The following is a 129,499-nucleotide window of genomic DNA, read 5'->3' on the forward strand; positions in this document are numbered from 1 at the left end:
GAGCACCTGATGTGTATGTTTACTTCACTTGCTCAGACATTTTTCTTTTAGATAAGTGATACATTTTTTAAAAGTTTTTTTCAAAGACATTCACAAATCTTGGATTTTTCAATAAGGATGCCCAATGTTTTTGTATAACTTGTCTCGAGGCGATCTCTAATTATTTATGGTACCCCGCATTTGACCAGGAACACGACTCCTTGTATCCAACACTTGCACCACTGAGGTGTGCTTTAATGTAGTTATCAATTTAAACGGTTTGAATAACTAATGTGAAAGATTAAACCTCATGTCAATTGGACAAAAGGCAAATACATTTATTATTTAAGAGCTAAATTGGTCAATTTTGACTGATCCTGCTCAATGTGCACATGCTTGCTTGACTACATTATAACTACGTAATATAACCAGAGGGGGAAGAAGTACCCATTGGGGAGTGTGTCCTCCTCTGATACTTTTTTTATATCAACACACCGAAGACTGTAATACTTGTTAGCACTAAACAACTGCCTTATAAAGGAAGTAGGTAAAGACATGCATGTGTTGTTGCGTTTGTGCATCTCCTCCAGCGACTGTGTATCTATGTATTTTGATGTGTGGGTCCCCCCTTTGTGGACGGCCTATTAGTCGGGACACAAGCACGTGTTTACCTCTTCATTTGAAAGAGATCAGTGGTTTTGCACAAAGGCAACCCAATTTAGAAATCTCCAACAAAGCTTGCCTTCTTCCTCCCTCTCCCCTCTGCTTCACTGTGTCTGTCCCACATACATTTGCACATTTGCATGCTCTTTGAGGGAGTAGTGCATGGTTCTCATGCAAAAGCTGTGAGAAAAGAGGATTGTGGAGGCTTGCCGACTGAAGGGACAGAATTAGTGGGAAACTGAGACAGAGAGACAGAGAGAGAGGGGGGGGGGGGAGAGAGAGAGAGAGGGGTTTGTGTATGGGTGAGAAAGGTCCCCCTGAAGAAGCTTAAGTTTGCCCTTTTTTTTAAATGCTTTGATCTCGCTCCGAAGCCCCTCAGCCAAGAGTTAAGACTGTTGCTTTATTAAGGACCAACTCGCCATGCTCCGCTCAGTCGGCACTTTTTTTATTTTTTTATTTTGGAGCTCAAATTAGCAATTCAAATGGTGGCTATTTGGATATGCTCGCCCAGCTTCCTCCCCTCGGCTTTCCAGGCAGTTTGACAATATTTTTGTTAAGCCCCATTTCCCCCTAACGCAACTGTAGCAACAGGGGAGAGAGAGGAGATGGGTAGAGGGGAGGGCGGGGAGACGGAGGGGGGGAGAGAGAGAGCATATGTAGCGAGTGTGGGTGTGGAAGGTCAAATAGTAGACAGAGTGGCCCTTGTCATTGGCCATGTTCTCTCCACTAAACTAATATGAGGGATAATGACCGTTATTGGAATAATATGGTTCCATTTAAAGCTGAAAGATTTAAATTCATCCAGGGATTATAAAACAGTGCCACCCTGCTCGTAGACATTGAGTTTTTGTATTTATTTTTTTATTTCCTGGCTGACCTGTGGACAAAATCAAGCTGTATTAAAAATGTCCAAAATTCCCCTTTTATCTCCTAAAGAAAAATGTTTCCAAAAGTTTCACTTATCAATATCTTGATGATAATAATGGATTAATTGACTCTGTAATGTGAAAGGTGTTGCCCATAAGGATGAACCCACATGAACCAATACACTTTTGTATTTTAGTTCAATGTTTTGTATTTTGAGCCCACAACTTTAATGCTTTGATTTACTCACTGCTCTCTTCAGCAGTGGAGGGCAGCGATCTTAAGCTAAACAAACACTAAAAACCTGGTTACCACTATCTGCTCAGCACCAAACAGCAGACGGACAAAAGTTAGTAGATAGCTTGTGAAAATGATGGAGCATTTAGCTGTTAAAGACACATATTTTTCTTGTGCGAAAAGGAAATTGAATATAGTGTTAAAAGTGAATTGGGTGGACAGACACACTGGAACTCCAAATTAATGCCAATGTTGCTTCATGTCTGCTAGACGTGTCAATAAAATATTGATTGACAACATTGCTAGAACAGCATAGGAGCTCTTATGAAGTGACTCTAAACTCTAGCCAATAAAAAGTAGATAAACACAAAACCGAGGATATAAAAGAAAAACTGTAGTAGCCAGTGCTGTTCTTCGCAATGGTGTGCTGGGGTGGTGACCCCAAGGCTTGGAGGTCAGCAGTCTTAACAAGCTGATGAGGAAGGCCAGCCAGGTGATCAGGTTGGAACTGAGCAGAGTGGAGCAAAAAGTAGAAAAATAGAAACCATCTTAAATAACTATTTAATTCTCACCCTTTCTACAACGAGCTGCGGCAGATTCACAGCTGGTTGCAGAGAGAAAGAAATGTGTGAGGTCACAGTGAACTTGACCCCTTGACCGTCGCAATCTCATCAGTTCGACCTTGAGTCCAAGTGGACGTTTGTGCCAAATTTGAAGACATTCCCTTGAGGCGTTCCTGAGATATCGCATTCACAAGAGAAGGACTGACAGATAACCCGAAAACACAAAACCTCAGCTTTCCCCAGCAGGGAGGCATAAAAAAGAAAGTACACCCGAGTCAGCGCCAGTGTATCAACCGACCATTCCTTCTGTGTTTACCTCGGTGATGAGGCCAGTCTAAAGAGAGTGATAGATGCAGGGGGAAGATCCCATAAAGAGAGAGAAGTTGCACCAAAATGCCTTTAAACATTACGATTAGAGCTACTTTCAAGCAGAGGCAAACACAAACACTCACACCCAGGGTTGTATTCATTTGAGGGCGTTCGCACACATTCACCGTGCACAAGCATGTGTGTGTAAATTTAAAGCCTTTTGCACAAACACACACAGACACACTTGAAACCCATACCCAACTTCTCACTCTCCCAAGCACCTTCTCGAGGACATAAGGGTGAAATTAAAAATGATTCTATTATCTTGTCTGTGCGGAAATATGACAACAACAGCTAATGAGGGGAATGATCTAGCCCCCTCATAGGTGAGGCCTCCATCCCAAGCTCAGCCACAGAAGACAAGAAATGTGGCTGGATTGACACGGCACCACTTCTTTTACCTTTTTTTTTATCAGATTGTCTGTTTGTTCAGTATTATCCAAAACAAAGAGACAGGCACGGGAAAGTGACAGTTAAATGCTAAGTCAATATGTCCCTGTCCTGTCAATCAGGTCCGACTGATTAGCGGCGCTTGTTCATCTAAATGTGTTGTATCACCTCCTTGCCAAAATATAATGTGATCCTTTCATGCGTGGTAGGCGCAGTGCTAAGTCAGCGCTCTAGTTAATAAGTCCTTTTCATTAAACAAGCGTTCATTAAACATTCATTCGTTCACTCATCCTCATTTGCATTTCCTCATCATAAAAGCATTCATGAAACATTCATTTGTTCACTTGTTCTCATTTGAATGGTTTCAAATGCATTCTTCAAGGAATGAATATGGCAGAAATAGGCAGAGAGCAAGAGAAGGACAGACGTGGGAATGAGAAAGAGGACGAGGAGAGATTGTTATTACTCCATTTCAACAATCTGCCCTGTCAATGACGGGAGAAATGTGATTATATTTCCTCTCATGATTATCTACAGGCACTCGCCATGCAACAAAAATGCCATGTTGCACAAAGCAGGCCCATAATATGAAAACAAATCATTTCTGATATCAAAAGCAGAGATGGAAGATCCTTACTGGGTTGTGGTTGAATAACGCACCTGCAGTACAAAAGCAAACGACATCCCATTTTGATGATGATGGGACTGGATAACAGTTACGCCACGCAAGACACCCGCCCATCTCACCATATCACAAATAATAAATATAGCAAAAATATGCAATGAGGTCACGCAAATGACATTACATTGCATATTTTTATTTCCTTTTCATTTGATCCGTATTCTATGAGCGAGCTCTTCCCTACATGCTTTTCTCTCCTCTGTTGAACAGGCTACACATCAAAGACATATTCAACAAATCCTATGGGAAATAGAGCAGCGTTGCTCTCTACAACAGTGCTCTTGGAGCAACTCCCAGTACATACGGTATGTTTTGTGTATGTTTGTGAATGTCAATATGATAAATTGAATACCGATGGTGCAGTGGCGAGAGATTAGATTTATACGTTTCTAACCCTGGGAGCATTCTCCAGCCTCTATCCTCTCTTCATTACCTTCTCCTTTCCTTTTAACTTGTGCCGTTAGGGGAGCCATCAATCTGAGTGACAAGTTGGGTGATCCTCCTCCCGGGCTTGGTGGGAGAAGGAGGGCTGTCAACATAAATATCCTTCCTGGATTCGCGGCGGACATGGAGAAGCCATGGCCACCATGAATCCTCATCCAAGATCCCAGTCAGAAAAAACATGAGCCCATCAGCATGGCTGAAAACCTCGCCTTCACTACCAACATGATAAATACTGTCAGTTTAGTGCTTGTTCTTGATTGTTTGCCCATTCTATTTCCACACAGGCAGAAAAAGGCAGTGGCCTTTCTTCCGGATTTGACTACAACAAGCTCAAACAATTTACTATGTAAATGTATCTACATGAATTTTGATGTAGAGGTTCTCAGGCAAACTCGAACCCTTTACCCATCTCAGGTCCGAACAACACACTTCATTCCGCCGTGCCAAAACAGAAAGTTAAATCGGTCAAGCTGTCCAGCCACTCGGATCCCGGATCAAACCGCCAATCTTCCGATTGGAAGACGATCCGCTCTACCTCTGAGCCCCAGTCGCCCCAAAGCACTCAGCTGTGTTATCACTAGCAGCCTGGGGGCGGGGCGGTTAGGAGTGGTGAGTGAGTAGAGTAGTAAGAAGCAGGCAGTGGCAGAATAAACAAGGTAATAAAAATTTTGACAAAGTGTGAGTCACCACAACCGCAGGGGGTCCTTGAGCATGCAGCCATAACTGGTCACCTAATACATTGCAGAATGCGGACATTCGCCGTGGATAAACACAACGTTGTACATATGCACACACTTGACCAAACACAAATCTTTCAAAAGGCTTATGCCTGGCGGTGATAATAGTGAAAAGTGATAATAGAAAATCGAAAAATAGGTACCCTGCAGGTTACTTCCTCAGCTCGAAGGCCACATCTGGCATTCCCTTATATTATCTTGACTGGTGGCATCAGTCCAACTTTCTGTACGAAGGGATAGTCCCTTTTATTTCTTCATTGACAACAATTTAATTTTTGAGAAAACAAAGAAGAGAGTCAGACGGAAAGGTCTACAATATGCTTTTAAAGGATATATCCAGGGCATCCAACTGGTTCAGCAGCAAAAACAGGTTAACAAGGTGAAGATAAAAGCGAAAGTGTAAACGTGAAACCAGCACATGACCTGGTTGATTGAGACAGAAGACGATGAATTTAAGGCACTGAGTCTATGGGGCGGAGCCGGATAGTGGCTGGTCGATGCTACGCTATGATTGGCCAGTCTGCGTTCGAGTGCTGAGCTTCGCAAAGGGTCAATTAGTGTTCACGAACAAAACACATATAAGTATAACCCAGGAAAGGGAAGATTGGAAAATATTAGTTTTTCGTCATAACAAGAAGGAATTTAATTATTTAGAATCAGTTTATTGTGTTTGGGGGCAGCACAACAACATTGTGTACACATGATATTGACAAATGATCACCCTATTACATTTTTATGGTGAACATGTTAGCGAACAGTTGCCTATTAACACATCACACACAGAGTGATGTGTTAATCGGCAACACGCTAATGTGGCTCTCTTTTTAGCTTAGATTTAGTCTCCACCAACTCCTGAGGGACATATCTATCACAGCAGCTAAATTATCCACTATATTCAACTGATTATTATTAATGTTGTTATTATTTGGTTTAGGTCATGTAGTGTACAGGTGGTTATAACCATAGACTGTATAAGAAGTGGACAGTAGTAGCAGCTTCTCTCAAAAGTACAACATTAACTTCAAACCTCTCCAAAGATAGATGGTCCAAACTACATGTTGTTTTTATGTTTAAGTTTCTAACAACAACAACAACAACAACGACGACGACAACAGCAACGCAATTCTTTCCTTCAGTTTCTATTGACTTCACATTGCTGTGCTGTTGCTTTGGCACCCTTAATTTATATGAAGTCATTTTTCAATTATACACCCAGATGCACACACTGACATTAACGTTGCAGCTCAGCAGGGAGTGACACACCCCTAGGCCTCATTCGTTAAAGAAACGTAGGCACAAACATTACTCCGATAAACAAAGTCACAAAGTTAAGTTTGTTTTTTGAGCTGCAATTCAGACCACACTGCTTTAAAATCTAATAAATTCTAAGCATTAATTCACTCAAAGTCTTGTCTAACATTTTGGAACAATTAATGACCCTGAGGCCACTGCTTTGTACCAGTCGAACAGAATGATATTTTGTTACCCTATTCATCCGCAAAATGAGCAGCGTAGAGGTGCATGAAGGTTAGAAGATGCATTGCCACAGCAAACCTACAGGCAACTCAAGGCTAACACGACATATCTCTCTCGCTCGCTCTTCCGCTCTCCTTTCTTTCAGCCGGGCCAAGTTACAGCACATGCAGCTTATTGAAGTTCTATCTTCCTCCCTGCGACGTTATTAAAGATTACAGGAGATAATCGCCTTGGTATCATGCCGGATGCCCGGAGGCACAATATCATCACATGCATAACAGTTCACTTGAGGAATACTGGACCGCTTCGACCTGTGGGAACTGTCCATCGGCCCGACAACTGTTAAAAGATAACACTGTGCTGCAAGACTCGGTTTCAGAGGACTTGAATGTACAGTCCGTGATCTAAATGTATATTATAGAATAGATTCACCACCAACATTCAAAACACAGGATTGGAACCTGCAGACAGAGAAACACAGTGACAATAAACAACTAAGTAAATAATGTGTTTGTATACAAGTGAATGCTTGTTCACATCTATTTTTCAGACAACTAAAGTGTTAAAAAGGATGATTTGTGACAGTCAGGCTAGCTGTTTGCCCCTGTTCTCATCCTTTATGCTAAGCTAAGCTTGTTGGCTGTAGCTTCATGTTACTCGTACACATATGAGACTGGTATAAATCTTCACATCTAATCTCAGCAAGAAAGCAATACCCTTTATTTGGAAGATGATCAACTATTACTTTAACGCAGGACCACATTGTCATCTATAAAAAGTTGAAACCATTGCATAATATGTATCATCTGTGTGAATTGAGTTCAAAATCAAAAGGGAAGAAATGGCGTACCACATTACTGTGAGTGTTTGCATACAGTGCATATCCATATGGGATTTGCACATTTATGTTCCCTGCATTTGAATGACCTTCCATAACTGCAAAACAGCAGTTGAAAACATGTCATTCTCCTCTGTGGAAAACACAGCGTCTGTGCCTATCTATCAGTCTGTGCGAAGCAGCTTATCAGTGGCCTATCATTGTCTGAGCCACATCCATGGACACCTGCTCTGCAGAGTCACACACTGGGACGAGAGAAAGCCACCTGAATACAAATCAGACTGTCAAGCAAAAGGAGGGGCAGTAAAGATAGGGAGCGAGAGAGGAACTGCAGGCTTTGGTTAGGGAACTAGAAGCAGTTAATGAGCAAGGATGCTCATAACGCTATCTACTCTAACGCCTCCCCTGCAAACAGCTTCCTCCGTGACTGCAGGTGCTGAAGGAAATCATCAGCATCACAGAGTCAAGCAAGCTTGCTATTAAAACTGCCTGTGAATAGACTTCATTCATGACTGTATGGATTTTTTTTTTAAACTTTAATGTTTAATATTATTGATCAATATGTGTCAAGGAAACAACTGACTAATAGTGATGTGGTTTTTCCTTTCAGCAGCTTCCCACAAAGACCAACCTGACAGATTTGTGGTTTTGGTGAATTCACATCCAAACAGTTGTTGTGCTCGACCGGGTTGCATAATGACAAAATCTGACTCATAAACACAGCAACGTCCAATTAATATTTTGTTGAGTACCCGAAGCAAGGTCATTATTGCAACACTTCAGTTGTAATCATGGCTGCTCAGCACTGACGCTGTACAGGCAGAGGGAGAGGTATAAATATTCCGTTCTCCTTAGTGGAGGCTGTTTGATTTTACGCTGCAGCCGCTGGTGGAATATAAACAGTCTCTTGCAAATGGAGAAACCAGTTTATAACCTCTGATGTCTTCTTCAATGTTGGAGCAAGGAGCGGGCTACACTATTATCATGTATAACAAATCTATGACTGGCAGAGTCTGTAATTAAGTTTTTGGTTCAGCTGCCAATGGCAGGGCAATATAAAATATTTACCATGCGGAGTTAGTCTTGAAATAAATTTGCATTAATAAACCATTGAACTTGTTTTCTATGTAGTTGCACAGCAGTCTATTATTACGTTCTATTATTCTGATAAAAATCAGATTTAGAGCTTTTTAAACTTTCTCCCTTGTTCTTATTTGTAAATGAAATCAACAAAGCTCTGTCAGATAATAATTATATTCTTCTTCTTTTTTAGCCATGCAACATGTTTCTAGGGATTTAATGTAAATCGATTTGACCTCTTTGCTCTGGACTGAAATAGCTCAACAACAAAGGGAAATTTGGTAAAAAAAACAGCTTTTCAAAAGGATGAATAATTGGTGATCTCTGACTTTTCCTCTATCACCACCATTGATTTTTATGATTCTGAATAACATCGCCTTGATTAATAGATGGATTGACTTCTGAGTCTGAGATGGACTGGCGACCTGTCCAGGGTGAGCGCTGCCTTCGCCCAAAGTCAGCTGGGATCGGCTCCAGCGCCCCGTGACCCCATATAGGAGAATGGATTGGACTTCTGAGAGAACTTTGGAACAGATACAGATATAGTCTGATTTTCCATCAAACGTTGCGCTAACCGCCATATGACTGCACTTCAAAGTGGCGGCCATGAGCTAGCCAGTGGGGCGGACACATACACACTGGGACTCACATGTACGCACGCCCGGACCTACAAGAAGAAGCTCGCTTCGCAACACACACACAGAGGTAGAGTGAAACAATTCTCTCGCTTTGAATTAGAGTTTAAAACCGATAAGTTGAGATTGTTTTGTCAACAGTTTCCAAGGTCAACAAAGAACTGTCAAGCTGATCTGGTATCTTACCGCCTGAGGATACATGGACAATACAAACGATACCAAAAGGTGAAATGGGAGATCTCAAATGCCAATTTGTTTACCTGCATTTGGTGCTTCGTGGTCATTCATTTCCCACTATACCAACTTTAAATGATCATATCATAAAATATATTTAAAAAATATAAAACAATAAAGCATACCGAAATATAATCTTTATAAATATCTGCATTAAAAGTCAACAGGGCAACATTTTAGTTTGGAAGCATACTGGATTTTGTTTGTAGTCTTTGTAGCATTGACCAATCCCGATCAAGCAGGCTTTGGTTGAATGAAGGTACTAAGTCTGGGACTCGGGACGCACCTCCTCTCGTCTGACGATGATTTAGCTTTTTATTGGTTTACTGCTAGTTGTGAAACCACTCCAGTCTCTCATCTGAAGTTGCTATTTGTACTGGTAAACAATGAGCAGCTCACGAAAAATGAAGTTTTAGCCAGAATATCTGCTCGCTACCCTGGGAGGCATGATGGTCAAAACACAATGTGACGCAAGGCTGTGTGTCACAACATGTCATATTTGTATTAAATCAATATGAGTAATCAGTATGACATTTTTTATTTGCATGTAAATCAACCTAACAAAGTCAGGATTACTGTAGAGATTTATTTATTTATCAAAATACAAGGATCACAGCACACATACCATGACCTGATGTTTTCCTGATCTTTATAACAGTATTAACTGGTACAAGCACACCATGACCATGAACCCTAATCTTAACCAATTTTCCAGAACAAACAAAACGTAACCTCCTGCAAATGCAAATCTTCCAATCATCGTCATTTGAAAAATTCATTAAACTCCCCCCCGCCCTGGCCCTATCCCCCAACCTGTCTTCATGCATAATGTATGAGAGTAATATAATATTATGGATTTTGTAATGCGGATCCACCTGAGTTACAAAACACAGAGAGGTGCTGAAAGTACTCTCTGGCACGCATTTCAATTTCAAAGTGGATACACTTTGCATGGAGTCAGCTGATCAAACGTGTCAAATTGAACCAGGCATCAGTGACAGTGACACCATGGCGGCCTAATAGGGCAATGCGAGCATCCCTCCCGATCACTTCATTCCCGGAATTGATTTGATGTGAACTTGGACCATCTGTCCTGCGTTAATTGCACATGTGCTGCCATGTCATTGTTGGGCTGCACTACATAGGGACTTATAATAAAAGTCTGTGTTTTCTCACCCAGCAGGAAGTCCCCTATTGCTTTCTTGATAATGGGTGATAATGCGAGTGGTTTATTTACTCCCAAACACAGTTGGTCACCCATCAGGTAGAAACATGAAATGCAATGACCAAGTCAAATTTAGAATCTAAACAGGAAAAACTAAACAAAAAAAGACTCTTGTCATTCACATTTGGTAATTTATGGCATTATTACATTCATGGCATGTGTGCAGTAGTAATCAAATCAATCAAAACGCTTGGAACTTGTTCTCAGTCTCAGCCTTGCCTTAAAAAGCTTTTTTTGAACGCCTACAAATGCATCCCTCACATTTCATATGCAGTCTTAGAGCCGCAGTAGAGCAGTGTTTGGACTTTTTGAATAATAATAAGTGGCTAAAGGGGAGATTTAGTCAGAGTGCATTCATCTCGCTGGCTCGGCTGTGGGTGACATCGTTTTTTCTTCTCCTGCTCCCGGTTTTTTTTTCCTCCGCAGCGAACAAGCACTCATTGAAACAGCAGGGCTGTCCCCTCTGACTTTAATATTACATGGTCGAGATGAGGGGAACACAGGGCAACAGTAAGGAGAAGATATGTTGATGTTGAATGATCAGGAACAATCCCAGAGCAGCTGAGCTGAGAGAGAGAGAGAGGAAAAGAAGAGAGAGAGCAAGAGAGAGAGAGAGAGCAGAAAACAAAAAGAGACAGAAGGCAACAGAGTGCAAGAGAGAGCAAAAGCTAGGAAATAAGATACAAAAAAATAAAGGGACATGAGAGATGAAAGCTGCTAGAGAGAGCAAAACGGCAGAAATAAGACATGAGAGGGTGAGAATGAAAGAGAGACGTAAGAAAAAAGGAAACGCTGTGACCTCACTGTCTCTGTACAGTTAGAAAGGGAACAAGGCCGTCCGGATGGAGCAGGGGAATTGGAAAACAGAGAACAGCCATTTCCCAGTCTTGACAGCTGTCATGTAGTTCCACAGAGCATGATGTTGGCTTTCTGACACAGAGACATTCAGTTGAAGTGAAATGCCAATACTTCATTGCACCATATTCGGCGAGGGTTCCTTATAGCATTCAAAACTTGGATAGTATTTTTTATATATAAGCTGTAGTGACACAATTAGTCATCTCTTTTTTTGCACTCAAAAATAAAGTAAAAAGTAATTTTCAAATGTATTATTAATGGTACTTCACAGATTTACCATTGTAATGCTAAAACATTGTCAGACGAATTTAAATCTTTTCCAGAGACAGTGTTTATAATTGCACACATTTTCTCCCTTGTCAAAAAAAGACCCTGTTGGGGTCAGAGATTCGCCAGAGATGTCGCCTCGAGATGCTCGCCTGAAGCAGTGATGAGGAGTGGCTACAGAGGTAGGCTCTCTTATTTCTAACTCCAACTCAACTTTCGAGATTTATTTCATTTGAATTCAACACAGGCATTAGCGGCTGAAGGTGACTTGTATTCTAAGCAGCATGCCGAAAAAAAAGGGTCAACCAAGAGCCGCTAAAGACCTGCTGTCTCGCCTACGATGTTGAACCAAAATAGCAAAGCCGGTGAGGAGTTGTGTCGGCTGCCTGCTGGGAGCTAGAAAATATGCTTTCACTCTGCTGCCCCACATATTTCCTGCTAGCTGGGTGAGGAGCGCAATCATAAAAAATAAAAAAACATGAAATATGAATGTATTCCTTTTGGTTTCTGATTTGCAAATGAAGTAGACATGACTCTCTGAGTAGGCATGATTACTGTAGTTGGAATTTATAAGGTCAGACATAAAACTTTCAGAACATGCACTGTGACCCATCTCTTTAATGTTAGAAAGCACTGGGGGAAACCTGTATAACGAAGCAGCTCTGTTCTTCCTGTGTGTGTCTGACAACATGGCATGCAACACCATCTCTGTTTCCACAGCAGGAGCATCAGAGGATGCCAGGCACCTCTCCTGAGAAACAATTAGCTGTGAACTTCAGAGGAGAACAATGATGAGCGTATGGATGCGAGGGGGGGGACTGGAGTTACAGTTACACTATTGATCTCTTACATAACCAAGCAATGAATTACATAACATTTTGTGCTCTCAGGATACCAAACTCCCACCGCTGCCCGACATCACCCAATTCACACTTCCACACACTATTTCTCTCTCCCCTGCTCCTTTTCATTTTATTTTTCTTTCCTTCGCTGCAGTAACCTCATTTGGACCGCTGCGCTAATTAAAGGGTCCACAAAACAGAGTAAGAGCCCACCATATGCTCTAGTTGACAGTAACTCCAGAGTGTCACAACCTGGAGCATCATACATACTGTAGCTCCTCGAGCAGAACAATACATAACATCCTTCTGCTCCTCTCAACCCAATCATAAAACCCCTTGAATCTCCTGTAACTAATATTAAATTAATGTGCGTCGTATTGTGCTTTTATGGTGCATTACGATAACAGTGCATTACACAGTATATGCAAAGAATGACATAAACTGATATTTCATGGAGTAATGATTTTCAAAACAAATGGCAAACAGTGAGGTTAAAATGTTAAAAAATAAAGAAATAAGTAACCGTAAAAGTCAAGGAACTCAATAAAGGGAACAATAAATGAAAGATAGTATAAAGGCATCCCCATAAAACAGAGTATAAATAGTGATTTAAAACATGAAACCTGCACTGGCAGCCAGAGTTCCTCAGGCGAAAGAGCCTTTAGGGCCCGTGACGGCAGAAGCACCGGTCACCTTTAATCTTCAGTCTCCATTAGGGAAACACAAAAAGAGCTTCAGCAGAGACTTGCAGAAAGCTCACAGGCTCATCGGAGGGTAGAAAAGCCTCAGCAATAAGTAGGGACTAGGTACAAAGTCATTTATAAAATCTTTAAATCCAATCCCCCCCAAAAAACACTACAGGACATTAGAATTTGGGAGATGTGGTCCTATTGCAAATAACTTCGGAAAATAGTAAAAAAAAAATGAAAAAACTGAACATTCTACACTTAATATTTGGGAGGCATGTTTAAATGGCTTCTCTTCATCAAGTGGGTCAATAAGCAGTAGGCTATGTGAAAACAGTTATAATATCCCCTTTGATGGCTCTACATTAACCTAAACGATGTGAGTAATATGACTGCAATAGTTCATTAGCATACAGATGGGGAAAGTATAGCCTAAGACAAACCAGTGTTTACTGCCCATCGTTAGAGCCAGTAAATGACTGTAGGCTAAAGACTTTAAAGTGGCCATAATCAATGTTTTATATTAATGGATCAAATTACTACTTGTATGTGAAAGGGGTCTCTTCACACATCACCAGCTCCAATGTGCAGTTCCTCGTAGCTCTATGGTTTTATGGCTTGCAACATTGCTGTTTTGTTTCAGTCTCACCGCTGTCAGAGGCAAACATACCTACCTGCACTAAACAGTAGACAACGCAGCTAGCACCTAGCACCTAGCGTGTAAACACAATGGAGCATTTAGCAGTTAAAGTGTTTCCTTCATTTGGAGTTGGTGGAGAACAAAAACTGAGCTAAACATTGTGTGACTATTGGAGTTGTGTTTGCTTTGAGGTCAGAAATACGACCCCAAATAAGTACTCAGTCAAGCAACGATTTGTTATGTTGGACATATCAATTTAAAAAGCGATGAAATGCCAGTGTTGTGTTTACAACTAGTTTCCACCATCACAGTCAGTCAATGCATGTATAAAGGTGCTAGATCCAGCATTTTGATTGCCTCTAAATGGCTCTCAACATGGTGACGGCTGAGCCTGCGGCTTACAGCTAACAGCGCTAACAGTGCAAACTAAAACGAAAGTGCTGACAGAGCTAACTGTATTTTCCAGAGGGAGAAGCGCAGTGACTTCATTCTCTGCTGACGTAGACGTTACTCCACTATAACTTTACATAATAGTTGTTTGCTGCTATGTAAATTATATTGTTAAAAACAGCTCATTTAAGTATGCACAAATTGAATATGTTTGCCATCAGTTTTAAAATCCGACAGATATATAATATTGTATGCAGATATCACAGAGATAGATTGTGAGCTCATCACCTCAGAGTCCTGATACTCTGTGAAGGCCGCAGTCCTCTAAAAATAAAGTGATAGTAGTATATGAATGTATTTAATTGGTGTGATTCTATGAATGTGTGTAACTACAAAATCTGCAGTCATCCTTTGATACTGTTGCAAGTTATTTAATCGGAAAATATCAATTAAGAATATGATGAACAAAGACAGAGCAAGTCTTGACCCATTTTTTTTGTTGGGGGTTGAGACCACATGTCTAACTATACTGTAATTAATTACACTTAATTGTTGTACTTATATAACCCCCAGACCACCTCAAAACCTATTTAACACCCTGTCAGCACAGAGCACCACCCTGTCTGCTCAAATAGGGAGTCATTGTACTACAGACTCGGGAGAAAATAAATATAGTCTAAAAAATGAAAGGCAAATAACGGGGCCTGAAGGCTTTTTTTCTTTTTTTCTCATATGTACAACTCATGTAATGAGGGTCATAGTGCCCTGGGCTACTTAACTGTACAGACAGGGAAACTAATTTAATTCATGAAGGAGGAGTATAGTTTTCCATATCAAAGAGGGTTGGCAGCATTTTGTTTGAGAGGCACATTTTAAAATCCTACAAATTCAATATTCTCTTTCTGATTAAAATTCCAAGCGTCTGGCCTGCCTCTTTGCCTGATTGGTGTGTCAAGAGGGTTTCCAGACAAAGGTACTAGATTCAACTCCTCAAGGCAATTGGCGGCTTTGAGTGTTAAGAGCAGTAGGAATCTGTGGGGGTGCACTGTGCAAAAAATCTTCAGATAGCAAATCCCAAATGCGTTGCGGGGTCTGTGTTCCTTGCATGGCGGAGAGACACAGTGGTGTGAGACAGAGGGCTTGTGTTTTAAGTTTGATCCTTTCTGTGTCCTCAAAGGCTGCAACGGCATGAGCATGGCAGCACTCACTCCTCCACAGGATTTCCACTCAGATCAGACATTAAGCTAATTGTCCCCCTTGGGTTGGACTGTTCATTATCTGAGCCAATGCACAGAATTCAGTGAAGCAGGAGCAGAAATAGAGGCCACGGCGGGCTGACACATACAAGCATGGTCAGTGGCTCCGTAAACCACAAATAGGCACAAAGACGGCCTGTGGTGGTACTGAGCCTCCGCTCTGTGCCTGGTATCCCTCTGTAAACAGGAAACCAAGGCTACAATTTTGACTTTTTTCCCAGAGCACATAACCAGCTCGCAAAATAATATTCAATCTCTTGAATGTTCAAATTCATTTGTGTCTGTGTCTTTAATAATACATTCTGCAAAGGGCATAAGACCGGATAAAAAGCTCCTCCAGTCTGAGGAAAGCCGGTGTTTGACATGTGTTGTTTATAACCTTACATCATGCACATTAGTCTGTATTCTCCAGCAACTTTAGTTCTTTGAAGTGACACTCTTTTTGTGTGTGTGTGGGGGGGGAAACATTCCTTCTCTGCTAGTAGCAGCAGGAGACACATTTGGTTCAAATCCACGTGTTAGTATTGGCAGGTGAACATTTGGTACCTTTCACCCTTCCCCAATGAACACACAACAACAGTCCCCTTAAGCTCTAACAAATAACTCCTCTTCATGGCCAACATGTGTCTTTATTTCCACACACAATAGAGTCATTTGGGGATTTACCCTTTGTTTGTACAGCTGCAGTCACAGGATTAGGGGTGACTAGGGAAGAAGGCACAGAAAACACCATTTTAACCAACTGCACAACACCAGGCACTGGCTCGATTGCCATCGCAAATGCCATTTTAGAAATCTGCCCCAAGATTTCAGATTATACCATGACTAATATCAACAGATGCACTGATACCACTTTTCTTCAGATCAAATACTTATTTGAGTACCAATAGGTGTACTTAATAACACCATTACAGTTTGTTAAGTTCAACCGAAATTCTGAGCTTCCCGCACTTTGAAAGATGTCCTGAGACCAGTAATTTATAATATAAAGTATTCAATAAAAGAATAAGGATCATAAGCATATATTTCTGTCCCAGCCGGGCGCGCTCACATGTCGTTGGGTCCACATTCTATAATAACGATTTATATGAATACAAATCTGTTAAAATAGTTAACTGTCTACCGCCTTCACGTGAGAGGACAAATGCCTTACAGAGTTCCGAAAGGTTAAGTACAATCCATACACTGAGCATAAAGCTTCTCCATTGGTTAGTATCAGGTATGCATGCATATACCTCAACTACACAGCATGCTATTTGCCTATCACTACAAGGAGGCGGACTTCTCTAAGCAATAAACCACAATGCTACTTCCCTTATCTCTTCCCTTTCGGCCCTAAACAGTAAGATGGGCTCCTTCAAAATAAATGCCTATCTCCAGTCTCTTAAGGGGGACCACTACTTTGACCACGCCTCCTTGGATCAATACATTCCATTCATACCTGAGTCATCTTTATAGTTATGATAACTATAAAACATAAAACAATCAGCATACAGTTACAATAATACTTATTCAGTGATTACACCTTTACAGTAACATACTTATACAGTGACAGTGACTTTTCTCCCATGTTTCCCAAACACATTCCTTCAGAATATTCTTCATAATATCCCTTATTGATTATCATATCTTTCTTATGTATTAATTTAAAACATGGACTTTCATATTTACATGTGCAAGTATATATAAAAAACCATTACAACTCTACAATTCCCTCCTTTTATACTATTCCATAGTATAAGTTCTAACAGTGTATTGTCATCAGATCTAACTGTAACCAATTAAACATCGTGATGCGGACATTTAACTAAGTTTTCCTGACACAAACAGAGAATAGTTTGTGCTAGAGGTGTCAACAATTCACCGGTTAACTGTGCTATCAAAAAATCAGAGGCGCGACTCGTCCCTTAATTAAATGAGAACAGGGCTGATCCACCTTAAAAGGTCAGTCCACCTTAAGTGCCCCTGAACCAGAGTTGTAGCTAACGTCTTAGCTAACCAGCTTCGCTTTCATCATCAGCGAGCTGCGGAACAAGACACATATAGCGACATTTATGTTGTACACACTGCAACGTCCTCGGCTATCACGTTGCAGCTCATTGTCACGCATGCTCTTTCCCATGCATCCACAGAGGATGCATGCACACACACAGCTGACCACCTTGCATTTAAACTAATTGATGCAGTGGATACTTTACTGGGAAAGTGTCTGCTTGCCTGTTTTACTGCAGCTGGCGATAAATTATGCTATTAAGCTGTTTGTGCAGCTGTGCGGCTCATTAGGCTCCACAGACGAGAGGTCAATGTCACACCGCCGTAGCGGCATCAGAGTCGTACACAAGCACAGTATCGGACTCAATACAGATCGGTAAAGGTGCATCTCTTTCATTACATTACATTACATGTCATTTAGCTGACGCTTTTATCCAAAGCGACTCACAATAAGTGCATTAAACCATGAGTCCAAACTCAGAACAACAAGAATCAAGCAAGTACAATTTCTTCAATAAAGTTAAACTACAAAGTGCTATCAGTAAGAGACATTTAAGTGATGCTAAAGTGCTACTACGGCGCTACCTTCCCTATTCAAGGTATAGTCGAAAAAGATGTGTTTTTAGTTTGCGATGGAAGGTGTAGAGACTTTCTGCCGTCCTGATGTCAATGGGGAGCTCGTTCCACCAATGAGGAGCCAGCACAGCAAACAGTCGTGACTTCGTAGAGTGTTTAGCTCGTAGTGACGGAGCTACGAGCCGATTGGCAGAAGCCGAGCGAAGTGAACGAGCTGGGGTGTACGCTTTCTGTGAAAGATGTGTGGCTATACATGCAAAATATTCATAAACATCCGAACAGGTTGTCAGCCTTCTCCTTTCTGTTAGCCTACCTGTGTGACAACAATCACATATTTGTGCATATGTACTGTGTATGCCATCAGGGGAGACGAGCATGGCTGTCAGAAGTGACACGTGATGACTGGGTTTGCAAGACACGCCATTATCACGACTCTCACACCTCAGGCACGTGTGTGTGTGTGTGTGTGTGTGTGTGTGCGTGTGTGTGTGTGTGTGTGTGTGTGTGTGTGTGTGTGTGTGTGTGTGTGTGTGTGAATGTGTGCGAGAGAGAGAGTCAGCGAAGTGTGATAACAGGGTGCACTTCATGTTCACCTGTGCCTTGTAAGACAGAGCTGCACATCTCTGCCGGCAGATGGGCCTCATATGAGTGAAGCGGCGCAGCCGGCGCCATGGGAACAATGACGAGCAATGCTGTTATTACACCTCACTACAAACTGGTAATTTAGTGTAATTCTAGTCGGTATCACAACAGCAGCGATGTGCATTTCAAGCGCTGTCATTTTTTTTTTTTTCAGAGGCTGCAAGCTAGTGGATCCACAGCTGAGGAGACACCATGTTTTTGGGTGATGTGCTCGTATGACACCCCCGACCCCTGTGAGCTCAAGTAGGGCTGAGAGGCAGAGATGTCAGACTTGGTGGGTGATCAGCGGGGACAGTATCCAGCCGTCCCATGTCAGCACAGAACTGTCATTTGTGTGTGTGTGTGAGTGTGTGTGTGTGTGTGTGTGTGTCTACATCCTCTGGAGAGTGGAGGAGGCGCCAAGAGAGACACAGTGACTCACACCGTAAAAGGGAAGGGGGGGAGTGAGGGACAGAGAGAAAGTGCCCACATCAACCAGCCCACACCACCCACAGAAACTAAGAGCGTATTCACGCTGAGTTTATGCACACGCGTGGCAGCATATGAAAGAAGTAGCCTCTACATCAGTGTGTCAGAGTGGCTTATCCATAATGGGCAAAGCAGGCTGTAGCAGTGAATCAAGCAATTATTCAGAGAAGCCATCCTGTAAAATACAGTGCTCACAATTAGAGTAGACATTCAGAGAAAATGGTGAAAGGCTTGCGCAAATCATCATGTTTTAGTCGAAATGCAATTCCTGCTTTCTCTCAGTCACAGCCTGAAATATGCTACAATTTGGATTTCACATGTTGAATGGAAAATGCCTTTGATCCGGACCGTGAGTTATTTGCCCATGCATGAGGCGTTATGAGCAGACTACTGTCGTATTGATGACAAAACGGTAATAAAAAGCCTGTGCGGCAGAGTGAACATAACCAGAGTTTTCCTAAACATCTAACCTGCCTACAGTATAGCAGCAGTGAGATGCAACTCATCCTCCACACAGATAGAAAAGCTTTAGCGTGCAATTACCAAATTAGTCAAGAAATTAATTTCAACCCATTGAACTGACACAGAAATGCACTGAACTGCTAATCTGGGAGCGGGAGGGCTAAAAATCCTCTGGAATTTAAAGTTTAATGGATTAATGATGTCAAGGCTCTCAAGTGGATAGGACTGTAGCACAAAGTAACTCTGGAGGAATTAAATTGCTTATGGTGTATGTCAGAAAGCAAGCCTAAGGACTCCGCTAGTACAGTAGCTGCTCCAATGCGGAGCACCCTGCTTCTGTGTGTCTTAACTACCCATGATGCATCAGAGCTCTTGTCTCTCGTCTTGTCTTTTATTTCACCTGCCTGGCATTTCCTTCCACGCAGTGTCTGTAAATGGCATGAGTCAGTGAAACAAGTTGTTATCAACGTCAGACTTTGCTGATTGTTTTCTGAAAGCCCAGCCAGGGACACAGCATCATGAAAGGCCACATACTGGTCACTTAGTGCGCAGTGGTTAGTCATAGCCAAAGAGTCCAAATCCAAAATAAGTCATAGGCCTATTTCTGATTGCCCCCCATCACACGAAGATTAACACAGCTTTCTTCATTAACGGGGGAGAAATTAGAAGGAAGGAATAAGGAGGATACCGGTTCCTTCTCTCTCTCTCTCTCTCTCTCTTTCATGCAGTTTCTGCCGAAGGCAAAAGACTAAATTAATCATGTTGGCAAGAGGAAGTTTATTTGACAGACGTTCACATGTAAACTTTAGTATAAAGGTCTCTTTGTGAAAACAGCTAACCTAGACCTGATTGTTGGATAGGAAAGAGCAAAGTACTTGGCCCACAAGACTGAATGTCTCTGTGGGAGCAAACTCAGTACAACCTAAGACACACACACACACCAACAAAAATACCATGTTTACAATCACATGGACAAAGATGAGACCAAATGTGACGTATGAAGGTTCAGCAGATGGCATGGATAAAGATTAATTCTGAGCTGAGAGCCTTTCCTTTGTCAGCGGAACAAGACTTAGTAGCCTACATAGTTGAGGCTGTATTTATGCCTCGTTCAAGTCATATTTGTTTGTTTTCTGGGCACTTTTGTATCATTAAATTGCAAAGTTGTTAAGCATTTATGAGCTTCCCAGACGTAATTCCCATTTGGAGGTGAATGTAAATGATATGCAGGTGTCCGAAACTAAAAAAATTACTATAACTCTGATATGATTGGCCAATATGTATATGTGTTTGGTGTAAAAATCTAGCGTTCAACGTTACACCATGTGAAAAATGTAAAGCATACACGTCGTGCTTTACATTTACAACTACGTTATCTGTGGTTATGAACAGAAAGTCAAATACCATGACAGACTCAGAGTTTTGAGTTTATTGAGCTTTAAAATGGATGCTGCGAGAGGGAGTTTATTTAGGAAGGTCTAAATTAAGGTATTCATAGTCAGGTTTCTGCTCTGTGACAGAGTCTCTCCTTCGTAAGAGAAAAAGGATTAACGTGTCTAGTTTTTGTTATCCTGAAAAGTTCATCCTTTTAATATGTGAACATTAACATCTCTCACTCAAAGAAGAAAATAGAGTGCCAAAATGGTGTTCGGCCACTACAGCAGAGACTTGGAGTTCTTCCACTGATACGTATGGGAGGCTGCCAACATGGATGTGCAGCATCAGTATTTCAAGGTGACTTCCTTGGTTAGGGTTCTGGTTTAAAACAGTTAGCATTACAATAAAATATTTTTCAATGGACAGTAAGCAAAACTGAGCTTTCACAACAGGAATAAATCACGTTGTGTAGAAAGGACATATTCAAAATGTACACTATAGTGTAAAAGTCTCCATCGACCGAACGCAGACGGCAAACATTCAACCCCGACCAAGGCAGCCCATCCCCGATCAACTCATTAACATTCGCAGGCAGTGTTTTGCATTTTCTTGTTGTTGTCCTGCCCCTGGTGTGTTATGGCCATACCCTTATTTTTATGTTAACAATAAGTTGACTATGTGACTATGTGTTTGTGAAAGGTGTTGCTCGTAGTGATACTCACTAATAACAAATAATTATCACCCGTCCGACTCGTCGTAGTCCCCCATTTTCTTTTAACTCATTCATGCACAGAAGTAGCATAATATTAAAGATAAAGACATAATATTTTCACAACCAAGCCCCGCCCACTTTAAATCACCAGCGAGAGGAGCAACGAGGAATGAAAGAAATATAGAAATCCTTTATGTGAAATAATGAAAATTGTGACAGATTAGTGTGTACATTAACTCAATGTCAATGTTCCCTTGTAAACATAATAAAACATGTCTCAATAGCTCACTAAAAGAATAACGTCAGATGTTTAAACACAATTAAATGGGCTCAACATTGAAGTTAATGATTAAACCGTAAAAAAATATTTGAGTGGTGTCTGGTGGAAACTTTTTTTGGTAAGGCCATCCAATCGATTTTAGGAAACATCCCGCATTTCTACTTTGTAGTTAAATATTTAACATTTATTCCAACACTGACATAATAAGGACATCTTATTCATACAATTCAGTATTTTAATATATATATTATATATATATTTTTGTGTTTTATTTAAATGTCTTAATGTTTCAATACATCAAGTATGAAGTATAAAATCTTATGAAGGAATATTTTGAGTTGTTATTTTCTTTCTCCAAATCTTCCTCCGTCAATTATGTTTTCATTCAAATAGAAAAAATATTCTTGATGTAAAAATGTACCACGCATCCGCTCCAGATGTTGAGTTTGAGCCACCATCTAACGCAATGTTTTACATTTCTCACAGATTAAATGAGATTTCTCCTAGAGAAAATACTATTTTATCTTAAGATCAGTTGTTCCTGTTATTTTGTCCACTCGTCTAGAAGTGCAGTGTAATATTTCAGGAAGATTCAGAGGGTGAATCTGATCTGGATTTCTGACACCGGATCAGCCCCAAAACCTTTTTAAAGCAGCCCTGGATCAGAAGACCCTGCATGCTGATTAATGTTTTCATTATTATTTTTATTATGTCCCCCTGCTGGACTCGAGAGGCTGCGCCCGGACCTACAATGGAGGCTGTAGGTGTCCTGATTGTGAGTCTGATGCTTTGTGTGTGGGCTGATACTGATAAAGTATTTTATTTTCTAACCAGACTCTTCAATGATGCTGTTTTCTTTCATTCTCTGTTGTCAAAATGCTAATGCAGAATAAGTGTTTAACTGCCTCTAGTTGTGTTGAGCCGCGTGACCTTTGACTTCCACGTGCGGAGATGGAAAGAACATCTTAAAATTTTACTGCTAATAGTTCCTTAAAAAGTTAAGGACTTAATACTCAAAATGTCTTTAAAAGCATTGCAAATTAATGAGGCGGATGTTTGTGATGTTGTCATAAGGTGAACATACACAATGTGGACAATAACGCATTAGAGGCAACGAGTAAAGCACAGCCATAAAATTAAGACTTTGATATTGCCGAGTTACCGGCAGTTTGGAGAGGAGCTCAACCAGGTCCTGAAAGACTGGCAGCCCGGTATGCTTCCTGATGGTGAGTCTCATTTTTATTACAAAAAAAACAACGGTAATGATGTATAAATACACATTGTAACATACTTGCATATATAATAGTGCCTTGTATTTATGAAATGAGCAAAAAGGACAGACAGACAAACACAACCTTGCTCAGGGGAGCACGCAAACAGCCAACCTGGTCCTTCCCATAATTTCTATTGCGTGCTTTTCTCACCTGGCCTCCCCAGGGCGGGTGACAGAGGTCATGATGTGGAGGAAGGTGGGCCAGATGCGAGAGCAGGAGCCCCAGGAACAAACTACGACAACCAACACCATAGTCATCATCATATCTTCATCTGTAGGGCCTCCATTATGTGTAACCATGGCAACAATGTGAGCGAGAGGGGGCCGCTCGCCCTCAAGGTTTTCTGAGTGTCAGGGTCAGTGCCGTGGCCTTCAAACTGCCTCTCTGAAACACAATGGAAAACTACTTTGTTTAAAAGGAATTCACCAGACGTTGTTCCACTTATAATGAACATGTTTTCCTCCTTTCACTCACAGCTGATCTTATTTGCCACATGTGGAATGAATCATCCATCTGAGATTGAGGTTGAATGACATCCATGACCCACACAGGCTTTTGTGTAGGAAGCTCCACATGTTGCAGCGTGTATTTTATTGGAGTCATGAGTGGAACATCGTGACGAGATCGTCGAGAAGTGAAAGACATATCCGACACGGCAAGGTTTTCCTGCCTTGACACACAGTTTGTTTGCCATGTGAGGCTTTTCCCAAAGCCACATTACATAATAATGCAGTGTTTGTTCAAAGCACTATGAATCACAATTACCAAAGGCAGCTACACAAGATATTCATATTCATTTAAATACTAATTAGCACATTGCGGAGACGCATGAGACCATGCAGTCATTGTCTCTATTTCTGGTGAATTAGGTTTGCCTAGAAACAATGCAATGTCAAGAATGATAATCAACTTGTTTTCGTTTCAACAGAGAACAATGATTTGCGTGTAGTTTTGGATCAAAGATGGAAGTGGCAGCAAGGAGGTTCGGAAGTGGGGAAGGAGGCATTGTGCCCTCGTGATCTATCTCAAGATGGTCTCTAGTGTTGTGAGGCGCTTCCATCTTTTTGTCCAATGTGTCCTTTTTATCTTCTGGTTCTGAAGAACTTTGAAATAAGTGGTTCTGAAGAACTTTGAAATAAGGCTTATGCAGTTGATAATATTTACTTTATTGATAAACCAGTAACTAAAGATGAGTTCTCTTAGCTGTGCTTTTGTTACTCAGCCAAGCTCCATCAAAGGTACCTTTGTAATTTCCATGTGGAAGTAGAACACCCCCCCCCCCCCCCCCCCCCCCCCAACGCTGCCTGTAACCCTCTCTATAATCACTCCTTTAGTAAATCCAGCCAATCATATATGGATCATCATATATTGATTGGCATGTCAATATGTGTGTTGTTATTAAGCTGCAACAAGTTTTCCAGATATGGTTGTGTTTATAAAACAATGACTTTGACAACAAAAAAGGAAAGAAATGGGAAACTATATCAAACACGTGTTTTCATAACGAAATGTTTGCTCGTGCAAAAGGTGGCATGATTGTTGCTTTTTTATATTTAGCTGGTGTAATGGGGACATTTCATGAATTGTTACGAGCAATACATCTTTATTTCATGATTATTTTCACACTACCAACCATGTTTGTGTCCTCTCGTGTTAAGTAGAGCATCATCCTATTTGTAAGTAGGCATCCACTATTAGTTCATGAAAGACTTAAGCCATTAACATTAATATTCAGCACGCTGGATGTTATATAATGAATGAAAACATTGACACTGGATGAGAGATTAAGATCATGAATATGTGTGTGATCAAATATGTAATATGCTCCAATATGTATCGTTGAAATAAATAACAAATTAGTTGAAAAGCGCCGACATGATAGCATTCAAAACGAGACAAAGACTAATCAACAATGTCAGATATGATTTGAAAAGTCTGGAGAAGACCTGAAGATGGGTATCAGCTTTAGTCAGAAACACTCACTGTGTACGGTCACCTTTGGCTTCTGGGTTGTGACTCATTCATCAGCAGGGGGAAAGGTCAGGTTACACGCTTCTGTGAAAGTGCACGTCATGCATGATCATTCTTTACTCTAGACTGAATCATGTGCATCCTATCCTGTATTTAGTCAACATGTCACATCTCATCTGTGTATGTGTCCGTGTCTCAGTTGAGAACACAGTGTGACCCAGTGATTGTGGACTCAATATGGTATGTCCATACATCTGCACTCACGTCACATGAACGCATTGGAAATGTGATGGATGAGTGATATGTGACGAGTATCCATTATCACCCCTCGCAAACCTCTGGCTTCTGTGTCAGATGAGCCACGGTGATGGGGAACACCTCTCGTTTCTGTGCGTCGCAAACAGACAGCAGCAAATCTCAGATGACAAGAGAGACACAGAGGGAATAAGTCCATGAAACGTTAGTTATTAATATACATACATCTTCAACCAAAGGCTTATCCAATGTGGCAGTTCTGCAGCACTTTGTGGAACGTCTACTTCAGCCCCACACACTAGGCTTAACCACAAGCGCATGGGAATGGGACCTCTGTGACAGTGGGCTTACCGAGGGGAAGGCATGGCCGAATTGATTCCAAGTGGCTGCCAACGTCTTATCGGCCTCCTGCTAAGCACCCTGCTAAACGGCCCTGTCAGAAAGCCATTGTAGCTCAACCAGGAAGAAGATTTAACCGCTCCTGAATCACAACTACGAGTGCGTTTATTGTGATGTCCACCACCGGGAGGAAGTGCAGGAAATTGGGTCGAAGAAATATAATGAGCGAGGTCATTTAAAGAAAAAGAAGGAAATGAGCAATAACACTCGTGAAGGGGATGGGAGGGGATGGGAGAATCTATGACAGAAGTTGTAAATCCGCATTTAATACCGCGCTCTCAAATGGTATCCGCGGAACATCAAAGGAGCCCCCCTTCTCCCCTCTCACAGAAATCTAAGAAAGCAAAGCACTCAGAGGATTATTCTCCTCCAATTGCATACGCTCACACTGATGGGATCCTTCACCCCTCAGTAACCGAGCCCCCTCCCACACCGAGAGAGTATGCGCCGTGAGAAGAAAAGAGGAAAGCTAAAGGAGGGTATATATATATATATATATATATATATATATATATATATATATATATATATATATATATTTATATAAGTATAAATAAAATGTGTGAGCCAATCCATAAAGATATGTAAGGATATGTCAAGAAAAAGAAAAGAGAGGAAGAAAAGAAAAGAAAAGAAAAATTAAAGTGAGGGTTTGCCCTTTTAAAAGCCCAATTAGTTAACTACGCACGCATGCACGAGAGGCCAAAATCAAGACCAACAGAAGCTTCAAATACACTACATTTCCCATAGTGCAACCGACAGCATCATTTCGGTTCACCTTTCCAGCCTGAACAAGACAACCCTGATGACATCACCCGGGGTTATGTGTCATGCTGTGTTTGGCCAGAAAACAAGTGACATTTTAGAGGCCGCGCTGCTCGTGTAAAGTCGGTAGAAAGACACGAGTCGGTGCGGATTCATGGCAAAGATGTGTTGGTGGCAGTTGAAATTGATTTGAGGAAAAAGATGCACTTGTCCTCGGGCTTTAAGAACAGAGACTGTCGGAAATAGGAGAGCGATGAAAATGACAGAATGAAATGAAGTTCCCGGTGAGTTGTGAGATCAGTCAATTCTGCAGAAATGGTCCAGCGGGAAAATTTAAAAGTGGTGCTTCACCTTCTGTCTGAACTCATCGTCAGCCTTGAAAGACACGATACAACTGTTTAGCACCGACCTGTCTTTTTCATTCCTGTGGCATTGTCTCCAATACCCAAACCAGCTATCTGAGTCGTTATGTCCTATATGTCAGGGGTCCCTCATAGGCGGTTCCGGACCCAGACGCCATTGTATCCGGACCTGGACGAGAAACCGAGTAATCTGGAAATGACGTGAACGTTCTTTAACATGGCGAGACCAGATCCTTTAACCAAGAATGGAAAGACTCTAATACAGTAAGTTCATTCATCCCACCAGCAGTTCAAAACCAGTGTGTCTCATATGTTCAGAGACCGTGGAGATTATTAAAAGTGATGATGTGAAGCGCCACTACGAGACAAAGCATAATTTATTTGAGCAATAATGTACCAACTCACATTCGGACAGAAAAATAAACCTTTGAGCCCGATATGATCTGAATCTAAACACATTCATTCTCTGCCCAACAATGATGTTACCAGAGTGGAATAGAGCTGAAACAAGTGGGTTTAATAGATAAACACCCACAGATAAAGTCTCTGCACACAATTTCTCTTATTAGAAGCTGACAAGAATATAATATCGTGGCTTTTTTGGGTGCCATCACTTCACACCTGAGTGAACTGAATTTAAAGCTGCAGGACAATTCATCCAATTCATTTTTCCAAAAATTAAGTACTTTATTTTAAGATGCACATTTTTCAAAAGCTTTCTGTAATCCTGTCCTTTTAGATTATTTATAACTCATCCAGTTAAATTTGAAAACTGACAATAAAAATGATTATATATTCAATCTTTATTTCATTTGACAGTCAGTTGTTGACTGCATACAGACGTTAATACGACTAAATCATAGCGTTAGACATTATTGTGATGTTCCGGACCTTTTGTTGAGAAGATTCTGTCTAAATGGACCTCGTTGAATTTGGATTGAATACCAATGTCCTGTGTATATCCTTAGTTTTCACTGGTCGAATTGGTGGAATGCCTCTTAACTCAATATTTAAAGCGTTAGAAAACCACTTCTGGCAAGAGTCAAGAGTTAAATTCTTCCTTAATGTCAGGATTCAGGCAAGAGAGGGAGCTTGCTAACAAAGCATGAGTAGACACCTGTATATCAAATAAAAAGCAGATACAAAACAGCACACTGACAATATTCAGTCCATAAAAGACCTCGGATAAAGTGCCCGGGAAAAGAGGATTGCAGCCCTGCATTTACAGATAATCTTTGGAACGAGGCAGGGCAAAGGGAAACCTTGGAATTGTGTTAACAAAATGAGGGGGGGGGGGGGGGGGGGCGGAAAGAGCATCAGACCCGCTTATCTCTGAAAGGCTCCTGCTACCCAACCGGGTCAGATGAATAAAGAGGTTTTAACCTAATTTCTCACATCCACCACCGTTCTAACAGTGTCTGACCGCAGCTAGCAAGAGACAGAGTGTAATGGAATTAATCCAGTTTTTCTGACTTGAAATACACAGCTGGAGCCATACGATAAATGCTTTCGGTTGAGGCTGCTCATCAAAAGATGTTGTCTTCAAACACATTTCCAGCCAGTGTTCTGGTTTCCATGAAACACTTCAAATACAGTGAGCACATTTGGTCTGAATATTTCTTGCTTCAGAGTCTAACAAGTGCATTTTAATAAAAGAACACACATATGGTAATGAGGACAGCGGTTTGAGTGGCTCCGTGGTGGCAAAGACAAAAGAAAATGAATATGCATGGCGGAGAGCAGTAATATCCCTTGAACTAATGTACTTCCATCCTGAGTAATGACTCATCACGTGGAAAAGGATGGTGAGGGTAGGATCAAAAATCATACCAAGAACGTTTATCCCAGGATTACACTGCCCCCTGCTGAATAAAGCAACTTAACACTTACATAAGAGATTGTACAGGTGTTCAGTTTTCTGTTACCTGCAGACCTGTGAAATGATTGTATCATAAATTCTTGTTTTTATCAAAACGGCTGTTTCATGAATACGTAATTTTCCAGTTTGTGTTGTTTTGTTACTGCACTGTATCTGAACATGTTTTCTAGCAACAAGTGCAAGTGTGTGTGTGTGTGTTACTTTGCCAGTAAGCTGTCTGCATGAGAATAAACAGGCTGGTTGAAGCCAATTCAAGATCAATTGTGCCTGAATTAATAATACACAATGCAAGAGAGAGTACACAACTGCTACACTAGCACAAAGATAAAATGCAGTGAGTATATTGCAGTATTCCTCGTTATTGGACCAAATGTCTCATGTTAATAGAGGAGCCACCACTGCAGTTATTTATGTACTGGATTCATGCACTGATTGTTTTTACTGAGCTAGACAGGTTCTTAAAGTTATTTTAGGATTTAAGTCACGGTATCAGATCGGTGAATGCACTTCGGTTAGTGACCAGGATTGGTGAAACGTTTTGAAGTGAGATTTTGTGTTTACAGTGCAACTTTCAATGTACAGGAACATCTTTGTTAAATCTAACAAATTAATTTGTTCTGCTCGATTCTTTAAGAGTAGTCGACAAATAAAGATCACTGAATATAATTTTGTGTCTGGTGTCGCACATTCTCCCGTTAGGTTTGTTTTTATAGATCACAACGTGTGTGTGGGAAGTGGCGTACGTCTCTTTCAGGCCTGTTTTGTGTGTAGGCAATGTTTATAAGAGACCCTGGGATGACATGGACATAAAATACATAAATGTTAACATAACCTGTACCACTTTGAAGCTCCTTTTTATGCTTTTTAATCGGACTCTGAAAGAGTTCGTGCCTCACCAGCCACGAAACCTCAGCACACATCTCTGGTATGCAGCATGTCTATAATAAGACTTGATTGAATCATTGTGTGTGTCTCTCTCTTCACAGTAAATATTTCCAAACGAAACATAAAATCTTTAATGCAAAGCCGAGAAGACATTTCTATGATTCGAAGTATAACAAATATAAACATCTGACGAGAACATAGACAAAACACAAAAGTAAAAGGGATTGTCTCATATCGAAGCTTGAAGCTGCCTTTGGCTACAGGAATAACATCATCCTCTTTAGGAAAGAGTTAAGCAGTCAGTGAGAAGAAGTCCTGTCAAACAGGACCTGAGAGGGCAACGTTCACCCCAAAAGTCCCAGAGCTCTGCTCACTTTTCCTGTTCATGATGTCCTGTATGGTAGAGATGTGCAAAGGTTGGCTCCTGTCCCTCCGTGGGACCTGAAGGAAGTCCACCCCCACACAACTAGGCCTTGGACGCCCGCGTCTAAACGCCCGTTTCTCTGCCCGGGTCTTTGGTGGAGGGAGCCCATCACAGATTCGGGTGCAAGCTGTGGTGATGCCACAGAAGGAGGGGTCATCTGAATGTGAAGATCCCTCTGAGCTGCCCTCTGATGGCGAGTCTCTAAACAATGGTTGAAGCAACCTTTTTGCAAGGGGTGTGGGGTTGGCGGTGACGGGTACACCATTACATAAAACCACTCCGTTACACAGTCCTGGAGCAGCTTGAAAAGAGAGCTTCTCCACCTTCTCCATGGGCTTCATCTTACGGCGTCTCCTCTGAGTGGGGAAAGAGCGAGAGAGAAAGAACCATCTACTGTTAATCAGTTACAACCAGTAATTCAAACTGATATCGAACAAAACTATTCTACAGGGCAACAATTTCATCTTTACACACCTTTCTGTTCGCTGGACAAAGACTCTGCGTCTCCTCTGCATGCATTTCTGGGCCTGTGAGACAAAGATTGGGGTTAATTTCTCCCAAGATAACGAACAGCTCAAACTCGATTGATTGTCTATTCAAGATATATGAACAAAAAAAAACTTAAAAACCTATTCATATTTTTACCCTGATAGCACTTGTAGTAGAACCGTACCTTCAGTGGTGGCAAGTGAGTGTATGAGTGGATAGGATGCACTCCTCTTCAAGCCAGTCTCATCACAGGAAGAGAACTGCCTATTAAGGGAACAGTAATGGTTGAGAAAAAAGACTGCATGAAGCACCTTTATTAAGACATGAGTCACGGCTGTGTCATCCCTTAAGATTCCCGTTGCGATGCTCTTGATGATTAATTGTATCACTAAATTGGCTTAATGAGTAGAAGCCGTTCAAGGCACAGTAACCTTTGCCCATTAGATGTTATAGCCCATTTGGAGATGCCACGCAGTGCTTATTCACACTTACCCACGCATGTATGTGTGGCTGAGCCTTTTATCTGGTTATGAAGATAGTATTTCTCATCATCATATATATATATTTTGCAGCACATGGTACAACTGTTCGACTGTCTTGCTACCTTTCAGGACAGCAGTAGGTGTAGCTCTTCGGTGTGGGTGGCTCTGGTTCGGTGGTTGGAGGAAGGGTGGAGATGCGGCCGTGGTTTGCACACAGCAGCAGGCAGAGACACAGACACAACGCCAGAGACAGCAGCAGGTAGTTCTGCCTGTCCGACACCTGGGAGACAGACCATCGATGATGTCATGAATAAAAGTGTGGCAATGTCCGATGTATTGGGATGACAAAACCATACAGTTTTGGCATTCTGATTTAATCTTTAATTCTGCAACTGTAACAGAATACAGTTACATTTGATGTAGCGTTACTCCCCAAGAGTCGGGACCCATGTGTCATCCTAATCACTTGGTCCCAGGAAAAAACTAAATTTACTATCAGGCTGAAAATAAACTCCTAAATCACAGACGGAGGCTTTGTGCCTGCAGCGTTGCATCTACCTCATCCTGCAGTTGGCTGACTCTGACTGACAGGTTCACAACCAGCTGAGTACAATTCTCCAGCTGGCCCTGCAGCAACTGAATGGACTCAGTCTGACGCTGATCCTACGGGAGGAGAGGACAACAAATTAAACACGTCATTAAAAGAGTATGTGTAGGGATTATGAATAAATACAATGTACAATGTTTTTCTTTTCACATTACAATGCAGTCATTTGATCGATTGCTAGCATCAAGATATTGATTAGTGCAGCTTTAAACCCACAGCAGAAAGCTTTTGCGAAAATCAAATCTGTGGCAAGAATGTACTTCGCTGAGCTAGACTTTCCAATGCATTTTGAATCAATATAACATGATTTTGGGATCATTCACTGAAGGTCACACGAAAAGCATACATCTCTAAATGTCAACTGTCTGGACTAACATCTGCACCCTGTCATTTCTCACCTGTTCCTCAGCTATTCTCGAAGTGTTCTGCAGTTTAATGATGGTTTGGTTAAACGCTTTCTGCATCTCCTCCATCTGCTTTCGATATCTTGAATCAAAACATAGAAGATTAGGCCTGAATATCAGCCTCTACTCATTTTATAAACAGACAACAAACAGAAGTGGCTTTTTTTTTCTGTCGCACTGGTCCCTGTCCCTGTTTCTCACCTCTGGCTTAGCTGCTCCAGGTAGCGTCCGCTGAGTGACATGTTCATCTCCAGGGCCTTGATGCGGTTGTTGAGCCTCATGAACACGGACTCCTTCTGGCTGGAGCCATGCACTGTGTTTCCGTTCTGATCCGTGCCATTGGGTGGCTCTGCATAGATGTCCGAGAGAGACGGTGAGGTAGGCGAGGAAGGCTTGCCACCTGACGATGTAGAGATGTCTTCGTCCTCCGTTTTAGTTTCTGTGATAGCCGAGTGACCACCAGAGGGCTCAAGTTCTGTAATGGTGTGGGATACTTCAGAAGTAGTAGTACTTCTTTCAGGTACAGCTGGTGGGTCAGGGTAATGTTCTAATTGAGGGGAGGTGGTGGGATGGATAACTTGAGATTCATCCGTTTTATCTGTTTGCATCGAGGTGTTTATCTCTGGTACAGAAACCTCAATGTCAGACTTCTCTTCTGCTGGTGCAACTGAGGCATCGTCCACTGCTGTATTGACCTTGGGTTTTACATAGATGGAGCTACTGAGAGAGACTGAAGGCTGAATGTGCTTCTCTTCTGCCAGCACATCCTGACTCTTTTCAGGCTTTGGCTCTTCAGAAGACAGCTGTGGTGTCTGCACAATAGGGGTAGGTTTGGCAGAGGATGAGTCAGTGGCACTGGGTTTGGGGAGGTTCAAGGTTTGACTGGGCTCCAACAGAGGAGGTTCAGTCATAGACTCTTTATGAGATTGTACCGAGTTCCCTGGAGGAAGTGGCGTTTCCGATAGTCTGGCATTGCTCTCTAGCTCCTGTTTAGAGGCTTGTTCTAGTTCATGGAGCTGATGTAGCTCCCTGTCATGCTGCTGAGGTTCAGGGCAGGCAGAGGGAGACAGGGGTATATGCCTTGTGGGTGTTAGAATGGGAATAATCATTTGCTTTCTGTTCATAGTTTTGAATTTCCTTTTTTTGGACAGCAGAGCTGAACACTGCCAATGGAGATACTCCTGGAGGGAAGCTGAGCAAGAACAAGAGGAAGAAAAATAAGTAAGTAGTGGACAGTAGTTCTGGATCTCTTGTTGGCGCTGATGCTGATCTTTTTTCAGTTTTTCTACATCAAACTCCTCCTTATCCAAAAGAGTGATTGTCCAGCTGATTGGTTCCTCCTCGTCTTTCTGTAAAGGAATGACTATGTTTTCTTCCACTCGGGGGAGCTCATGTTTGCTTGTATCAGCTGTAGATATCTCTGGCACAGAAGTCTCTGAGGACGGTGCTACAGCTGCAGGGATATTGGGGTCTGGAAACATCTCTTCCACTCCAGAGTCTGGACTACAGAGGGAGAAGGACAACATAGTACATATAGTAAATACAGTAAAGGAAAACAACAATATAATATCTAGAGAGCATGTAGAGCAACCCTCATCCATTATTTCACAAACCACTGGCTAATGGAAAAGCCATTGTCCAGTTATGAGGAACTAATAAAAGCTCTTTAAGTGGGAACAGTTCTTCCTTTTTGTATCTCTTCAACATCAAGTAGCTTCATTTACAGAAGCAAAGGCAATAATATATCAATCAATCAGTCAGTATAATGAAATTAGTTGGGTTTTTTTCAACTCTGAAAACAATGCCGGAGTTCAGGTTTGTTGAAGGTTATGGTTATTTCAATTATGAAAGATAACTTATCAGACTCATAACATGGACTCACACTGAAGTGAGGTCTTTAGTGGTAGTTGGAGAGCTGGTTTCAAGTTGGGCCGACGGTTCAGTCATGTTCACTTCCTGTGATGAAAGGTTACCTACAAAAGGTAAATAAGAAAAACATTGAGAGTGAACACACAAATAAATATAAATTATTAAAATCATCCCCTAAATGTATTGTCAACAACTGAATCATTGGAAAAACTGACTGTACCTGCTTAAAAAAAAAGGTTGTGAGAGAAAACTGGATGTCAGAGCTACCAGGCACAAACGTCAAGCTGTGTGTTGTGTTGGTCATACCTTGCATCTCTGAGCCGCCACCGAGAACATTGACAGCAATGTTATTTACCATGTTCAAAATCACGTCTGAGGAAACGATGTAAACACAGAGAAATTCAATACAGGCGTCCATGTTTGGGATAACGGTAGCCAGCTTTATGCAGTAGAAATCCAAACGTACCCTTTGCTGATCCAATCAGATTCTTGGTTAACTTGACTTCACCGGGTGCATATCCAGGAGGGTAATCTGTAGGGAGCAGTGTACTTAATAACACCCATTGAACTCATGACAAACCAATTATTATTATTATCATTTCCCTTTAATTAATACTTATGACTGTAAACCCACTTAGCATCATGTCTGAACACACACACACACACACACACACACACACACACAGGGTCATTTCAATAAGACTACTTTATTATATTTTCGTGTGTGATACAAACTGTACTAAATTGATTTGTGGGTCTTGCGTGGAGACAACTCCTAACTATCAAAAATGTGATGATCTATGTTCTCACCCAAGTCATCTTCCTGATCATCTGGTCTTTCTGTGGGATCAGCTATCTCCTCGTACTCTTCGACCATGCTAGTGCCAAACACCCTGGCAAAAAAAGGCCAACTCATATAACCAAGCTCATGTTACAGTGAACATAAACATACAAGTGATCCAGTCAAGTCTTGGCGAGCCTTTAGGAGGCAAAGAGTGACACTAAAAGACTATAGGAGAGTCCTCCAACAGCTGGTTCTCTATCAACATCAGACAGTTTCAAATTCTACACATAAACTTCAGCCTTGTGCATTTTGCAGAAGTGTAAACAACAGCTGTTAACATGTGCATTAGCTCTCCATGTTCCCACCAAAGCTTGTGTGTACAGGGTGGACAACGATGGTGTGGTTAGGGTGAGCTGGCTATGACCACATGCCAAATATTACATAACATCATTTGACACCATCTAGAGCCCCTGAAGTATGCAACAAGAAATATCATTTAGCAGAAGCACTTTAAGCCAACAGGTTTAATCAGCCTTAATTGGAACAGAAAAATGCAGAATCAACAAAAAGACATTAACCACAAAACAAAAACAAAAAAAGTACAACGTAAGAACATGACACATCTATACAAATATCAACATGTCACTTTTGATTTTGTGTTCCATGGTCAAGTTTTCTCACTTCTTACAAAATTCAAATTATGTTTACAAGTATGTTAGAAAAATTGCTTCATTGCACATTGCTTAATTACATACCTTATGAGACTGAGGGGACAAAAATGTTCAGCGCCAAAGTGAGAGACCAGCTCTACCTAAAAGAAAAGAAACATTAGTCAGATATTGTAAGGGTGATGTATAAAGTGCTGCAGGGAAGACGTGGTTTTGAAAGCATCGCACTGGTTCACTTGACAAAAAAGCCAATGGAATTTTGTTGAATTTTGGAGTGGATAATCTTGACAAATGAAAAAAGCTAACGCTAGGCTATAAAACAACTACAGCAGTCACATGACCGCGAGTATGTACAACGTGGCTGTGCAGGCGGACTAGTTGGCGTTTTGTCGTCTCATTTTGACACTTAATACCAACTGCCTTTGTTAAGAGCTTCACAATTCACAAGAGGGGTAGCTACTGTAGTATTTTATGTCGTAAAATAAATCTTTTAAATCTCTTGAACGTGTGTTCATCACAGATCTTATTTCAGGCATCTAACACAAAATAACATTGACTTCCAGACAAGGGAACCTGAAGTGCAAAAATGCTGACTCATTTCGATGCTTTAGGACTGTTTCCCGGAGCACTTTATTGTAGTGTTTCAAAAAGAAATTACAAACAGCAAAGCCATGATTTAGTTTAGTTGGAAAATCAACACAAATGGGTTTAGATTAAACATTGAGAGACTGATTGACAATAAACCTGAAGAAAATCTCAGTATAGCGCAAGTTAGATCATTTGACATGTACTTTTTTATTTGAATGACAACTGGTGGGTATCATTTCAGGGGTTACCACATGTTTACAATGTGTGCTTTTAACTCAGAGTATTTAATGAAGTTACAATGGGTTAGCAGCTACCATAGAAAGTTAGATCTGAATCTGTTTGTTGTTGATCACACCACGCAGACAAAAAGACAGACACAAAATGCACCGCCCTCCATGTTTACTATTCAGCTCACACAACCACAGACCTCTCCAAGAAAAGCAGGCTAACCTTTATGTACTTGGTGAACATCTGAAGCAAGAGAGACAGAAAAAAAGAATTAAAAGAGACGTATACATGCATTCAAAACAGGACCGCAGGGAGCGTGGCATGTTGGTTTTCATTTGAGTCACTTCAAAAAAGGCAAATTAACCAAATGTCCAAATCTAGAAAAGGTAAAAAATATTAATTTTTTTAACAATTACATTTTACATTTCAGAAAATGTCTGGTGCTCTTATCCAATAATATACCAAATTATCAAAAATGAAATTGTAATACACAAAGATCAAGACCTCCTTTTCTCCAGGCCATTCTACAGAGAAGCGGCCAACACTTCCATTGAAAGAGATTGAGAGAAGATGTACCGAAACAGCTGAACAGTTAAATGCTCACCTAGATTAACAGATTGCAGCGATTCCTCTGCACGACATTAGCATAGAGTAGAGACAGATACCCATGCTCATGTGTGTAGAGAAACTCACCTTCACATATTTAGCATAAAGATGCTCATCTAATGGGAAGCTCTGGACGGTGCGTTCATCCCGGCCGTGAAAGGTTCCCAGCTTTAGCCACTTGTTTGTTGGATATCTATGAGAAGATTCAGTATATAATCAGTTCAGCGATATGGATGTCTGGGCATTTAAAATCCTGATATTACGTTTTGATAATTAAAATATGATTTCTATATATAATTGCTCCTTAAGGCTGTGCGAGTGTGTGTAAATGATGAGATTAGAATCTGATGAACAGGTTGTCAACTCGTATGGTAAACTGTGCGTTCAGAGATATTAATGCGTTTTGAGTGGTTGGAAGACGAGGAAAGCAATATAAATGCAATTCCATTTACCATATAATGAACCACACTCGGGGGCAAATTAGAAAAGGGTCAGGTCGGGTCCTGTAGCTCGTGGTTTTTCTCTCTGCCATTGCTCAACATACTGTGTTCGTTGCGCAGTTCCCCCCCAGCTGCACATCTTTATGGCCATGTTTGCATTTTAATAGCATTTGTGCAATAGGTAGCTGTTGCAAGTGATACGCAATTCATGGTGCTATCAGCAACTCATTGTTTGAGAATGTAGTTTTCTACCAAAAATAAATACATTGAAAGAATACCAACACTGGTATTATATTTGTGGACATCTATGGTATCTGCAGTGCATACCTATCACTTATGGAGACAAGAAAGTCTTTCGGAAGAGAAGAGAATAGCTCAAAGTTAGCGATGTCCAGCTGCTTCACCTGGATGGGCTCACAGAGCTCAATGATGAACCTGGGAGAGAACGAGAAAAATGCCTTAGGGAAAACTGGCCTCAAGTGGAGGTGAAAATAAATGTCTGCAGGTTGAAATTGTGGATAGAAAGCAGGAGATGCAAGCATACTACATACCATATTTTATTACTACAGGGGTTTAGCATGTACAAGTCCATGTTCTCCCTCAAAATGGCTGAAGTGCTCTGTGTGGAACAAATTCACAAATCAATATGCGCTTGTATTTGTCATTATGTCAGCATCCATCAGAGTACGCAGATTCCTCAATAGGCTGCAGTATCAGACATACAGTACCTTTGCCTCTGGGTTAGAGCCAAGAATCTTGGCTCCACACTCCACTGAGGCATAGTTATTGAAGTTCTTCTGGACCTTCTTCACCACAGGAGGAGCCCCATTGTTAGAAGTATGAGTAGACTGAGCTATTGAGAGGAAAAAAACGAATAAATAACCACAATGTGTTATGTTCTGAATCATCAGTCTTAACACAACTTTTTTTAAAAAGGACAAACTTGGAATCTTACTCTTTTCATTCTCGACCTCCATCATCTTCCGCGTCCACTCATCAAAAGTGGGGATGTCCTCTGGGTCTTTGCTGATCAAAGAGGTATCTGTGCCTTTGGTAACAGGGGAGCTCAGGTCCTGTCAGAGATAATGAGAAAATGAGAGCTGGGGCACCTCCTTTGGTAGAGAGAGGAAAATAGTCCACACAGTAGCCGAGTCCCTTACTTGCTCATTTAGCACGTATGATGCGTTGGCCTCCAGATGTTGTGTGCTGTGACCAGTCTGAGAAGTCAGAGGTGGGTCACTCTGGGTTTTAGTACCTGCAGTGTGGACATTGGAAGTGTTCTCCAGAACAATTGGAGGACTTCTGTGAGAATACAAAAACATTGCCGTTTTGTTTGAGAGTGTAGGAGTCCCGTGTGTCTTTTAAGAAGAATTGTAACCTAATTCTGCCGTTTACAGTGAAAGCCAACTTGATGACAATGCTAGAGAAATATTACTTTAGATATTTTTAGCTCACTAAGTAGGGCACGAGATTCACCATACCCACCTCTCATTGTCATATGGGTTATTCTCTTCTTCTTCACAGTGCGCTGGAGGTGGGTCGGAATCAATGTTCTCGGGTTTAGCTATGTCAGCTGCATCATCTGAAACTCTGAAATGAAACAACATCCATGTTACATTTTTGAAGCCATTCTATTTGCATGGAAACATCTAAGAACAAAATATATATTTTAAAGGAACTTGCTTTCATACAGTGCTGTTACCCGAAGCAACGTACATTTCCTGAAACACCAGAATGAGATACAGCAAAGTAATCATTTGAATTAAAATAACTGACAGACTAAATTAAGTAAACAGCTCTTGTGGAAAAAATAAATATCTTGCCTATCTGGGTTGTTGTCTTGAAGATTATGGGTGTTTGAGTTGCCTTCAAGCTCAGCAGCATATTCAGAGACAGAGTGGGAAGAAGGCAGCAGTGAGTCCTGGTCTAGAGAGGTTTCAGGATGTTGATTTTCTGAGCTTTGCTCAGGTTCTAGCTCAGGTTGTGAAATGATTTTGTCTGCCTCCAAATCTTCCTCTACAGCCGGCTCCTCTCCTTCACAGGCCTGATGGATAAACATTGAGACATTTGAGCTGTGAAGGGAAATATTAAAAAAGGGCTGGCCCATTAGCCAGAGTTTTATTTTTCAACCTAACACTTAAAGCTTCACATGCTCGAGGAACGATCAATAAAAAGTACTGGATGCTACAGTGCAGATCCAGTCCTGTTGTGCTACTCTTGAGTAAACCAAATGGTAACATTTTCGAAAACTTAGTCTAAACCATTGAAATTACCACTCACGTACATTACGCAAACGTCACAGCACAGACTGAATATGTAGTATTTCTTACATTTTGGGGAATTTCAAATCTAAGTTTTCATTTGCTACAACTATACTGTACCTCTATATCTTGTTTTTCGTCCACCTCTTGTGTTGTCTGCTCCTCTATTTGCCGATCATCCTTTATCAACTGCTCCTTTTCAGATAAGGACAGGGTCGGTAACACACACAAATCCATACGCAGATAACATTGACACCAGTAAAAGGACAGATTAGTCGCAGAAACCAAATCATACTACTGATACTGTTGTGTTACTACTAAATTCAATAAGCATCTAGCACAACAGCAGGTTTACTGTGTGCTTAAATCAGCTAGAAAATATATAATAGAAGTGTATAGTCAGGTCAGTTTTAAAAAAAAAATTTTTTTTAAATACAGCAACCTGTGACACCTCTGGGCTATGAAATGGGTTGTACTATGAGAATATACAGCTGAGGCTACCTTGTGATGATGACTCTTTTCCCCTGACTCTTCCCAGAGGCCCTGTGAGGACACGGGCCTCTGGGCCTCTTTGTGCGACTCCGTGCAACCGACATAACAACTCTGGTACCTACGAAACAAGGGAAAGAAAATCTGTGTCATAATACCATGCAAGTCAATTTGTCTGAATGTGGGTCACTTGTTAATTCATTGGAGAACAAAATGTCCTGGTATCTGGAATATAAGTATAAGTACTGTATATGGGTATTCATAAACTCTCGAATCAAGCATACTAAACATTTTTGCTTGACTGCAGTGAGTCATACACAGTGGACGCTGCAGCCCAAAGTCAGTGTGACGCACTGAAAAAGTCCCAGCGGCTGGTACCCAACGTAGACAATTTATCTTATCTCTGTATGCAGAGTCAGCGATTTGTGTCCTATTAGAGAGAGACACACCTCACATTGCTCAACCAGACTTTACGGACGGAAAAATAAAATGTGAAACTTGCAATATTTTTTTTACGTGATTCATATTTAAATATGTTCTGTTTTTGTCTTGTGTCTGAAACCTACTGTGCCCGTCACCTGTTTAGTGGCAAGATGCAAGTTAATAAGAAAGTAGACCTCTATGTTTGTTTCAAACACCACCGTTCTCATGAGTAATACTGTGCCAGAAACAATGTTCAGGTACACCGAGACTGTGCTCCCTCCGGGCAGAAAAACAACAATAATTAGCAGTAACAAGGCTTGAAATAACTGCGACTGCAACCTTGTCAGCAATCAGAGCAATTATCTGGATTATATTCTGGATTCCAGGTCAAGTACTTGACCAATGGCCACTGGGCTGGCTGGTGCAACTGTTTTGTTGATCTGAGGGGCTAGACTAGTAACAGACATTTTAGAGAACAATAAAGCAGTTGTTTTCCAAGAGAAAGAGTGGTTGTTAAGGCATGACTTGCTCAATAATTAACTTGTTACAAAGAGTTAAAGCAGTAGACTTCACAAAAATGGTTTGAAACCAAAAGTTGTTTTAGATCTACCCTTTATGATGAAATGGATATACCACTATGCTCTACATACAGGAGAGTTTTTCAATATTAAAGAGTAACTGGCCAAATAAAATTCAAGAATAGCATGTAGTGTTTAAGGGACAGAAAACCTTGTGCAATACTTAAAACTACATATATACTTATACAGAAGGAAGCTGTCTACTATGCAATAAATAAAATAAATAAACATATCTCCCACACGTGGAAAGATCATTTGTATGCAACACATATCTGACTGACAAGTGGCATGTGAGTCGCTCAACTTCAGTCACATGTCATGACGCATCATTAATTAGTCCAATATTAAATATGTGTCGTAATTTGATAAGATGATTTAGTACGTGGCAATCTTAGTTAAAATGAATTATAAAACAATTAGTTTTTTCTTTTTTCTAAATCATTCAGCCCAGAGTTGTACTGTGCCACCAGTAGAGACAGACATATTACCACAGCTTCAATGTGAACCAAAGCTACGCTGGTGAAAGGAGGCCAGGTCAACAACATAGATCTCGAAACCTAATAACACATCATACCCCTTCCTCCCTTAATCTCCATCTACAGTACAGTGCTCGGTGTGTGTTGTTAGTATCCTCAAACATCATGTCATGGCTGCAGCCCATAACCACATCCTCCATCATCTCCCTCTCTGCTGTCAAGACCGAACAACTTCCAGCTTTCGAGAGGACTTCCGTGACTGACGTGAACAGCCAATAATCCGGGTCAAGAGTTGATGAACGACACCTGCGTCCGTCGGCTAACATTAGCTCTGGGGCTCGGGGGAATCAACAGCCGTCGATCCGGACTCGGCAGATTCATTTGTGTGAAGAACAGATCTTGTGGTTGTCAGAAGTCTTTCACACACGCTGTGCTTGTCAGCTTCATACGTGATCATTTGACGTAACTATAACGTCACTTCTTCTCAATCACTCGGTCGCGTAAGAACAACGTTGCAGTTCAGGTGGAGGAGTTTACGTGTTAGATAGTTACCTTCTCAGGTATTCAACTTATCGGCTACGTGTTAGATAGCTACCTTCTCAGGTATTCAACTTATCGGCTGACGTTAGCCGTGTTAACCCGAGCTAACAGGCTAGTAACGTTATTTACAGTCGGCAACGCCAGCTAACTTTAGGTTAGCTGTAGCTAACGAGCTAATGCGATACTTTGCACTACTACTTTGATACTTTTCACCGTCACTGACGTGATGACAAGACTCGGTTCAAACTGATGGAATTAACTTACCGACAGACCACAGCTACGCACAGCCACACTGACACAACTCGCCATAACAGTGGTTTCATCTTCATCCTTCTCCCGCTGGGACAGACATCCTCGCCGCGACGTTACTCAGAAACAGGCTTTTCTCTCCTCGGTCCGTTGGTCTGAGTAGAGCATTAATCCACCCGCTGTTTCCTGTGAACGTAGCGGACGCTCGCGGCTTCCCCAGTAAAGTGTGATGCTAGCTGCGGTCACTCACGCACAACCTGCTGCCTTGCTCCGGGTTGTCTGTCAGTGCCTGTAAGCGGGCGACTCAGCTATCCAATCAGGAGGCAGAGAGCCCGTTGCGCAGTTCAAACTGAACACGTGGTAGGGGGCGTTCGTTTCGTTGACTACTGTTGCCCGCGTGGGTGGTGCTTATTTTTTATTGAGGCATTCATTAATGTCGGGTACTCCTAAACTATTGCCATAATCTCTGAAGTTTGATTTGTTGTAGAACCGTGTTTGAATACAAACGCATCTCATGACATAACATCACTGTACATCCATGCCCAGTAAAAGAGATACAATAATGTGTCACTCAAAAAAGAAGTGGTAATTCGGCCATAGGAGTTCACTTTTCTTTTTTTGAGAACAGAAATACTGTAGTGTAGTAGGCCTACATTGACGGTAAATGCATCATTATGTTGAAGCCACTAGATGGAGCCAACTATGCAACATTCAAAACGATTATTTGAACCCCTTAGAAAAACTTAGGAGGATAACGCGAAATGAAAGGGTGCACCTCCTGACCAGGCTGCGCCCAAAGGTCACACGCTGATGTATAATCCACAGTCAAAGATATGATCTGTAACCACATGGAATATGAGCAGTCACCTTAAAATTCACATTAGGACAGATATAATGTATTATCATCTAACATGATGAGTAAATCACTGTAGTCCGTGTTTATCATGATCATGCTCCATTGAAATTAAATACGAAAATAGTTGCCGCATTTTTCTTAATTAATAAAGTTCTGAATAATTGGAGACTTAATAAGGCCTCTGGCGCCATCATGTGGCTGCCCAGTGAACATGTGCTTTGATTCCTCAGTAATCTCACAGATTTAATATTATTGAGATGTTTTTCTGTGCCTCCACAGTAGGAAATGCATAATACACATTACTCAAAAAGAAAGCCATGCACAGGTTTAGATATCGTTTGACTTGTAAGGCATAGACAATATTAAATAGATAGATATATTTGATCCCCTGTATCAAATACATTGATAGTGTTAATGTACATGATTAGACCATTGGCAGAGGATGTAAAATGATTAGCACTGTTCCACAAACTGACTTTTGGGAGGAGGTACCTGCAGCCAATTGCCTTTTTTATTGACCTACGTAATACTATTTTTATATGTAATAGTTTTAAGTTACAGGTTGTAAAAATCATTTTATCTTTGAAATCAATATTGATGTGTCATGTACTGCCTCAGTGATGAACATGATCTATTAGTGCCATCTATTGGCTAAAATTATTATTATTACCATGAATACATCTATCAAGACATGCTTATAGTCTTAGAATTCAATATTAAGTTTGTGATCTTGAAAAAATAATTTGGTATTGAACGTGGTAATAATATTACTTCGACAATAAAGACTCTGTTGATAAAGTGAGACATTATGAGGAAGAAGTTTATTGAGGAGCGAAACAGAGACATAAAAAATAACAACGGATGCAATTTCCCAGTTTAACATTATCCCCTCTGCTAAAGAATGCCATCTCACTCAAACTGGAACCATTTCGTTGTTGTTCTTCAGCAGATTTTATTTTATTTTTTCAACTTTCCAATTCTCTTTCTACATTTAGCTTTGGCAATACAGAATTGTAACTCATGCCGGTAAGGCAGTCTAAATTAGAGAGAAGAGAGCATTTAGTGAATAGAGACACAGAGAACGATTAAAGCGCTAGGATCCTTGATGAGGTCTTAATAGTCCACAGGTACAGTATCTCCTTATCATTACCTATATACATCAGAACACAGTTTAGGCCCACATACACAAGAACAAACTGACAGAGAAGCACTTGAACATTGACAATACCACCTTAAGCTCTGATGGAGATGCTGACTGACTAGCTTCGATGGTCGTGAGAGAAGAGAAAATACGAGAGACTAGAAGAGTTGAGAAAAGAGAGTGCTAGTTTGTGATGGGCATGGAGTTGCAAGTTTCAAACCTGAGAAAAAGGCTAAATGGAAACATGTAAATGTGTGTTCTTTGTAAGTTCAAGAGGGAACTTGTGTTAAGTTGTTGTTTTCCATCTTACAAGTCAGCATCTGAACCTGAGCTTAAGGCTGCAAGGGTCACAACTTGACCATTGATACAGCACAGGTGGACACCTATGACAAGGTTAAATGTATTATTGAGGCTGTTTCCATATAGAGAATACTGACGGTGCTCCTCAGCCTTGCTATGTGTGTATGGCTGCTACTACAACACAGGAACAACTCACAAAAGTCCAACATTAAATTTAACCCCAAGGGTTTATGATTCATCATTAACAGCTTTGACCATGAAAACAAATACAACTGAAACGCCAACAAACGTGCAGACGGACAGCACATGCACACGTGTCCTCACACACTCGCACACAGAGTTACTCTCACACAAACACGCACACATACTACGATACAACTTATGTTCCTAAGAGAACATTGAGCTGATAATTAACACTTAAGGGGGCATTATACAATAAATTAATACAATACTAAATCAAACCCAGCCTACATATAGGCAAATTAGTCCCTCCCCTGTATACATACACACAAAACACACTCACACACACTCTACATACAGTACACACACTCCCATGCAATAAAAGCAGCTTATGTGCCATGCTGCATTTTGGAATGAGTAGGGCAGTGCGGCTGCTTAGCGTATTTTTATGTAGAAGCAGCAAGTGGGGGTAGTGGCTGATTTGTTGAGGAGTTTGTGAGGGGTGGGGGGGGTGGGGGGGGGGGGGGGGGTTGAGGTTCCAGGGACCGATACTGGGTAGTGGATCTGCTAAGCAAACCTGGACCACAGGCAAGCAACAAGCGTACATACACATACACCACAATACAAGTACCATACTGTACATAGATATATGGACATCGTCACCTGGCAGGGAATTAAGGGTCAAGGGTCAAAGACTTCAGTGTCTGCACTAAGGAGGGACCAGGATGGCAGAGCCATGGCTAATAGAGGAGGGATGGAGAAGATGAGGGAGGGAGATCAGTGTATGAGGAACCCATTTAGATGTTTATGGCGGGGCTTGTCTTGTGGGAGATGGCGGGGGCCGCCGGCTTGAGTAGAACATTTGTATGGAGAAGCGTCAGAGAACAGGACAGATAAGAGATGAGAGTAATAAATAAGACAAAAGGAGACAAGAAAAAAGACAAGATCAGTCTTCATGGAGCTTAATAGAGATGTGTGAGGCTTTGTTTCAAAGTACAAATTGTACACATTTCTTTAATGTCTCACACAGTCAACATTACCGATGTAAAGATTGTTAACAACAAAAATGCGTAGGTTGATGAAAATATTGGTACAACTGTCCAGTTTTTAATTTTAAATATGAAGCTACTGTCATCAGCCGGTAGCTTAGCTTAGCATAAGACTGGAAACTCTGCAAAGCTCTGCAAACAATCTTTTGAGCATTTCACTCTTTTAAAAAAAACACACCTATTGTTTAATTTTTAGCTCAATATTTAGAGTATTTACAATTTAGGGGGGAATCAGTACTGATAGTATACGTCATCATGGTCACCTGCAAAACTGTTGTTAGCTGGATTTCCATAGAAAAGAAGATTCTATTTGATGTCTGGAAAGGTTTTAGCTCTTGATCTAGTAGCAGATATGAAGCAGTTAATACGAGCTGATGAGAGTTGATTCTGAGCAGGCAGGCTTGATAAGGTAGAACAGCACAAGAATACTCTGTAGTTTTTCAATAATATTGTTGTATTTTCAGCTAAATGTAAAGTGAAAAACATCAACATCTATAGTTCTACAGAGAGATAGACATACATAGATGATGATTCCAAATCAGAAAGTGTAGTTTTAAGGGCATCTTCCTTTTTGTTTGCATCTTCCTGACATATAAGTTATGTGAAGTCTGCATTTACCTGGGGATGCTAGGAGGGGCCCTGTTCGGGCGGCTGGGAGCCTGAGGGCTGTCAGCACTGTTATTGAATGGCCCCAGGGGTCCTGGACGGTTTGGTGGTGGAGGGGCCCCTCGGGGAGCCGGGCGCTGGCCTGATGACATCCTCCTGGAGGAAGTGGGGCTGGCTGGAGGAGACCTGGAGCAAGAGAGAAGATAGAGCATTGATTAATGTTTAGGACGGAAAGAGTGCAGGATGCATTTGCATGCATGATCAGTTTAATTCTAGTAACTTTACCTGCGACCACCTGCACCTTCCACCCAGGAGCTGTCAACAGGCGGAGGCATGGGGACGGTGATGGTGGAGGTGGAGATATCACCAATGATGACCAGGGCCTCCTTAAGGGCCTGGTGGGTCCTCAGCACCTCATCCCTCCTCTGGGCCTGCTCCTGGGACTCGTCCATCAATGCATTCTGGTCACCTGCAGAGTACAGCTGGGCCAACAGCTCGGCATTGATAAAGTCCTTGACCTAGTGGCAGGAAGAGGTAAGATGATGAATCAGAATAGTGAAAATTAAGAAAAAGAACAGGCCTTCCAATGTTTTTTTTTCTTTCACTCAGTGGATATCATGTCACTATTGGGACTTGAATACAGTAAGAGTTAAAGAAAGTGGTGTAAATGAACATCTGAGGGATCTTTTCTTACATTGTTGATCATCAGATGCATGATGGCCTTGGGCATGAGGTCCCGGATGCACTTGTTGACAATAGCCATGTAGGAGTCCACCAGGTTACGAATGGTTTCCACTTTGCGCTCCAGCTGAGGATCCATGGAGAAGTTCTCTGTGGCGGTGGTGGTCTCACTCTCAACCTATAGAGGGAGAAAGGAGAAATACTTTTGAAACAAGGGAAGAGGGAAAATGAGAGAGGTGCATGAGAGAGGACAGGACTACGTTTACAAAAGATATTGGGTGCATTGTATGAAACTGACTATTTAATACAGAATTTGTACATGTTTAGTGAAATAATGGCAAGAGCATTCTTAAGTGTGAGTGCTAGTAAACTAAGGAAAAGGTTTTTGCCAAATGTGTTTATTTCAAGCAAAATATGTTCAAATATGGAAAGTTTCAAATTAGTAACATATTTATGTGGTGGGAAATAAAATAAGATTCATTTAAAAGAGGAAAGGTAAAGTCAAAGCTAAGAAACTCTCACCCAGATAGTAAAGGACCAATTGAGAGGAGAATATGAATGAGTTTGCTAACCGCAAAGACTTTCTCAGGATAGACCCCGGCACGAAGGAGGGAAGATTTCCAGCTTTCCACATCCTCCTGAGAGTCACAGGCCAACTCCAGGGTGCGATTGTCCTTGTACACATTCCTGAATAACCATGACGCAGGAGAATATGCACTCATTTTACACTATTCATTAAATGAACATTACAAATTGATCAAACTAATCTATGAATGATTACCTATTTAAAAACATGAAGACATGCTCCCCATTGTTACAAAAAGTGTTCAACAAAAATATATAAACTCTGACATCTGGTGTTAGATTATCTGCCTCCTTCCATGTGGGATGTTTTGTTGTTTAATCCTTTTTTGAATTCCGAGCCAATAGGGATGAAGAAACTGAAATGCCATAAAACATTTTACAGGATGTTGTACTCCAATTACTGAAAACGCAGGCCTGACACTTAACAGCTTCATTGTGTCATGAATTTTATTTTATTTTTGTTATCAATCTAATATTACAAAATTAAGACCCTCAAGTAACTTGTTTTTACAATAATCCCTGGCAATAATTCACTGTAAAACGTCTGGTAATGTTAACAATTATTTTACAAATCTTTGTACTTCTTGAACGTACTTTTTTTTTTTTTAAACTTCATAAACTGAACCGTAGATCTATAACATATAGCTCCAGTTTGCCCAAGCCTGCAATCATGCATACATTCATGCTTACATACTGTACAAATTGCATAATCCAAAACATATTTCAGCCGGCACACCAGCACACGGGCATTGGACTCTCTAGCTTTATCTACGGTATGTGATTGCTGTCAAAAGTATTGTTTTATTTGCAGCCACATGCAAAGTAGAAGTTAACATGTTAAGATCTCACAGCTGACCTTGATTCTGTATTGAAAATACAGAATATGTGCTTGCTGGACATAAAACTCTTCTCCACATCGCGGACCTTTAGGTTGTCCAGAGGGAGCATGTACTTCTTCTCTTTCTCCTGTGAATGAGGAAAACAGAAGGTTTGGATCACGAGCGCCTTCATGACTAATGCAATTTGCTCCGTTTCTTATTTTCATGAATTCCTGTGCAATGAAATTGACGCCAATTGTGCAGGAGAGAAAGGTGAAATCAGGTTTTTAAAAAAGGGGGAGAGAGGGGGTAAGCAAAGAGAAAAGAGAAAAGGGGGTGACAGGAGGGAGGAGGAATGGGGGAGACATGAGAGTGGGAGGTAGGGGGGAGGGTGTGTGGAGAAGGGGGAAGCAGAGACAGGGAAAAAAGAGGGAAAAGGAGAGCACATGTGGAAGTCATTAAAGTGTGGGTCGTTCTTCACGGTGCGTTTTGCCAGGGAGAGCTAGTAGCTAAAGGCGGAGTAAACTGAGTAAGACGGGGAAAATGCAGATATGTGTAAGCACCGGAGGTCCAGTGCTCAAACACAAAGCTCCTCCTCAGAGGTAGAAGCTGAAGCACAGCTGTATCACATTCAAAGAGGGCCTTTGACAGATGCTTAGGTTGATGAAACTCTGCTCTTCCTTTTTACTCTCCATCCTAGCCTCCATCTTTCTTAACGCTCTCCATCTTTTTTTTCATCCCTCCCCCTCTATACTTTCTCAATATTTTTTCTTTCCATTCCAGAGGGGCCCACTTCCTGCCCGATTTTTTTTTTGAAGAAGGAGGGAGAGAGACCGAGAGAGGGAGAGAGGGAGAGATTAAATGACAGCCTGGCGTTAAAACTCAACATCTGGCAGTGCTTAGCAGCACACAGAGAACCAGGGAAGGAGGGAGAAGTTAAAGAGACGGCGGCGGGTGAAGGAGGAGGAGAGACCAAGAAGAAGAAACAAATGCGTGGATTTGCAAAAGATTTGCAGAAGAAAGCCCACATCTGGTGTCAAGCTCCGGGAAGAGGTGGTAGATAGTCGCAGGTAAGAATTACCGAGGATGAAGAGAGACGAAAAAGACAAAACTCTGCAGACTCTTCTGGGTTTTATTCCCCAAGGGGTCACTCCAGCCCATATATGGTCACATGGGTCTCCTCCCTCTTCCTCCCTCTACCTCTCCCTTTTCACTCACTTACTTACCCCCCCCCCCTCCCTCTGTCTCTCTCTCTCTCTTTCCCTCTTTTTTGTAATACCCCCTCCCTGAACGTGCAGCCAGTCTGTCCCAGTCGTCTGAGCGAATATGCCACGTCAAGGCTGGATACTCTTCATGGCCGGCGTGACCAAAACGGACCGCGAGGGGACGCAGAGCTCAAACCTCTACCAAAACAAATAAACACGCCAAGAGACTTGCACCAAAAGGCTATCGGAAGGCGCCAAACATGGATGAGGCAAATCGCAGTTTTGAGGGGTTTTCGATAGACGGGATCCTTGCTGCCAAAATGGAGAAGGGCGAAGGGAGGGCACAGACGACATAGCCGCCCGCCAGCATCTGGAATGGCAGAAAACAGCACACAGGGCCTGGCTCTTAACTCCGGCTCCGTCCACCCAGTGTTCAGACTACCTGTTCATTATCATACTGGTGTACAGTAGTCTGCACATTGGTTAGACTGGGCATGGACCCTCTTCTGTCAGTCTGTCTTTCTGTGTCGCTTTCTTTGTCTCTCTGTTGGCATTTCAAGTCTCCAAGATGTGTGTATGTGTTTTTTGCATCAGTTCCTTCTGTCTCACACTTTGCTATTTTTCATTTATTCATAATCTGTATGTGATCTATATTCATCTGTATTTTGTCATAAGTGCATTATAACGCTCGCCATTTTCTTTTCACTTCTTTTTGGAATAAAACATGCAACACACATTTTTTTTACAATAACTGCAGATTTGACAACTTGCTGTGAAAAAAGGTGTGAAAGAATTAAGATTTTGAGCCAAAACGATAAAATATTTGAAGTCAAAACTCACAAAATGGCGAGCTCACATAATTTATAGCATTAATGAGTAAGTGTGCAGGCTGCTAGTCTGGTGCTCTGTTGAAGATGTGGTCCACTGGAAGGGGGAGGAGCGAGTGTGGCTGCAGAGCATCTGACATAGGCCAAAGGAACGAGGGCCAATCAATCAAGTGGAGTTTGAAAATACCGTCAGACACCTCTAGTGAAGTTATTTCAGTGGGTGGCCAAAATGGAGTTGGACGATTTAAGGACACTGATGTAAACTAGATTGCTGTGGTGTCAAATAACTGCAAAGGGCTGCAGAGTGTTCTGCAGATGGGGCAAGATCCCCAGTACACAAAGAAAATATGTGCACACAGGATGCGTTACATTTGACTGGTTGGTTAAAAATGTGTTATTCTATAAGCTCTTGTGCTGTTGGACTGTAGGGAAATTCAAAGAGTGGACATGAAACTTCTATAACTGTTGCAAAACAGTGACTTAGTGTCCTTAAGTGACAGCTGCTAATGAAGTCCAAGTCAGGATATTGATATTTAATAGAGGGGTTCTCTCTGCCGAAGCATTGGAGGCTGATGTTTGGATTTAAAACTCTGGATTTTCCTGCCAAGAATGCGAGCAGTGCCAAAGTAACTGCCAACCACAGGAGTGAGGAGGGTGTGTGCGTGTGTGCGTGTGTGTGCGTGTGCGTGTGTGTGTGTGCATCCATTCCTGTGCACATGCATGCGTATGCTTATGTGACTATAGAAAGTTCATGGGGTGTAAAACAGAAATATGCAAGGCGAAGCCAGTGGAGTCTATACTTTCCTACATTACCAAACTAACGTATCAAATGACATTGTGCGCAGCCCATGTGCTCTCTGAGGGCTCAGTATGCGTTTATATATTTTGAGTGTCTGTGAGTGAACATTTGGTCTGTTCCAAATGTGCACAGAAGAAGTGAATGCCTGAACTTCAAGTGGAAAGAGATGGGGAGAGAAGAAAAAGAGAAAAGAAAAGAAACAAATGGAAAGACTTAGTCTTCACGAATGTAAGAGTGACTCTTCAACAATGCTCACAAAGAGTGAGTTAATTGACCTACGTTTAGCTGGAACAATTTATACAAATATTTTCTATAATCCAGACTGGAGAGAAGACCAATTTTCTCCTTTTGCACAAATATGAATTCTACTCTGTATTTCTCTTGGAACTGCACCCTGGGAAGATACTAACAAAGGTCCAATAATTAAACAACAAAGCAGCAACAACACCACCTGGCTGAAGGAGTTGCAGTGTGTCTGCCTATCTACACTTGCTGTGCAGAATAACCTCCAACCTGTACAGCAGGCACAGACAGGCAGATAGACATCAGCCCGCCTAATAAGCCAGCAGGACGGACCAAATGCTGTGGCACAAATGGTGTGCTTTTCCCCCGAACCAGTATGCTGTTGTTGGTCTTTATGATGTATTATCAGTGATGATGGAAATAAAAATAATAAAATTCATCCATGAGTTCCAAGTCTTCTACTATGTGTATGAATTTAATTCCTGGTTCCATTCGGATGGATTGGAAGTGATTCGTCATCCATTGGTTTTAGTTTTGCTAAATTCATAAAGAGCAATTCCACAAAGAACATTTTTCACATTTTCTGAATACTTTTCCCAGGTAATTTCCTTACCACCAGCATACATTTTATAGGAAACATATAACTGGGACATATTACTATCTGACCTTATTGTATCCTCATCCTGATCTAAGCATCAAGGTCACAAATATTAATTAAAAAACAAGACCACAAACTCTCTAACTCCTGAGAGAAATATCCGTCTCTTTAGCTGCTAAATACTCTGATCTGAAAGACAATGAAATGTTCGTAAAGCCGAGGTGGGACTGCAGAGTCAGTGGAAATTATCTATAGATTTGTTATTACAAGCAACCCCTTTTACTTCTTGAACCATTGTCATTATAAAGAATATTGCTGCTCTGCTCACCTCGTCATCCTTAAACCAGGAGAAGCTCTCGGCAGTCAGCACAAACCAGTACTCCTTGGCTCCTCCCTTCATGATGCTGATGTTGTTGATGGTCAGCCAGCCTTTGCGAATGACCTGAGTGAAGGGTACGGTCAGAAAGTCAGAAATTGCTGTAATGTAAAATTTTAAATTTTTTTAAACGAAATGAAAGAAAATAAAACCAAGAAAAACAAGAAAAACAAGAGGATGAAAGGAGCTCTTCATCCGTGATTATCTTTTATAAAAAAAATCAAGTCACTCGCCAACAATAACTTCATTCAACACATAATGGCTAAAATGAATCTGTGCAGGTAATTGATGAATGAATTGCGATGAAATGTGTGTGGAGGTCAGGTTAGGTGTGTCATTGTGTTGTTGTGACTCACTCGGAGCCGAGCATGTGACTGTGTGTCAGTGCAGTCTCATTCAAGGAACTGTGTAACAATGCTTCAAGCAGAGGCCAGTGTTAGCTTGTTAAATGACCGTTGTGTAAGTGCTTCAAGCACACAATAAAGCATGTGTCTGTCAACTGTGTTAGGTGTGTTAACCCTACAAGCCTACACAAACAGGCCTGTGGGCACAGTGCCAAGTGATTATTAGGTTACATTATTGTCAGTCCTGCACCACCTAAGACTCACTAAGGAGGTTACCCAAATTATTACAGGCAAACATATGAGGGCTGTTTAGTGCCTGGATCTAAAAGAAATGATTCTAACACTTTTAGTCATAGAAATTATATTTTAACTGCCAAACCAAGGTGATTCTTAGTTTCAGTTTTTCTAGTTGGAAACCCCTTGTAGTCTTCGGGCGCTGGTGGGTGGAGGAGGTGTTAGAGAGTTAACGACTAGAAAGTAAACTCTTACAATCAGGCCTGATGCTGGAGGAGAAGAGGCCTGCAACAGAATGTGGGGGATTTAGAAACCTTGTGGCACTAAAAAATTGTAACCTTTCTAGTGCAACTTGTTTTTAAGAAAATGCCTCTGCCCGACAGTAGTTTACACAACCAATTTGGAATTCTTCAACCCGTCAAAAGCGTAAAACCAAAAGAATGCAGCGGAGCTGGAGAGCACCACCCAATGGGCAGAAGTGTTATTGCAGGCACAAATGACAATGCAAACCATAACCCACAATGAGCGATACTCACCAACAGACACCCATAAGAGGGCAGCTGAGATTCTCACTAAGGGATGGGGATGAAATGCAAAGTGGCACCTTGATGACACAGGAAGGGTTCAAACAAAGGGACACGTCTCAACAACAACACCAGTGATGATGGTGGCATAAAGTAATAGAACCCAATGTGATTCTTTTAATGAGATAAAATCATAAAACCAAAGAAGCAAAACAAACCACGGTACACAACTGGTGCCCCCACTAAACATAATACACCATGCATGGCTAAAACATAAAATAACAATAATGTAAATAAAATCAAAGAGGACATAAGGCTAAAATGTATACAAACATAAAATGTGTGCAATGCAAAGGATTTACTCAAATGAAAGAGTATCTTGGATCAGATTTCTTTGATTTCAGCATCTCTCTCTCCCTGTAGAGGCCATCCTGCTGCTGTATGGCTGCTGTGCAGTACTCCCTTGATCTTGTGCTCTGCTGTTTGTGTGTGACATGCAAGACATGACAAATGCTCACCTGATTTCCTGCTGAACTCTGGCTCTTATTAGCCTGACTGCTCCGCTGCTGCGCACTGCGGTGGAGAAACAACAAAACAGAAATGATAGGAGAGACAGGATGAATGTGGAGGAGAGAGAATGAGGGGAAACATCACAGGGGCAAAATGAAATCTTCTAAATATGTGTTCATAATGATCTATCATGGTGGAGCCAAGCTAATAGATGGAGTCTTTACTTAGCAAAGCCAATGAAGTCTTCGTGGTTAGTGTTGATGTATGAGAGCTGGATGTCTATCAACAGCAGAACCTGCAACAACACAAAACATTGAACATGAAGCAAGTCATTCTGAAAGGAACATAGTAGTTTGACATTGTGGGAAATACTCTTATTTGCTGAGTGTTAGATGAGAAGATTAAAACCACTCTCATGTCTGTATGCTAAATATGTAGCTGTAGCCATTAGCTTGTTAGCTTAGCATAGGGCGCAGGGGAAAACAGCTAGCACATAATTGTCTGGCACATAAAACCACAATGTGTTGTTTTTACAACTAGCCTTGTGGAACAGATTAAACACACCAGATATAAAATGTTAATTAGTGAGCTTTTGAGATTATGGCGTGGAGTTTGTTATTTTCAGACAGAATCAGGTTTGCTGTTTCTGTTTCCAGTTTGTGTGCTAAGCTAAGCTAACCAGCTGCATGTGGAAGCTTTGCATGTAGCTACTGTACAGACATGGCAGTGGCAGTGCCAATCTCCTTCAAAATGTCCCAAAACTTTTTCTTTAAATGTAATACAGAATGTGTATTAACATGAATCTTTTTTTTGGTTAATTGGTAACTTGTTTATAGTTCTATATCATTACAAAGACAAATACAGATAACAACTGGCTATTGAGATATGTGCGCATACCTATCACAGACCTACCTCAAAAAACATATGCGTATAGCCATAATTTCGAACTGATGTGTGCTAAGGTCTGAGTGTTACCTGGTCCTTGGCCCGACTCTCCCTGTCTCGGATATGACAAGTCACAATTCTCTCAGTTTCCTCGCGCAGCATGGGGAAGGACTCCAGCTGAAAACACATGTCGCACATTATCACTCACTGCATGCAATGAGGAATGTGGAATAACGAATAATAATAAAAAAGAACTCAGAAACAAAAGTGGCCTCATTTTTCATTTTCCTTCTTCCATTATCGCATAATTCCCTTTCTGTTTCCAAACCCCCATACACCACATGATTTACCTTGTTGGAGCACTGGCGCACAGTGTTTATCAGTTCCTGGATGACCATGTCCACACACTTCACGCAGGGTCCCTTCAGCTTTACGACCTGCTTCTTCACAATTGCCTCAAACGCCATATCTGGGGTGAAAAGTCCAGTCCTGATACCCACCAAGAGGAAGAAAAAAAATTTATTATTATAATGAAACATATATATTCTGTGGAAGTCTCTGGTTGTATTAAAAAAAACGGGGGAGTGCAACATGTTTTATTGATGTGTTAAAACAGTCATGGATAGATATTGGACCGGTGATTGTTGTTGAAGGCACTTCAGGCTAAAATGTTGTGTTACTTTAAATGTCAGATTTCTCGCTTGGGTGGCAATTATTTTGGCTGTGGTGGCTAACCGCTGCTAAACACACAGAGAGGCTAAACTGAACATAAAAAAGAGGGAAAGCTAAAAAGATGACAGCCTCCTCCTTTGTTTATGAATTCTCATCCAAACCATGTAGTTTTAGGTTTTTACCAAATTCAAAGATTTGTATTTTTACTTGTTATGATGTTTATGTTAATTAATTAATGTAAACCGTATAATGCTAATGGTCAGTGGTAGCATCACTGGGAGGTATATCTCAAATATTTGAAGGAATGTTGTGCCTTTTGGATAAAATGGATGAGGCTGTGGTGCAACAGCAGGGAGTGTAGAACATTAAAACTATTTTTTTAGTTTTGTAGATTCATTTCTACCTGATACCGTGGATGTTTTTGATGGCATAACTGATCTCGCGCCGCATCTCCTTCTCATCACACTCCATCTGAAGGGAACAGAGGAGGAGTTTAGACAGCGGATACAGAGAACAGAGTTATTTAACTGTAAAATATTTGAGCAACCTAGGAAGAGTTGCAATTTTTACAATTTTACAAAAATGACACACGATGGGATTCCCGTTATGTATTTAAACCTTCAGATTTAAAATTTAAAAAAAGATATATGTATTTGAAAGAGGTCAAATAATTGCTTCCCCAGCAGATTATTTCACTTGTTTATTAAGTGAAATAATCTGCTGGGGTGCAATTAGTTGACCACCTTTTGCCATGTGCCATCTTCCTCTATGTGCAACATGTCACCTTGACCAGCTCAAAGGGGAAACGCTCATGGAAGATGCGGTTGATTTTTGCTCCACCAGACAGCTCCACTGTGTCCACCTGATCCCCTGAGCCCTCAATCCTTTTCTCAAAGTCCACAGAGAACTGCTGCACCATCCTGAAAACACAACAATGAAAAAAAACATGATAAATAATAGATCAGCAGTGACTTCTAACATCTAAAATAAGAGTGGATAAGCAATGGGTGCCATGGGAGAAAGTAATCTCTGCCGGAGGTCAGATATTTTGCAGGAAACTTAGCTTTTACCAACTAAGTATCATGTAAATACTCTTGTTGTGAGAATAATGGGGCACTGACTGCAACAGCTGCTTGGTTTTGCGGGATGGGTCATCGGGTCGGTATCCCCGGTATTCCTCGGCCTCCTTGTCCAGAGCCAACAGCTGGGACTGCAGCTTGCTTCGGAAAGCTGGCAGGGTGTCCCGGATGTGGTTGGTCAATTGCTGTGTAATAAGTAAATTATGTTATTGGTATTTTTGCTGTACAGTACCAATCAATACTGTCTATTTCGCTGCAATCATAGATAATGTATAACACAGCAGACAAAATGTGGAATGCCTGTCTGAGTGAAATTATTAATTATTAGGAGCGAGTGCATTTTCCACCGATTGTCCCTCACACTGATGTGCCATACAATGGAAGAGGGGAAAAAAACGTCCCATGATTGATTAATTATGTAAAGTCTTCTGAGGGAAAGCCCCAGGAGTAAATCTATGATCACCTCGTTGAGCACTCTCTGCAGTCGTGGGGTGCCCATTTTCTCAGCCATGTGCCTGTATGATGAGTGGCTCAAGAAGAACTTCCTCTCAGCCTCCATCGCTGCCTTGATATCTTTCTTCCCATCGATGTCCTTTTGACTGCGATTCACCACTCCAATATATCCTGGGAATCAATAAACATGGAACACAAATTGAGAGAAATAATGAAAGTTAACCCCAAGATATAATGCCACGAGCGAGGCAAACAGACAAACAAGCAGTGAAGGGAAAGATTGTAGAACAAGAACATTGTTATTGGACAATGTGATAAAAAGCACAGTGAGATACTTTGAGAGTGAAAGGCAACAAGAGAAAAAGCAAGTTCAAGAGCCAACGTGATTCTGGCTTGCACAGCTCACTGTACTGTACAACAGACACATACCTCTTCGCAGCGGCAGCAACTTGTTCTCCAGTATTTCTCGGGCATCTGTGCCCTCGTCCATCAAATCCAGTTTGGTGATTACTCCAATCGTCCTCAGACCTAGAAAAGATCGTAATCGAAATTTAGAAATTATTTTACGAAGTTAAAGGACCTATTTTCACAATCGTTTAATGGTTTGGGTCACTTTTCGGAGTAAAAATGCAACACTTGTAAGTACCAGTTTCTTAAATGGGAGCTTTTGTTCTGTTTCCTATATTTGTAAATGTAATATGTCTGAGTTGTGGACTGCTGTTGAGCCCTTTAAAGACCTTTGCTCAGTTCCAATGCAGCTTTCCTTTATTCCATCCCTCTTACATACTTCTTCCATTACTCCTATTTAATTATGCTTCCATCACATCATCCTTTCCAAGCATCTTTGGCTGTTATCATCCCATCCCTCTTTTCCCTTCTCTTTTCTTCCATCTCACACTTCTTGTCTGATATTATTCATCCCTCCCACAAGGTCACTTTGTGCAAGACCTCCTGTTCTTTGCTAATTCATCCTCCTCTCCTGTGTGCTCCGGTCTGAAGGTCAAACTCCTTGGGCATTAAATTAAGTTGATTCCTTTCTTCCCCTTCGTCATTATCCCACTTCCAGTATCTATTTTTCCTTTGCGTCACCCTCTTCTGTCTTTTTTTAATTCCACCCATCTCTTTCTGATTTTCTTTTTCCTCTCTCCTTATTTATCTTTTGATGCTCTCTTTATTCTCCATTGTCACCTTCTCTCAGCCCCTCGTTTTCATAAATAATGTGTCACTTGATCAACCCGTGAAGGGAAAATCTGTTTTCCACATACACAGAGGTCAGAGAACAAGGTGAGACGCTGAGCACCATCCCTGCAGCTGATGGAGATTAGATGTCTTGTTCAGGTCAGTTTCACTAACCACAAGGCCACGTTTTACGTGCTTCATTCACTTCCATTCAACTTTCTACATCTGTCTTAAAGCCCCCTTCGCTCCCAATACCCTTTCCATGCCCTCTTGACCTTGTCTTACCCTGTGGATCGACATCCTTGGCCAGTTTAAGAGCATCAGAGTTGGCCAGGTCACAGTTGGCCGGAGTGACAGCCAGGATCAAGCAGCTCTCTCTGGTTATGAACTGCATGATCATGTCCCGGATCTGCTGCTCGATGTCTGCGGGCTGGTCTCCAACCGGCACCTTCGTGATTCCCGGCAGGTCGATGAGAGTCAGGTTCAGCACTGCACAGACACAGAAATGCAATATAAAACATTTCTGTTACCGATTGTTAGTCAATCTTCAGTATTTACTTGGTTATTCCCCTCTACTTTGCCCCCTACAGCAGGAACTGATTACATTAAATAGAACTAGGAGAGGGGCCTATTTGCCAGCTGTAGTAAAACATAAAAAACACAAAACAAATACAAAATAATGGAGCTCATTTCAAATTCCCTTCAATTCAAGGTTCTGGTTATAAAGTACAGCATTCACTTTTACAATGCAAACAATCTAAGGACATCAGTATTGCATCAGTATAGCATCAATATAGCCATAGTATAGCGTTGAATATGAAAATACCATATTTAGCCATATTAACACAGAAATTTAAAAGTATAAGCTGCCTCCCTTCAACACGGCAATAACATATAAATTAAAATATGTACTGTATAATTATTTTTCTGGCAAAACCACGTTCTTTGTTTTAGTGACCCAGTTTTAAAAAAATTAATAAATAAATAAATAAATTATGCCAGCAAAGAAAGGATGATGACTCACAGCTCGTCACAATCTACATTGATTCAAAAGTGTTATTGTGTGCTGTTACTTGACAGTGACAGGGAGGGAGATGAGCTTCGCACCGTGAGGGGAGTAAACACGCAGGTTGATGGGGACGGGAGATATGCCTTTGTTGGCCCCTGTGACACGGTCCGTCTCTCCCTCGATCTCTTGGCGAACCTCATCGAAGTCTGTGAACTTCTTCCCTTTGCAATGCAGGAATTCAGCCCATTCTGAGAGGAAGAACATTAAGATATAGAACTGGGATTAGTGGCGTCTGCGCTGTATGTGTCTGAGAGAAGAAGCTGGGATGAAAACAGTACCATTTAAAAAAAGGGGAGAGGGAGACGGAGAGGAGGAGGCTGCATTTGTGTGTATGTGTTTTTGTGAATGCTAGCTATGTGTGGGTGTGTGAATGTGTGTGCGCCCACCTGCAGTAGCACTGATAAGCTGCAGAACCAGGGGCCTGCGGGTGACAATACCAGATCCACGGGGCAGAAAGTCCCTGAGGAAAGACCAATCAAAAGTCATTATATCAATCCACAGTCAAAGTAGACATTTATCAAAGAGTATATGGATAGTCATTGGTTGCATAATTAAAATGTCATCTTGAGGCATTATTTCCTCTTAACTCTTGAAGGGAAAATAGATTATAATTACACCCTATATGCAAGTTACTGCCGGCCTTTCAATGTCATTCAACTGGTAGGCTATACCCCATGTTCAACATAGTCTGAGTGAAATAGGGGCCATTTTAAAACACAGCCACTCCTGTGGCTTTCATCTGCTGCTGCTGCAACCAAGTTCTCCAACAGCCCAGAACAATGTGACCTGCTAAACAACAGGTCAAAATGTAGAGCTGACAAGAAGCGCCCTCATTTAAAAACGATGATTTCACCGTTTCCTGAGGGGTTCCACATCAACATGTTTTTGTGTGTGTGTGTGTTTGTTGCGCACACACAGAAGTGGACACACACACACACACACAGGAGCTAAAGGTCTGTTCCAAGAAAACCTTAACACACATTGACCCTCGGAGCTCTCAAGATGAGTTAAAAAAAGAGCATGCAGCCCACTGCTTGTCCGATCAGCACTGTGCAGAGCCAGTTCGGGACAGATGGACCATTACTCAGCATCACGACTCTCAAGGAGGGCTGGAACAGGAAAAATCAATTCATCCATCTGGAACTGCAAACATGCATGTTAAAACTGCACAAGAAAGGAACTACTCAGTCACACTGAAGACAATCTAACTAATGTTGCACTTCCAAAATTGGGGGAACTTGTGTGCCACAGATTGAAAACATCCCGGTCAATATTAAAGAAAACAGAGGCTCAGACATTCACGATAAAGCTCCAACGACACTGTATCCTACATTTACTGCAACTCCATTGCATCTTTCATTAGAAGTACCCTGCTCTCATCTTTCAAACTCAATACCCACAGTGTAAGATCGGAGGGACCCTTCAATTGTGTACATATTATATCAACTGGCACAAACCCTGCACAGCAAAAAAAGAAAATAATTATACAATAAATGAGTCCATTTAGAGAGGTAGTTTTTCAGCAGATTCTGATAAAAGGTGCAATGCATTGGCTATAAGGCAGTATGGTGCCTCTTTATTGAGCAGCAAAAAAGGTTCTTGCAGTAGACATAAGCACATCATATTGTAGCTGTTGTGTAGTTGTTTTGGGAAGTGCATGTGATTCTGATCCATCTTTTAACTCAATTAAACACTTGAATGTGTATTTTCAACCGAATCACACTCCTTGCTGTTGAATGCTTTATCCTTATCATGAAAATATCAATTTAAATGCATCCGCTCATAATCTATTTGTTGCGGGTGACCAAAATACAGGGCAAGATGATGAATATTCATGTTTGTTTTCAGGAGTGGGAGCTGTACAGCAGGATGGTGTTTTAAAATGGTGACATGCAACGGTATGCACAATCTGCAAGTTGTACAGGGACAAAGAACATGACAGTATCATTTTTATGGCGGCAGCAGCATTTTAATGCCCTCCAAATGAGGGGGAGATTGATATTTCTAGGACTAGGAAGTAGCCTGACTGCAGTTGGTAAGGATTGGACTGACATCCCCAAGGTGCTGCTGTAACCCAAATTCTGCTTCCCTCCTCTGTCAGTAGCCACAGGACAGTGCTGCGTGTATAGAAAAATAATAATAATAATAATAATACACATAAAATAATAAAGGCATCATCACATGGTGCAACAGCGGTGACTCTCTACACAGAGATTGGCTCCATAGGCCTCTTATGTCATCCTCAAGGTTAACCAGAGAAGGGATTATCCTATTTCCGGTGGTCAATTTTACCTGCCTACAAAGTTCTCCAGCACCGAGCTCTTCCCTGCACTCTGGCCGCCGACCACTGCGATCTGCGGCAGGTCCAGGTTGCAGGCCTGTCCGATGGAGCTGAAGGCATCCTGCAGCTTGTTGACCAGCGGGATTAGATCCTCCATGCCACGGTTTCCCATGGTGCCTTTAGACGGGTGGACTCGGATCAGCGAATGAAAATGGAGCGAGAGAAAGAGCGAGAGGAGGGGGATGTGGCGCTGCTATATTAGTCCGGGATACCGCGGTGCTTGTTGATGTAGGCTAGTGAAGTCATCTAGCCGCGCATTGCCCCGAGCCAAGCGAGGGTCGTACGGACTGTGGAAGCAGAGGAGAGAGAGAGAGAGAGAGAGAGAGAGAGAGAGGCGCAGAGAAAAGAGATATGAACAGACAGGAACAGACAATTGCGCAGTTGCTCACCACAGCCACCATAACCTCTCTCTCTCTCTCTCTCTCTCTCTCTCTCTCTCTCTCTCTCTCTTGCCACATACAAACACACACACACACACACACACACACACACACACACACAGCGAGCAGCACGAAGCATATACTTTCAAGGGCATTTGGTGAGCGGGGCTTCATAGGCTCCCATACAGTCTCTCAGAACCAACCCGTGCCCTCCCGAATCCATAAACCACCACACGAATAGCAATTAATAAAAGGCAAAACAACGCATCGCTCGCAGCGTGCAGATTGACATTGATACACAGTGGGAAATAGTGTCGTCTTTAAATATAACGTGGTAATAATAAGACATTTTAGTGCGCCTACCCCGCCTCAGGAATCCCTCAGTGTTGTTGGTGTCCGGTGGTCCCGGTCGCTGTCCAGTGCTGAAACGACGCGCAGAGCAGGCAGCGACGACAAGTGACGAGAGCCTGGACGATTATACAAGCACCACCTGCTATGGCCGTGCATCAGCTTGATATCAAATTCCTGTGCATTAATTGTGTTCGCCTGTAGGCTTGGTTCCGGTCGGCTGAATGTCAGAGTGGTCTCATCCCGAACACAAATTCGCCTTTGACAGATTAATCATTTTTTTTCCCCCCTCTCCTTTGCTCCGCGGTGTAATTGCGAAGCTGTGCCTCGCTCTTTACACCATATCGACGCGGCGGAGGACCAATGAAAACCGAGGGATTGGAGACGAGGCAGAGAAACGCGGCACCCCATTGGCTGGACAGGTGCAGGTTAGGCTTACCTGAGCCCGCCTCCTGTTTACATCCGTGCCATTTCTGTCGTTGTGAGTCATGCGGCACGGCTGCGCATCGCTGCAACAGAAGAGGTGGATGCGCTCCTTCAGATCCCTGCAGTAGGTGCAGAAAACCATCGGTCGTACATTCCATACACTACATACATGTAGGCCTACAGGCCATGGCAGTCATTTTATGTCGCCTTGCTTTGCGCACAATAACAGGATGAGCTGCATACTTTATGACTTTGACCATATCGGGCCACGTTTAGTCTATGTGTCCCGATATGTCTGAAAAAAAAGAAAAGTGTGATGCTTGGTGGCAGATTGTCCCTGCCGAGCCAGGCTGGTGGAGGATGTCATACAGATGACCCTGTCAATCTGCCTTAACCTCTCGCAGGACAACCTCTGTGCTAGATCTCTCTTGCACAGGATGTGAACATCGCCTATCATTAGATGATCTAGGGGGAGAGATCTAATTAGCTCTTGAGCCCCTCTGCAAAGGGGTCGGATGCCCTTCCAACTGCCGGTGACAGTCAAATCTCCTCGATTAAGTCAGTATTTGTCCTTTTCATTATCGGCATGCTTTGGAGATGGTCTACTCGGCACATCATGTTGTATGTAGTACGCTGGAGTAACACTAGATGGCGTTACCAGTATAACCAATGCAGCTCTGCATTTGGGCCCAGTTGATATATGCTCCTTATTCAAAACATCATACAAAATGGTTTGGTAATATAATAGGAGACACATTTTTAGGTAGACACATTTGTTTTGTTCAATAATATCACAATCAAGGGAGTTAAACGTAGACCTATGTTATTTCTGATCTTAATATTTCTGTAATTTTCTGAAAACGGGTGAAACCAAATCTGTGGTTTTGGATATTATGAAGAGCTTTCCTGACATAAGAACTGTCGTAGCCTGTGACGTAACCTGACAGAGACAGGAAGAGTGAGCAGCGGTATCCAGTGACATAAACATAAATACAACACCTCCTCTCTCCCTCTCGCTTTTCTCAACCCTCCTTTTCATTTCCTGCCAAATATATTTCCTGAGGTGTCTGCAGTAACAGGAGAGTTGGTCCTGAGTGCACTCTGACGCCTTCAACAAGCTTCTAAATGAAGAAGGCTGGAAGACAAAATACGACGTGCTGAAGGAACAGACTGACGCCTTGAATTTACAGAACAATGAATGGACAGGAAAAAAATTAGGGTTTGAACGGCAATCTCATAGTTCTGGATGCATTTAAGGCAAATTATTAATCAATTAAGCCAGAGAAAAATGTCTCACAAGAACTATACCTACGAGGACAAAAACACTGCAATAAAGTCAGAGAAGGAAGCCCTGAGCCGAGAAAGTGGCACTCTTTAGATTGAGGTTGAGGAGCTCAGCAACACACTTCAGGGTGAGAATGCTTTGACCGACATCTACAACTCTCTGAGAGCGGAGAAAACCGCCATTCAACGACAAAACGGTGACCTTCATGAAGAACTCCAGAAGCTGAATAAAAAAAAGCGGACAAGGAAAAGGCTCTGGAGGAGAAGTGTGAGGCGGTGAAGGTGAAGAGAGAAAACAACCACAGACAACAAGTGTTCTCCAAGAACAAGTCAGCTAAATTAAAATTAAAATTAAATAGTTGTCGTCAGTGTCAGAAGTATTGAGTTTATATTTGTATGTGTCTTTCCTTATCATGTTCTTTCAGAAGTTGTCTTTAACAGCTCAAAAATACTTCATTTTTATTTTTTTTATCACCTTCATACTTCATGACATTTCTCTGAGAATTGCTGATAAACATGATTTTCAGAAAGTGGTTTTCTGAAAAGCTCCCAATTGTAAAAATACACGACATTGAGAGCATTAATAAAGCAGCAATCAATAATATGTGAAGGTGTGAGCGCCTTTTGAAAAACAAATAGAAAATGTAACAAGAAAGAAGAGCTACATTAAATATATATAGTGTCTATTTTTTTAGAACATTCCTGAATCCACAACAACCACAACTAAAATTAAGAATGCATGACCAAAATATGCTTTAATTTCGCTCTCGACCTGGTTACATTGAAAACAGACCAAGTTTGCAAACTATTCATGGCTTCACGGTTTCAGGCAAATACGTTTTTCTTAATTTTCCTGTTTGCAGCTAGTTTTAGTTGCTAAATCTTAGCATGACTTGCACCACAGTGGAAAAGTGTCATCAGTGGGCAGAAAACAGTGGGCCCCATTACGTAACCCAGATCCTGTAAACGGTCCAGTCGCATACTCACAGCACGCAGACAGACGGAATGACAGTTTGTGTTGTTGGTATAGGAAAAGAGGAATTTACTGAAACTGTAATATGTGCGTGTTAGAACCAGAGGAATCCCGCAAACCCATACTTATAAAAACAACATGCCTGGAGGGTGACGCTCTGACACATATTTCATGATATAGTCATGATTTCTACACTGTGTACTTAGATGACGCAATGTCAAAAAGGACAGACACAAACAGACAATACTTTGAGGGAAAACATATGAAATATTACCTTTCTTAGCCAAACATCAATTACGTTTGTCTTATTTTGAATCTTAAAATATCTTACTGTATTTAATAGGTTATGATTTGTACTTTTGACATATGATGATATTTTGCCGCAGTGGCTCTGAAGATGGCAAATGTTGGCAATGTTGCTTTGTCTATTGGATTACTTTGGATTATGACTTTAGTGATCCCATAACTTGTGTCCTATAGCACCAGTATATCGTCAAGATTCCAGTACTTTGATTTACAACCAAATATCTGCAAAACTAATGACATTCCCATCAGCCTCAGATGTGTTTTGTGTTAAGTGATCATTATTAAATGTTTTTTTATGTTCTGCAATAATCCACAATTCAATGTAAAACATCCCATTGGCTTTTTGTCAAGGGAACCAGTGCATTGCTAACTTCCTGGTTTGACCTTCAACAATACGTCATCCCTGCAGCACTCTATTTGTCTGCCCAGCTACTGGGGCTATCACTGCTTCCACCATCACATTTAGCTGTTAACATATTTTGACAATCCCATGAAACAGTGCATCTGCAGTGGTGCTCTACTGCAGCTCTTGTAGATGAAACTCAAAATACAATTCTCCAAAATGACAGTGACTTTCTGCCTGTCCAATCAAATCAAACAGAACTCCAATAGGCCATCAGTTCATGGATGGCACTGATCAAATTACATCACACACAATGATTGACAATAAGGAAGCAATGATACCATTTCATAAGAACGTCAAAACCCACAACACTTCCCGTGAGGCAGAGGACTCGTTGGAAAGACCTGCAGCAGGCACCTCGTGTAAAGTAGGTCGCATCAGTTGCATCAGATCTGTTTGTATGTTAGACTGTCTGTGTTTTCACAAAGGAAACTCTGGTGCCATGTCTGTGTCAGTAATGAGAACCTCTGGTGGCAACATCTGTATTGAGCTGTCGAAGACCAAACAACAGCCTCTGTGCCGCTGTGAGAATGAGGTTCCGTGTGAGTAGGCGTGTGATCCTCTGTGATTATACCCTCACAGTCGCAGCAGACAGTACGCCATCTTTAATGCTTTTCTCAGAAACACTTCCCACTGACCCCCTGTGGGCCCACTCAGTTAACATTACGTAACTTTAAACCCTCATTTCCATTCTACTCCCATCAATTGCTCACTATGAATCAAACACAGTGACTCACATGCGCTTCAGCAGCTCACATCACAACATGTGCAAAGACTGTCTCACTCTCTTTGACATTGTGTGTCTCATAAAGTGCAGTTAAGGCTCAAGCTCTGTGGTTCAAGTGTGAGATATGTTGTAAAAAATGTCACCTAAACATTGAGTCTAGGACGTTGTGTTCACGGGTGAACCACTCTAAACTAAATGGCCTAAATGGCATTGCAAACCAACAAGCTAGACTGGCACCTATGTAAAAGAAAGGCCTGTTGTGCAACACCTTACACCTGTAAATGCACGTCTGGCGAGCCCAATGATTGGTCTGTGATGGTGTTATTCAAAATGTGTTATTTGTCAGATAATGGAAACTTATGTTGTCAATGTCTTAATGAGTCAGTGTGAGTGAGCTGGCACGCCATCTAAATAGGCACCAAGCCCACCTTCCTACTCGATGAAATCTCTTCCTCTAAGTCACTGATCAGATTGTCGTGGCTGCTGCGCAAACAACTCAGCAATCACACTGTTTCTCTCATTACTTTTGTTTTTCTTCGACAATCACAATGTGCCCCCTCCTCCCTGCTTCCTGTTGCATAATATTATGGAAATCCTATTCATTCAAACGCAGCAGTAAAATGTCGCTGTAGAATTAAACAGTGGAAAATCCTAAACTGCCAAGAATGCTGGGGTTGTACTTTAAAAAGGGCTTTTTAAATAACTGCCAAAATAACTATGATGTCAACTATTTTTCACTCATTTCGCTGTCTGATTATATTACTCATATTTAGTTTATGATCATATTTAGGAATATATATCTGAGGAACTGTATGCATGCTACAATATAGGTCTGTGAGAACTAAGTTAGATCTTCCCAACCTGGGGGTCAGGACACCTGTAGGGGTCCCAAGATAAATCTGAAAATGTATGTTTCTGTGACACAGCATTACTGTAGGTTTAGTTTTTTTTCTTACTTTTCGTCTTTAATGGTATATGTTCTGTATATGAACAGCTACACGGAGGTCCAGTATCTCTAAAAACAAAAACAAAAACATTGTAACACACGGCAAGCACCATCTGAGTTACATAAAGAAAATACATTTCAGTGGTAAAAACATTGTGGAATACTGGTGAGTTTCCACAGGCCGTAAAACAGACAGGTTAACTAGGCAGTAGTTTGATCTTGTGGAACCAAACACAGATGTGCGCTGCAAGCTGTTTTTCAGGGTAAAATGGTCCATTGCTGTTGGTATTTATATACAATAGGGCAGTAACAGCATGTTGATGAAGGAAAAAGACAGAAGAAGTGCTATCAGTCCATAACTTTACCGATTCAGAGACCAAAATCATTTGCACACTTACAATGGATACTCTTGAGTTGGATTCCAGCAGGGACGTTTTGTGCTTTTGCCCTTTCTTGTTAACACAGAACCAGACCAGGTCCCAGACGTATCACATGGAGACAGTCGGGACACCGGTTGGCCACATGCCTCCTGTAAATAGAGAAAAGAAAAAGCCTGAGGTGACCGTTTTCATTATGAAAAGTTTTAGTTTCCACTATAATGTAACCAGTCAAAGAAAAATCCATAGCTTTATGCTTATCCTTTTAAGCCACGTTTTAAGCTTTGCAAGCAGCTGGGCTCTAGGGTTTTGGCAATGTCGGTCCATCTGTTCATCGGTTGGTCCACCACTTGGGTCGCGACTGAAATATCACAGAATCTGTTGAATGAGTTGCTATGCAATTGTATACAGACAATACTGACTTGTCTGTAGCCCCACCATTAGGTTGACATTTGTGTTTAGTGGTAAAACAAATAGTGGATATATTTACTCAACACTCAAAAAATAGCAAATAGCAGAGAGTAGACATAGTGAACAATATAGTAAACATCCCTGATGTCAGCATGCAGGGTTTCTGTGGGTTTGGTAAGAAGAATGAGAGAGTAGCCACATTGCATCTTCATTCTGAGCCAGACTGCCTGCCTATCCTCTCGTGCCAGACATCCAGCTGTGCAGAGGAGAGATGAGTACCAGTGTACCCTCAGGTCCTCTGAAGGACCAGTTTCCTTTGAGTCTTGTTGGCAAGTGGTGGCTTCAGATTCCCAGACTCCTATTCTCCCCAAAGCCCAAATTTCCCCCCATACCAGGACCATAAATTGAGTTTGTGGTTATTCACATAATGGTTTATTAGTAAAAACCATCAGTTAGTAAACAGCGCTGCAGCTGACCAGTAGACACATAAAGAGATGCTGTCCAGTCAAAACAACATGCCGAGACACAATGAAATGATTCGCTACAGGAAAAAACAAACATCAGATTGTGTATTTTTCCACTGATTCTGTGTGATTTTCACATTGTTTGTCTCTTTCAGCTCAGCTCAGCTCGTTACCACCAAAAAGAACACACAAGTGGATCTTTACATACACACTCCACACCCAGCTGGCTATTTCCCTCCCTGCCACACTCCTCGTCCCCTCCCACTCTGACAGTTAACTGTATAAATATCCTACTATCACCATTGCTGGGATTCAGACACTGACCTAGACACCAGCTAAAGATAGAAAGAAAAAAATACAAATCAAGTGGAGACACTACTGAACAGAGGAGTTGCATCTCTGCTAAAACCAGAACATCGTCAACTCAGTCTGACCCTCCAGAATGTGGCTCCAGGTGTCACTCCTCTGTCTGTCCTGCTTAACTCTGCCCAGCCGAAGTCAGGCCCAAGACCGAGCCTCCCTCCGCCGCTCCAATGACCACGCCGGGCGCTGCCACTACACTTTCACCGTGGCCAGCCCAGAGGAGTCCGGCTGCTCCGGAAGCAGCATGAAACCGGAGATGGACGGAGTCTCGTCCCGACTCACCATGCTGGAGGCTTTAGTCAGCCGTCTGATAGCAGGAGTGGATGGAGGCTCCAGGACTAGGACTAACGGTGAAGAGGGTCTCCAGGAAGCCTACTCACAGGTAACAAGGGAAAGAAACCAGCTGCAGCAGGACAAAGAGCGTCTGAACGGGCAGGTCCAAGAGCTGCAGAGGAGGATGGCCGAGCTGAGTCAGGAGGCAGAGAGCCTCAGGCAGACACCCTGCCAGCAGACACACACCTCAGGGGCGACTCAGCGTGAAAACAAATCTGCCAGTGGTATGTACATCTGTGGGTAAAGGGAAAGCACACACAAATCAGAATGAGAACTCTTTTACTCACAAGACTGGCATTTAACAAGTTATCCTTTCAGAAAGCTGATAACAATTTATCAAAATTCTGCATCGGTGCTTTTTTTTCCTGATAAATGTATCTATTGACTATGAGAAGTGTCCCGGTGCAGCAGGTCAGGTTAGCTGTCCCAGGTTGAGTATTGGGGATTGGAATTTACAACACAGACTCTACTTTTATGGCGTTGTGACTCATGCATTTCTTTTTATGTGCATGTGACCATTTTCAGGGGAGCAACAGCAGGGTTATAGGGGGAAGAAAATAAGATACTTAGTCTTTGATGGTGTCTGTGAGGTGGGAATGAAGATAGTTTAACTGCAGATTACTACTAATATCTACATACATTATTAATAATTATTTTCTACTAAATTTTCTACTCAAAATTCCTTCCCAGCCGGTAGCTTTTGTAACATTTTACTGTCTTACATTTTGTCTCCCCAGACCCTGCATATGATTTTGGGAACGATGCTTACCAGGAAATGAAGGCTGAGGTTACAGAGGTCGCAGCATCCCGCCTCATTCCTGAGGGAAATCACAACTTCACAGGTACATTTTGGGTTTTACTAAGGCCAACGTAGCTGTCCAATAGTGGCCCATAGTGGTGGAATGTTGTTGCAAATCAATATGATCGGATGCATTGCGAATATATAACAAAGTTGATACTTCTTTTCTCCAGGCTGTGGAGAGCTGCAGTCGGTGGGAGATCCTGTGTTGCACAGGAAGGCTGTCAGTATTACAGGGAAGTATGGAGTGTGGATGCAGGATCCTGAGCCTCAGGGCCCTGATTACACCAACAAGACTGTGTGGCGTATCGACACAGTTGGGAAAGATGTCCGTCAGCTCTTTGCCTATGAAGACATGGATCAATTATCCCAAGGCTTCCCTATGAAGGTTCTGGTACTGCCAGAGCCTATGGAGAGCACAGGGTCAACCGTGTACCGCGGCTCCCTTTACTACCAGCGCAAAAGCAGCCGCACCCTGATCCGTTACGACCTGACCTCTGAGAGCCTGGCATCACGGCGAGAGCTGCCTCAAGCGGGCTTCCACGGACAGCACCCTTACTCCTGGGGTGGCTACACTGACATCGACCTGGCGGCAGACGAACAGGGCCTGTGGGCTATCTACAGCACAAGTAAGGCAAAGGGTGCAATTGTGATTTCCCAGCTGGATCCCAAGAGCCTGGAGGCGAAGAGGAGCTGGGAGACCAACATCAGGAAGAACACAGTGGCCAATGCGTTCATGGTGTGTGGATGTCTGTACACGGTGGCCAGCTACACTGCACCCAACACCACCATCAACCATATGTTTGACACAGCCACCAGCGTGGGGCAGGCTGTGGCTGTGCCCTTCAAGAACAAGTACCGTTACAACAGCATGGTGGACTACAACTACGCCCAGAGGAAGCTGTACGCTTGGGACAACTTCCACATGGTCACCTATGACATCAAGCTGGGCAGGGCCAGCCATGGCAGCAGCTAAAGAGGACACAGTGAGAGAAACGGCTGTGAACAGGAATAAGACACAAATAATACAACATATAATAATTTGCATTGTACTGAGGTTATTGCAAAGCTTGGTAATCTATGCGTTTTGCATCATTACAATCTATTTTTTGTATTACTATTGTAAATAAGATATGACAGAAATATAATCATAAAATAAAATTATTGTGGCTGAAGCCCTTGATGATCTCAATGGTTATTACAAACAGTAATCATGGTTTAAAATGTTGAAATATGTTATCCGTTTAGAAATGTTGACTTTATTTAAGTCTGAATAAAAAAATAAAATTACAAACTTGGTTGTTTGTGTCATATTTTTCCATTTGATTTAAAAAACATCCATAGCACATCATTAACTAGCGTTAGCACATATATGCTACACAAGCTACTGAAGGTGAACTGAACGTATGCATGCTAACTGGCTTTACACGAACAATGTGGTTCCTTAATTTGATGGCTGTCCGTCACTATCGCCAGACGATGTAGTCATTCACTTTTTTCTTCACCGTGTGTGAAATTTCACCAGCAGTGAACTACTGAAAGTTATTTGCTAATTTAGTGCTATTTCACATTTCTGTTGGAGTTTGTTATTGGTTTGGTCCTTCTTGTTTTCTTTATTATTATGGACTTTAGACCACACACACCTCACCTCACCAACACATGACCTGTTGTCATTTGCAACCATATTCCTGGTATACATTGCCCTCTTTGGACAACTCTGGGCATCTGCATCATGCATAGCCTACACGCCTCCCACCTCCAGTGAGTAAGAGTATATTCTACTTCAATCAGGCTCCTGCCGAAAGTGGTTTCTAGGTTTAAAGGTAAAATCATCACAAATGTGTTTAATGTTTAGTTGACAGCACAGTTTAACAATACTGTAAAAGGAGATGGGATGTATTATCATGTCAGACTTAGCATCTGATAGAAACTTGGCCGAGTGTGAGTCGACTTCCCCCCACCAGCGTTCACACAATAACAGTAAACCCACTGTGGATTGTTTCAGCTCAATATAAAACCACAGGCGACAGAGTGCCGCCCCATACTGACGCCAACTTCTCACTTTACCAGGAAGTAGTGTACTTTTCCCTATAGTTTAAGCTTTCATACTCAGTTATTTTTTCAATTTTTTTAAATAATAAATGTGTTTATAATCAAATAAGTGTGTGTCCAATCCCCTTGGTTGTTGTCTATCCTTTCTATTTGTTAATAATGCAGTTAGAAACATTGATAATCCATTCATATATGCTCATTTTTACTTTTGCCCTCAAATCTGAATTTATAAATGTGGATTATTGATTAAGTGCATTAAAATATAGTTATATACTGAAAGAGAAAAAAAAAATGCCACACTCGTTTAATTGTCTAAAAAGCTATTTCTTAGGAGATTAAATAATTGAAACATTTGACCAAATTCATTTCTTATTTCTCAGCCACAGTATTTCCAAAACGGAGTGGCATCCTAGGTCATTTATGTGCCAAAAATAGCTCTTGGTATTTCACCATAACTGACTTGATCTCAAAGATGTCAGCCAACATATAGAATATACACACAACCATTGCTGGTTCTCTCTCGGTCTCGGGGACGCGCACACAGCCATTCAGCTTATCCGTTGGTCATGGAGGACACTTAGAAACTGATGATTGACTGAAGTCAAAACCAATGTCTAGATTATATTGGAGTCATTATTAATTACTAAAAACTAAACAATCAACAACACATTCGCTCACCCAGGGCCAGATTCAGCATGCTCTGCTGCTTCTTTACTGCCCACCTGTGGCCGATACACACTTTAATCCTGCAAACTGAGAAATCCGGATGCAGGTCTTAATACCAGTTCAGATTTTGGACTGCTCTGGTCACGTGGCTACATTATCCTCCCTATTAACATGTCATTAAACGAGCATGGAGTTTAACAAATAATAATAACAATGTCGATTTTACGAGAGCATATATTCAATGTATCTCAGTGTAGCATGGATAAGGAATAAAAAACAAAACGTGACTTGAACGCACCGCTTTTAATAAGTCGGTCAGTCATGGTATGCTGCCCTGTGCAGTTCACAGTCGATGCATACATGTAAATAGAGCAACCTGTTGAGAGGGAAGTGCCCACCTCCTTTTTATTGAGCGCCTGTCATCAGAGCTGTCGCTGAACATCTCACACCTCCACGGTCACACTGAATATGCCGGGACTGCTGCTCGGAGATGTGTTTCCTGATTACGAAGTGGAGACCACCAATGGCAACATTAAACTGCACGAATTTATCGGTGATTCGTAAGTAGGCTTCTTGATTATTGATATCCTTGCATATCTATTTGTCGGCTTCCTGATAATTCAGCACAAGGGGGAGTGTGATTGCGCCCAGTTCCTGTTATGCCTACTGACTTCTGCTTTAGACCGTTGCTTATGATTTGCATCAACACATTTAAAGGTGGGTATTGTGTGTCCTATAGATGCACATTTCAATAAAAAAACAATGTTCTATAATGTGGTGGACACGAAATGATTGGGCTGTTGATAAAAAGGGTGAAAGTTTCCAAATGAAAAGCATCAATAAGCCAGAGTTCAAACTTTAAATCCCTCAATGGTGCAGAATCACATTGCTGACCTCATCCTGTCAGTTGAGTGTCAGATGCATCGTTCAGCGTATCCTATTGTGCAACATCAGTAACCATTCATGTCTAACGAGAGGACACGTAGTGCAACGGAAACCTGTTTGGAAACCGTCATTACAGGGGCACAGACCCCTTGAGTGCACCCGACACAGCCTCACTGATCGCTCTTTTCATTCCAGATGGGGAATCCTGTTCTCCCACCCCAGAGATTACACCCCGGTGTGCACCACAGAGCTGGGACGAGCTGCCAGACTGAGCAGTGAGTTCATTAAACGCAACGTCAAAATGATCGCCCTGTCCATTGACAGCCTGGAGGATCACCACGGCTGGACCAAGGTGTGATAGTTACAGCGTCAACACGCACACAAGGATGTTTATGACATACTGAGCATCACAGTTTGGACTTCTAGTGAAACTGCTCTCTCATATATCAGATAACCCTTTTTAACAATGGATTTGATGACGACTGATCCTATATTTTATTGTGTCGCAGGTTCTAACTACACACTGAAATACATATATACCCAAATTATGCTAATGTTGTTGAACCTATATATATAAAACTTAGATCTAGATCTTTACTTTTCAACACCCAAAAAGGTCTGGAGAGAAATATCAGATTTCCAGGATTTTCTTGACATACAACCTATCAAACAATTTTGAAGGACAAACTGGGATTGGTTCCACTGGATTACATGCAATGGTACAGGTACAATGTATTTATGAAAGCAGTTTGAATGTCTAGACTGCATCAAATGCAGATCACAGTGACCTTTCACCACTAAATTAAAATGACTTCTTCCATGAGTCTCAGTGGATGTTTGTGCCAAATTTGAAAAAGATTGCTGAGTGTCCCTGACATACTGTGTTCACAAGAATGGACAACCCCAAAACACAATTCTGGGACCAAAGCACGAAGGCAAAAGAACTTCAGTGTTGAGCAAGTTCAAATGAGTAAACTGCATATCTCAGCCAAATCTATCCTTACTGTGCTGCACGGCATCGTTTTCCTTTAATTTTCAAAATCATAAATATCACATGTTTAAAAGAGCTTCATTCGTGTAGGTTTAAATAACCAAGGGTGTGTGTCTCTGCACTAGGACATCCTGGCATACAACTGTGAGGAGTCTGCTTGCTGCTCGCTGCCCTTTCCCATCATAGCGGACAGTAAACGGGAGCTGGCAGTGGCCCTCGGCATGCTGGACCCAGATGAGAAGGACAAAGATGGCCTGCCGCTCACTGCCCGTTGTGTAAGAGTCTTCAGAAAGCACTCAAACTAAATATATGATACTCTAATGCTCATATAGTCAAATTAGTAACCTTGTCAGGGTCCATCTCTGTTTTTTTTTTAGGTGTTTATCATCGGCCCTGACAAAAAGCTCAAACTGTCACTCCTCTACCCGGCCACCACCGGACGCAACTTTGATGAGATTTTGCGCGTGGTGGACTCCCTCCAGTTAACAGCAGGGAAACGACTGGCCACACCTGTCGACTGGAGGGTATGCCTTTGAAAGTGACCCCAGTTGACACCGATCATTTGAGCAGCTGACTGCAAAGGTATTAGAAACAGGAATTGAGATTCAGAATAACACTGTTTCTTCTCCCTCCAGCCCGGAGACTGTGTGATGGTCCCTCCCAGCATGTCGGAGGAGGACGCGGCCTCTTTGTTCCCGGCTGGCGTCTACTCCAAAGACCTGCCCTCTGGCAAGAAGTACCTGCGCTACACACCGCAGCAATAGGCACGGGCAGAGACAGCACTGACTCTCAACACTCACTTGTGTTGCACTCAATCCTGCAGCTCTCGCTCTTGGGCCTTAAAGATTTACAGTACCGTAATTTTTCGCCCCGAACAGGTAAATAAACAAGTCAGCCGCCATCCCAGTTAAGCAAAATGGAATAACAACCAATGTCTTCGGGAATATGTCGGACTTTTCTAAATTAGAGGTTTTACGGCATCTACAACTCCAATAATAGAAGCTTTAATGTTCGGCTTACTTTTGAAAAAGGGCATTCTTTTTGGAAAGAGATGGAATTTAATATTTAAAGATACATTAAACTGTTTATTATTAACAGTATGGCAAAGCTGCTTCTATTTTGTAACAGTGATACTATCAGGATTAAAATATGTTGGATCATATGTGTATTGTCATGCACCTCATTTTCTTTTAACCAATGCAAGTTGAAGTGGTTTATGGTGCTAGTTACACAGAGGATGAACTATTAAGAGCTAACAATGCTTTGCCTATGGTATTAATTTTATCTGACAAGTGTACTTCAATTAAAAACTTGAATTGGTTCTGCCAGGTCATATTCAAATGTTACTAAGAGCCTTAAATCTATTCTGGTTGAGTGTTTGATTTACACATTTCCCCTTCTGTGGGACAATACATGCATTAAGGTTAATTTTTGTAGGATTTGGCGTTCCCCCTCACCGTGTCGACAGTGTCAGAGACGAGCTTCACAACTTGCTGGCAACAGGCTCCTCTCTGTGACTAGCAGACAGGAGAGGTTCAGGACAATGGAGGTGATACAAACAGGAAATGAAAGAAGAAGATAAAATACAGTTTGGACATAACAAAAGGACACGCCGATTAAAAATGAATTGTATATCAAAACACATTAGGGTGGAGTGACTGGTGAAAGGTACGAACAGAGTTCTATCATTTTAATTATTTATTAGGAATACATGTGAAGGAGACGGTCCTTGATGGCGTTGAGCTGAGGAGAGAGCCGCAAGTCATCGTATCTGTTGATGTCAGCACATTCACTCCTGCAGCCCCTCCTCTTCCTTCTGGGTAGAACTGCAGCTGGGGATCTAAAAGTCAGACAGCCATAAAAAGCTCCCGCAGCTCGTGTCCATAGAGGTCTTCTTCTCTACCGTCATCTGCCAGGTGGTTTGAAATCCTGCAGTAATGAAGTCTAAACTCGCATTAAACAGAATCAAGCAAACCTCCTGACTGATATTCAGCCTCAGACTACCGGTGTCCATCAGGTTATTGATTGCATTTTTTTAACTCGACCATTCATATCAGGAAAAGCAGCAAGGTCAAGACTTCTGTTCACGTTTCCAGTGTGTGGATTTGTCATCCCTATGACACAGAGAGAGTCAGTTCCAGCTCGGCTGCCTCCCACCAGCCGTGTCGTCTCTGGTTCATGAGGGCCTGGTACTCCCTCTGGTGGGCGAACAGTCGCAGGAACACTTTGTACTTTCTCTCGTAGAAGCTGAGAAAAAGTATAATTACACAAATGTGATGCATAGAAGTGTATTTTTCAGTTTTTAATAAAATATGCTGACTTGTTATATCGTGAGGTCATATGGGTCTGCTTTAAACATTTAGAAGCAAAGCTTCCCAATAGAAATAAAAGGGAAAGGAAAACATGTCTTTTAATTGCACAAATGTATAAGACGTAAATGAATAAACAGAATTAAAGGAAAGGGTTGTTTTGAAAACATTTATTTGGATAGAAAATGTTGATATGTTGCATTCTTACTGAATTTATCCCAGAGAACATTAGCAGCAATCATGACTTTTACTCAATATTAAAATATAATAATCTTTGTCTCACCTCTGGAGCTTAAAGTCAGGCTGAACAACTTTCCCCACTTTAGCCATTCTCTCCATTGCCTCCTAAAACATAAATTGCAAAGACAAATCTCACTCAATAAATCATGTTATGCACATTCAGTTCCAGCCGCGACCCAGTTATAGTATTAACACGAGCCTACTGCAGTGGTTTCTGAGTTTATGACTAATGCAGTGCCGTCTGAGACTAAAACATCCAGCCGGTTGACTGTGTGCAGCTCAGAGGATCATACACAACAACTGCCTGCAGTGATTATGGCTGAAACTGGGTTGACAGGTGCAGCCTAGTCTAAACAATAACGTCTTATTTTTAGTATATCTGGCTTAAAGGCTTGCTCCGAGCTCTGGTACTGAGACAGGGAGGGACGACAGCTTGACCGAGCAAAAGATTTAACCATCACTTTATATCTTAAACGCATTGTGCCACAAATGTTCTCTGCGGCTGAAGCGAGCGGAGCCATTCACTTCATACTTTACTAACTGCTAAATATATTGAGAAATAAACACTTTTTAAAAGGGGAACGTCACTGATTTCCCTCATGAAGTTTAGTTTAATCTTCATGACTACAGTGTGGAAACAACAGTATAATGTATGCTGTGGATCTAGAAAAAAAACTTACAGTACCTACTCTTATGCAACGTTCAGAACAAGGATCATGGTTTGTACTATTTCTTCAACTTAAAAATAGCAAAATGTAAATTTCTATTTGGACTATTTATGATGTCTCAAGTGTATTTCCACACGACTACTGTACATGTACAACATATTTCCAAGGGAGTCTCTGTTGAAGAGTAAACAAAGAGACAACTGTAACTAATTACATACTTTTGAGAATCTGTGATTGTGTGTGAGATTTGTTGTAAGAAAGTTAAATCTTGTAATCTATAGTACAAAATCCTATGCATCAAATTTCCCTGGAATGTTCATAGAGTTGACTCATCTGCCCGTGGCCTGTTTTGGACAGTAGTTGTGTATATATATATATATGTGGAGATTTTGAAAACATATCAACTTTTGTGTAAAAGCACATAAGGATATTCCTAATCATTAGCGCCGCATTTAACCAAAAATAATGAAGTCTGTTCTTTCGAAGCCCCTGTGACCTTTGTGACCTTAGTTCACACACTGTGGGCCACTCCACCTGTACAGTGCTGTAGTCCTGTGAGGCACATGCACCCAGCACTGCGGCTCCTATCAACACCGCCTCCGTCTGGTCTGGCAACACCACGGGCAACCCTGAACAGGACAATATTAGCAAAAAGTGGATTTAGCTTAAGCACCCATGGGAGACACTGTTGAACAAAAGTTTTCCTCACAATGTGTACGGTTTAGTAGAAATTGTTTGAAACACAAAGTATTTGGGTTATGATTAATTAGCATGTTCGGATAAATGTTTATTTAGCTTAACTGTCATTCACAATATCAAAGCAGTCATCACGCCGCATTAGTATTTCATACCTGTGGCGTTGGCGTTAATCTGGACAAACAGAGCGTTTTTGCTCAAGCCGCCACACAGGAAGAGGGTTCTGATGTCGTGACCTGCTTCTTTCATGGCCTCCAGAATTTGAAGAGTACCAAGCTGAAACCAGGGAAGACGATTAAAGGGGAGTCAGGTGACAAGTTAACAAATACGCCCTCCTTCACACTTTAAGGCCGGGGTTCTCAAACTTTTTTGGGGGGCCAGGGACGCCTTAGAGGGGAGAGCATTTTCCAAGGACCCTCATCATCATCATCATCATCACACTAATTTAGCTAATGCTTACGACAATTTCTGTTCTTAGATGCCATTGAAACTATTTATATTATAATGCTTTTCAACCTGAATAGGTCAGACCTGTTTCACAATGTTAAACAGAACCCCATATTAATTTATATCAGGTTAATACCACTTTGTTTTGTCCATATATTAAGGGCGCTTCGTCATCAGATGTGGATCTTCTCAATAAAATCAAACTCGATATAACTCAAATATTTCTCTACGCTCACTAGCTAGCTCGCTGGCTAATAAGTCAAGTTAAGCAGCAGTAGGAATGGCTCATAGAGTGATTTATTGATTTATGGCAAATTGACATTATGTGTCACAAGCAGCAGTTTCTATTGGTCCAAAGCTTGAGTGGGTTGGAGTAATGTATGCTTGTTTTATTGGAGGCACAGGGCCCCCCTCCCATCTGTAGATATGCAGTTTTTAATGATACAGCACAACATTGTGATTGATAGCAAATTATAGCAAATCGCAGACCCCCTGACACAGTGACACCGAATTCTGGGGGTCCTCAGACCCACCCTTGAGAATCACTGCTTTAAAAAGGTACTAGGTTGTCAGACTGAGGCTCAGAGAAAGTCATACGCCATTTTGAAACAAATAAAACACAGTAGACTCACAGCGAGGGATTGTATGGTGGCCAAATAGAGCAGGGCCAAGTCATCCAAGGTCTGGGAGAGTGGCAGTCCAATCACCTTCAAAACAGTAATGAGTCATTCATTAATGTCCAAAATGTCTCAGTGCCGTGTCACCAGAGAGGTGCATTCTCCAACAAAAACATTGCTAAACGCAGCGCCGTCGTTGAGGGGCTCAGTCGAAACAATACTCTACAGTTCTCTGAAAAAACAGATATGGCCTGGAAACAATGCGTAGCTCCCTGAATACATATATAAATAAATAAATAATTTCAGTCACTGTGATGCACTTTCATTTTAAGAACCATGTTAATTCTTTGCACTTACAAAACACTTCTGTGAAGTCTTTGAAAGGGAATGTTATCAGATGCAAACAAAGAAGGATCTAACTTTGTAAAGTTAGCTGCTTCAGCTCGCTGATAGTTAACAGCATTATAAATTTATTTTGTTTCAAAGAATATAGATATGTATGAAAACATTGACACCATAATGTCTTTCTTCTCATCTAACTCACCTACGGAAAGCAAATAAGCATATTTCGCAAGTTGTTAAATAAAACAATTATATACAAACAACCTCTTAAGCAAACTTAAAAGTGTCAGAAGGGTGTGCATTGCCCACTCCAGCTCTGTAGGTTCGTGCAGTCGACAACATTTCCCGTCACAAGTCACGTGAAACCCTGACTCGTGTCCCCTCACCATGCCCTTCAAGGTCGGGTCAGCCAGGGGCGACCTGTTCCCGTGGAAGTCCGGCCACACGTGGAGACTGGAGCCCAGCAGGTCAACAGAATTAGAAGTAGCCATCGAACTCAGGTGGTTGTTCAGGTAGCTGAAGATGTTCTCGCCAGTAAGGGGAAATCTAGGAAAAATAACAGTTGGGAAATGAAGAACCCAGTCGGATGATATAACACTAAAGGCGTTGTTGTGTGGACACTGACACTTAGTTTAGAAACTGCTGGAGGCCTTTGTTACGGAAGATATTTTGACATGAAATACCAGGAAAAGCAGAGGTGTTACTAATGACATTATCAGTGGCTCATTGGTCGGCCCTGCCAGTGGGCGAGCGGGAACAATGTACCAGAGCATTTCTATTTAATTCTCAATAAATGTTTCAGAAACTCAAACCAGTAAATCTTGAATAACTTAATTTGCAATTTCCACTGAATAGTCGCGTTGTGTAAATGGAGGACCACAATACATATTCTGCTCACCCATCACTGCCTGCCATCATGGATCCAAATGTAATGCAATCAGGGTCATATTTCCTCACCACACGCTTTGGATCATTCATCACTTTTTTTTGTTTCAATAACTCTATTATATTATAATAAATCTGTTTTGTGTCACTGAATCGGAGTTAGCTAGCTACCAGTGGCACAGCACATGTGATGTGTCGGGTTGATGTTCACATGGAGCTGGTCATTGTTCTTATGCTTTGTTTGAATTACTATGTAATTTTTTCATTTTAATTTTTGAACAAATTTTGATTTAAAAATAACTAGCATTGTAAATGAGTGCATAGTCTAACTTATTATTGATTTAATATAACCATATGGCAGTACATCCGCATGCCACTAGATGGCGATCACCAGTGGTTGAGAATATCTGGTATAGAGTACACAACCTTACTAAAGCTTCTAACCTTCCCAAAGCTGACTAAACATTATTATACATCAGCTAAACAGTGATGACAGCTGTGCTAGAAGGTTTTCGGGAGGTGCAGCACTAAATGCAGCAGCTGACCTCTGCTGGGCCTGTTGCTGGAGCTGGGTGTAGGCGGCGTGGCCCTTCACCATGTGGTCAATCTTGATGGAAAAGAGAGAAAAACAGTTTAACAGAAAGAATTACAGATGACACAGCTGATGACTGTGATATTTCAACTGCTGCTATTTTGACTGGTTTAACAACTATTTGTAATTATTGGTTACAAGTGTCAATTTACAAATCCCCATGTCGAGATTCTGGAGCTTAAAACGCTATAGAACAGACAGACTGCTGTTTATGTGGCCAGTTGCTCACGTCCAGGTGACTTTTGGGTGCATCTCAACATGCATTGTATACATTTGTCCCTTCTTGCATGTTGCTGCAGAGCATAAAAGGGAGAAAGGGTGAAATTCTGCTTAAAGCTTGACAGAGAACTGACCAGCCTTCCTGTAGCACTCTGCCCCCCCTCGTTGAGCCACATGCCGGGCACCATGGCCGACAGGCAGGGCCCCCACACTCCTGGCACAAACAGAGGCTGCTTGCTGATCTGACGCAAAAGAATGACAAATGGGATGTTTTAGTTATGGGATGTTTAAGTATATCACACATAGAACCATACAAAGATATAGGTACAGCTGTAGTTAAAAGCCAACAGAAATACTGAAATTGAAACCATTACCGTTTCCATTTTAGATTACATTTTTATCGGACTACTTTTAATGGGGGGGCATACCTGCGTATTATTGTTTTGTTTTACGTCACCTTCAAGTTAAAAAAAAAAAGTGTGAAAGTGTCAGAAAGTTCATCATGGAGTTCCTACCTTATCAATACTATATTATATTTAAGAGTATTTTTTAGAAAGTAATACAGCAGGTACTGCTCACCGCCATGTGACAGGTTGATGTTCCACAGATCATCGCCATGCGTGAGGTGAGCGGCTGGTCCTCACAGGGCAGCTGAAAGCCTTTTACATCTGCACCTATCACACCTGGAAAGAGCAAAATTACACATTTTAATCCGATTTTATAACCATCAGAAATGTAAATGTGCAGGGGAAAAATAGGCAAACCTGTTTTGGTGTTTCCCCAATACAAAGTTCACAAAACTCCTGTTCGAGCCCAGTCAGGGACAAATTGCAGATGAAAAGCTTTAAATCCTTTTGAAGTGCTCCTTTAACCTTCACATGGAATTCAGAAGTGACACTAACTGCTGGAATAATGTTTGTCAAGCTGGTTTGAGTTTAAGGTGGAAGGTTCATCTTTGTGAGGGGGCTAGGGGTGTACATCACTGTGACATGCATGACTACTAAAAGTGCAGAGTGTTTTAGCCTCGGACTGATACGACAATGTGTGATAGGCAGAGGTCACAGCCAGAGGTCAGAGGGCAGAGTTCATGAGTAGTTTATCTCCCAGAGCAAAACCAGATGGTGAGGATTTCTGAACCAGAGGAATGGTCGACTGCTGACCTGAAGATAACAAAGTGCTCATACAGTAATACAGCACCATTCATAAGTGACTTTTTATTGGTTGCATCTTATTTAATTTGTGTTTTAGTGGGCTAGCAGTCTAAAATCCATATCAGATATTGTAAAACCATACTTCAATTATTTTCCGATTCAAGTCATTCCCTTGTTGTATCACTACTACAGTCAGCCATCTACAAAAGCAAAAACGCCCCCAAAGTGCCATGAACATCTTATATAATGATATTCATCTTCCCTCGACGCCTGCCCTTTCATCTAGCACCACCAACGGGCCAAAATACAAACGTGTGCACTCTAAATATTTTAAATCTACCGTCATTTATCCCTGAAAAAAAAGATTTCCTTTTGGGGCACTTTAATGGCTTTCCTTAGGCGCCAAGTCAAATATTTCAACTTTGCGCACAATATACTAAAAGCTATTCCAAAGAACATACTGTGGATATTTACATTCCCCTGAGAGTGACATCTAGTGCCGGCCAACCCCTGATCTTCTCTCTTTATGCTTCCTAGTGGAGAGACATCTACATTTTTGACGCTCTAGGAGCAAAGATGGAGAACAATAGACATAAGCATTGAATGTTCTCCCTCCCTCTGGTGTCTTTTGAAGTAATAAAGTCTGGCAAGATTGGTCAATATAAATTTGCCCTGTGCACCTTACTGATGACACATTTCCTGTTTTGCGGTTGTAAGAGTAGTTTATCATTTAAAAACGTTCCAAAGCTCAAAGCCATGTGGGACCTACAAAACAGCCTACACCTCAGAAAAAAATACATTCGACATAAAAAGACTGGTTCAATAAACAGGTGAATACCAAGGCCTCCAGCATGAGCATCAATGAGAGAAGCACCGACTGCAGTTCCTGGCTCCAAGTTTAACTCTGCTGCTGCGTCCTGGGTGAGGCCGTCTCCCAGTGGGCTCCCTGGAGAACAAGTCGCGCTGCCTGGATGATAGAACACAGCACCACTTAATTAATGACAAAGGAACTCTTTTGTAGATGATGTGTTTGAAAAGACCACAACATGAACTGAGCAATATTTTCAGTTTTCTTTCAATCTTGCAATAACATCTATAATTAATTATAAGCCTGTTTGTTAATGTCTTTACCTATTTTGGAAAAGTTGTTTTCCAGGAGCTCCTCGAGTCCAATGTTGGTCCAAAAACCAGCATCCCATCCATCTGGAGGGCAATAAGTCCATTTACACACCAGAGTACATAAAGACCTGTGAAACATTGCCAACAGATCAAGAGTATCTGGTGAAGACCAAAGTCAAGAAAACGTTTGTCCATGATAAAGGAAACATTTCTTAGTTTCGAATATCCTGCTTTAGAGGACAACAATTATTTCTTTTAAACAGACATTTGATACAAAGATAATAGTTCAGCAGCTTAGCTTCATTTCATCATTATGATGATGATTTGTAGGTCAACCATTTAAATCCCACTCGGAGATTCATGTATCAAACACATATTGCACAAGACAGATAAAGGTTTAAACATCATGCAATCATCAAACAAAGCTCACCGTGTCAAAGAGCCTGTTGCCTTCCACGACAGGAAGTCTGGGAGATCGAAAAAGTGAGCAGCTTTGTTCCAGCAGCTTTCTCTTAGATTCTGATTATAAGGACAAAAGAAATGTGTGCCAATGAACCAATGAGCCGTGAGTAATAACAGCACATGCATGTACTCGCAGACCTTAAAGGGACAGTTCACCCCAAAATCAAAAATACATATTATTACATACATATATCTCTAACCTGTGGTGGAATCCAAATTGTTTTGGTGAGAGCGTTGGGGATATTGTCCAGAGAAGGAACTATAGTTCCAACATGAAACTGCTCACAACAAGGCCTGTGGATTATCTTGAGTAACCAGGTCACAGAGACATTTGCTGTCTCAAATTTAAAAAAAGTGGGGGCTTTGAGCACCACAAGCCGAGTGCCAGATAGTCCCAATATATTGGACCAAAGATTACACAACTCACACCAAAATAACCTACATTAATACATTTTGGGTGAACTGTCCCTTTCACGGAAAGCCTCCATCTATTGGATGCCTTCTGAGAAAAAGGTGGATAAGGATGAAAAACTAGAACAACACTACACACACATGTTGACCAGCAGCCAATACAGCGAGCGACGTATCGAGATCAGTGGTCCTGTGGTGACCTCGGTCACCTCTCACCTCTTTGAGCCAGAGCAGCTTAGGGGGTTGCATCTCTGGTGACATGACTCCTCCCACCCGGCTCAGGACCCCGTGGCCCGTGTTGGTTATACGAGCAGCCTGTTCTTCAGCACGATGGTCCATCCACATCACCACGTTCCTTTGTTTGTCACCTGGGAAAGCCAGGAGAGGAAGGGGGAGGATCCGGTTATAGTGGGAGCAAAATGTAAATATACCAATTATTTTAAATTAAATTGGGCTATGAGGAGATTATGATCGAAACTCAGACTGTGATATTAATATATTATCTAGAAGGCATATTCAAAGTCATTTAACCAGACTACCATTGAAAATAACATGAATTCCAACGAACTCCATTGGTTCTGCTCTGTAGCTGACCCTGACCTCTGACCTCTGACCTCGTTGTGGAGGAGGGGGGTTTACCTTCAAGGATCAATAGAGTAAAATCCATTCTAGTAAAAGGTTACAATCAGCATTTCAAAAATGCAATAAATCCCACCTTTAATACCCCATAGTGTGTAGATGGTGTGTATATACATTATGTTTTCCTGAAGTACAAAGGTTAGGCTGTAAGTAAAATAAATATTTCACTTACCATCCTGACAGACTGGCACAGGCTGGAAGCTTTGGTCCAAAACCACGAGTGAGCAGGTGGCATCAAAGCCGATCCCTCGTACCCGACTCTTCTCAACACTTTGGGTAACTCTCTGGAACAGATATCAAATATAGTATGTGTCATTAAATGGTTGTATACATAAGTAATATCTGTGGAGAGACTATAAGAGGGTATGATATATTCAGGAACTGCATTATAATTACAGTGTGTGTTACAGTGAAATATTTACAACAATCGGAATAGGCCTTCATTTACTTCAACAAATGATCAGGCTGTTTGAATAGCCCTGCTAACGTTTCCTTGTCTAGACTATTTGCCCGGGGTTTTGTGGAAAGATGGTGAAGCAGCGCAACTACTTTGAAAGTAGATTGTTAAAAAATACATTTAAATAAAGATATAGGGAGGGCATGTTTCTGATAGGATAGGGTGGGCATGTTAACTAACGGCTGGGAACCAACCAGTGCCCTAAGTCACCAGTAACTTACCTTGACAACTGTGCAGCATTTCTCCCAGATCTCAGTGGAGGACTGGACATAGTGGTCAGACTGGGGCTCCCAGATGCTGATGGTCTCCTCTGCAGTGCTCACCACCAGGCCAGCCCTGGTCACCAGTGCAGCCCTCACACCGGCACTGCCCACGTCCACCCCGACATAATAAACCTCTGCCATCAGGAGACGATCTGAATGTAGAGTGTGTGTGGGGGGGGAGTTGATTATTAACCAGGGTAGGCTACACCGTCAATGTCAACATTGAATGGACTGTTTGGAAATAGATTAAACGAAACACATATCAACGTATGTATATATTACATTTGCTTTTAATTAATTAATTAATTATTGTGTATGTTTTGGTGAATCAGACGCTACAGCGCAGCAACAGATATTTTGTATTCATGTTTTTCACAGAATAACCTTCACAACGGATGTTATCAAACACAGAGGATCTTTGTACAAACGTTATAACAACATATACGAACTTACCAGGAGATTAACATGTTATTTCACCGCACAAAACATAACTTTTGAGTTTCCGTACTTTGTGCTGGAGACCCGTGGCTGCGACGGGACGCGAAACGGGTCAAAAAGGGGAAAGTCGATTTTTTTCTTTCCTCTCCTGCTGAGCGGCGTAAAGTCCAAAGGAAGCCCAGTAAAGCCCAGTAAACGCCATGAATGTGCTACTATAAAGTATCCCTCTCTGTCCCTCCACCGTTATCATTTTCTGTTTGTAGAAAACAGATTTTGAGAAGACGATTGGGTGATGGAAAATTTCCCTGCAAAACAAAAATGGTCTAAATCTTCCAACATAGTAGCTGATGATAATAATAAAATAGCTGTATGGCAAATATTTTGTTTATCAAACGTAATTGTGTGAACATCTAGGTTTAAGAGCTTATGTTAGTGTCTATTTCTTTCTTATGATGCATAACCTTGAATAAAACTGTGTTGAATCATATTAACACAAACTGACAAACAAAAAATCCATATCGTGTCTGTATAAACAAAGTAAACACTGTGGTGTTTAGTTTCCTAAATCTGAGCAAGAGTTTTTGTTTTAATTCACAACGTTAACCATGTGCCTAATGAACCGTAGTGGGGATTCATAGTTTGATGCTAAGATACCCAATGCCTCCAAAAGTGACGCCAAGGATCCTGAAAAAGTGTCAATATGTGACGAGTTGGGATGAGAACGTGTTGAGCATGCACAATGCATGCAAGGGCTCTGGAACAAGCAAAACTAAATGGTATGCATTGTGTAATGTTATTAAGTAACCAAAAAGGTCTATGGCATAATGAGTAAAGCCATAAATTCCTAACCACTCATATGTAAGCTGAAGGATATGATTTGCTGTAACAGATAATAATCAAAAACATTAACTCAGACTTTAACTGTGAAACGTTCTAGTATGCATCCCGCCTGGTCACTTTCCTTTCTTGGGCTCTTTTCTTCGAGGAGATGAACAGCTGCCTGGCTGCGATCAGCATGTTTGGACTAGGAATGATGAGCAGAGATGAAGTACAGAGAAAAACCAAGCAGCAGGACAGGAAGAAACAGATGTGCTTCAACAAACACTGCATGGACAGTGTGTGCGTGTGTGTGTCCATCTGGTTCACGCCTGACAGTAATCAAAACTTCTGTGGATACATCAACACACATATAGTCTTTCTCTGTGTTTTGCTCTCATGAAAGGGGTGAAGGTTTCCATGGACCCTGGACGGTCACTCCTCTGTACAACAAAAGCAGGCATTTTGGGAGGCAGGCAGGACAAGCTCCTGATTAGAAAACTGCATGCAGTGGAAACAGCTGGTCCAGGCAGGGAGGAGGAAAGCAATGTTATCTAAAAGCGAACCCGTCAGGCCAGCAGAGGGGAAAAGCTGACAGAGAAACAGGAAGCACAGCCGGGACACAGCGGTAGTTTGATAGGAAAATAGACTACTCCTCAGTGGGGCTTAAAACAGGTGTTCAAAGAGAGTGCATCCGAAAGTTATTGTTCCATTAGAAGTTGCTCTATTATGTTAGGAGAGGAGGAACGAAGAAAGAATAAAACAAACAAACTGAGGTCTTGTTTAACTTCACCACTGTGGTATTAGACACAAAGGTTTCTGAAGAATTCCAATGCTGGATTTCCACTTCAGGGTGTCACATACTTCCAGATGGGTGTTGCACAGCCATGTTGTGAGGACCACATGTCATCTCAAGAGTGTTGACCTCAGGCCGCTCTGGTTCTCTCAGGCTGTCTGGGGCTGTTAACTTATTTATAGTTGGCTTGAGGAGAACATGTTGAATAATACAATGGGAGAGGCAAGACAGACTGGATTGCAGCTGTACAGAGCCTTCAGTCACTGAGAGTCAACCCACAGGATATAAGGAATAGATTTATTGCATTATCACGCAACATAAATACGCGCACAAGCACAGATCAAGTAGGCAATTTATAAGTCGGGCTAATATATAAATCACGATTTACCTTGATGACAATAAATGCAATAACCTCTTTTTAATTCATCCGTGCATTATATTTACTTCCATGTGTTGGCTCAATTCTGATGTTTGTCCTTATTACACATATGACCAGGTTAAGTTATGTCACAAATGACCAATATTGGTTGTTGGAGCTATTACCACTTTGATTATATTGGTCATTTTGGAGGGTGCAGTTTGTGGCAATTATAGTGGCAGATGCATAGTCTACCCTCTATGAACATACATCTATAGAGGTCAATCAATGAGGGCAGGGTGAACATGATTAAGGATGTTGTGTATTTTCTGTGCCTGTGTCTATCTAATGTTTATAATTCTATCGACATACTTTGTGTAAAAAGTTCAGTGCAAGAGGAAAAGTCAACGAAACTACTGTTTGAATATCCAGGTGTTTTAAATGGGAACATGGCCAATAAACAAATGTCAATAAAGCTCATGTTTAAAGAAAGCGATATGTGCTCTCGACTGTCAGGTGTTTGTGTCGTTGTGTGAGTCATTAAGAGGCTCTGTGACAGTCTTCTCTCTTCATATTCTGTATTTAATAGAGTCGACGAGACCTTTTCATTTTCATTTAGTCTGATTAACGTGTTTAACTATTTGAATCTGCAATAAAATAGGAATTTAGAACGGTAAGAGATTCATAATGTCATTTGTTATCTAGATTCATCTTATCGTTTTAGCCCCATATATCAACATTAATTAATTGTGCTTCTCACAATAGCACGTAGACCACAAAACAAGTCAAGTTTACAGTAACAATTTGAATCATATTTGCGATAGTGCATGTTGGCTGTCCATGTGGGTTGTTGTAAATCTCTGTATACTATGTGTAGGTATGTTGAGAACTTGTTTGAGAAAACCGCAGTCATATTTCTTGTACTGTTATATTGAAAGTTGATTGTCTTTCTCAGAGCACAGATATTCCTTCTCTCTTTGCAATTAGTTAGAAAGGCAACTCAAACAAGTACAATTGTAGAGAGTCATTTTCTTAAAATGTGGCGTTTACTACTAATTAGTACTAATTGTCTTTCTTTAACCCTGAACTCCATTACCAGCCAATTGCACTCTTTGTGCGTCCGTATAGCACACATAAAACGGCATATATAATATGAGACACACAATTTCACAACCCTGCATTTTGATAATGAAGTAATCTCTTCAACAACGTGTTCTTATGTGGGACATGTATATATGTTCCCGATCAAAAAACATCGTATTGAGAGAACCCTGCTTTGCTGTTGAGTGCAATCAAGGAGCAGACCATCTGGAGCAGCCTCGCTTCGGGATGGGTAACTAATAATTGAGCGGGTAACTAAATATTCAAAAACACTACGTAATCCCATCGTACATTGCTCCACCGTCTGCATTACCTAATCCCAGAAGCCATCGCGGGGGGGCGGGGATATGGCTAGTTGTCAGAGCAACCTGCATGTCATTAAATATACCCCACCCATAATATCCTTTCCAGCCAATCGGAGGCCGTAGAAATGACATCATTGTTATTTTCAGTAGAGCTGCAGCTTAGAGGTGGATAAAGTTCGTCTCCACGTTGGAAGTGATAGAAAGTATTATCCCTGTTCAGACCCCGGTTCTGCTTTTTGGGAAGGAGGATCAATCAAAGCGGATACTTCAGGTGCGAAAACCACCGAGCATCGGCGACGGGGGAACGACGCTTTTTGTTGATGACCGCGCGGTACCCAAGAGAAAAGTTTTCTCCGGACACGAAGTTGTCAAGTGAGTTGAACTTCAACAATAGGCGGATTCTATCCCAAGACTGTCGATAGATAGGGAGTCGCGAGGCACATGTAAACAGTCGGACTTTGACTTAAAACGTAAATAAATAAGGAGAATAGACTCACGGTGCTAAAAAAAAAAAAAAAAAAAAAAAGAAAAGAAGAAGAAAAAATGGAAGCGACGTTTTACGACGAAGCCGTGAATGGCTCCAGCTCTCAGCATGACGGGCCGACGGTGTATGGCTTCAACCCCAAGACCCTCAAACAAACCATGACGCTAAATCTCAACGACCCGAAACACTTCAGGCCCCAGCTGAGCGCCAAGGCCCTGGACATCCTGACTTCCCCAGATGTCGGCTTGCTGAAGCTGGCCTCGCCTGAACTGGAGCGCTTAATCATTCAGTCCTGCACCGGACTGACGACTCCCACCCCGACCCAGTTCGTCTGTCCCAGGAACATCACCGACGAACAGGAGGGGTTTGCCGAAGGGTTTGTGAGGGCTCTGGCAGAGCTCCACTACCACCAGCAGCCCCCTGCTGTCCACCCTGACGCGCAGACCGGCGCGAGCAACAGCATGGGATCCGGCTCTGCTGCGTCCGAAAGCGACGGGATTCCCTACAGCTGCACGGTGCGCACCGACCCGCCGGAGTACACGAGCTTGGGGGCTTTCAGTCGAGCTGTGGGCTCTGCGTCGGCACCTGCTAGCGAGAGGAACCCACCTATAAGTTACCCAACCGTCCCACAGCCGTCCCACAACAACATGGACCATCTGGCGGCGCAGCACTCGCGGCTACACGCGCTCAAAGAGGAGCCGCAGACGGTGCCCGAGATGTCCGGCGACACCCCGCCGCTCTCCCCCATCAACATGGAGAACCAGGAGCGCATCAAAGCGGAGAGGAAGCGCATGAGGAACAGGGTGGCCGCCTCCAAATGCCGGAAAAGGAAGCTGGAGAGGATCTCCCGGCTGGAGGACAGGGTAAAAAACCTCAAGAACCAAAACACAGAGCTGGTTTCCTCTGCCAACGTCCTCCGGGACGAGCTGGCTCTGCTCAAGCAAAAGGTCATGGACCACGTCAACAGCGGCTGCCAGCTCATTTTGACGCAGCAACTCCAAGCTTACTAGACTACCAAGGGTAAAAAAAACAAAAAACACCAAGGGACATTTTTTGTGTGTGGACCAAATACAGCATAATGTGGCCCGTTCAGCCATGCGGGGGAGCCCCTGCGTTTCATTGAAATTGTCCACCAAATTATCCGCTCAGGCTGCATCCACTAAGTTTCTGCAGACAAAGAGCAAGAATGGAGACGGACTAGATACTTGTAATTGGTCAGTGCGATGAATTATTACAGAGCAGAGGCCTCCAAAGCTGCTTCACGGACGGACAAAGCTCAGAGGGAGCGTTTGCTCCAAATACTCCTCTGATGTGGCTTGTTAGATTAAAAAAAAGGGGGGTTTATTCCCCCACTTAAAACTACAAGATGTATTCAGTCAAGCCAAGGTAATATGGCAATTGTGTCCATACCTAAAGCTATTATGAAATTGATGTCCCATGCAGCCTTGCGTTCTGACACCCAGAGCATGTGTGGGATCAAATTGCATATTGACAGAAACACAATGTGAACAAGGCGTTGCCCTGCAAATCTTCCACTATATCAAGTAGCAATTTATGCATTAAGACTTGAGTCAAGCACTGAGTATCCCACCAGCGACTATACAGTATGTACAGAGTAACACTAACAACAACAAATCACACCTTTTATTCAAGGACTCTCATAGGTGTGTGTGTAGCGTTTACTGACAAATACTGCCTTACTTTCTTAACCCTTATGTTCATACACTTTTGTGATATAAACCTGAAATAACACTTTGTAATAATATTTGTACGCTGTCTTTTGAGCACTTAAGAACTGTAAATATGACAAAATAAAATGTTGGACACGTATGTTGTGTGCGAGTGCTTTTATCTACTAAATAATTGATCAATAAATACAGTCTTGTAATGCATTTACATTAAGAGTTTGTTATTGAAGGACCGAGGGCGGACGGGATATTGAGTCACCAGTGCTGTGTGTGGCGCGTGTAATGGCTGGTGGAGCTACACGGCCGTTGATTGGACAGCGAGGTGTCGGAAGTGAGCAGCAGGCAGCCAAATATGGCAAGAGGTCCACAGTGCGCACTGGGACGGTGAGTGAGTCACGGCCCTCCCACTATAGCGAGTGACGACCGAGAGGAAACCTAGAAGCAAAAGCACATTTGTTTACACACTTTGGAAGTGTGTTGAGGTACTGAAGAAATATATTGATGTGGAAACATTCTGAATCTATACACTAGTGAGCTTGAACACTTTCCACAATTTATTTTACGAAACTACAGTCTGGAATAGAAATTATAAAACAAGTTGTGTAGAAGAAAAAAAAGAAAGAAAAAAAAAATTACAAATGTATACAGTCCACCTGAAATAAATGCTACACAAACACTCAAGAGCACTGAGACATGAAAACTTTAGCTTACACACATTGTGGACCACCAACACTGACTGCTGGTCTTTAAACTAGACACAAAGCAGTAAATGCTTCAGGAATTAGGAGTTTCAAGGTATGTTCATGAGGGGCGTGATGATACGGGAGGCAGCTGTCTGGCACATTTTAAGGATCCTACACCCGCCATAAACCCACACAGGTGTTTTCACTTATTGCTTGATAAGTCCTCTAAGGATGCTCTGCTGACAGACATCGTTTTACCCGTTAAGGGTTACAAATTTCCATCTTTAGAATTTTTATTCGGGATTTAAGTTTAGATGACCTCCACACTGCCCCCAACTTCAGCCTGACATGTGGCCTAATGAGCCAGATTAAGTGAACACCGATGTGTAATGTACAGGGCTTTAAACAAAAAAGTGCATATTGTTGAGACCTATACATGTACACAATGCTACATTATTAGATACACAGTTCTGTGTTTGTAGGACATATTTTAATAGTTGTGTTGTATATCCGACTCCAAAACATTCACACAGTGGTGAAACCTGACCCAATAGAAACTTACTTTTTCTGTCCAGTACTTTATCTGCTGGTATCTCCTCAAATTAAAAACTCTTTCAATATTTTACCAACAAACAGGGTTCTTACTAAATAACGTTCCAAAGGATGTGATGGTTGGTTGACGGCCAAAATGACCGAACAGACAACAACAATATTCCAGCTGTTGGCTGGAGTGCAGGTCCCACTCATGTGTCCACTGTCCAACATTGATGTTTCATCTTGCTCCACTCATGCTTTCCTCTTTGTGCAACAGGGATGTGATTTTCCAGGTATTATGAAAAGGGAATTCAGTTTTTATAGAAACATGGGTCCCAATCTATTTCCATGATGGGTATTATATTTGTGTTTGGTTCATATACAGTCCAGCGTTAGTGGTTCTCAGCTGACGAGCACGCCCTCTTTGGCAGCGAGGCGCTGCCGGTGTACTTGGTCCTGCTCGAGTTCTTCGTGGCTGGGGTGCCAGAGCCGTGACAGAATGCGCTCCATGTTCAGGGCATACATAGTGTGGGAGGGCATCACACCGTGGTGAACCTACATCAGTGAACAAGTGATTCAGGAAGACATTTAAGCAAACAAGCCTCTGATGGTTAAATGACAGCAGACCAGAATCACTTATTTGAACAAATTCAGTGATAAACAGCAATCATAGGAGGTCCAAGGGTAGTTCACCAATGAAAGCACCCACTTTCATGGCTGAAACATGTACCACTCATAATTAATACATTTTCAGTGTAAATGAATGTCACTCAATGTAGTGTATTTTTAAGTGTAAATACAATAATTTTCAGTTTGATTAAGCACAAGGTCATTACTTATAAACAAGGTTATCAAAGTTCACTGACTTCTATACATTTGCAAACTAATGCTCTTTGATTATGAATAATGGAGTATTTCAGAGTATGACGCTCATGATTTTATGATAATGTCTCTAGATTTAGTTATTTAAAGACTACAGTTGCAACTTAAGATGTCTTTTGTTTGCTATTCATTTAGTCTTTAAATTGTCCACAAATGTGCTGTTACTTCAGACGAAGATGAGCAGCAAATTCTTATGAATGAACAAATAGATTTGTCCACATGCTTGGGAATATCAGAAATCCATTTAAGCTGAATCTGGGTTGTTTTAAATACTAGGCCGTACATCACCAAATGACGGGCAGCGGTTCTGACCCGCACTGAGTGACTAGTCTATCCAGACATGCGACCTATTTCTAAACAATGAATGAGACTAAATAATAATCTTGACAGAGTGTTGTACTTTTCCGGCTGCCATGGATTGCTACAGAATGCTGGCGCAGCCGAGATCGCTAGAGAAAACAATAACTTAAGAGAGATGACAGCATGGAGCATTGAGCAACCAACCTGCTACTCTCTGGCTTCAGATTTCCCCCTGGTCAAAGTAGAACTACACACTGTGACCATGTTTCAACTTACAGCTGTGAGTCAGCATTCTCAGCTGTGAATACCTTGTACAGTTTAGAATGGCACAAACTCCAAAATGTAGGCTTTAGGTTAATTGGGCTGGGACTAATTATATTAGGGTAAAGACAACTGTTTTTCACACGAGTGCCATGAAGTCTGTTAAAAGTATCCTCCTTTGAGAATTTACAATAATTCCTGTTGAAATTATATGGAGATGCATGTTGTTGATTTTACTTGACGGGGATGCAATTTAGACATTATGAGGTTCCAATCATTACTATGAGGACATTTCAGTTACTGGACCTATTCGACTGAACTCTATTAAATATCCCATAATAAGGCATTACAACTACATTTGTTGAAGGTTTTGGGACCGAGAACAATCATGAACACATTTATCTTACCTGTAAAGCCTCCAGGAGATCAAACATGTTGATTGGAGGGAGGGGAGCGGGGAGAGTGTCAGAGGAACAAGCCAACAAGTGAACAGCTTGTTGCTCCGCCTCATCCGGTGACACTTGAGGTGGTGGGCCAGAGCCGAGGGAAGCACTTGGCGGGGGACTGAAAGGAGGAAAAAGGAAAAATCACTATGCAGCGAAAAATGTGATCAGTATGACGACCTTTTATTACCAGCAAGAGAAACGTAACCTGAGAGCTAACACAGATATCCCTACCATTCAGTAACACTGTGGTAAGCAGCCAGGCTGTTTTTCAGATACGGCTGCGGTGTGACATCACTGCCAAAGGCGTATGGGAAGCGACCATCTCGTAACCTATAAGCCTTCCGCCGGCTGATGACAGCAGTTAGGACGTCTTTCAAGTGGTGCTGGAAAAAATTAAGAGCAGTACGTCAGGATTTTCTTACCCTCCAGGGTAAACACAGCTGTCAGTCACACTTAATAAGCGGAACAAAAAATAAATCTCTCCATTTGTTTAATGTCAATGACATGTTAAGCTCTAAAATGAAACCACCATAATAAAACAATATATATATAAAATACCACCAAGCTCTCATATTTTGTATTTCAGTAAAAACTATGAGAGAAATAGTTTGTACACAAATAAGCGACAGAATCAATGAAATGTTTTTGAAATTTAAGAACAAAACTCAGATGGCATTAAGGAAAGAACACGTTAAATCTGTCAACTTGACCACCATACATTGCCTTGTCGGTGACGATCACAAACTTGTATGAGAGATCAACACTGAAGTAAAAGTGAAATATGGAAACTTGCTTCCAGTGTTGGGTGAAGGTGTATTTTTTGTGGCAACAACTTTCTTCTAATTCAGTGCCTTTTTTGTTTTAAAGCGGCAAATATGAATACTATGGTTTTCCTTCATCTACACACAAAGGTGATATTTTCAAAGAATTTGCCACTCGCTCAGTTTTGTTGGAGATTCAAAATCAGATATTGGCATTGTTGTAAATTATACGACATTTAACACTCTTTATTGGGCAACTTTTCTTTTTGTAGAAATTGATGGATAACGTTTGGTACACACTCATCCTCTGACAGAAGGTATCATGTCATACAAATTGCAAAGCCCTTTGAGGTCACGTTTATTTTTAATAATTGTTTTGACTCAACATTGCTGGAGGACAGTTGCTACAGACCTCAACAGCGTTGATCGTGCTGCTGACGGCATCGTCTGTGATGTTATCCAGGCCCAGCTCAAAGGCAGTCACCATCATGCGGGCTTCCAGCTGGCCCCGCGTGGGCAACAGCAGAGTATGGGCACTTAGACGCAGCTCCTCCTCCTCACCTCCCACCTCCCGAGGGCTGAAAGGCTGGGCGGCGCTCAGAGGGTTCTGTGGCTGGAAACGATGCTGAAGACATACAAGCATATACATTGTTAAAGCAATTATTGATTAATTATATATAAACTAACTTTAAAAAAAACATTTACACCCACTCATTAGTTGAGCACTTACCCTATTATGACATTTGGCAGATTTGCTGTTAACTCACTGAGCCTCTGCAGCGAGGAATATGAGAATAAGTACTTACATCAAACTTTTGTCTGGAGGAACATTTCTTCTTCCCCTTTGGTTTTCCAAGCTTTGAAGCGGAGCTACCCTGCCACTGTAATGGCCCTGCACCTTCTAGAGGACAGTAGAAGAACACAAGATGAAATGAAGAAAGATAAATACAGATCACATAAAAAAAAAAAAGAAGAATACTTCACTTTAGTTAAATGTTAGATCTTTTGAATAGTGATAACCTCTGACTTGTTATAAAAATGAATACGCAACAATGTGCTTATGGGCGGGCAATAAAGTCTTTGATCACAGGCCCTCTGTCAAATTCATATTGTTAAATTTCATAACTAAAATCAATTAATTTAACAACGTTACATTAATTTTTACATCATTACAAAGTGTCTAAAATTGACACTACTCAAATACATAAAAGACAATTAAATTGTTGTAAAAATAATAAACATTGTGAATGAAGGTACAACCGCTATAGTACGCTAAATACAAGCTCATGTGCAGTTTCAGGAACAAATTTAATTATTTTAAGCAACTTCACCTGGTGTGGAAACAATTATTTGGCAGCGTGTGAGAATGGCCAGGAGGAAGTCGTTGTGAACATGGACTGTAGAGGAAGGAGAGCAATACAAATGAGCAACACTTTTCTCGATGGCATCAATTACTCCACTTGAAGCATCCATGTCATGCTTACGAACCGTTCTCCTGTGGCAACAGACGACGAGCCTCAATGTCAAACTCCTCCTTGCTGATTTTTTGTTTGAACCACAGCTTGAGGTTTGCCCAGTAGCTGCATGGAGAGGAAAACACCACAAGACAACCCGTACTTCATGAGTTTAGGTGCATTTACTGCCTCCCTTCATTCATAAACACCTACAAAAACGTGACAATAACGGTAGGAACACCACACTTAACATCACTTCCTGCTGAGAGCACATACAAAAAATACTGAGTGACTACCAAACAGTATTGATAACTGCTGCTAAGGAGAAATGCTGCAAACATCAGACAGTAATAGCGAGCTGCTACTTTCCACAAGCTAGCTAATGGCAGAATTACTTCGTAGTTCAAGGGTAAACCAAGAAAAAGAATAGACAACCAACAACCCAAAGAGAAAACACGAACAGTTTTACTTACTGTTTGACATTATCGCCAATAGCATCAGTTAAATTCTTCTTTGCAATCTCGAGCTCGCTTGCATGAGCCGCCATGGCGAGTTCCTACGAGCACGTCATCAGTCAGCGACACCAATATTTCCCTTTTTTTTTTTCTCAACTTTATTGAAACTTTCAATAACAGGACGTAAAATACAACTCACGAATAAATTCCACATACGCAATGTTATCCTGAACGATACCTAACAATACTTAATTATTACATATATATATATATATGTATATATATATATATATATATATATATATATATATATACATATATATATACATATATATATATATACATATATATTTAGGCCTACATAATAGGAATGGCAGCTAATGGATGTAGGGCTCGCTGTACACTTAAAACAAATGGCATTTGTTCGGAAAATAATTATTATGATCAAATCTTCCGACAAAACAAACACGCATTATAATTTCGGCTGAAATATCTTGAGATGACTAATTATAAATACAACTACTTGTTCCTCTGTTCTTTGTCCAGACCAGAGCAAATGTGTGTGTGAGAGAGTGAAGCTGTTATGAAGGGTGTTAGGCATGTGTAGGCTACAAGAGCTTCACTGACAAACCCCTAAGCACTGCCTGTTGTACCTGCACCTGGCATGTCCTCTCATCCGCCACAGAGTGAAGATCGGGGTACCGATAGGTAGCCTAAACTCCACCACTAGATGGTATCATAGTATAATCTAAATTCTGCAGAGCCCTGTCCACTTACATATTGGTGCAGAATATGCGTTTTTTAGATTGAAAACATGATATAAGGTGGTAGGCTCCCTGGAGCCTGATGTTATGTTTATGGTATGGCTCAAGGGTCAAGGGTCAATGTCGAAGTCTGATAATAACAGGTAAATCGAAGTTAAACGTGTCCTTCCCAGCTCTAGGAATGTATTATTAATGTCAAACTGTTTAATGCTCAGTAAAGTGAGGTATAAAGGGATATGTTCCCACTCAGAAATATACAGATCTCAGTGACCTCCTTCTAACAAAAGGCCGGTGCCAGAATCCGAGTAGTTTTAATAAAATTGGTCAAAGTTGTCATTTAAAAAAACATATATCACATCATATTTTACCACTGTAATTCCTGCCACATTCAAAAGTCCTTCACATCTGCAGCCACTTTAGAATGCAGCAGCTAAAATATGAAGAGATCAGGCCTATTCCTATTGTATAATTTAAAGACAACAGATGAATTCAGAACTGGTGGAAACAATAGTTATCACATTTAAAGCTCATCTAGGGCTGGCCATAGCGGGACTTTCATTTAATTTGACTTTGCCTTGGTATGGGCTCAATTTAGCTTAAGACATGTCCTTTAACTTATGTAAATATTTGTTATCCTTCTCTTTTTGTAGAATTGTTTTTCTTCTACTTCTGTCTAATTTGTGCTATTGAGTTTGTATTTCTTTATTTCAGCATCAATAAAACCGATTCTCTCACTTCATATGTTTAGCAGCTGAAGAAAAAAAAACAGATTGGTGCGACCTCTGTATTTTTTTAATTCTCCAATGTGCTGGATGTAAAACATTTCTGTGTTTCCTTCTGTTTTGCTTTGTGTTTATTTGGCTCATGATTCTCTTGAGCCGGTTTAGACTAGGGAGGCCCTTTTGTTTTTCACAGTTTTAACTATATGCTGTAGAATCAGTTGCGTAGTCAGGGTAGTCGCTCCTTTGGCTATATGTCTCCCCAGGCGGCCCTGAAGCCTTAAACAGACCTCCATGAATTGCACCATCTATCACAATAAGTGAAACCATATATCCAGAAACACAAACAGTTAACAGTCATACTGTAGACTATTAGTGGGTCCTTCAGTTCAGGGACTACATGCTGAATCCACTGTGTTCTGATTCGTATGTCTTAAGGAGATCCATTTGATAAGGGGTTTCAAGGGTTGAGTCTTGAATAAACAAGCTTTTAATGCCAACCACATGAACTATGAAAACCATCTGAAATTCTGGTCACTAAAAGTTGTCTTTAACAGATTATATATCTGTTAGTAGGTAGTTGAAATTCAAGGAGCTCAATTGGCACTGCTCATATGTTCCTTTGTTTATTATCTCTAGGTTTGATAGGTACAATAAAGTCATTAAAATAAATCTAATTTTCACAATCTCAGCACAGTGTGCTTCGTAGCTAAACAAAGTATCCATCAACTGTATGTTTTAAACTAATAAGGGAGAGTGGAAAGTGCAGCTGTCTGCCTCTGAGTGAGCCTTCCCAGATCCCTCCAAATGATCATCCATCTTAAACAAGTGTCTGTTAAGCTTTAAATCGAAGGAGCACTTAGGAGCGGATTTAGCTATGGAGTTGTGTTCTCTAGGGCAAAAATGTGTCATGGTGCTTATTTTCAAAGAAAACATGTCCACATCCTGCGTGTTGATTTGCTGGTTGACTGGTTTAAAGGCTAATGAGTCCCTCTCATGGACATTCCCCCAACAGCAGATGTCTTTCAGCAAACAGCAGTAGAGCCAGCTTCTTCCACAAATCTTCCGATCCTTGTGCCATCGTGGTGGTGAAATACGTAGACAGCGAAGCTTCACTCTGTGACAAAGAGGGCTTTCACCCTGAAACCTGCAGCGGTTTTCAGAGGACCACACTGCAGTAGCACTCGGCCATCCCCGGTCTGTTGGCCAGGTATTCGAGGTGGTACGGGCCTGAGTGTGGTCCCCTCACCGGAGCCAAGGATGTCACCTTCTCTCCTCTAATGCCTGGCTGCGCAGGAGTTTGGTTTTTGTGGGTTAATCATGCATTTCCATAACCTCACGAGGCTGTTTAAAATGTAAGGGTTCAGTGTGTGTAGTGGGCAGAGTTATTGGAAGACTTCAGCTACAGCTCCTGTGGTGACGGAGCGTCCCGTACTAACAGTCTCTGGGCTGGTTGTAGACTCGACGTCTGAAAGGCACACTTGTGACAGTAAGGTGGACATGTCTCAAAACAGAGTTGGGTTTATAGAACAAGTGAGCTCAGATGGCTAATTGTTCAATAAAACTCCTAGAAAAGTCTGCACTTGACCTTTTCAAAACCACCAACAGTTACCTCTACAGCTCACTAATGACCATGTTTTATCTCGTTTGTTTAACCCTTACAAAACAAGAACTTTAAAAATAAGCTGTGGTTTTAGGGGGGTTTATGGGTTGGACTATTTATTGGCAAATGGTAACTGGGTGCAGTGACATATAGGTCTGTAAGTAACTGCTCGTAAAACCACAACTCATTTTTACATTTGATTTTCTGTACAACTAAGACAAGCAAGACATAATATGTTACATATGGACTTTTAAAGGTGCTGGTTATTTAGACAAAGACAGGCTAGCTTGCTGGCTCTACCTTCATATTCATATTTACCAGTCAGGCAGCAGAGTGATAGGCTACCAATCACTCAATTTCCCTCTTAACAAGAAAGAAAATAAGGCATATTTCCCCAACTGTCAAACTATCTGAAGTACAAATCCATCCTAGTGTACGTTCTCAGTCAAATAACGTATTTCTCCAAATGTCTCACTATTCTTATAAAATAAAAAAACAATGATAGATGTCATGTAGGTCAGATAGAGATCCAGACGTGAACTGATGACTTTCCCTTACTCAGTCATCCACAGAATGTGTCACCACTAGAAACGAGATTCCTCTGCCATGTATTCATCGGTCTCCTTGAAACTTTTTTCGCGCCAACACAAAGCACACAGCTAAATAAAAAGAACTCTTATTTCTGTTAAATGCAAGAATGCTTTCTTCTGTAGACAAACAGTTTCTGCTGGAAAAAATGCAACATGTCATCTGCGTCACTCTCAACCACAAGACAAGTTTGGAATGGGCATGTAATCTGAACAAAGACTAAAAACTAACAAGTCAAGCACAAATTAAGACTTTATAAAAACAGCATGTCACATGAAAAGAGTTCCTTCAAATCCCAAAAAATGTGTGGCCACTCAATGTCAGTTGTGTACTATTGTTCTACCAGGTATTGTGACTGAATGGTTTCAGCTTTCATTACAGTTTAATTTGAACATGAATGCCATTTTTTATTGGACGCTGCGTTTTTACTGTGTTTGACCAGTCTCCCGGCTTTGTGTTTTGTTGCTTTATAAACGCTTGTTGAAGAGATGGGTGTGAGGGACTTTGTGAGGGTCTATTTTCAGCCGAGAGACCAAAGGCTGTTGAATGTTGTTAAAAGCAGACCCACAAGTAAAGTAATAAAATAAAACCCAGCTCCCCTCTCCTCTCGGATGGTTTCCCCAAAAGGATGCCCCTTTCCTTCCATACCGGTTATTACAGAGAGCGGCCATGACTTTGTCAATGGAAAATATTTTATGAAAACATACAGTTCAAGCACTTTAGCATGGAAAGAATGTAAATGTCTGTGTATTTAAAAGGAAGAAGGGGGAAAAATAATTTGGAAATTTGGACCAATTCCATCACCGTTCATCCCTCCCTCCTCCCTCCTTTCTTTATCCTGTTTGCCTTTCAGCAATGTGTTTCTCGTTGTCTGTCCCAAGACCTATAACTCTCAACACGCTCGGTCGGCATATTTCATGTGCTTGAAAACTACTCAAAACATATTTTTTTGTCTCCAACAATGCTTGTTTTTCCAAGAGTCATACTGATATTTAATCAACAGCCAAACGAGAAAAACATACAACAGCAATTTCCATATGTGCAAGCAAACTTTGAGAATGATTGGCATTTATACAGTGGAGGAAATTAGTTCTATTTTCTATAGGATCGGTTACTGTTCCCTCAGGACACCTGGCCCTTTTCACTGTTATGATAAGTTAATTAAACACATAAATAATCATTTCTGGTTTTCTGTTTAACATACAGTATAAAGGTCATTTCAAGTGCAGAGAGAGATACTGTTTTTGTGTAATACAAATGTACATATGCTAAGTCTTAAAAACCACTTTCCTTTCTCCAACTCCTTATGATGTTGGTCTTTTTTTTTATCTGGAAATGGATATGGAGCCTAAAAAGATCAATATAGGTATTAACAAAATGCATTTTCCAGCTCATAGCACAAGTTAAATACCATGTAAGAGCATTTAACCCACACGTGTATCTTGGCGAGGTAGGAAGAGCTGCATTTAAATCCTGTTATGCTAAAGCTTATGAATGACATCAATACCAGTGAAGCTCTGTTAGGGTGTGGCGCCTTGTCTCAACAGGTTGACCTATTAATGAGGAAAACACTGCGGCCTCTTAATCGGATAGACAGCTTGCATTATTTAGCTGCAAAATGGCCCTAATTATCCCTTCAACATAATGTATTTGGTTATTAAAATAACTGTCTGGCTTACTTTAAACAGTCATTATGTCCCCTAAATCACTCTGTGTATCTATTATGCTATAAAGAGAACAATGTTTCACGCAGAGTTCATGTCTGTAACAGGAGGCAGTTCAAGTCACTATTGGTGGTTGGTAATCTCCGTTGGCGTAGTTCTTCTGTTGAGGATCAACCAATTGCCGATGGCATATACAGTCACAGAATGAGGTTCAAGTTCTCCCCTGGCCTCCACAGTTACCCCTGGACCAGCCTGGCTTACACAGTATCTCCTCAGTCAATGGGCCTGATCAGCATACGGACAGACTTCATCGAGTAGAAGCCTCCGCCGTAGTCCGCCCAGAAGATCCCATCTTGGAATTTGCTGCGGTAAACGCCTCCGGTGTACCAGACACCGTTAAGATTGGCTTGGCCGCATGCGTTGTACCACCAGCCTCCTTTGTGGAAATGGGCACAGTTACCTGTTGTAGAGACAGGAATGGTGATAATTAGCCGTCTGAGGAAGTGCGCCTTTCACTGAGAAAATGAATCAAAGATATGTGTTGTTCAAAAAAACATCTATATTCAGCAAGGTCTCACTCCCAGGGCCTCAAATATTGACATTTGGGCAGTATCCCTCGGCGTTTTGATGCAGACCATAAACTGTGGACCTATATTATGGACGTAGTCTCCATGACGTCACCCAGAGGTGTCTGAAGAACCGTTATGAAGCTCAAGGTTTGTGGCTTCTGCTGTCGCCATCTTTAGCAGTGACGACACAGACAACTCTAAAAAGGGTGAATTGTTGGTGGAGCTGAGGCGGCTGGGTGAAGCAGCAGTGGAAACAGCTAGCTGCTAGCGCCCTGAGACCGCACCTACCAGTCACTAAAAGCAGCCACACACTCAAGTATACCTAACAGTAAGCCTTAATATCATTTAAAAGGGTGAGCTATATGAAAATCATTCATGAATGGGGAAAATAGCTTTGGAGACCAAGACATGCGTTGTACTAGGCTGTAAACATGTTAATTTATGCTGTAAAAATAGGGCATTTTAACATTTATGGGGATTCACTCGCTTATAGAGCCATCTTCAATTAGGCAGCTTCAAATAGCCTTTTTGAAGAACTTCAGTTTTAGCCCTTTGGCGTTGCTGATTTAGTGTTTGCAAACATAGATAGCTGGCGAGCGCTGACATAGATGGAAAAGTGAGAGAGGTGTTGCATCCAAAAGTGGGAATGATGTCGCATTCACGTAGGATAAACATTTCAAGAATATGTGTGTCTGATTTTTGACTTTACTTTGTCCAAACTTGCAATCCTTTTATTTGACTCAGATCACATACTGGAGCACCTACTAATTATAATATCAGAATATTAAAAGAGAAGCTTGAAATTTCAATAAAACATCATGATGCACTTCAAAAGGGCCCCCATGTTCATCTACCTGAGAATGCATCCTTGTCTCGATCCAGAGTAGTGAACTGTTTGCCGTTGTGGCTGCTCAGGGAGTCCCCGGCGTTCCCCTGGTAGGTGCCCAGCCGTAGGCGGTAGCCCACGCTCTCAGGCTCTAAATGGAAGCTGCTGTACTGAGCGTAGACCTTCTTGTTCATCCAGTCCTCCATCTCCACCAGCAGCTTGTAGACTTCCTGCCTCCCTAGGTTGTAGATGCCTTCCAGACCGAGCCAGTATTCCCCGTCTATGTTGCCAAAGCCGCTCTGAGTCAAAGGAAGATTAAAAGGAAGGTTACAAGAAGATTGCAGAAAATAATGAGCATTGTTTTTCATGTGGTAGCCTGAGGAGTTTAGAAACATGAGAATTGTTTAGGAACATAAAACCCAGTTGTGGGATTGTAACAGAACAAATGAGAATTTTCTTTTTGATGACGTTCTGGTCGTGGTTCGGTAGTTAAAACCAACTACAAAACTTCAAAAGAAAGAAGCTGTGGGAAAAGAATGCCACCCTGTCTTTGAAATGTCTAAGAAAGACAGCAGGAAAATAACTATCCAACAACAGAATGCTGGTTCATCTCTCAAACCTCAAAGAGCTCTTGGATTATGGCTAACGGTGAAACTGGCCTAGGCGCTCGTGTTGAATAACGGAGAGCAATCTACATCTGGCCAAGTGCCTCCAGAACACTTCACTTGGTAGAGGAGTTTGAGGTTTGTGATTGTGGATTAGCTGGGTGAGCCAGCAGATGATGAATGTAGGGTTTCAGTGCACAGCCCCCTCTCTGCTGTGTGTGTGTGTGTGCGTGTGTGCGTGTGTGTCTGCGTGCATACATGTGGTGGCTTTGTGGGAGAGCACAGAGGCAAATCAACGTTGAAGAGAGCCATTTAGCTTCCAGTTACACATGCACAAGGCCTGCCAGGCTGAATGGAACACTGGATAGCCGAGGCTGCCAGCAGCGATATACTCCATCTCATTCTCGCAGGGCTTTGATGAGAGGGTCTATACGGTGTGGTGGAGTAAAGCCAAGCAGCCATCCATCCTGGAAGGCACCATAGGAGGAGCGGTTTTGGAAAGAAACGCCTGCAGATTGAGCTGTGGAACATACCTTCCTTGTGGGTCATCTAATGTTTCATAATGGGAATCTCAAACCATATGACCTCGGACGAATAGCGCTGCTGACGGGGTGTTATATTTTACAGTATGTGAAAACACAAGGATTCTGGCCCAGGAAATCGTCCCAATGAATCCAGATGGTTCCTCTAGACGGGTCATATAACGGCACTCCTGTAGTCCCTGGATGACCCAAATATTCAGGTTGGCTCAGGTGGGGAGAGAAAAATAAGACAAACAGGGCAGGGGAAGTGTCATGTGTCATCACCTTGTAGCTATCCCAGTTCCTGAAGAAGTTAACAGAGCCGTCTCTCCTGCTCTGGATTACGGTCCAACCCCCGTTGTCTATATCCTGTTCACACCAGGCCTGGACAGGCCTCTCTGCTTCGTCTGGTCTGATCAGGTACATGCCGCTGGTGCTGTGGCCGGCTTCCTGCGCTGCAAGACAGTCTCTGAAGGGGCCTGAAGGACAAGAACAAGAGAGGGAGGCAGGTGGTAAGAAAGACGGCGACGTCTGCGACAAAGTGTGTTCTAATAATTACGACCAACCTCAAACAAAAAGGAAACAATCTGTGTTTAGATTGTTGGGCATCTAAGCTTGGCTAGTTTTCTTTTAGCAGGACTACTTGTGATTAGGTACGGCCTTCATGTGGTACAACAATCCCATTTAATAAGAACATTTAAAATAAAGGAAACGGGTCAGAGACAAATCTGCTTTAGCCAACGCCAGCTGTGCAGTTACTGTTGTTGTGTTGTTTCATGTTCTTTTGTTTTTTTCAGAAAAATACAACAGTAAACTGTTTTCATGGTTAAAAAGTATAATTCTGATCACAGCTCAATTTTGACCAAGTGATGCATTTTAGCTTGGGGCCGTTTTTGTAAGCGAGAGCAGAGACAACCACATGAGTTTACATGATGAGGAGGCATTGAAGTCAATGTCTGACAGAGGGCTAAACAAGTAGGAAAAAACAGTGAAATACAGACAGAGTAATACAAAACACATTTATAAAAGGTCCTCCCAGAACAACAGAAGGAGTGGGGAAAATAAAGTCACTTTATTAAGAATTGACTTTTAAATATTTGTTTTAATAGCACATGTCGCAGTGAGTCTCCTGGCTAATAATGAAATATGAATACTGTAAAGATATAGTCCATTCACTTCATGAAGTATACCAGAAGTGCCTCTACTTTGTAGTTTGCAGGAGTTTGTCATGCCAGCCTGGGTTTTGTCTCACATGCAATGGAACAGTCTTGTAAGGGATCATTTTCATACAAAGCTGCACTGAAATCCTACAGACTCTGTTATTCTTGGGCGAGAGCAATCTAAATGTGTCAGGAAATTCTCTTGATGAACAAAATCGCACTGGTTAGGTCTTTCTTTGCTTTAAGTCCCCTGCCTCAGTTGAGACGTTAAAACATTTCTATTTCCATCCTGGTTTGTGTTCTTTCTGTTGAGCGGGAAGCAGAGTTCCAGCTGAATCTGCAAATCTTTAACCTTTGAAAATGAGGCCAATGGCTCACCTGCAGCTGTATTCATACACAGTGATTATTATCTTGTTATGGTTGGCACGCAAACTCATGACAGCTATACATTTTACCATGACTTGTTTTGAATTTATGTGACTGAATCAATGAATACACAAATACAAATGAATGCATGGATGGTTCCCTTACTAACTCAACCTCTCACCTTCAGCACTGAAGTTTCTATTTGGAGGTTTCTGAACTTCAAGGGTGCCACTTGTGGGTGACGCCCCCGAGCGAGAGCCCCTTTCCCGGGCAAAGCCTCGGGTGTTGTCCCTCTGGATCTCATTGGTGAAACGCGGCACATTAACAGGAATGTTCTCGGGCACCACCTGCACAAGTGGAGGTCCCAAGGGCGGCTGGTCGGGCCTGCGGCTGTACACCTGCATACAACGCTCCTCCAGGGCTCCAATCAGCACTGACTGGTTGTTCACTACTGCAGACAGGGCTGCGTATTTGGCCTCCAGCTCCCTGTACCTGGATCCCAGGCGCAGTGACTCGGTGGTGGCGTTGAGGATGCGCGTCTCCAGCTGCGCCAGCTCCAGTGAGTTGTCCCTCTTCCTGATGATCTCGTGCAGCAGTTGCATATAGAGCTGGGTCACTCGAGAGTTCATGTTCCTGCTCTCTTTCCTCAACAGCTTCATCTCATTCACCAAGTTGCCATCCACATCCACCACCAGCTTCAGGGTCTCCATCTCCCCACGCTGCTTCGACAGAAGGTCGCGCACTGCAGCCACATCCAGGCGTGTCACTCGGTCCTTGTCGGTTGAATAACCTCGGGCGGCACAGATGGGTCCTGTGATCTTCTGCTCAGGGACCAGGAAGGTGTAGGAGCACTTGTTGCTCTCTTCTTTGGCCTCTGGAGCCCTTCGTATCCTGGAGAGGATGGGGTGCTTTGTAAGGGCTTGGCTGTTTCCGTAGAAAGACAGACAAAACAGGATAAATATGCTCCATGTTCCAGGTCCCATGGTTCCTCCTCTCTATCAACAAACACCTAAAGATCTATGAAAAAGGAAAGAAAAGTGCAGACCATTTTACATCAGGAAAAGTTAGTGTTATTCTATATTACACTTAGTCAATAAATACAAAAAAGGACCAAAACTAACAATGAGTCAATCAATTTCTCCATACTTTTCCACTTTTCAACGCTATCTTTGGCCCCAAAGCCATTGGTTCCTACTGAAGATGTAAGTCTTTAAAATCCATTTTAACCTTGCTAGCAGGAGGTAAATGTTGCTCTGTCGGTGCACTATTTTTGTACAAATTAAGTGAAATATGTCAACACTTTTATATAATGTTATGCAATTTGGTGCACACTGTTCTGTTGACATCAGGTCAAAATGTGTCCAAAACTTTGGCTTTCAGCTGAATACTATATGCTAATACGACATTCAGCCCCAACTGCACTTTGTGTTCAGTGTCAAGTGGAAGGAGAAAAATAACTGTGATGGTTAACAACATTATGCCTGCTAAACATCGGCATGTTAAAATTGTCATTGGGAGCATGCTAGCATGCTAATGTTAGCATTTAGCTTAAAGCACCACTGTGCCTAAATTCAGTCTCACAGAGCTACTAGCATGGCTGTAGACTCTTGTTAAAAAAATGCAGCAGTTTCCTCAAGGGAGCATTTTTTTAGGACTATTTTCAGCACCAGATCAACATACATTTAGGGGTATTGACAAACTGCAGTGCTGTGTTCATTATGTAACCTACTGCAATGGTGTGGCATGAGTTTTCCTTTTGTTACAACAAATGTTATTCTTTTGTACAATTTCCTAGTCGATGTTTTCCCTTTCTCCTCTAATCCAATAGAACCACAGTGCATCTGTTTGCATGATACAAGGGGGAGCCTCTAGCCAAGACTCAACACAAGCATCTTGCTTAATTATAAAGTGAGTGAGCATTAAAACAGTAAAGTGAAAGGTTTCACATATCAACATAGTACAGCCCCGGAAGATTTCTCCTCTGATAGGCGTGTGGAGGAGTAAGGAGAACCAACCATCCACCACAAATCTGTTATATACCGGTAACTCGGATTTTCAATACATTCCCTCACGGGTTCCCTTTCATTATGGCCCTCACCACATCTGTATCAGGTGTCTGGGTGTGGGCAAGTGCTGGGATCTGTTTTAAATATTTCTGTAAGTTTCAGACCTTCCATGAACCTCCCCTGTAGCCTTTCTGTGTACCTGCACTGACTCGTGGATAATTGCCATGATAAAAACCTCTCAGTCTGAAAAATTATTTGACTGAAAATAAAAACATTTTATTTGATTGTGTTAATGAGGCCACGGATGACATTGAATATATCATTTTAATGGGATAGTATCAGCTGCAAGGATTGATGAGGTGCAGAAAGGTGTATATCAGTAATAACCGGTGGTTATCGTTTCATCAGTTTAACTTCTGGCATTTCTGCCTCATTTGAATTCGGTGAGGAATAACAACGAAATGATATGTTCGAGCAGCAGGGGGAGCAGGGATCAATGATTTATGAGGAATCTTTACTGGAGTCCAATTCTGGAAGGAAAGCTTGTGTTTTGAGCTCATTTGTTTCTCCAGCACAACTAATGGAGCAGTGGTGGGTGACGTTCAAAAATGCATGCTAAGTGAAAGATCCCTTGCCTCAAATTCCCACTTGGCTCTGGAAGTGGAGCTAATTGTGAGCCAACTCCAGGCTGACACAGGGCTAAATCCAACCAGAAGGCAGTCTGGTGTATATGGCCAAGAGGGTTAAGAAACGTTCATTATATGAACCCCTTGCTATCAGAGCTGATCAAAACTGGTAAGGAGTTTAACAGATGCCAAAGAAGCAGGATTAAATGAGTCCATGACAGAGACAGCAGAGGCTTTTAATTATTTATGTGGTCTCCACTTGATGTTTAGTTGCACGGAAGAGGCCTGACCACAGTTAATGGGACAGATCCCAGAGCACTACCTAGATTCAAACTGCTGCTGTAGCAGAATAGACCTTTTCTCATCATTGTGGTGGGGAAAAAAATGCATCAAGTGAATGTATAATAATGTTTTTTTGTGTTTTAATAAAGCACAATGAATTATTGTCCTTTAAAAAGTGTCTGAGCCAACAGTAAGTTTTAATTAAGTGCAAAAGAAGTTTAGCACCACAGCCCAACATAATGGATGAAGCTGCAGTATTTGTCAGATTACAAACCATGCATCTGAGGGCAAAGAATAAGGCACTTTACGGAAAACGGGCCATGTGTCAGAGCTCAGAAACACTTTGGCACTGTGAGTCAGTTATTATTACCAGAGGGAGTTCTTTTCCCTGTCTTTCCATAATCGCATCCCCTTCAATAGCTCGATCTCAGCAATTGGCCCGTCTGCGTGTCTCCAACCCCACAATATGAATCTCACAGGCTCACAGGCTGGGGCCTGACAGGAGTGACAGTGTTTACACAGAGGCTCCTTAGCCAGAGGGTTGAATCTCATCGGCAGTTATAACCACCGGGTTTCTCTCCGTCGTTCGCACCTTGTTGGCCTTCATCAAGTCAGCCGCAGCAGCCGTGGTTTTTTGTTGACTTATTAAATAGGGAATTTTCTCTCGCTCAGAGCCAGACCTGACCAGATGCAGCCACCTCATCTATATTAATGCAGTCCTTGCAACCAGACAGGTGAAACGTTGTGGTGGCGGGTTTTCCCAGAGTTGCTACCACTGGGCCCGACTGTCTACTCGTAAAGATCCTCAATTATGCTACATTGATACCCTCAAACAGCCCTGGGAACACCACACTTGCATTCCCTATTTTCTTTGCAACTTTATTTCAACATACAGCATGAATGTATTGCACATCAGAAAATAAAGTTGTTTCTTTGTTGTTGCTTTTGCTCCAGGCCATCAGATTTTAAGGACTGCGTTAATCATCCCATAAGTTATTCTGATGGTTCCACTGATTAGTTTTGTCTGAGGGGACGACACGATGCATGAGCTTTGTACTGTATACATGAATATGATCACGCCATTTACACAACATTTAAATATGATATGGAATTTTAAAACAAATATATAAATTACAAAAAAAATAATCAAAATGTTTCTTTAATGTCAGCATTACAGTCACTCCACAGCTCCCGATAAGAGTCATGGATCTCCAGATTACTCCTGCCATGTAAAATGTCTATCTAGCTTAATTTTTCCATATTAACTTTTCTCTGCGTATAGTAATGACTGGGAAAAGATTCAGCTGTTTGACAAAACACTTTATTCACATGAATAACCTGATCACGGAAATTAAAAAATAAAACTCTTACCTGTGTCAGTGAGTTCAGTCAGCGGCCCAGGAGGTGCAGGTAAGGACCCAGCTTGGTCTCTCAGTTGCGATTCCTATGCAGGTTCATGCTCCCCATTCTCCTCCTCTCACTCAGTCTCCTTCTGTCTTTGCTCTCATTGAGAGGGAAGGCCAGCATACAGCTCGGGCACAAGCAAACACTCTCCACAGGAGAACAGTAGAGGGTGGTCCATATGCCGAAAAGAGGGAGGCTGATGGTGTGATTTTCTCTGTAGTTTTAGCAGAGGGGAGGCTTGGCCCTGCCCTCTTCCTCTGATGAAAGAAAATACTCCTTCTAATATAAGATTTAGCCACAAAGGAAAAACTAAGTGATGAACAAGATTGGCTGGGAGTCAGCAAAATCAGTCTCGCTGTCATCATGTCGGTCGCGTAAAATCTTGTTTACTATATTGTCTCTCATACATGCTATTTGTTTGCCATGCTTGATGACATGCACATAAACTCTCTTTTTCTTTCTCACACACACACACACACACACACACACACACACACACGCACACACACACACGATCTCCAATCCAGTAGCTTTTGAATGTTAAATAAAGAGGTCTGTTTTGGATGTGAGCATCTCTTTGCTCCATATATGGGGGTGTCTCTTGTGGCAATCCAAGAGCTATTGGCAGCTGTGTTTATTTGGTTATGAGGACAATAAGCAGAGGGCTTTGCAGACAAAAAAAGAACGCCCCTCAGCTAAATGTTTTGGATTGAGGAGGAAGCCTGGGCTTTGATGCGTGGAGATTCTTAGCGGGGGGAGACATACTTCAGCATGTGAGGACACATTTGCTTATGAGCAACTGAGGCAGGACATTCACAAGGGTGTGTGTGTGTGTGTGTGTGTGTGCGTGTGTGTGTGTGTGTGTGCATGCGTGCGCTCTTGCGTGTGAATGTATGAGACCATGCGTTTGCCTATGCGTGATTGAGAGCATGTGTCTCAGCAGTCGTTTGTATATAATAGAGGTCGTCCAATTTAAATAAATCATGTATAGAAGAACATGTGTTTGGAGGAAGCAGTTACTGAGAAGGAGCTAAAAAATACATTTTGGGCTAATTCGACCCATGCCTGGAAATCTAACGGTATCTGCATCACACTTAACAAGCCCCACTCTTGTGTAGTCTATCAGTGTTTCACCATCTGGGGCTAGGGCTCACCTAAGGAGTTACAAGGTATATCTGAGGGGTCCCAAGTGAAAGAAAAACAAAATATCTTTGGGGGGAACTGCTATAATTCATGTACACTTTTAGGGATACGGGAACAATTTGCAGATAAACAAAAAAAAAAAAAATTATTTTCAACATGACTTGTTTGTCAATGCTCTATTACTTCAGTTAGGTCCACTAAATGTATGTGTACACAGACGAGGTGTCCCTTTTTCTGCCCCGGCCATTAGAAAGCCTGTTTAAATCCCTGCTGATAGTTTTTTCATTCACAAAATGTGAGTTTGGGCCATTGTGTTAAGGGATTCGTTGTATTATGGGATTTGACACATTGGTTCAAATCTAGCTTACTCTGTGAGCCCCTCCTGGTGGCTAAACTAGTTTATTACCACCTCCATCCTGCTCGTTGTTGCATGCCCATTCCTTTAATCTGACATGGAAGTACAGTATGCAGTGGTGGAAGAATAATAACAACACAAATCAGGTTGTAATCTAAAAAGTAATTTGTCATACAGCTGTCAGACAAATGTAGTGGAGTAATGAACAATATTTGCATCTGAGATGCAAATTAGTGAAGTAAGTAAGTTGCACAACATGTAACTCATGTAAAGTAGGCTACCTAAGTGCAGTAAATGTACTTTGACATCAACCTTCTCTCACTGTCTGTATGAATGAGAAATGATAACATAGATAGTTAAAAGTCGAGTAAATAGAGAATACACTATACAAATATTAGCATAAATAAACAAGCTAGCATACCTTTAAACGAGCCCTCGATGACGTCATGCATATTGACCAATAGGAGGCGGTTCTCCGGCGGCAGCTGGTACCTTTTGGCACTGTAATCAAACTCGACGGTCTGCAACCAAAACAAGAGGATTTTATAACTTTTACTTTGATACACAGGGAAGAAATGCATTAAGATAATGAGTTTTTTTTAAAAATTGAAAATATTTATGTACGACGTTTTGCAGTTATGTTTCATACATTTTCCTGACTACCGTTTAATTTTCAATTATGGTGAGTTTGACCTCGTCCCCTTCCGTAAAATGTTTGCACCATTTTAATGTCCGATATGTGTGTTAACGCATCCTATAAACTGCTGTAGGAGCCATTGCTTTTGTCCACGGTGCCCTACAGAGACCGGTTGGATTAGGTGATTTAAACGGGCTTTACTTGTTTGCAGTGCTGCGGATAAAATTAGTCTCCTGCAGCGTTAGAGATCCTGTGTCACTGTAGATCTGTTGAGCCCCTGAGGAAGACGACAACTGTCAGTGCATGTCCTTCACAAATGTACTTAATGTGAACAACATTAATCTTTAAAACATATGGATAGAGAATGTACACCCTATACAACACTGAATTATAAATAGCCCACCCACATTGATTTGCAATTTATAATAGTAGGCTATGCTTTTTTCAGTAATTCTCTTTTAAGACCACTGAACTTGTTATACCTACATTATTATCATTACCCGGTGGCATGACTCTTATAAATGTATGCTAATGTATTGCAGGATGCCCTGGGTGACCTCTGCTTGGCTCAGGTGTGCCGCAGCCTGGACGCTCTGTGCAGCAGGCGAGCAGACGGCTCCATGTGCCTCAGCTGGGCCCCAATTTTACCACAGGAGATGGCCGACCACTTACTGCTTAAGATGGCAACTAAAGGTAGGTCAGGAGGACAGAAAAAGGCTCAAACATTGCTCAATACCACCAACTGAGGGCAATTGCAGCTACCAAGGAATGGTCTCTGTAGCAAGTGGTAGAAAAGGGACCAATAATCTCACACCATGACAAATGTATTACCTATGACCTTCAGTTATAATTCTTCATGTACACTACTTACTGTAGAAACAAAGAATAATTACAGTGCGAGAAGAGCAGTATCCCCCCCCCCCCCCCTCATCACGATTGTTAGTTTACAGTGCAAGCTGAAATACTGCAAAATGTCTTATTACATAAACATCAATGTAGCTAGACTGAAGCTACTTTACCCTACACCCTTCCTCTTCTCCCAACAAGGGATACTGAATGACACAACCGTTGGAATTTTCCAAAACTGCAAAGAGCTCCACCTGCACCGAGCCTTCATCCGATGCTGTCCAGTGTCTGCAGAAGCTTTCCGCCTGGCCCTCTGCCCTCACCGGCTCCAGGAATTAGACGCCTCCTGGGTTCCTGGCGGCCTCACTGGGGCAAACATCGTCTCAGGCCTGGCCTCCAACCCCGTGTGCAGATCCAGCCTTCAGAGGTTGTACCTCACTGGGCTACATGTGGACCGGGAGTCTCTGGTGGAGGACGGAGGGACCCGTGTTGGATTTAGCTCCCTGCATGGCTTGCGAATGCTCAACCTTGCCCACACAGACCTGACTGATGCTGTTCTCGAGGATATCTGCACTCTCCCTCAGCTGGAGAGTCTGGACATCTCCTGCAGTGCAGTCTCAAAGCTTACAGCACTCCTAGATTGCAAAAACACGCTGCGATCTGTGATTATCCACCGGCTGCAGCAGCTGGATATGTCCCCTGACAGGTTGCTGTTTGTCTTCAGCCAACTTCACGCTATCAGGCATTTAGACTTTTCAGAGGACCATTTTGCTGTGGGTGACAGTGACAGGAGAGATGGGGATGAGACAGTGCGGCAGCTTTTGAATGGGAGTCCACAGGTCCTCCCTTCCCTTGTTTCTCTAGATATCTCTGGAAGGAGGAGAATCACTGGAGCAGCAGTCAGATCGTTTGTGGTGGCCAGAGGTGGACTGGTCTTCTTGGGCCTGCTAGCCACCGGCACTAGCTCCTGTGACATCCTGTCTTCACATAAAAACCTAAAAGTAAGGAGCAAACATCAGGCACAGAGTTGACATCATACTTTGAGATGTCAGAGAACGTTATGGTCAGACATGAGCTTGCCTCTCGCGTACGTTTCTCATTTCTCATTTTTGGCTTTGTTGCCCGCTGCATTACCTGTCTCTGACAACGCTGATCTTCTGCGTCTGCTCAGGTAACTGGAGAAGCTAATGAGAACCAGGTGTGTGAGGCCCTGAGAAGGTACAGAGACCGTGAGTGTTTCATACGAGAGGCCCTCGTCCATCTCTACAATCTCACCACTGACATTGACAAACCACGGCCCGATATGCTAAAGGTACTATGATAGCCTTGCTTTTAGGCATAGATTTATGTGTTACAGAGCAGGTCCTGTTATGGTCTTTTGGACATCATTTTTATGGATTGTGATTACATTGTTCTCTCAAAGTAATTGCTAAAACATCAATCATTTCAAACAGAATGTCTAAGCAATGATGCTGTTCCTTTCCCCAAAGAACTTTTTAGAATAGGAATGATTGCCAAAACCACCATAATAGGACCCAGTTTGTAAGAAACTAATTAATTATACTCTGATTGCATTGTATAATATCTTATTCTAATGTTGCACAATACTTATTCTCTGCAGGATGTGATGCAGATGTAGTTCTCTAGTTAATAATTTATTTAAAAAGGGAACTGTCACAGAGATCAATAATTCAAACATAAAGAGAGCAAGGAAACTCACTTTAACACTGAGACAAACTATTGTGGCCAGTAGAGAGCCCAGAGTTCTGCTGCAGGTCGTGCAAAGGGCTCACACCTGAACTCAATCCCTTATCAATAGACTCTGACCAAGCCAGGCTCCTCCCACATCCTGCTCCATCTCAGGCAGCTAACAAATCTATCAAATTAAAAGTGTTTGTAACTCATCCTCTCTGTAAGGAGCATTATATTAATCTTCAAGCTCAGTTTGAACCAACCATACAGCTAAAGTTAGAATGTCCTCTGAAAGCGAAGGAGGCGGTAAAGAGGCTGTTTCTAGCAGAGCCTCACAGATAAATGGTGCAACGCAACCTCACACCTGTCCCATCACTGTCCTCCATTGATAGTTGCATCTTTTGCTGAAGCACCATGTGCTTTTGAAATAAACCTCTTGTTTGCTGTAGCTGGTGCTGAGTGGGATGCAGAACCACCCCACCTCCCTACACGTCTACCTGGTGGCCACAGCGTGTGTGTTCAACCTCACCACTCAGGATCTGGCAGTGGCCATGCCCGTCAGCCTGCTCAGCTCCACTGTCACCCAGCTGCTGTACGCCATGAAGACCTTTCCCAACCACCAGCAGGTCAGGGGACAGAGCTCAATGTTTCAGATTATAGATCCATAACGATATGAGATATGATGTAGTTACTGGGTCCTAGTCCTGGGACAGGGATGTCATATGTGTACAGATTGTAGACCCCTGATATTAGGCTATACAAAATAAACTGAATTGAAAATTGAATTGAATTGAAAGTGACACAACAGCAAAATGTGGCACGGAATGGCTGTGGCTACCAGTCATTCATCAGATTCTTAACATAATATTTGCTGCATGTGGGTACCGCGCCCATTTTTCCACTACCAGAGAGTAATTATAGTTACTTCACGAACACACACACATAAACAATGCATATAATATGTTCTTAAATATATAATGTTTTCCATCTCTGCAGGTGCAAAAGAACTGTCTGATGGCGCTCTGCAGTGACTACATCCTTCAGGATATCCCCTTTGACAAGTTAGTTAATTTCTCGCAGTTATAATATGATTTATTGGCCCACAGTAACGCAGTAGCCAACAAATCAGTGCACTCATAGAATAGCACTGCACTGTTTTTCCACCAAATTGTGATCCCACTCAAATATATTTTCTCCTGAAATGTTTGTGCCAAAAGAAATAGTTCCTCCAGTTGAAAAAGAGCAGACCTGAACAACCAAGGCCTCTCTGTGCATCACTGGTATATTTGTGCAATATGTTGTTGCTTATATCTATAATGTGATCATGGTTCAGGTATTTAGCAGCCACGCTGGTGATTAACTGGCTGCGCAGCCACGAGGATCCTACCCTTCAGAGGATGGCTGTGGCTGTCATCTCCATTCTGGTGGCCAAGGTCAAGTCACTGCTCACTTACTGTGCATTAGTCTGCTGCAGGAAATATAGTACGGCACCTGTTAAGAGCCCTGTGTGTCAGTCACCTCCTTTACCTCTGTGACAACATAGTTTCAATAGTCAGGTTTATGCTTTTATTTAGTCCCGCTAGCATTTTCCTCTGTGTTAGGTATTCAATTTGTTCTAGTTTGACATTTGGGAAAATATGTAGAGAAGCACTCATCTATTTATATTATTTGCAGTTGTCCACAGAGGAGACCGCTCAGCTCGGCAAGGACGTCTTCATCATGAAGGTACATTAACACTTTCAGGGTATTTAGATTCAAACTTACACCACGTCCCCAGCTTAGCACTAGATATAAACAAGTATATTTCTAGCTCTCGCTCTCTCAGCCACTACATTTTCCATTACCTACCCGGCATATACACTCATTTACTCACCGTCACCTCATTGCTCCATGCACTCGTCCTTCATGGTTTACTGTTACTTTATTATTCAGTTATACCGCTCTATTTCTCTTTGTCGGTGCAATCAAGCTTCTATCTAAGCTTCAGTTGTTTTTGCATAATACACTGTAACAGCTGAATTAAATACTTTCTGGTATATCTACAAATCTATTTGCAACAGTCGATATATATTTGTACACGTCACCTCTGTCATTTCCCTCTGTCTCATGTTTTCACCACTCATTTGCTCCGTCTCACAGCAGCTGCTGGCTATTGTGCAGCAGAAAGCCATGGCGGGAGTGGTGGACTCTACTATGAAGTTTGCCCTGAGTGCTCTGTGGAACCTGACGGATGAGATGCCCACTGCTGCTCGCAATTTCATCGAGTGCCAGGGCCTGGAGCTGTACGAGGAGGTTCTTGAGGTAGAAGAACCCCAGAAATACACTGATAGACACATTAGTACAGAAATGCCCCCATACACACACACACACACACACATACACATGTACACGTGGACACATCGTCTCATACTGTCACTTTTTGTGTTGCAGTCCTACTACACTGAACCTTCCATTCAGCGGAAAGTTCTTGGACTTCTGGTGGGTTCAGTATGTGTTTATGTCGTGTTATTAGTTCGGAATGTGATTTTTTTTTTTTTTTCACATGTGCCATATGCCAAAAGCATGTCCTTGTTTGTATAGCTTATTTTAAAAAAAAAAGGGATTTCAGTGTTTACAGCTTATGCTCATTCTCTTTTTGGAATGATTCCCACATCACATATTTAGATGTTGCCCCCAAATGTTTAAACGTGTTTGACCCATAGGAATGAAATAAAATCCACCTGTAGGAAATCTATCTGATGATTGTACACACTGATGACAACAATAGTTGTCATCAGTGTGTAAAATCCCCCCTAACTATTGCTTCAGGGTTATGTTGATGTCTTACAAACTGAATATGCAAGATTCCATGGATGTAAGCCAAGACAATCAGTGGTTTGCACATATCACCAAGGCTAATAACCTGCAACATAATCAATACAGCACCCTCACCTCTTTCTCTAGAAACCGACACACACACACACAAACACACACACACACACACACACACACACACACACACACACACACACACACACACCCCTTTGTCACCCAACACATTAATAAATGAATACTGTTGAATGACTGGCTGGACAAAGTGAGCCATCAAAAGAGATTTTTAGCGACAATTTCCAGTGACCAATATTTGTTTTTGCAGAGAACCCCAATATGTTGTTGAGGCTTTCAGGCGGTGCCAAGTGTCTATAAATGGGGTCTATGGGGCCCCCTGAGGCCGCTTGTATTGCTTCTATAATGTGTCTCTGTGTTGCAGAACAACATAGCCGAGGTAGAGGTGTTACAGGCAAACCTAATGGAGGAGGACCTGCTGGAGCACATCCTCAGCCTGCTGCAGGACTCCCAGCTGGAGCAGGGGGTCCGTTACTTTGCAGGGGGGACTCTGGCACAGCTCACCTCCAGACCAGAGGCCTGGACCCTGGACGACGAGCTCCGCAGCAGCATACTGAAACAACTGGTGTGTGTGTGTGTGAGAGGCAAAAGGTTTTGAAAGCTGGTCTGCATTGAACACAAATCCAGTGTTGGCTCATTTCGTCTTTCTTTCTTTGCAGCATGCATCCATAATGACATGGACCCAACTCGAGAGAGAAATGGTCTCTTATAGGTGAGAGAAACGCAAACTGGACAAAACGGAAAGCATTTTAGAAGTAGCATAATCTTTAATGCATTAAGCCATTCCGTTCATCAACAAACAGGTCACATAAAACTTTAAACTTTAGAATTGTTTGAATAGAATTGTTGTCACTGATTTAGTTTTTATGATGATTCATTTATTTGGATATCTGCAAATAGGGATTTGTCACACAGAATATTACCTAGATTTTTAAAATTTATTGAAAACTTACTTTCCCTTGGTATCTTTGATGCCACAGAAAAAATGGTCAGGTTAATTCAAAAGAAAAAAGAAATTGAAAGCTCACTATTCTTACTCACAGTGTACGGCCTCCTTCTGTTTTCCACATTTCAGATCGTTCCGTCCATTTCGCCCTCTGCTTCAGACTTGGCAGCCCTCAGGGGTGCAGCTGTGGGCAGTCTGGGCAATACATCTGGTCTGCATTCAAAACAGTAAGAAGCACAACAAACTACTGTGGAGATATTAGGGGGTGGGAGCACATGTGGGGTTGTATAGGGCTCAGCATGTTTAGATTAATTTGTCAAACGCATCTGCTAATGTTTTAAAGTACTAGAACTGCAATGATTAGTTGATTAATAAATAAGTCAGTCAAAAGGCTAAACTGAATATCTGTTGGTCCAGCAAAACAAGACATTTAAAGAGGTCTCCTTGGACTTTAAGTTACTGGGATGGACATTATTTTAAAATATTTTGAGATTTTTAAATTATCTTTTAGAGTAAACTAGGAAACAATATGCAGATTATTCAACAAAGATAATCATTGGTCGCAGCCCTCTCCATTTTGAAGTAAAATAGAGCTGATTGTCATTCTGTCATCGGTACATTTGCCCCAAATAATATCCCTTTATAAAATATGAAATAGGTCCATAGAGACTTCACCAGTGTATTAATGATACAGTTATGGTGGACTATCACTAAGCTTCCATTTCCCTCCTGTTCTTATTACATCTCTATTATCTTCCAGCTTCACATTACAGCAGCATGATGGAGAAGGACGGCGTCACTGAACTTCTGAGGGCTTTGGCTGCACATCCAGACGCACACAGCGACGTTAAAGGACAGTCAGACAGCGTCTTGCGTGTAGTTGAGCAACACCAGAGTCACTCGGGGTCCTTCAACAAACAGATGGCGCTTTGAAACTCTTGACAAACGTGCAAAGAAGTTTATCTTTTTTTTGTGTATTGTTCGCTGTGAGGAGAATCTGCTAAACTTGAGATGCAGATTCAGTATTCAGGTACAAGCAGTTCACATCAATCAGTGCTATATATTTTATATAGAGTATAATATTTGGTTATATACAGTTCTTTCAGAAGCTACCTTTTTAAATAGTTGATACATCCTTTAAAACAAGTTTACAGACAGGATATAGACTCTTAATATTTGCTAATTATGAGGTAGAATTGCTGTTCAGTATGAACAAATATGGCCGTAATAAAGTGTTCTAAATAAACTGAAGTTATAAACTAAAGCTTGTGTTGAAAGTTCTGCATGTAACACACACCGGTCACTAGAGGGTGCTTTGGTACTGTAGCTTCAGGGCTGTTTTGATCTGTTCATGTAAAATATTCAGTCATCAGATATTTAGATTCAAGAAAATACATAAGTAGCAAGATACCAAAGCAACCCAAATCTGCTGTGTTTACCTTTTCGGGGCTGAGGAACGTTCTCTCCCTCTCTCCTTCCTGGTATCCTAGATGCTAAATTCATTATATTGTATGTAATACAGCTGGAAGAAGAAAAACTGCTCATAGGCATAAAGTCTATTCTAAGTTGGCCTATTAATACATCCTTTTAAAAAAGTCGATTAGCAACCTCTCATTAATATTTGAGTTGTACCACGTGTTCAACTTTTAATGTCAAAGCCGCTTAATTCATATTTTTAAATCCCCCGGAGGAATTTAAAGGATTTAAGAAATAGAATAAGACTTTGGGTGCTTATCATTCTGCCAGGTTAGTCATCTCGTTACCAGTGGAAGGATGTATGTTAAAAAGGAGCTGCATACACTGATCCAGGGTCAGCACTTAACTACCGGTCCTGTGGAATCAAAGGTCAAGCACCTTGTAGTGAACATGGTGTGAAGTTACCGTGAAAAGTTCAAGGCAAGAGAAGTGTGGGAAAATGCCACTCAAGTACAGTGTGCATGGCGACTTTGCACTGGTGTCGGGTGGACACGTGGAAAACATGGCACGTGAGACGGCAAGGCGAACAGACGAGCCAAAGGGTAATAGTGGTGTGCATTTCCTCATCAAGTCTCAAGTTCGTGGTTGAAAGAGCTCATCAATATTCAAGTGACAGACAGGCAGGTAGTGACTATCAAATAGATAGGAGGGAAAACAGGAAAGAACTTTGAGAATTTCAACACTTGGAGGTTATGTGCCGGAGTGTCTGGACCTTGAGCAGCGACTTGCTGGAGCCTCTGGTCACTAGCAACTGCTCCAACCCAGAAATAGCTGAGCAAGTAAACCCATCTGTAAAACCACAGGTTGGTGTTTTGACACCATTTGTATGAAATAAAACAACACGATACCAAGCTTGTACATATGGAGCTGAATCGAACAGCAGGTTAGCTTCATTTAACAAAGACTAAACAAATGGCTCACCTGCCTCTGCCCAAAGGTAGCAAATTCCACTTTAGTTTTGAGGGTTCTTAACTTTCTTTGTACATGCTGCAATGGCAATAAGGAGACAATATTTAAGAACGTAACTATTATTATGATCATGGCACACAAGGCTCTGACTAATTACTGGCACAAGACAGATGTGCATTTTAGAATGGAGCAAATGTTTTATCATAATCAACGTCATCAAATGGGAAAATACTGGAACTGCTGGGGATGAGAAGGATATTAATGTCCAAATGAAATTAGTGCAACAGTAAAGGGAATAAAAACAGTGGATAGCATTTTTGTTAAAACCGCCTAATATACAAAATCTGAAATTGTAAGAACTTTTTAGAGCATCCAAAACTGCCAGTCTAACATAAACTAAGCAAAACATGAGACTGAGCCGAGGCCACTGGTGGAGAGGAAACTACACCGAGGAGTGATACTGTTTACTCACCTCAGGTGTAACGCAGCAACCCCCAAAGCAAAACCAGTGCGATCTACATTTGTGTCCCATGCACAGCATGTGGGCCCTCACCACAGGGGCCTTCCAACAAGAGACGCTGCTTGAGTGAAAGAAAGGCAACAAATACAAAAATTCACAACCCAGTTGGTTTGACATTAATGGAAGAATGATAACTCGAGGAGTAAAACAGTAGCTGGTGAACCTAGAAATGGAAAACTGGGATTAACAAGGCTCACCATGCTGCATACTAAAATAATACATTTGTGTAGTGTCACCAACACACAACCTCTGTATGGGCACATTAACACTTGGAGTAATCCAAAAAGGTAGGAAGGATAAGAATGGGGTTCGAACACACTATGCACAGCCGCACGATCAAAGGCCTGCCAGGTGTGCAGTGTAAAAATGCTGATCTGTGCATGTGACGGGATCACTTTAATATCATACCTGTGACACCAAACACTAGCAGCCAGGACAGGGGCCAAAAGAGTGAGCTTTCTGTAATCTGATTACCTAGGTAATAGGTAATTGGTTGTGGGAGGTGCCGGGCCTGGGGCTGCATTCACCAACACTACACATAATGAAACTGTATTAACTTGCATTAAGGGAGCGTTCTTCACCACATACCAATTAAACAAAGGAGAAATACATAATTAAGGAGGTTTAGAGGTACTGATAGCCAGATGTTTGTACCCTCTGTAGCTTCATATTTCCCATACAGTCTTCGTCAAACTATTCCATTAACAGAAGAAGCCATGGAAAAAGAGATAGATATAGAGTGCATATGTCTATAGGGAAATTGACAGTTGCAAAAATAGGATTTGTGGCCAAAAATATCTCTAGACGAGATAAATTAAGCATTGGAGGGATAAAGAGACAGATGCTGAGGAACACAGTGAGTCAAAGGAATTTATAGACCCTTTCATGCTCCAGGATAGTTTGTGCAAAAATACCTCAGACCAATTCGCAGATTCTCAGTTGGAAATATCATTGTGCTGCTTTTGAATTGGAGCTTAGTGTGATTAAGCATCTCGTTATCTCACTTTTGCAGCCAGCTGTATTGGATTAACATAATCGTGAACTAGTCTGGGCATCCAGAATCGGTAATGTACAATGCAACACACATTGTGAGTGTGTATGCGTGTGCAAGTTCACTTGTGGGGGCTTTTGTGTATTTGTGCAGCTACACTTGTGAGTTAACAAGGCCCCAGTGTAGACCATGAGGCTGCCATATGATCTTGCATTAGTGCAGCACTCTTCACCACATATGGATTCAATAAAGGCAAAATATAGAATTAGTGTAGAATTTAAGTTGGCAGTGTGTGTGTGTATTCGTGCAGGTATGTCTGTGAGTCAACAATGCCTCAGTGAAGACGATGAGGCCACCATACAGAAACACCCATAGAGCAAAAGAGGGTAAAAGAACATTCAAAGAGCAGAAGGAGAGGTCGTACAACAAGACTATAGCAACAAAAAAAACAACAACAAAAACACTTCTCCAGGCAGAACTGTGATGCACAAAAGGACACACCATCTCCTCTCAATTGACCTTTTATTGCTGGGGAAGGATACAGAGTTGGCAGGCCCCCTGAGCCTGTGTGCAGATATGTAACAGCAGTATAGGACCATCCCTCTCTCTGCCAAGTGGAGTCAGGGGCTTACTCTTCACCATCAATCAATAGCCACTTTCACAGAGGAGGGTTAAGCAGAGCTTGTTAATATCAAGTCCAATAGAAAACATAACATAGAATCAAACACAATAACTTCATTAAGTTTAAATAAATCAAGTTTAGAAATCATTTCTGATAATAATGTGATGTGAGAATAACGGATAAAGTGACTGAAGAAAAGTCACTTTGGTCCTATAGTGAAGAACAGGCATCTCTTTAATCTGTCTGCCTTTGTGTGCTTCAGTGTGTGCAAAATGTGAGATCACAAATAATACAAAGCAGGAGGACTCATTATAAACTGTATGTTTACAATTGTAAGCATAAGAAATGTATTTAACTTAATATAAGTTGCAGCAGTTCCTTTATGATTCACCGTAGCACAGCATTCTGGGAGGTTTGATTGTCTGACTGCAATTTGATGCTGTCACCCATATTTGGCAGTGATTAATGATGACATTTTCTTGAAATAACTGAAACACAGGCACCTGATTTCCAGTCTCTGGAAATATATCCTGCGTTTCTAACTTTGGTGTCGTTAATACCACTGCTGCATGACTAAAGGATGTTCTTCCTATTTTGGGGTTTTGGGTGTGAGTGAGTGAGTTTATAAGCAGATGTGTCAGAGGGCTATTACAGTCGGTTAGAGACCATCTTACTTTATGTCACATCTCCCAACTGTGGACATTTTACAGTAGCCTGTTTGCCTTCGGGTCAGTAGATGCACACATTAGTACAAACAACCACAGGCAGGAAACACGCCTGCAGGAGCATCTGCATCCAATAGCTGTTTGTATTTCTGTCTTTTCACTGAATAGACTCGCAGTGACAGCTGTGCTATTGATGTGACCGTAACCAGCTGAGTGCATTTCTATCCTGAAGCACATCCTGACCATTACTTCAGCTTTCCTTGTGAATGATGGGAAAACAAAACATAACATAACAATATCCCTATTAGTACCACTGTATTTCAGTTGAAAGCAATAGTTTAACATGTTGGGAAAAGAGCGTATTCCCTTTCATGCCAAGAGTTAGATGAGTGTGTATGCTGACGCTAGAGCCATAGTCTGATAGCTTAGCTTAGCATGAAGACAGAAGCAGGAGGAAATAGCTAACAGGCGCTCAACTGTAGCTTAAGCTTTTTTTGCATCAAAAGCAGAGCATTGCATTGTAGGATTGTTAGCACAAAGTAGGGTTCATGCCATGGCTTCATACTGTGCACACATTTCTATATTCAGAATTTGGATACTCAACTAAAATGGGGAGGGTCAATGAGAATGATATCTGACATAGACCAGCGGAGGCTCAAGGAAGGCAATACTCTAGGCCAAGAAGTAGTCCTGCACAAATCCCCTCAGATAACCGCAATTTGTTGTCTTTACATTTTGCTTTTTGTATGGATTAAACAAACGAGATAACACTGTGTTAATTAGTAAGCTTGGTGTGTAGGTAGGTTGACTATTTACCTTTGGACACAGTTTCCAGTCATTATGCTAAGCTAAGCTAATCAGCTGTATAACAATGCAACAACAATGGAACAAAAAAGTGTGGTATGTACACTAGTTTGTAAAAATAATCCCATAATGGAAAGCTCTGCATTTTATTGATGCAAAATAAATACCGTAGGGCAGCGGTTAGCTGTTTCCTTCTGTTTCAAGTATTTATGCTAAATTAAGCTAACGGGCTATTGGCTGTAAAAATGAAAGTATCAAGCTTCTTATCTCAGTCTAATCAAGAAAGCTGCTACGCGGTTTTTTTCCCCCAAAAAATGATGCTGTTCCGGTCAGTGAGATGTAGCACGAGAGAGAACAGAGCACGTTAACTGACGCTTTTGTCTCTGTGTGTCTGAGCACATGCATACATGTGCCTAAACAAGGTCTGGGTTTGCAGTGTGGAGGTGTAAAAAGTGCAGAATATTAAGGTCATCTGCTCAGCATCTTCTGCTGCTGTACAGTACCCCCAAGTGCCGATATAGAGCATAAACTGTCAATATTGAGAGTTTTCAGAGCCAGGTGTTTGCCTTGTGTGCAGAACACATGAACAGCAACTATGTACATGGTTATTACTTGTCATTCCATCGGTCCCACTGTGCTGACATGTATTCGGGCAACCAGCTATCCTATTTCCAGGCCGCACCCTTGCCTGTGGCATCACATGGCCTAATCAGCGTGCTTAGCAGAATGTAATACACACGACTAACCCATATATGCCTCTATGTTATGCAGATATAGATAAGCATTTACTACAACGACCTCAATAGACGTAGACATTATGCAATGCCTTCTGTAAATACTGAAGGTACCCATGCAAATATTACACCCAAAGCCATGAGAGCATCTCAGCATACTACTTTAGTAGCAACTTACAGGTACAGTACATGGGTCACTATCTTGCATTAACAGTGTTGGCATCCAATTACATATGTCATGCCATGTAATGCATGTTTAGGTTGGTGCATGCATATTATGCATACTGCCATGAGTCAAGATCACTCCCTTATATGACAAGGGAGTGCCAGACAGACGTACACACAAGATTAGCTCCACTGTCTTATATTAGTGGTAAGATTATACCTATACCAAGACTGTCTTTTTCTAACACCACAGTTTCACAAAATGCAAAAGGAGAAAACTCCACAATTTACATTTGTTTACAGCAAACATTTGTACTTTTCATTGCAGGAACAGGACAAGTGTAATTATTAGTTTTCGTGATGCTTGAGACCAGGGCCCTGCAACCTGAACACCTAAATGTAATGCAGCCATCATTCAGTATTAATTACACCTGTGCTTTTCACGGTATGATAAGTGAAACAGAAAACCCTTGACCAAGGGTCTATAAAGGTCAAAGTGGAAAATCAACTTTGCATTCACCACTGACACTCAATAACCAGTATGAGTATACTGTGTGGTGTGCTGCTGATGTGCTCTTAGTTCATTAGTGAAACCAATAACTTTTATATTTGTAGTTCTTTTTGGAAGGAATCCCAAAAATATGTTTACACGGGCACCAGTACATGTGTGAAGAAAGGTTTCTCAGTAGTATTGCAGATCACATTATAATAAGACAACACATTGTGTGCAACCACTCTATCTTCACCACATTTCATAATAAGTAAAAGTCGCATAATGCCACAATAATAGGTGTTTTGTCATTGTAGGAAAAGCACAGGTGTTATTCATACCATTACCGATGGCTCCGTTTTATTCAAGTGTCACAGTAAGCCATGATAGTGTGACAGGGAGCCAGCATGCAAAATAACCTGAAATTCAAGCAACTCAATTGAATTTAGCCATCATTCATTTTATTTGCTACACATGTGCTCTTCTCTCTCCCTTGCTGGCGCAGCTGCAAGATATCATTACAGTAAATAGGACTTGCATACATCCGTGGTACATCACACCTTCATAATAATATTGCCTTTCATCCATCATCTGTAACCGCTTATGCCAGGGGTTGCGAGGGGCTGAAGGCAATCACAGCGGACATTGGCCAAGAAGCAAGGTACAGTCAATCACGGAGCAGACACATAGAAACAAACAACATTTTCACTCGCATTCACACCTATGGGCAACCAACAAGTAACCTGCATGTATTTGGGACTGTGGGAGGAACCCGGAGGACCGGGAGAAAACAGGGAGAACATGCATACTCCACTCAGAATGGCCCAAACCAGCCGGCCTGTTTGAGAACCCTTTTGCTGTGAGGCGACAGTGCTAACCGCTGCACCAGCGTACTGTTATAATAAAACTTGTACAAAGTCAAATCTGCACTGTATAAAATGAGAGGGGGGGGGGGGGGGGGGGGGGGACCAGCTAATCCAATCATTGTGAGAGGATGCCCTTCCTCTCAGATCCCTCAAAAGTTAAATGTTGCTCTTAAAACAAGTATTATACAATTATACTGAGACACAACTGATTGTACAGATAATATACACACACAGAGAACAGCACATTGGAGCAGCCTCTTGGTTTCTCTAGTCCGCCAAGGATATTTTTTTCCTGCTTCTTCCTCAGTTTTTAACAGTCAATGTCAGTGGCAGTGAAGTAGTACGGCTGCCAAGTAAGCCAACGTGTGGAAGTGGTCATTCTGGGCTAAGTTGTTACCTAAGACCATATACTGTTGACCTAGGATGTTGCAAATTGGAGGCAAAACAAAGCAGGTGTTGATATTTACAATTATGGACTGAAATGATTCGGGTCCCTCTTTTTCCTGACAGCATTAGCGGTCTTATTGCTCTAAAGTCCTTGTAAATTCACTAATTTTAAAGTGTAATTAAAAAGTGTAACATATGGATGTGTTTTAAAGAATGACTCTCAGATGATAAAACTTAGGATCTTTTGTATGAAAATCCTGTTTCCTTTAATGAATTGAATTAGCTTGTACACACCTCATAAGGCTTTTTGGTGCATCAACTGTGAATGCAGAAACAAATAGGACACTGCACTCAAACCCTATAAAGAGAGGCTGAAGTAGAAATCAATGATTACATTCTCCTGTTTACTTGCCATCCATCAGGGCTCACTGCCAAA

The 129,499-nt window shown here is 41.7% G+C and overlaps 9 protein-coding genes across 12 annotated transcripts; 4 read left to right on the plus strand and 5 right to left on the minus strand.

Annotated features, from left to right (window-relative positions):
• Positions 1–29,761: 29,761 nt before the first annotated feature.
• LOC117746228 (SUN domain-containing ossification factor-like) lies at positions 29,762–42,570 on the minus strand. Of its 4 annotated transcripts, none has more exons than XM_034555217.1 (24): positions 42,275–42,570; positions 40,006–40,114; positions 39,625–39,693; positions 39,067–39,287; positions 38,729–38,833; positions 38,404–38,545; positions 38,199–38,316; positions 37,972–38,096; positions 37,795–37,862; positions 37,571–37,678; positions 36,891–36,996; positions 36,420–36,440; positions 35,469–35,524; positions 34,740–34,822; positions 34,396–34,461; positions 34,236–34,301; positions 33,943–34,033; positions 32,262–33,563; positions 32,055–32,142; positions 31,608–31,712; positions 31,172–31,329; positions 30,752–30,831; positions 30,553–30,605; positions 29,762–30,434 (listed from the first exon to the last, which is right to left on the minus strand). In XM_034555217.1, exons 1-24 carry the CDS (start codon positions 42,337–42,339, stop codon positions 29,973–29,975), a joined length of 3,867 nt encoding a protein of 1,288 aa, XP_034411108.1. In that variant the 5' UTR covers positions 42,340–42,570; the 3' UTR covers positions 29,762–29,972. The 4 variants fall into 4 exon arrangements, with proteins under 4 accessions (XP_034411108.1, XP_034411107.1, XP_034411110.1 ...); XM_034555216.1 differs by having other exon boundaries at positions 39,625–39,699; positions 42,275–42,569; XM_034555219.1 differs by lacking the exon at positions 36,420–36,440.
• Positions 42,571–43,917: 1,347 nt separating this feature from the next.
• On the minus strand, positions 43,918–69,189 carry dnm3b (dynamin 3b). The gene is made up of 23 exons (XM_034555806.1): positions 68,005–69,189; positions 62,557–63,086; positions 61,765–62,100; positions 59,859–59,932; positions 59,511–59,660; positions 58,689–58,892; positions 57,654–57,752; positions 57,235–57,395; positions 56,814–56,956; positions 56,477–56,612; positions 56,096–56,163; positions 55,371–55,509; positions 55,111–55,197; positions 54,360–54,430; positions 54,167–54,198; positions 53,638–53,669; positions 52,476–52,589; positions 48,514–48,623; positions 47,645–47,759; positions 47,086–47,250; positions 46,677–46,909; positions 46,404–46,577; positions 43,918–45,584 (listed from the first exon to the last, which is right to left on the minus strand). Exons 3-23 carry the CDS (start codon positions 61,923–61,925, stop codon positions 45,542–45,544), a joined length of 2,511 nt encoding a protein of 836 aa, XP_034411697.1. The 5' UTR covers positions 61,926–62,100; positions 62,557–63,086; positions 68,005–69,189; the 3' UTR covers positions 43,918–45,541.
• Positions 69,190–69,277: 88 nt separating this feature from the next.
• LOC117746576 (myocilin-like) lies at positions 69,278–71,343 on the plus strand. Its single transcript, XM_034555801.1, has 3 exons — positions 69,278–69,778; positions 70,292–70,396; positions 70,527–71,343. Exons 1-3 carry the CDS (start codon positions 69,301–69,303, stop codon positions 71,327–71,329), a joined length of 1,386 nt encoding a protein of 461 aa, XP_034411692.1. The 5' UTR covers positions 69,278–69,300; the 3' UTR covers positions 71,330–71,343.
• A 2,117-nt stretch (positions 71,344–73,460) lies between these two features.
• LOC117746579 (peroxiredoxin-6-like) lies at positions 73,461–76,109 on the plus strand. The gene is made up of 5 exons (XM_034555805.1): positions 73,461–73,631; positions 74,152–74,308; positions 75,073–75,222; positions 75,325–75,471; positions 75,583–76,109. Exons 1-5 carry the CDS (start codon positions 73,540–73,542, stop codon positions 75,709–75,711), a joined length of 675 nt encoding a protein of 224 aa, XP_034411696.1. The 5' UTR covers positions 73,461–73,539; the 3' UTR covers positions 75,712–76,109.
• Positions 76,110–76,591: 482 nt separating this feature from the next.
• Positions 76,592–87,011, minus strand: fggy (FGGY carbohydrate kinase domain containing). Its single transcript, XM_034555800.1, has 16 exons — positions 86,918–87,011; positions 86,423–86,616; positions 85,917–86,028; positions 85,322–85,473; positions 84,663–84,751; positions 84,245–84,360; positions 83,952–84,080; positions 82,542–82,645; positions 82,097–82,204; positions 81,697–81,758; positions 80,653–80,812; positions 79,940–80,014; positions 79,016–79,136; positions 78,699–78,793; positions 77,540–77,601; positions 76,592–77,194 (listed from the first exon to the last, which is right to left on the minus strand). The coding sequence occupies exons 2-16, from the start codon at positions 86,603–86,605 to the stop codon at positions 77,062–77,064; spliced, it is 1,701 nt and encodes a 566-aa protein (XP_034411691.1). The 5' UTR covers positions 86,606–86,616; positions 86,918–87,011; the 3' UTR covers positions 76,592–77,061.
• A 3,400-nt stretch (positions 87,012–90,411) lies between these two features.
• jun (Jun proto-oncogene, AP-1 transcription factor subunit) lies at positions 90,412–92,592 on the plus strand. Its single transcript, XM_034555803.1, has one exon. The coding sequence runs from the start codon at positions 90,822–90,824 to the stop codon at positions 91,770–91,772; it is 951 nt and encodes a 316-aa protein (XP_034411694.1). The 5' UTR covers positions 90,412–90,821; the 3' UTR covers positions 91,773–92,592.
• Positions 92,593–92,981: 389 nt separating this feature from the next.
• tada1 (transcriptional adaptor 1) lies at positions 92,982–98,366 on the minus strand. The gene is made up of 8 exons (XM_034555802.1): positions 98,245–98,366; positions 97,806–97,897; positions 97,649–97,714; positions 97,124–97,218; positions 96,730–96,942; positions 95,788–95,939; positions 95,518–95,674; positions 92,982–94,222 (listed from the first exon to the last, which is right to left on the minus strand). The coding sequence occupies exons 1-8, from the start codon at positions 98,316–98,318 to the stop codon at positions 94,070–94,072; spliced, it is 1,002 nt and encodes a 333-aa protein (XP_034411693.1). The 5' UTR covers positions 98,319–98,366; the 3' UTR covers positions 92,982–94,069.
• Positions 98,367–103,779: 5,413 nt separating this feature from the next.
• On the minus strand, positions 103,780–111,957 carry LOC117746522 (angiopoietin-related protein 1-like). Its single transcript, XM_034555708.1, has 5 exons — positions 111,897–111,957; positions 107,793–108,628; positions 106,371–106,564; positions 104,988–105,258; positions 103,780–104,024 (listed from the first exon to the last, which is right to left on the minus strand). The coding sequence occupies exons 2-5, from the start codon at positions 108,592–108,594 to the stop codon at positions 103,837–103,839; spliced, it is 1,455 nt and encodes a 484-aa protein (XP_034411599.1). The 5' UTR covers positions 108,595–108,628; positions 111,897–111,957; the 3' UTR covers positions 103,780–103,836.
• Positions 111,958–113,954: 1,997 nt separating this feature from the next.
• LOC117746520 (protein zyg-11 homolog) lies at positions 113,955–121,484 on the plus strand. Its single transcript, XM_034555707.1, has 14 exons — positions 113,955–114,109; positions 114,607–114,757; positions 115,112–115,911; positions 116,082–116,222; positions 117,052–117,228; positions 117,599–117,663; positions 117,936–118,035; positions 118,277–118,327; positions 118,742–118,903; positions 119,033–119,080; positions 119,853–120,053; positions 120,148–120,200; positions 120,564–120,661; positions 121,195–121,484. Exons 1-14 carry the CDS (start codon positions 114,107–114,109, stop codon positions 121,365–121,367), a joined length of 2,223 nt encoding a protein of 740 aa, XP_034411598.1. The 5' UTR covers positions 113,955–114,106; the 3' UTR covers positions 121,368–121,484.
• The last annotated feature ends 8,015 nt before the right edge of the window (positions 121,485–129,499 follow it).

The sequence above is a fragment of the Cyclopterus lumpus genome, chromosome 17 (assembly GCF_009769545.1).
Source record: "Cyclopterus lumpus isolate fCycLum1 chromosome 17, fCycLum1.pri, whole genome shotgun sequence".
Classification (NCBI taxonomy): domain Eukaryota; kingdom Metazoa; phylum Chordata; class Actinopteri; order Perciformes; family Cyclopteridae; genus Cyclopterus; species Cyclopterus lumpus.

What these genes read in the sequence shown, in the direction of transcription:
- LOC117746228 (XM_034555216.1), bottom strand. Translation starts at nt 42,339, where the DNA reads ATGAAGATGAAACCACTGTTATGGCGAGTTGTGTCAGTGTGGCTGTGC. An exon ending in TGTTCACCAAGTACATAAAG is followed by an intron (nt 35,525 to 36,419) that starts GTTAGCCTGCTT and finishes CTTTTCTTTTAG; the next exon opens with GTAGAGCTGGTCTCTCACTT. An exon ending in CTGGAGCAGCTAAGCCAGAG is followed by an intron (nt 32,143 to 32,261) that starts GTGAGAAACAGG and finishes TTTTGATTCAAG; the next exon opens with ATATCGAAAGCAGATGGAGG.
- dnm3b (XM_034555806.1), bottom strand. Translation starts at nt 61,925, where the DNA reads ATGGGAAACCGTGGCATGGAGGATCTAATCCCGCTGGTCAACAAGCTG. An exon ending in TGCATCTGATGATCAACAAT is followed by an intron (nt 46,910 to 47,085) that starts GTAAGAAAAGAT and finishes TCCTGCCACTAG; the next exon opens with GTCAAGGACTTTATCAATGC. An exon ending in GAAGGTGCAGGTGGTCGCAG is followed by an intron (nt 46,578 to 46,676) that starts GTAAAGTTACTA and finishes CTCTTGCTCCAG; the next exon opens with GTCTCCTCCAGCCAGCCCCA.
- LOC117746576 (XM_034555801.1), top strand. Translation starts at nt 69,301, where the DNA reads ATGTGGCTCCAGGTGTCACTCCTCTGTCTGTCCTGCTTAACTCTGCCC. An exon ending in TGAAAACAAATCTGCCAGTG is followed by an intron (nt 69,779 to 70,291) that starts GTATGTACATCT and finishes TTGTCTCCCCAG; the next exon opens with ACCCTGCATATGATTTTGGG. An exon ending in GGGAAATCACAACTTCACAG is followed by an intron (nt 70,397 to 70,526) that starts GTACATTTTGGG and finishes TCTTTTCTCCAG; the next exon opens with GCTGTGGAGAGCTGCAGTCG.
- LOC117746579 (XM_034555805.1), top strand. Translation starts at nt 73,540, where the DNA reads ATGCCGGGACTGCTGCTCGGAGATGTGTTTCCTGATTACGAAGTGGAG. An exon ending in CACGAATTTATCGGTGATTC is followed by an intron (nt 73,632 to 74,151) that starts GTAAGTAGGCTT and finishes TTTTCATTCCAG; the next exon opens with ATGGGGAATCCTGTTCTCCC. An exon ending in TGCCGCTCACTGCCCGTTGT is followed by an intron (nt 75,223 to 75,324) that starts GTAAGAGTCTTC and finishes TTTTTTTTTTAG; the next exon opens with GTGTTTATCATCGGCCCTGA.
- fggy (XM_034555800.1), bottom strand. Translation starts at nt 86,605, where the DNA reads ATGGCAGAGGTTTATTATGTCGGGGTGGACGTGGGCAGTGCCGGTGTG. An exon ending in AAACAACTTTTCCAAAATAG is followed by an intron (nt 84,081 to 84,244) that starts GTAAAGACATTA and finishes TCTATCATCCAG; the next exon opens with GCAGCGCGACTTGTTCTCCA. An exon ending in GATTAACGCCAACGCCACAG is followed by an intron (nt 78,794 to 79,015) that starts GTATGAAATACT and finishes TGTCCTGTTCAG; the next exon opens with GGTTGCCCGTGGTGTTGCCA.
- jun (XM_034555803.1), top strand. Translation starts at nt 90,822, where the DNA reads ATGGAAGCGACGTTTTACGACGAAGCCGTGAATGGCTCCAGCTCTCAG.
- tada1 (XM_034555802.1), bottom strand. Translation starts at nt 98,318, where the DNA reads ATGGCGGCTCATGCAAGCGAGCTCGAGATTGCAAAGAAGAATTTAACT. An exon ending in TACCACAGTGTTACTGAATG is followed by an intron (nt 95,675 to 95,787) that starts GTAGGGATATCT and finishes TCCTCCTTTCAG; the next exon opens with TCCCCCGCCAAGTGCTTCCC. An exon ending in ATCTCCTGGAGGCTTTACAG is followed by an intron (nt 94,223 to 95,517) that starts GTAAGATAAATG and finishes TCACTGATGTAG; the next exon opens with GTTCACCACGGTGTGATGCC.
- LOC117746522 (XM_034555708.1), bottom strand. Translation starts at nt 108,594, where the DNA reads ATGGGACCTGGAACATGGAGCATATTTATCCTGTTTTGTCTGTCTTTC. An exon ending in TAGAAACTTCAGTGCTGAAG is followed by an intron (nt 106,565 to 107,792) that starts GTGAGAGGTTGA and finishes CTTGTCCTTCAG; the next exon opens with GCCCCTTCAGAGACTGTCTT. An exon ending in GGAACTGGGATAGCTACAAG is followed by an intron (nt 105,259 to 106,370) that starts GTGATGACACAT and finishes CCTTTGACTCAG; the next exon opens with AGCGGCTTTGGCAACATAGA.
- LOC117746520 (XM_034555707.1), top strand. An exon ending in TCTCCATTCTGGTGGCCAAG is followed by an intron (nt 118,036 to 118,276) that starts GTCAAGTCACTG and finishes TATTATTTGCAG; the next exon opens with TTGTCCACAGAGGAGACCGC. An exon ending in AGAGAAATGGTCTCTTATAG is followed by an intron (nt 120,201 to 120,563) that starts GTGAGAGAAACG and finishes TCCACATTTCAG; the next exon opens with ATCGTTCCGTCCATTTCGCC.